At 37.6% G+C, this 144,179-nt stretch overlaps 6 protein-coding genes across 10 annotated transcripts; 2 read left to right on the forward strand and 4 right to left on the reverse strand.

Moving 5' to 3' along the window:
- Positions 1-348: 348 nt before the first annotated feature.
- hdac7b (histone deacetylase 7b) lies at positions 349-34,221 on the forward strand. Of its 2 annotated transcripts, none has more exons than XM_052129962.1 (23): positions 349-419; positions 4,456-4,511; positions 8,390-8,480; positions 9,126-9,225; positions 9,442-9,548; positions 9,640-9,750; positions 10,028-10,134; positions 12,868-12,997; positions 13,081-13,256; positions 15,299-15,620; positions 20,379-20,512; positions 20,604-20,712; positions 20,854-20,888; positions 22,218-22,325; positions 22,400-22,455; positions 22,556-22,643; positions 23,651-23,770; positions 23,939-24,036; positions 25,575-25,693; positions 26,577-26,710; positions 27,431-27,515; positions 27,588-27,726; positions 32,899-34,221. In XM_052129962.1, exons 3-23 carry the CDS (start codon positions 8,390-8,392, stop codon positions 32,942-32,944), a joined length of 2,415 nt encoding a protein of 804 aa, XP_051985922.1. In that variant the 5' UTR covers positions 349-419; positions 4,456-4,511; the 3' UTR covers positions 32,945-34,221. The 2 variants fall into 2 exon arrangements, with proteins under 2 accessions (XP_051985922.1, XP_051985921.1); XM_052129961.1 differs by having other exon boundaries at positions 9,442-9,547; positions 9,630-9,750.
- Positions 34,222-34,298: 77 nt separating this feature from the next.
- Positions 34,299-38,687, reverse strand: LOC127646383 (heme transporter hrg1-A-like). Its single transcript, XM_052129968.1, has 4 exons — positions 38,509-38,687; positions 38,273-38,422; positions 37,130-37,297; positions 34,299-35,674 (listed from the first exon to the last, which is right to left on the reverse strand). Exons 2-4 carry the CDS (start codon positions 38,400-38,402, stop codon positions 35,538-35,540), a joined length of 435 nt encoding a protein of 144 aa, XP_051985928.1. The 5' UTR covers positions 38,403-38,422; positions 38,509-38,687; the 3' UTR covers positions 34,299-35,537.
- Positions 38,688-42,805: 4,118 nt separating this feature from the next.
- LOC127646381 (bridging integrator 2-like) lies at positions 42,806-60,362 on the reverse strand. Of its 2 annotated transcripts, XM_052129966.1 has the most exons (13): positions 60,273-60,362; positions 59,964-60,162; positions 59,301-59,381; positions 58,679-58,733; positions 51,424-51,518; positions 51,232-51,327; positions 50,508-50,615; positions 49,992-50,077; positions 49,832-49,907; positions 45,202-45,284; positions 44,326-44,965; positions 44,140-44,235; positions 42,806-43,579 (listed from the first exon to the last, which is right to left on the reverse strand). In XM_052129966.1, the coding sequence occupies exons 2-13, from the start codon at positions 60,066-60,068 to the stop codon at positions 43,466-43,468; spliced, it is 1,635 nt and encodes a 544-aa protein (XP_051985926.1). In that variant the 5' UTR covers positions 60,069-60,162; positions 60,273-60,362; the 3' UTR covers positions 42,806-43,465. The 2 variants fall into 2 exon arrangements, with proteins under 2 accessions (XP_051985926.1, XP_051985925.1); XM_052129965.1 differs by having other exon boundaries at positions 59,964-60,289.
- An 8,235-nt stretch (positions 60,363-68,597) lies between these two features.
- On the reverse strand, positions 68,598-87,020 carry LOC127646382 (serine/threonine-protein kinase 35-like). The gene is made up of 3 exons (XM_052129967.1): positions 86,392-87,020; positions 82,220-82,981; positions 68,598-70,743 (listed from the first exon to the last, which is right to left on the reverse strand). Exons 1-2 carry the CDS (start codon positions 86,849-86,851, stop codon positions 82,257-82,259), a joined length of 1,185 nt encoding a protein of 394 aa, XP_051985927.1. The 5' UTR covers positions 86,852-87,020; the 3' UTR covers positions 68,598-70,743; positions 82,220-82,256.
- A 24,500-nt stretch (positions 87,021-111,520) lies between these two features.
- On the forward strand, positions 111,521-114,548 carry LOC127646380 (cyclic nucleotide-gated channel cone photoreceptor subunit alpha-like). Of its 2 annotated transcripts, XM_052129964.1 has the most exons (3): positions 111,521-112,696; positions 112,781-112,887; positions 113,121-114,548. In XM_052129964.1, the coding sequence occupies exons 1-3, from the start codon at positions 112,611-112,613 to the stop codon at positions 114,524-114,526; spliced, it is 1,599 nt and encodes a 532-aa protein (XP_051985924.1). In that variant the 5' UTR covers positions 111,521-112,610; the 3' UTR covers positions 114,527-114,548. The 2 variants fall into 2 exon arrangements, with proteins under 2 accessions (XP_051985924.1, XP_051985923.1); XM_052129963.1 differs by having other exon boundaries at positions 111,521-112,887.
- A 1,243-nt stretch (positions 114,549-115,791) lies between these two features.
- On the reverse strand, positions 115,792-128,235 carry LOC127646378 (ubiquitin-protein ligase E3A-like). 2 transcript variants are annotated; one of them, XM_052129958.1, is made up of 11 exons: positions 128,099-128,235; positions 127,033-127,115; positions 125,387-125,700; positions 122,123-123,369; positions 121,027-121,171; positions 120,563-120,768; positions 119,566-119,730; positions 119,309-119,464; positions 119,145-119,218; positions 118,425-118,568; positions 115,792-117,246 (listed from the first exon to the last, which is right to left on the reverse strand). In XM_052129958.1, coding segments are annotated over exons 2-11 (2,574 nt in total). In that variant the 5' UTR covers positions 127,035-127,115; positions 128,099-128,235; the 3' UTR covers positions 115,792-117,125. The 2 variants fall into 2 exon arrangements, with proteins under 2 accessions (XP_051985918.1, XP_051985919.1); XM_052129959.1 differs by having other exon boundaries at positions 115,794-117,246; positions 125,387-125,504.
- Positions 128,236-144,179: the final 15,944 nt, after the last annotated feature.

A 144,179-nucleotide genomic window follows, 5' to 3' on the forward strand; every position in this document is an offset into this window, starting at 1 on the left:
ATATATATATATATATATATATATATATATGTAAGCTATTTTAACTTTTGTCTTTATCCCAGAATAACTTTACAGTAGATGGTAAGGGTGGCGCCAGATATTGTATGCCTTGTCTTCCTTATCTTTTAAACACACATGCATCTTTTTACGTGACTCTGGCAGCAAACCATGTTGTATCGAGGCTTATGGCAAACATTAAGATATGTACCATTTCAATGCATAACTAAGGGAACTAAGTGAAATCATAGATAGATTTGTTAGCAGAGGGATTGAAGCACCTGTTGATGTAATGAGAGGAGAGGAAGCAAAGCAGGAGGGGCTTAATGGTGAGCAGCACAAAACTGAATGTAGTTAGATGTAACTTGACAAAATCACACTTTTGGATTTCGGACGATTTGCATTGGGAGGTTATGCTTTTCGTAAGTATAGAACTTCACAAAGTTTAATATTTTTTTTTAATATTAAGTCATTTTAATGGTGTTAACATTTTTAATTGCGTCTGAGGAGTTAAAATAAATAAATAATAATAATAATAATAATAAAGTTTTTCGAGTATTACAAATATAGATGCTTTATTAATTCCATTAGTGTCCGTTCAGACCAAACGCGTTTTTGCGTAAAAGAAGATAGTTACAGAGCAACGAATATATTAGAACGCAGGTGTCTCGAGACGCGTTATTAACAGTTGACGTACTTGACGGAGTCCAAAAAGAACGACAACAGCGAGACGCTGAGCAACGGTCAAACACGTCCGTCTAACACACACAGTGTTTCCCAACCACTGTTCCGAGGCACGCTAGTGAAAGACTGTCAGGTGTGCTGTGGAAAGTTATCAAATTACACAATATATATAAATACATGGAGAATTTATTATTATTATTTCAGGGATGCATACTCCACACTTTTTGACGAAATTCGCCGGTTTGAAACCATAATCGGTTTCATAAAGCATAAAGCTACTATTAATAGTCTCCGAGAGAGACCCCAGTTATTGAACTAATTTAAATTCTCCAAGAAAATGCTTAGACCTAAACATAAATGTGTCCATTTATTACGTTCTGCTATAAAATAAAAATATATTATCTATTCCAAATACATGTTTTCAATGTTTATTGTGCACATCTCCCACTTTCTCACATGGCAAACTCTGAACTCGCCCCTCTGTGAGGCTTACTGTACCGCTTTTCATGTGGAGGCCAATGCGCCATTTGATGCTAACGTAGAACAGAGCGTTGACACCTCGACTCAACTTGTGTAAAATGCATTTTACATGAGTTTTACAATGCATTTTACAATGACAAAAGAACATTATTGAAACTCTAAATTATTATTATTATTTGGCTATTATTGTGATCTTTTCTGATAAGTCATGCTCATCAGTTTAAATACTATAGAGAATGATACTGTAGATCTGCTTTGTGTTTATAATTATACATTCGACTGAAGACATTTGTAGTCATGCAAGTTTTAATGTAGGAGAATAAGGACATTGTTGATACTCATTATTAGTATATTATTAGACTATTGTTGTTGTCTTTCTAGATTTCGGCCCTGAACAACCCAAAATGATTCACTGACTCGCTCGTAGCACATAAGACACTAATTTGTTGCCACCTAGTGACATCTCCAGAATGGGTCACTGAACTAATCATTTAATACAATTTAACAAATTTGTGACACAAATACTCTTTTATTTTGCAGCTAATTCGGCACAATTGTACAGTTAATTTGATAAACTTGAATCACTAAAATTGCTGGAATTGGTGCTTTTACCTTATTCTTTAAAAAAAAATCCCTGGAAAAAATGTTAGTGGATCAGTGATTGTCTCACTTTTTCACCCCTCATGAGTTTGCATCCCTGTAATTTGCTGTGGCATTGCAAAAACAAATTTGCAAGAACAAATCTACAAAATTGTTGTTTTTTCATTACCCAATACCTTACCTCATACAGTCTACCTATGTGACTTGTGTTTTTTTCATAGCTGAATTTCAAACATTACAAGTAAAAATGCTACAAAGACGGACAGAAAACATGAACAAGTTCTTGAAAACTAAGGAAAACTATTGACGATGGTTATGTGGGATAGTGGTGTGCCGTGATATTTTTTGTTTGTAAAAAGTGCGCCGTGGTAGAAACATTTTTGGGAAACACTGAGTCTAGCACATGTTTAAAACAGCGCAGACGGACAGACAAACGCTGTCGGTGTGAACGGCCGCTTAGGCTTCAGAGCAAGTGCTTCAAAAAGAAACATAACGGTGTGCATCCCAAGGGGTGTGTTCACTGTAGTGCTCTGAATTAAAATTTCAGTACATCTGTCGTGCTTTTCATCCAGTTATGTTGGCAGGGTTGAGAGGATTACTTTTGAAATTTATTCCACTACAGGTTACAGAATACATGGATAGATTACTGAAGGTCAGTAACGTATTCTAAATACTTTGGATTACTTCAGCACTGGTAGATTTTTTTCACTTGTTTTGACTATAAAAACTCCGCCAGTACAGTAATTCAAAATGCACATGTTAAAAATACATTCTCTGAAAAACCTAAATGTCTCATGCAGTGTTGTTTCTAAAACAAGATACATTTTTGATATTTTTACAGGAAAACAATTAAAAAGTGATTATAAAGAATACGATTTTTGTCCTAATATCAAAGGTCTTAATAGAAAAATTACTAACAAATTATTATCCAAAGTGAATTTTCTTGATAAAAAAAATATGATGGTGCCTGATAATGTCCATGTAAAATGGCTAAAACTAGCATTTTAGCCATAAAGCTGACAATTTATACAAGGTTTATTTCTATTTCTTCTGTTTAGGGCTGGGCGATATGGCCAAAGTTTTTATCACGATAATCTTTTTCATATTGTTCGATATCGATATTTATCGCAGTATACATGTACACATTGCACTTTCTTTTTTATTTAAAAGTTTATGGAAGAAAAGAAGACAAAATGAATTCTAAACAGTCAAAATAGTCTCTACAAAACTGCACAGGGGGTCCAGAGACAGCCAAAGCAGTGGGGTCTGCCGGATCTTTTACCAATTTGACCGTCTTTTACCGTTTATCAATTGAAAATGAATGTTAAAAGATCATCTGTTTGTTCTGAAGCAAAGTGACAGCAACCCAGTATTTGTTGGAATATTTTTACATTAAAATGAAATATTTTTTTATATTTCTTTAGATTCAGATACCCAAGTATGGGGCATAGAAGCCCTTGTGACTGTGGAATGATGCTGAATGTGGGTTCAGGGGTGTCCCGAGAGAAAATTTAGAAAACGTTTTGTATATTTTCATTAAAGTGAGAGACTACACTACCAACTAGTAATTGTAGTCTTTCTTTGTCCATTCCAGACATCTAATTAATTTTCACAAAATTAGAACAGAAATGTATTTGTTTATTATTAAAGGCTCGTAACATGCTTATTAATAAAGATACATTAAGAAGGGAGAAACGTTATGGTCTAAAAGGTGCTTTGAAACCACGTTAACTCATGCAGCGCTTCATGTCTACACACATGCAGGGAAAAGAGGCAACGTGTGCGGAGCGGGACAGGGCAGAAATGATGCATGTTTGGTGTTAGAGAACAATATTTAAGATTACAGCGCAGAAAGATCAGAGCTGTTGTCCACATCACTGTTGTTCTGTCGCGCTCTTCACTAGAGACGATGAGAGGGCGCAACCGTTGTCATGAAGCCTTGCTTGGATGGAATCTATCCGGTGTTTGATGTAGCTTAATTGTTAGCAAGGCAGCTAGCATTAGCAAGTTCATCCAGTCTGACCCTACGTTACCACTGGTGCGTTGTGATTGTGAACGAAGCTGAGAGCGTTTTCAATTCATTCCTATGAAAGCCGAGCGTCATGCTCGCAAGGTGGATTGTAGGATTGGCAACGGTTCGGAGAACTCTCTCCTAGCGCTGTGAGCAGCTTTCGTCCGCCCCTGTGGAAACGCAGCCTGAGAAAGCCGAACTGCTTGTGTTTTAGCAACACGCAGTAAATATAGACAATTCCTCAAAAGCTTATCGTGGATTTTCTTTATCGTGATATATATCGATATCGTTTTTTTGCCCAGCCCTACTTCTGCTCCAAACTTAGCCTACTTCAAACCTACATCTCTGTCTGATCGTATGAATGTAACACATCATAAGAAAGTGTTTCACCGCTGTTTAAATGCACTTTGGATTACATCATTTATATGTATAAATGTTTTCCATCTAAACTAAATATTAATATGAAACAAATGACAATAAAAGTAATCTCTTCAGTAATCAAAATACTGTTTAAATGTAACTATTTTAATTACCAATTATTTAAACTGTAACTGTTGTGGAATACAGTTATTTATATTTGTATTTTAAATAAATTAATCCTGTTACATGTATTCCGTTACACCCCAACCCTGGATGTAGACTAACCAAAGTGAGTGCAAATACATGTTATTTGTCTTGTTCAGATGTGCACTCGCTGTCTGGGAACAGATCAGGTGAAAAAGTTATGCAGACGTGACAGGTAAGGATCTTCAGTGCAGATTCTTGTTTGGATTATTTTTATAGATATAATTTTGCATAGAGCATACTGTGCTGTTCAGGATTTCGCAACATCAGATCTTTGATATCAGAGTAGATTGTGAGGTCACATATAATGACATGGGGCTGTAACACTTTACAATAAGATTCCATTCATTAAAAATAGTTAATACATTAGGTATCATGAACAAACAAAGAACTATATATTTTTACAGCATTTCATAATGATAGTGAATAAAAATACATTTGATTATTGTTACCAATTGTTGACAAATAACTTCTGATTTAAAAAAAAATAATACAAATTTACAGCATAACCTTGCAGGAATAAACTGGTAGGTATATTCCAAACTGCATTTAACTATTGTAAGGTCATTTAATAAGAGACTTTCTGAGTCATTTTTTCACTTTGAAAAAAAAAAAAAAAATTAAGGGTCCTATCTTCCAAGCCTTTCAAATTCCTATCCTGCCTTTTGTGTGCTTGCCGGGATTTTACATATTAATTCAACCCTGAATTGTATTTTTTTTTTAGGCCCTAGATTTCTGTTCTTTTTTAATGTTTTGAATTTGCTGTACTTACATTTACATTTATTTACATTTATGCATTTGGCAGACGCTTTTATCCAAAGCGACTTACAGTGCAATTATTACAGGGACAATCCCCCCAGAGCAACCTGGAGTTAAGTGCCTTGCTCAAGGACACAATGGTGGTGGCCGTGGGGTTAGAACCAGCGACCATCTGATTAACAGTCTTGTGCTTTAGCCACTTTAGCAACCATCTGATTAACATCCCTGTGCTTTAGCCACTACGCCACCACCACTCCATACATTGGGATTACTTTTTCATCTTGATTAAAATTTTTCCCAAAGCCATCAATGTCAAATATAGGTCAGGTAAATTGTAAGGTGAGAATACCATAGTTGCATAAATCAGCCCTAAATCAGACAAATTCAAAATTTAGCTTCAGGAAGTGGATGGGGTTTTTCAATGCACAGTTTACTAGAGCACTTCCTTGTTAGCTGGAGGGTTACCATAGCGATCCAGTCCAAATTGAGTGCAACATGGTTTCTGTGGTAGCATAGATCAAAATGGTGATGATATTTTGGTATGTGTAATTTGTAAGCTCATAAAAACTGCATAGGAGTAGACACTACAGAAAGTGAAAATGTCTTCTTACCTTAGAGGGACTATTGTGAAAACATGGTATTTTTTTGTTTCATAAGTGAACAGTGTAGTCTGTTGTCTTTTTCTATATGGATCTTATAAATATGGATCTATATGGACATTTTCTAAAAATGTGTCATATTACATTGTGTCACTTCAAAGATATTTGTTAATTTATGATTATATGCACAGTTAATAATTTTTAATAGTCGACTAGTCGAGGCCATTTTTACAGTCAAATTCGACTAGTCGTGATGTCAATAGGTAGCCATATGTCGATTTGCAACGTAGCTATTCGGGTACATAAGTGTCTGAAAATACTGTATTTTTGTGTAGTCTAGACTACCTGTAGCTTGTAGCCGTTTGTATAGACTATTACGGGTGGACACAGGATCTAGCATACTAGGAAGGGAATGCATTCCGTCACATCATGCTCCAACTTGAAGCACATTTCTAACTCAATGAGTCATGTTCTTGAAGGAGCGAACAGCAAACAGGTCAGATGTCCAAACACACAAAGTAGTGCTGATCATGTTAAAAATCACTAACTAGCGCATGCACTAGTTAGGGTGCCTATGGGTAGCACTAGTATTTCTGTCATATTTAAAGGTCACTTTGCATATATTGGAGGTTACTGAAGCATCGGTGTCATCTTTATGAAAATACATTTGAGCCGCTTTGCTATTTCAATGCAAAGCAATCTGCCTCAACACCCACTGGCGAGTTTCCGAAATGTGGGATGTCAGGGGAAGAGTCATTTATATTCATGAGTAAAGCGATTGGACGATTCAGTAATATTAATCAGGAAAGCACTACCTGATTGGTCAGAGAAAATAAACCCAACCCCTAAACCTAACCCTAACAAATCAGTTAGCGCTTTCCTCATTAATATGTTGACTCTTTCTAAAACCCACACTCCAAAGATCCCACATTTATTTAGGCCGACATCATGCAGAAAAACAACAGTAGTAAAATAGTGCCCACAAATGTTATAAACAACATGGCAAAAAAATTGCATTAAGCCTCAATAATTTGCTGAAACTACAATACAATGACAACACGCAAAATGATTGACAGGCAGGAAGCTTCAGAGGCCGCAGCCTGAAGACACATTATTGTTTGCAGTTTACAGAGTCTAGAGCTTTCACAGAGATGGTGAGATTTCTGATGACACTTAGTTCAGTAATTTGTTTCAGAAAGTATGAACATTTTTTGCATACCCTTCCATAAAAAAATGGCTTACAGCACCTTAGGCATTCTTCTTTACTCAATTGTACTTTACAAAAGTACAGATTTATGTGCAAAAGGAAGCACCGAGGAGAATTTAATGTGCTATATGGCTAACCTAGAGTCCAATAAGACGTGCTATAACTCAGTTTTATAATAATTAAATAAAAACAATGATACTTTAGATGTTAAGTTTACTTGTAACTAGTTAACAATACTTAAAAAAAAATATTAGTTTACTCGAGCCAAACAAGTCAGCTTACTTTGAAAAAGCGACGATTGCCTTGAAAAATCTAAGTAAGGTCAACAAATTAGATTTTATATTGAGTCTATGCAACCCCTAGGACAAACTGCAGCAAACTTTGGAGAAGAAAAAGTAAATATCAGCACACAAATTTTATTTATCAAATGTAACATTTTGACCTCTCAGATTCTCATCAGACAACCCCTATGTAAAATGAGTCCCAGTTATATAGAGACAGGTAATATAGTGCATAAAGTGGCATTACATAATTAAGCAATATCACACAAGCAAGAGTGTGATATGGCCCTACATCAGCACTGCTGTGATGTGGCTGAGTGCAGTAGGTAATTACAGCAGTGCTGATGTAGGGCCATATAGCACGATTGCGAGTTTGATATTGCTTATATACAACAGTCCAATGAAAGAGAGAGAGGGGGAGATGGAGCATGTGCGATCACCTGTTGCCACACCCAACCAGAGATGCTTACAGCTTTCTGAAGGTCAGCTTTCTTAGTGGAATATAGACGTCCAAGCGGTGTTTTCCTTTCTATTTCGGGGTAGCCAGTGCGCAAATGTCATTCACTATAGAAACAGCGATGTCCTTTGCCATTTTAAACAGTATGTATCCAATGTGGAATCTCACAGAGCGCTGTTCTATGTAAACATTGACTAACGGATTCACTTTACGTCACCAACTGGCTCATATTACACACAAAATTATCTTTTGCCACCACCTGCTGGCTAACATATGCAATTTCAAAAAATAAAGACAGTAACTCCTAACACTTAGGCTATGCACTACACTTACACTTTAGTTTAGAACAGCACACAAGCAGAGTGATACACACAGTGAAGCGTCTGAGTGCTGATGCTGTCACACCATCTGTGCTCATGGAACATCTCTCGTCCAATCAGATTCGAGGGCAGGAACTAACTGTGGTGTATATATATCCAATAATAACAATTATGCCATACACAGTGCATTGTAAAATGTGCATCTCTGATTTAGAAGTCATTATTTACAACCCATGGTATTTTTGTTCCTGTATGGTAAGAACACTACTGCATGCTGAGATTCAAGTACATCTTGATGTGACTTCCAGTTGTTAGTATGCATGCTACAGTCTAATATTGACACGCACACATGCCAGCCTTTTCTGAGACCATTGATGTAATGCATTCAAGTATCTGTACTGACAGTCTATCTTACTATCTCTTCATTCAGATGTCTCTACTGCAGCCCAGGTGGCAGGAGAGAGGGAGGGAGATCGAACAGCCATCCAATCAGAATTTGATTAAAAAGAAGAGTGAACAGAGTATACTCTTCTGATTTTTATTAAAAATATTTTTGTTGTATATTTGTACAGCAATGTGCAAAATTGTGAGCCAGATTTTTTTTAAAGTAATACCATGAATAATATATATTTAAAGGAATATTCCGGGTTCAATACAAGTTAAGGCCAATCAACAGCATTTGTGGCATAATGCTGATTACCACAAAAATGTATTTCAACTTATCTGTCCTTTTCCTTAAAAAGGCTAAATTAGAGGTTACAATAAGGTACTTACAAAAGAAGTGAATTAGGCCAATCCATAAACATTAAATACTCACTGTTTCAAAAGTATTGCCACAAGATGTAAACAATATGCATGTTAACATGATTTCAGTGTTATAAAATTGAGTACTAACCTTTTCTGTGTAAAGTTGTATCCAATTTTACAAATTTGTTGCCATGACTACGTAACAGCCTTATCCCAAAAACCTAAAACAACTGCAAAAACAATGATTTAAACAACAAAAGCTCAAACAATACACAAGTTTTAACAAAATAATTGCTTTTATAAAATAATACACTTCACATTTCTGCTTTTAAACCCTTAAAAAAAAGGCCCCATTCACTTCCATTGTAAGTTCATATAAATAGGTATTTCTCTAAAAATTGATTTGTCGTGATTGACAGGTGCCATTGCCAGTCCCTGGGTGAAACAAAAGCTACAGAAGCATATTTTGAGTAGGCCTAGGCTGGACCAAGCTACAGTTACACCTGAAAGTTACCTCAGGTTAGATACATTAACAACATTTGTCATTGTTGTCTCCTTACTCTAAATGTGGAGGCCAATCTATAATTTAATATATGTAAAACAAAAGAAACTGGAATACAAATGTATCTGTCTGCGAACTGAAATTTCATTACAGTAATCTAAGGTTACATTCCTATTATGAAATTGGTTACAGGATTTTGTGCACAGGTGAGTTATTTTTGTTCTGTTGACCAGAGAGCCAAGTCAGGATCCACACCATTCCCTATGTACCTGTAATATACCTTCCAATAACATACCTGATTCTTACAATTTTGGGGAGGACAATCGATTACAAAGAACAGGTGACATGCATACATTTATATATTTACACGTGAACATATACGCAAAGTCCTTGAAATAAATAAGTGTGTGTGTGTGTGTGTGTAAGAGCAGTCTCAGAGCCAGATCAGAAGGTGCGGACAAAGAGAAGTGTATTGGGCAGACAGAACTCACTGCAGCGTAAAACAAGTGCGCCCCCTACCGTCCGAGTATCTAACGCCATGGGTGTGTAAAAATGAAATTCACCTTGGGAGTAAATAAATGTTCACCCCATATTTAAAGCTTGATTTTCTGATCCACATGAAACTTTGAAACAGATAATGCTTTACATTTTCAATTAAACCAAATTATTTTCTATAAAATTTAATAATTCCTCTGGAAGTCACTATTGTAAGACTATAATAAGCATAATAAAATTATTTGTTGTTAATACTATTGTAATTATATGCCATGATCATTCAGACAGTTCTGTATTTAGCTGGTGTGTGTATATATTTTCTAGGTGCTTCTCCCAGCTCTGTTTCAGTATCCATGGGGAATTCAACACCAGAAAAAGAATTTAAAATCCTTCTAGATCAACAGACCTATGGTGCACCAATTTCAAAAGAGGTTAGTTATTAGTTTTCTCTCTTGCTGTCTCTCCCTTTCCCTCTCTTGTATACAAAAACAACTACGAGTGGAAGCTGATTTCAGGGGTTCAAGCTTTTGTAGTACAAACTCCTACATATCAAAACATAGACAATATAAAAATATTCTTAACTCACAAAACACATGGATTTATACAAGGGCTGTCAATATATTCTCATGATCTTTTTAGAGTTAATATGATGCATTTCATATTTTCAATTTGCTGAAATAAGACTAAATATACAGTACATATTTACCTTCAAAAACATAGAGCATTCCGTTTTAAACATTCAGTTCCTTTTAATGCATTCACTCCAGTTGCGTTCTGAAACCTTTATAGTATTATATGAAACATTTAATTTACATGTTTAATAGATTCTCGAATGTATCTTGGATGGCATTAACACTTTTGATGATTGGATAGCTATATGACCAGTTGAAACGCATGACGTGACCATGTGTATCTCCTAAATATGACTTACCAAAGTATAAAAAAAATCCATGTGGCAAAAACAGGCTTCCATATTATTTATGTCCTCAAGTGATATAAAATCAATTGCATTTGTAAAATCAATTGTGATTGTTTCAAGTATTTATGCACTTCTCAATACCTTGTAAACATCACTTGTGTTGTTGCAATTAATGCAAATAGTTCATCAACACCAGTGCAGGACATGGAACGAGAACCTTTTTTTTCTCCATGGTCACTGCAGTGCCACTGCCATCCAGACGCACTGGTGACAAGCTTTGCATGGATTTTGCTGTGATCAATCGATTCAATCTATTTATTTATAAAGCACAAATAAAAACTGTACTGTACACCCACTATGTACTATAAATATGACATAACAATAAACATCAGACAAAATAGCATACAAATTTAAAATATTAAAATTTAAAAAGGTAAGTCTTTAATTTAGACTTTAATTCCTATAAAGAGGCAGAAGATGTGACAGATATATGCAGACTGTTCCATAGCTTTGGTCCAGCAACCGCAAAGGCACATTCACCTCTTAGCTTTAATCTTGACCTGGGAACAGTCCAAATTTTCAGATCAGAGGACCGTAGGCATCTAACAGGCTTGTTTATGCATAGTAAATCAAAAAGATAAGAGGGTGCCAATCACTTATATACTGTATAGAACTGGATCGCTGATGCAACGGTAAACTGCCTGCAGGAGTTGAAGCCACCGGAAGTGTTCGAGTGGCCATCTTGGTATGCACAAACTCTGATAGAGAAGCAATGAATAACAGACCTGACTTAAAAACCTGTTTCACCATCTCCGACCTGCAGATAGGACAGTTGCATTGCGCCGTCTAGTGACAATCATGTTTAATGTTTAATTTCCTTGTAATGGATAATATTCATTTAGAGGGAGAAGATATACCCGGATCGCAATGACAGAGCATTGACCTGCCCCGGTGTTCAGCTTAACAGTGCAGCACAACCAAGAGTGAAGATTTGGCTTGAAAACTGGGGGGTTGCAGGGTGAAGCATTAACTTGTTTCCATTAATCAGGTTATAAAATTGGAGGGTTGCACTTACTTGTTTTGACTATTGGGAGGGTTACCTCCCCCCCATCCCCCCTGGAATCTACGCCCCTTAGAACAACAATCACCAAAAGAAGTGGGAAAACTGTCCACACATTGTAATGTGAGTAGGAAAAGCTGTAATATCTGCTTGTTTAGGGTAAGAATACATCCTAACCCCCAAAATGGACTTCTAAATCGCCTTAAATGCCTGGGATTTGCCTTTTTTCATATTGAAGTTTTCTCTGTTGTCATACATGAATATATTTGTGTTCATTTGCCATTTAAATCTAGCATATCAGTTTAATTTGAACCAACTTTGATTTGCATGTCACTGCGCGTGTGATAGAAGGAGAAAGAGAGAGTGCTCTTATTCAAGTGACCGTAAGCAAAAGGTACTTTTTGATAAAAACTCTGAACAAACTTTTTGACAAGAAACTCTGAACAAACACTTCAATGTTCACAATAAATAAGTCTGAAAATGTCTGTTTGTATCTTACCTCAGTTTCAGTTAACTTGTTTACATTCAGCTGATCTGTTCACCACTGATCTTTGTTAGTGGTGGATACTGTTTGATACAGATACACATAACTCTCTCTGGATTTCAAGAAACAGGAAAAATCCCAGTCACGAGCAATCCAGTTCCATATGTACATATCAGTGATGCCAATCCATTTATAGATTTAAAAACAAAAAGTCATATTTTAAAATCAATTCTATAATGGACTGGCAACTATTAGAGAGATATTAAAATAGGAGTAATATGCTCACGTTTATGTACACCAGTTAGAAGTCTATCAGCAGCGTTCTGGACCATTTGGAGCTGTGAAATGGAAGAGTGGCTTTGTCCTATATATAAAGAGTTGCAGTAGTCAAGTCGAGATGAAATAAAAGCATGAATGTCTCTCTCAAAATCAAAAGAAAGAAAAGGCTTAACTTTAGCCAGGAGTTTCAAATGGAAGAAACTCGACTTGACTACTGCACATATTTGTTTGTCTTAAGGGTAGAATCAAATATAACATCCAAGTTTTTCACCAACAGTTTAATGTAGGATGTATTATGCCTGAGGAGTAAGGCTTCGGCAAACAACAGCTGACATTTCTCAAATGTTTGTGTACAAGCATTTGAAACAAGATGCATCTTACACTGGTAGTTGTTTATTTATTTATTTGTTCTAATACAACAGGCAGAATCTCCTCCGCACATTGCCGTCCAGAACCCCATTCTTTTGCATAGTGTGCCAGAAGTTTGGGCTGCCTCCCCTCATCTGCAGCAACATCCCCATTTTCTTACAGTGCATCCACATGTTCTTGCAGGTAGCACGAATATACAAATGGATCTTTTAATGAATGTCACCAGGCAAAGACATTATATGAAATGTGCTTCCTCTCTCTCACAGTTCCTGTGCCATGTGCAATGATTTCCCATAGGCCTTTAACCAAAAGCCGTTCAGCACCTTTTATCCAGCAAAACACACACATACACGGACGGAGTCTTACATTTACGCATCGTTCACACCAACCGCCCAACTCCTTGTCACAGGAGAGAAGTCAGCAACACACTCTTCCTAAAAAGGTGAGATACACACTGGCCCTGTTTACCAGAATCCAGAATCAGTCTGTCTTCGCCGGCCAAAGGTGGTCAGCGCAGACCACAACGATCTGCCCAGGTCTGTCGGTCCTGGGCGAGTCCCATCCAATTGTGTCCCAGATCTTGTCGACCCTGTTTACACCTAGTATTAACACCCATCTTGAGTGATCTGATCACAAGTGGTAATGTTATATCTTTTTGTATTTGGCTGATCAGATATAGAGTTCTTCTAGTACATAAAAAAAGAGTAAGCGAAACCAAGTGCTCATGGGTAAAAGAGTTTATTGATGAAGATCATGTAGCATAGCTCTTCTGAATCTTAACCCATAGTTTTGTCTTTGGTCAGAACTTTATACCTGAAGAGATAAAGTACTGTTAGGATCAGCCATGGGTTTTCCTCAAAACTGACCCTTTTTATTCTGGTTAATGTCCCTGCAAAGCTGTGACCAAATGGTGACCTGTAATCACATTGAACCTCTGTTATTCTGATTGTATGGGCCATTTGGTTCACGCCTTTACAAACAAAGATTCAGTTGATTGCATTTGAGTCATTCACAATATATATATATATACATCTGACTACATATAATTACTTCAGTACGCTGAGGCACATAACCATTCACTCTGTGGCATGGGGGGGCGTGGTCATGTGTCGGTTTGCGGGAGAGAGAGTGAGCGGTAAGACTTGTCACCTGGTTTGTAATTACCTCTAACACCTGTGTCTTATTATAGTGATACAGAAAGAGACATTTAAGGAATGCCAAGTGTCGAGAGAGGGAGAGAGAGATCTGAGACCATCGTCGGCCATCGTCCGGGATGGTCTCCGATCTATCTCTCCCTATAGGTAAACCATTCAAAGGTTGATTTCCCCGAAAAATATAAACACTGTGGCTCTATGGCATCTATAGTATTCCTCTGTTACTTTGAGTGGCCCGTCCAGCCTGACACAGTTAGTTTGGGACAGGACTATGTTAAAGGAATATTCTGGGTTCAATACAAGTTAAGCTCAATTGACGGTATTCATGTCCTAATTGATAACCACAAAAAATTATTTGTACTTTTCCTCCTTAAAAAAAGCTCAAATCTATGTTGCAATGAGGCACTTACTATGGAATTTAATTGGGACCATTTTTGGAGGGTTAAAAGCAGAAATGTGAAGCTTATTATTTTATAAATGCACTTACATTAATTCTTCTGTTGAAACTTGTGTATCAATTGAGCAGTAAAATAGTTTAAATCGTAATTTTACGGTCGTTTTAGGATTTACAGTGTTATGTTGTCATGGCAACGAAGTTGTAAAATTAGATATAACTTTACACAGAAAAGGTTAATAAATGATTTTATTACATGAAAACCATTCTAAGACATATATTGTTTACGTCTTGTGTCTATACTTTGACTCAAAAAACAGTGTGTTTTTTAAAGTTTACAGACTGGCCCCGTTTCCTTCCAATGTAAGTGCTTTTTTTATAGAAAACTACGGACGAGTCAAAAATAATATTATGCCACAAATGCTGCCGATTGAGCTCAGCTTGTATTGAACCCAGAATATTCCTTTAATTCAACCAAAGGTAGGCAAAGAGTGTGTTCGGAAAGCTGAAAACAATATTTGAAAATCGTTTGAAAACAATATTTATTTTTGCAATGCTGTTTGGTGGCTTTATTACACACTTAAGTTTTAATTAAAAAAAGTCTATCAAAATGTACTGTTTTGATTCAAAGTAAAAAATATTAACTACATTAGGTAACACCAACTAAGGTTAGGTCAGGTAGAAATTGCATCTTAATGTAACAATGGCAGGTTACCACTTTTTACAGTGTACGTGAATTCTTCGTTTAGACCTATTTTTCATTAAACAAGGTCACATGCACGCAAACACACAGGCTTTACATTTTCACTTTTAAAGTACTTCATCAGCTTGATTTCTTTGCATACAGTATTGCCTAAGCATAAGGACACACACACACACAAACAAACAAACATATAATTTTAGTATATGTCATCACACTTCCTGTTTCTTTTCAAGGTGCTTGTTCGCAAAGTGTGGTCCGTGTCTCCTGAAGAGTTGCATGAAAAGAAGAGCATTGAGGAAGAGAATGCAAAAGAGGCACAATGTAGTCTGCTTGAATCATCATTTCACAACAATTGCTGTAATCGACTGGAAGCACAGAGCCTCAGAGCCTCAGAGCACAGAGAACGTTATATCCAGCCAAACACAATGACTCACCAGAACCTTAAGCGTGTTTATTCCTCTCCAGGCTACTTCACTTATGAAAGAACTCTGCCCTCATGCTTACCCTCATTTCTGTCCCGTCGGAGTATCAGGAACAAACCAAACTGCACCACAGGTAAGAGGAGAGGTGGTGTCATTACACAACAACCTCATAATGCATGATAACATAAGTTCCCTGTCAAAAAGCTACACTTTGATGCTGCGCTGATTTAGCGCTTTGGGAACAACTTTAGGTGTGACAAGCTGTGAATATGTGTGCAACACGTCAATGAAATTGACCAGAATTTATAGCCTCATTCAAATATAGCCTTATTCATTCCACGCTCAATAATAAAGTGGCTGAGGAATTACTCGAGGTGGTTACTCGGGCTGTGGCCAGACTACAGTTAGAATGGCCACACGAACAAGAGACCCCCAAACGCTCCAAACTAGAAGATATATTTCTGGCCAAAAAAAAAAAAAGGAAGGGAAGGGAAGGGAACACTATATCAGTCCCTTCCTTTCTTTGATGACCTCCTCTCTCGTTCATAGAGGAAACCTTATACTTCCCGTGTCTTCGTGCCCTCGACGTCGACATATTCGACTATCGTGAGTGCCGAGGCACAGGGGTTTTCAGTGATGCCGCCGGTAGAAGAGATACTTGCAGTTTATCTCTCACCTGGCTCGGCATCATCAGAGACAAGGACAAAGTTTTCCTTCTCGATGCCCCTTATGTGGTGACGCTATCAATGTAGTTATCACCAGGTTCCAGGAGGCGAAAAGTCACGAGGAAGCCTTCGGGCAATTCCTTCCTTGCCGCACTCAGGGTGAGGGGCCGTCGGCAACACAGCCCCGCCCTGGTCCTTCTAGAAGGGAGGCTCAGAAACAAAGCGTGGCGAGTTGTGCTCCCCCTTGTAGAGACTGGGGACCGGCTCGTCGCCCTCAGCAGCCCCCAAAGCAAGACCTCAGGGCAGTCATTTCTAAGAGGAAGTCTTGCGCCCAGCCTTATGGGGGTAGCCCCCTTAGGATGGGGCACGTGTATCATCCACTTCGACCCTCCCGATACCCCCACGAAACCTCTCCATTCCCGCCGCCTCTCGTGTTTTCAGGAGTTTGAGGCTTCCAGCTAAATTTTGGGTGCTTCCTGCCTTAGTCCAGGACATGGAACACTCGACATTCCCTCAACAGGAAGTGTCAAAATTAATTCCCGTCTCAGAGAACCTGGCAGCGTCGAAACTTCTGCCAGGTATTTCTATGTGGGTCCTAAGAACAGTAGAAAAAGGCTACAGAATTCAATTTGTTCGCCATCCTCCGCGTTTCAAAGGCGTGGAGTCCACTACCGTGAAACCGGAGCAAGCATTTCTACTGTGGAAAGAACTGCAAAATCTCTTGGTCAAAAGGGCCATAGAACATGTTCCCCTTCCAGAGAAAGAGTCAGTCATTACAGCAGATAATTCCTGGTTCCCAAGAAGGGTGGGGGGTTACGTCCAATCTTAGATTTTCGAGGCTTGAATCACTCAGTCAGGGCGTTCAAATTCAAGATGCTAACTATCAAGACAGTCGTGTCCCAAATCCAACATCACGGTCACAACAGTTGGTCACAATCGATCTCATGGACACATACTTTCATATAGAAATTCTGCCACAACACAGGAAGTTCCTGAGGTTCGCTTTTGGGGGCGAAGCCTTCCAATATCGTGTTCTTCCATTCTGCCTAGCCTTATCACCCCGCAGATTCACGAAATGCATGGATGTAGCACTGGCTACTTTGCGACTCCGGGGCATACACATTATGAATTACATAGACGACTGTCTGATATTAGCACAGTCTCAAGAACTGGCAGTTCAGCTCATCTGGTTTCTCTGGGTCTGAGACTCAACTTCAAAAAGAGCGTTCTCTCTCCCACTCAGGGAATTACCTATCTGGGCGTTGTATGGAATTCGATCACGATGCAGGTACAGTTGTCTCCCGCTCGAATCGTGTCCATTCAGAACACCCTGAGAAAAGTCAGGCTAGGCCAAGGTTGCACTGTTTGTCAGTATCAACGAATACTAGGTCTCATGGCATCTGCATCCTCGGTGATCACTTTGGGCCTTCTGCACATGAGACCGTTTCAGTTGTGGCTCAAAGCCAGGGGATTTCGTCCAAGGGCCAGTCCCCTAAGGCTAATTAGGGTTACGCGTCACTCGCTTCGTACCCTTTCAGTGTGGTTCAAACCCGTTTCCTTACTTTGGGTCCCACTCTAGGTGTGTCTTGCTGTCGCAAGTTGTCACAGACGCCTCCCTGACGGGCTGGGGAGCGGTCTTAAGTGGTCGTCCAGCTCAAGGGGAATGGGAGGGTCATCAGCTCGATTGGCACTCAACTGCCTTGAGTTGATGGCTGTATTTCTGGCTCTGAAATACATAAATCATCAAGGAGGTCTACGTTCACGCCAGCTGAACACTCTGGCAAGTCAGATTCTCCTTTGGGCCCAGGGCAAGCTCCTGTCAGTCAGGGCAGTTTATATCCCTGGATGCCTGAATGTGGGAGCATTTATTGTCCAGACAGAAAATATCAACGGGGGAGTGGAAACTCCACCCCGAGGTAGTGGAACAATCTGGGGAGATTTTACAAGGCAGAAGTGGACCTCTTCGCCTCTCAACAGACAGCGCAATGTCCCCTCTACTTCTCTCGGAGTCACCCAGCCCCCCTGGGTCTGAACGCGATGGCGCATACATGGTCCAGAATGTGCCTATGCGTTTCCCCCGGTTTCTCTGCTCCCGGGAGTCTTGGCCAGAGTTCGCCAGCAAGGGTCCTGCCTCTTACTGAGAGCGCCGTGCTGGCCGAACAGGGTATGGTTCTCGGAGATAATGTCTCTCCTTGGTGGCTTGCCTTGGGCAATTCAGGACAGGAGGGTCCTTCTGTCTCAGGCGCAGGGGAAAATATTTCATCCCCGGCCCGAGCTGTGGAACCTTCATGTTTGGCCCCTGAAGGGTACCAACTGAGGGACACTGGGCTTTCACCTGAAGTTATCGAGACCATTCTAAGTGCTAGGGCTCCCTCTACTAGAAGAAGTTATGCCAATAAATGGGGTGTCTTTGAAAGATGGTGCAGTGCACATAATGCAGATCCAGTTAAATGCCAGATTACTTCAGTTCTGGACTTTCTGCAGGAAAAATTGTCAGCAGGCTCATGCCCCGCCACTCTCAGGGTTTGCGTGGCCGCTCTATCGGCTTGCCACACCTTGATTGACGGGGTGCCGTTGGGGAGACATCCTCTGCTCGCTCGCTTCGTTCGTGGAGCCATGTGACTGAGACCTCCTGCTAGGACCATGATCCCTTCATGGAACTTAGCAATAGTCCTTGACTGTCTGGTTGAGACCCCCTTCGAACCTCTAGACTCTCAAGATGGTTTTTCTTATGGCAATTACTTCTCTAAAAAGAATTGGGGATCTACAGGCTCTGTCTGTCTTGCCAGCCTGCTTTGATTTTGCCCCAGGAATGGCTAAAGCAATTTTGCACCCTCAACCTGACAACCTTCCTAAGGTTCCTTTCTCGACTATACATTCAGTCCGTGCCCTACAGACTTATGTCCATAGCACTAGCCAGTGGCGTAAGTCAGGGCAACTATTCATTTGCCATGTGGGCCGCAACAGGGGGGCAGCCACCACCAAGCAGACCATGTCGCATAGGGTGAGGGACGCTATTGCCCTGGCCTACAAGGCACGCGGTCAAGCTTTGCCAGTAGGTATCAGGGCTCACTCTACCAGAGGGGTCGCCTCCTCTAAAACCTTGGTTAGAGGTGTCCCTCTGCAGCATGTTTGTGATGTGGCAGGCTGGTCCTCTCTGCACATTCATAAGATTTTATAGTTTGGATGTTCATGCCACTCCGGGCTCTTATGTCCTTGAGTCAACATCACAAGCTCAAGTCTGAGACCTCTCGCGCTCTTGTGAGCACAACTACACAACCGTAAGGGGTCCGGACATCCACAGTGCGGCGGCCTGGGTATTCTCGCTCCCAAAGCGCTAAATCAGCGCAGCATCAAAGTGTAGCTTTTTGACAGGGAACGTCTTGGTTTACTTAACTGTAACCCCTGTTCCCCGATAAAAGCGGAACGAGATGCTGCGCTTCATTTCCACACTGGGATGCCCCAGGACTGCTCTTCAGACAAAATACCTGACGATGCACCTGTGATGCATCTATTTATAGCCTTGGTACAGGTGCATCCAATGATGTCACCAGCAGAGGCTATAAATTCTGGTCAATTTCATTGACGTGTTGCACACATATTCACAGCTGGTCACACCTAAAATTGTTCCGCTTTTATCAGGGAACAGGGGTTACAGTTAAGTAACCCGAGACGTATTCTTTCACATATACAATACCGTGCAAAAGTCTTAGATTTTTAACAAAAAATAAATTCGGCTTTTGTTTGTCAATAGGAAATATCAATTTTAGATAAACAAACATTCCTTTTGCAAATAGAAGTAGAATGAGGAGTCCTGCAAAAAATGGTCCTACAACAAATGGTATGACCCCCTTAAAACCTGGATTGCAACTTCATTGAGTCAGTTTGGCATTACATCAAGAGACAGAAGCAAATGACATTTTGGTACATAGAATTGTGGCAAGTTCTCCAAGATGCTTGGAACAGCTTGTCTGCCAACACCCTAGAAAAACTGTGCACAAGTGTACCTAGGAGAATTCATGTAAAGGTCTATTGTAAAGGCATAGGGTGGCCAAATATTAATTTAGTTTTTTATGTTCACTGCACTTTGTATGATGTGAATTGAGAATTAAAAATGATTCATGCATTATTTTGGAAATTATCTTTACTATATAAAATGTTTTGTGTTATCTCAAGATTTAAAGAAACACGGGAACTTGTGAATAGATGTGAATGTGTGTGTGTAGGCTTGGTGTATAATTCTCAGATGCTGAAACATGAGTTTTACTGTGAAGACAACAGCCATCACCCTGAGCATGCTGGCAGTATTGAGAGTATCTGGTCAAGATTGCAAGAGTGTGGCCTCAGGAATCAATGTGAGGTACAGACCTATGCTGAACAGATTATATGGCAATAACTGTCTACAACCAACTTGACATCTTTATATTATGCCTTTTGTGCTTGTGTTTTAGAGGGTTAAGGGCAGATTTGCCACTATAAATGAACTACAGTCAGTCCATTCAGAGAAACATGTTGTTATTTTCACTGAGCTCTCAGAAACACATTTGCCCGTCCACAGAGGTATGTAAATATTTTTAAACAAACATTAACTTGCACAGCATACACTGTGAATTACATTTTTTAAATGCATTTTATTGTGTATTTTTCTCAATTTGTAACTTTTTTTTATTTGTTAACATCCTGCCGATGTTTCATATAAAGATGTGTTTCGGACACAACCCTGTGGAGGAATGGGGGTGAGTCTGAACATTTTGGATATTGCATTATATCATAGTTTTTAGACATTACCTTTTACATTTTTGCTGTTTCATGAATTGTTTTACTTAATTGTTTTACTGTTGCTGAAAAGCTTATAATAGGCTGTTTAATGGTCCATTGAACCTTACCCTGTCTAAGGTGATAACATTCCATGCTATTGGGGAATGCTGTCACAAAAGGGCAACCTGTCAAACTGAAATGTATTTATTTCCTGGGGAATAATGGTGGAAATGCCTTTAAATGCAAGTGCCTGTACAGAAATTGACTTTACAAAAATAAACCTACACTGAGAAAGATTTAAGTGTGACAACTAGCCCCAGTCTCAAATATATTACAATTCCATGGTATCTTATTCCATCACTATTCCATGGTACCACTACAGGTTTTTTTGTTTTAAGAGAAACTTCAACGATTGGCTAACATCATGCATCCCCTCTAATACAGCCATATTTGAAACTCAATAGGAAGAGAATGAACAAGCTCTACAACATAATAAAACTAAATTTCTGGGTTTACACATAACGCACATCCAACACATTGAATCCGAATGTATAACATTTTTAAAAAAAAACTCCTTCACTCAAGCTCAGCAACACCATATACTATTAAACAGTCATGACATTTGAAAAATAAAATAATGAAACTGTTGCGGTTTTGCGATCGTGTCCAAGTGTTTTTAACTGCCCTATACTTCAATAACAGTTCCTTTGCGAAGCTTGAAGTGTATTATGACTGGTTCACAAGCAATCCACGCTGATATGAGCCAAAGAAAACACGCATACATATTCAAAAGCACGATGAAAACAGACACACACACACACACATATAGAATAATCCTGCACTGAAGTGTGCATTGGCAGAAATGCATCAATATGGTCAAAGACATTCATCTAATGCATGTTGACAAACACCAACAATTAGCGCAGATGGGTGCGCCGACTGAGCACTGAGGGTGGGGCCAAAGAAGTGATGATTTAAATAAGGCATTAATGTTGTTGCTGTAGAATATATGCTATGAAATACTGAGCCCCCTAGTGAGGTGGGGTAGTCGCAAATGTAGAGAACGAGGCGTTTGTGCAGCTTGGATTCTGTAAATGCTTTTATTGCATTGGGGATTAAGTTTGATTTCAGAAATGTACAGTATGTTTTTATAGTAGAATTACCTCTTGTTTTTCAAAATATCAAGGAAAATTATATTCCTCATTACATGACCCCTTTAAGATGGAAAGAAAATGCAAGGAAGGGAAACCCAAGATAGGAAAATACATAAGAACTGAACTGGTTGTTTGTTTGTGTGTGATCGACAGAGGGATCTTGATATGGTATGGAATGGCAACTCCAGCATAACAACACTTAAGATGGCAGTTGGCAGTGTGATTGAACTGGCCCTGCGTGTGGCTAAGGGAGAATTAAGGGTGAGATTCCAATAATCCATAATTCTTTCTCCCATAATCACAAAACAGTGACTAGATCTCTTTCTTTGTTTTAGAATGGGTTTGCTGTGGTCAGCCCTCCAGGACATCATGCATCACACTCTCAGGCACAGTGAGTTTATCATTTGTTTCATACATCTTCCGACACATACAGCAGTATTTTTTGAATAGCACTATAAACAACTGATCTCTCTCTTTCTGTCTCTTTATAGTGGCTTTAGTATCTTTAACTCGGTGGCCATTGCTGCAAAACAGCTTCAGGACAGATTGAACGTTAAAAGGATCCTTATAGTGGATTGGGTAAAACACAAACACAGTATTTGTATCTAATATATTTGGGCAAGGAAATAAGAAATTAAATTTTACTTGATTCAAATGAAGCCTTTTATTACAGTAATTTGTCTCATGAAAATAAAGCACATTTCCAGCCCATGTTCTTTTTTTAATAAAAAAAATAATTCTATAAAAAATATTATTTTACTCTAAAAGAATAAAAACATTCATTGTATTATAGTAATGAGAATAGAATAAGAATTATCATTGAGAATAATGAGAATTACAAAAAAGCAAAAATGAATTTGACACGTTACCATATTACAACATTTTGAGGACAATATTCTTAATAGTCATTAAAATAATATTACAATGCAGATACTCTTAATGGGTTACTCTTAAAGGCTTAATTGTCTTTTTTATTTTTTTTTATTTTACTCATTTACACTTTTCTATTTATATGAAACTTAGATATATTTATACTTAGCAATATAAATAAAATGCTATATGGGCGATTCTCATGAAACCTGTAAAGAAAGTGTCCTGGACATATTTAACCCCAATTAAATAAAAAAATGAAATCATATTTATTTTAAAGAAAATTAAACCTACATTTAGGACATTAAGATTTTTGGCATTTTTATATATATATATATATATATATATATATATATATATATATATATATCTTTTTTCTAATTTCAGTTATAATTTGCAGGAATTGAGTGGTAAACTCTGTGTAACTGTCATTAAAATGTATAAGTCTTAATGGCCCTTAAAATAGGTTTAATACTTTTTATTTTTTTACATGCAAAATATAATTTATCATTTGTTTCTTTTAATTTTGGAGTAAAATAGGACCAGGACGATTTCTTGACTGGTTTTATGATAGTCCCTCATATACACAAATGTAATACATCACTAAAAACAATAAAGGGTGTGTAAAATACTTCAGTGCTTTAAGATTCCAAAAGGTGCTTTTAAGTCCACTGGTTTTATTTAATAAACATTGTCTTCCTCTTCTCTTTTGTCAGGATGTTCATCATGGTAATGGAACTGAGAAAATTTTTGACACAGATCCTAGTGTCCTTTATATATCTCTGCATCGCTATGACATGGGCTCTTTCTTCCCTGGTACTGGAGGACCCCACACGGTTAGTTTTGTGAACTTCCTACCATAAAAGGATGGTCTCCGAGTAAGTGTATTTGAGATTTGAGTTGGCATAGTCATGTAAGCACATTGCTTATGCAACTTTAGTGTCAGATATCTGTACCTTCTGCATGGATGTTTTAAGCTTTGTTCATGTGATTGTGTATTTCAGGTAGGATCTGATGGAGGTGAAGGCTACAATGTAAATGTGGCCTGGTCAGGAGGGCTGAATCCTCCAATGGGAGATGCAGAATACCTAGCTGCTTTCAGGTACTATGTAGAGGAAAAGGTAGGAGTGTTTGGGAAACCTGTTTGGAAACAGTTGTTAGTGATGCTTGCTAAGGCTAAAATGAATGATACCTCAAATCACGTGGCTAGTTGGTATGCTATTACTATTTAAAATGATCAGACTGACAATTTTGTCTGTGGATGAAAAATATAGACTAATAATGATGGAAATATTATAGCACCACTACATATTCAATACATATTCACGACACAACAGTTGAACCAAGCTGGTGTGTGCGTAACAGCAGGTGCATCAGTCTGCACGTAACCTCCCCGATGCCCCACAAGACGTCATGCAGTTCCCCACACCCCTGATGGGGGGAAGCGACGTAATTAGCATGGGAGCAGGCCACGGCAGCCGTGTACATCACAGGTGGTACCGGAGCAACCGGCACCTGTGGAGACCCTATCCCAGTTCAGGGCATTTTAGCACCTGTAGTTGGTCTGACTGTGAATTCCTCCACCGAAATCGCAAGCCACAGGGCTAAGGAGGAAGGACATCCAGGGATCACTGGTTCATGAACTCGCATGGGAGAAGTAGCGCACGTCTTCGCCTCATGGATGGAAAAGGCGCTATATGCAAGCGATACACGCGGCCAGCTGTTCCGTATTACAAAACTTACCTGTTCGTACCTGAAAAAACACGGGACAAAACCGGCTCAACCTGGAGATTGTAAAATCTCGCAAATGTTTTGGGTGTCGCTGCTCTGCAGATATCTGCTAGAGAGGTGCCATTGGCCAGTGCCCACGAGGATGTCACACTCCTTGTAGAGTGTGCTCATATTCCCAAAGGGGCGGGCAGAGCCTGGGCCTGGTATGCCAAAGCGATGGCTTCCACGATCCAGTGGGCAAGCCTCTGTTTGGAGACAGCATTCCCTTTCCGCTGTCCACCGAAACATACAAAGAGCTTCTCAGAGCGTCTAAAGCTCTAATTCTCATTAGCCTTTTCTCAAAGATCTGAGGTGTTTTGGGGCTCTCAAGGGTGACACAATTGACACAATGACAAGTGACTGACAGAAGGAGAACTTTCTTAAACTCTAATTGTGGCTATTACTTTGCTACAGCAATCGTAAATCCACATTAACATGATTTGCCACTTCATTACACTTGCAGAGAACACCTTGTTTTGCTTTTAGCACTGGCTCTTTCCACTTAACGATACTTTATCCGAATTGTCTGGAATGCGACGCCTTGGAAATGACGATGCTTCACTCTAGCGGGTCATGTGAATCCAGCTTATCAAAAGTCCCATCTGGGTTTAGAACTCACACGGAGCTGAATAAAATGTCAGAATCGAATGTGAAAATTTGTATATGCGTTAATCGTGATTAAGAAAAATTTACGCGTTAAACGTTTTAAATTAATCACACGAGTTAACAAGTTAATTTTGATAGCTCTAATAAAAATCAAGTTATTTTTTGCAATTCCGTTTGGTTCTGCTCGAAAATGACATTTTGCCTTTAAGTCTACTTTGTCTGCTTAAACCATCCACTAAATGTCTTTTCTATCTGTCTTCACAGAACAGTAGTTATGCCAATTGCTCATGAGTTTTCTCCTGATGTGGTCCTGGTTTCAGCTGGTTTTGATGCTGCTGAGGGTCATCTAGCTTCTCTGGGTGGATACAATGTCTCCGCTAATTGTACGTAATAGAAATGTACACCATGGCTAATGAGTTTGTGTTATTTAATATTAATTCATACCCAGAATATTGTTCCACATCTTTGCACCTTTGATAATATTATCTGAGCTTGAAAGTGTTTTGATTTGACTATATTTTTGTTGCTATGCAGGATTCCCCCTTGAGTGCTTAAAAATGACTTTAGCAAAAAGCTTTCTTGACATTTGAAGTTGAGTCTTGAGATCAATTGATGGTGTATTTTGCCGATACTGATAACTAAAGTGATGGAAAAAGCAGATATCCGATTAATTGGCCGATAGTTTTAAAATTGATTTATTGAATGTTCAAAAAAATTTATTTCTTGCTGTGCTGGGCACGTATATTGAGGCCGCAAGAGTCCAAAATAAGTAAAATCCCAGATGTGAAACAGCAATGTGATAGATTGTGAGCAGACTCATAAAGCAATGGTGTACATGTGATTGGCTAGGAGTTACCTAGCTAATGGGGCAATGATGTACAGCTGCTAGTCTTCCCGCTAGAACTACAGTCCGCTTACATTTCCAAAGAGCAACTATTGGCGCTGATTAATCAGTAAAACTAATATATATCGGTCGACCTCCACTTGACACCACTAAAAATGTATGTCCATATTATGGCCATGATTTAATCAATGTCAGCTATCATGAATATGTCACTAAGTCTCCTAGGGTTTTTGTGACATTTTCTTTAACAGCAACCATTATCATATATGTAAACAGCATTTTAGTGTAACATGCACCACTGACCAAATAAGTGAATAACCTTGATGTTAAACATCATTTAAATACATTTAAATTGAAATCATTTAAATTGAATTCATTACATTGGAACATTTTTAGTTTTATGTCCTCTGTACGTATCTCAGGTTTTGGAGTCCTGACCCGGAAGTTAATGGAGTTGGCTGAAGGTCGTGTAGTGTTGGTGTTAGAGGGAGGTTATGATCTGTCAACTCTCTGTGATGCATCCCAGGCCTGTGTCAATGCTCTTGTGGGAAATGAGGTGTGTGTGTACAGATGCCCACATGTTCAAATATTTAATGGACCCTTTTCCAATTTCTGGGTTTGAAACACAGAAGTAAACTATAGGGTAATATAGGCATATAGTTAAAAGATCTGTAGCAGTGAATCGGAGACCACAGCAAATATAATCTTTGCGTTTACACTTGCTCCAACAGCTAAATTATTATTATTTTTTTAAAATCCATTATTACATTTCTATGACTTTTCAAAAGAGGGAGAGATGGATTACAGCAGTCAGAGAGAAAGATTCTAAATTTACCCTCAGCATCTGTATTTGAAACCCCATTGCAAGTTGTTGTTGTATTTTTTTTTATTATTATTATGTCAGGGTAATACATCACAAAAAATAATGTTATACATTTAAACTAAATAATATTTTTTTTTTAAAGTTGACAGTTTGCTAGATGTACGTTGCTAAATAAGGCAGATATGTGACAGTTTGTGTGACCCAACAGAACCCCTCAAAAACACAACAGAGCAGAATATTAAACATTCTGTTTAATGTATTCACTTTGCATAAAATCACAACAAATATCACTTAACTAACTAACTAACTAACTAGGATAAATTAACTCTAATGCTAAATTAGTCTCATACTAATCAGTCTGGAAAATGGAAATCCCCCTTCTCAGTCTCAATAACACTATGTAATGTGTACCTTGATTATTGTGTGAATATGCATATCTGCATGTGTTTTCAGCCTGAACCTCTAGCTGTAGAAGAATTACAGAGGATACCCTGTCTTAATGCAGTTGACTCTTTGAAGACAGTCCTGCATGTACAGAGTGAGAATCTTTTATCTCTCAACATCTCATTTATTTAGATGTTTCTTTTGTAAGCTGGCTTTGTCTCTCTAGGCCGGTACTGGAGTTCAGTGAGGGATATGCTAGACAAGGTATCACTGCCATATTTAAAAGCAGAGAGGAGATACTCAGCGGGCAGTGAGGCTGCTTCAGCCCTGAATGGCCTCACTATGACTGTTTCAAGCAGAAGCCAGTAAGTCAATGTATAACCATAGACTCAGGTGTAAAGCTCCTGCTACCATCAAGAAAACTATTTATATTTATTGGGAGGTATGCAGTATACAGTATTTTGTTTTGTCCTCTTGTATGTGTGAATATGTTATTGCAGATATATGCAGAGGTGGGTAGAGTAGCCAAAAATTGTACTCAAGTAAAAGTACAATTAATAATAAAAACAAAATACTCAAGTAGAAATAAAAGTACTAAAATAAATAATTACTTGAGTAAGAGTAAGAAAGTATCCAATTAAAAGAGTACTCAAGGAGTTAGAGACTCTTATTTTCACAAATGACATAATAGACTTTAACTCCCCAATATTCCATTACATAATACACATTTAACATGTATTACAGGATTATTAATGGAAATTCTGTCATCATTGGCCATCACGTTGTTCCAAACCCATATGGCTTTCTTTCTTCCATGCAGCACAATAAGGAGATATTAGACAGAATGTGTGCCTGTCACTATTTACTTTCAGTGAACTTTTTTTTTTCTGCCATACTTTGAAAGTGAATGGTGACCAAGACTGTCAGTCTCTAACATTCTGTCTAACATCTTTTATGTTTCACAGAATACAAGTCACACAGGTTTGGAACAACATGCTGGTAGGGAAATGATGACAGAATATTTAATTATGACTGAGCTATCACTTTAAAGGGATAGTTCACCCTAAAATGTAATTTCTCTCATCATTTACTCACCCTCATGCCATCCCAGATATGTATGACTTCCTTTCCTCTGCAGAACACAAATAAAGATTTTTTTAGAAGAATATTTCAGATCTGTAGTACAATGCAAGTGAATGGGTGCCAAAATGTTGAGGCTCCTAAAAGCACATAAAGGCAGCATAACATTAATCCATAAGACTCCAGTAGTTAAATACATATCTTCAGAAGAGATATGATAGGTGTGGGTGAGAAACAGATCAATATTAAAAACATTTTTTAGACATTCCTCTCTCTGCCCAGCAGGGGGAGATATGCAGAGAAGAATGTGTATCACCAAAAACACAAGAAAAAGAATGTGAATGTGATCTGTCCCTGCATTCGAATATCCATACTTCCCTACTATAAAGTATGCCAAAAACAGCATGCCAGTGGAGTAGTATGTCCGAATCCATAGTATTCATAAGACAGTAAGTGAGAAATGCCCGGATGACCAACTACTTCCGGTGGGAATCCGAAATGTGGATTGATTGAACACTTTCCTGTCCCACAATGCATTGGTAGCTGAGGAGACGCCACGTTCAAATGCTGGTTTTAAAATAAATGGCGGAGAACCGTGAGGCAGAAGGCTGTTTTCAACAGTAAGTGCTGTATACACAAAGAACGTTGCTCATTGCTTATGCTTAAATGGCACTTGTTTGGCACTCCAAACTTGAGTGGATTATTTTCACGGTTGTTGTTGTTACGTCATATATTCTGGTCACAGGACCGTGCGTACGTTCCCGGTTGTTAGTATGTCTGAATTCTATTCATACTACCTCTTGCATTTCTAAAGAGCATACTGTTTTACTGGCTGAGAAGTGTCTTTTTCATCAAATACAGTACATACTGTGACAGAACGAGGTTTCAGACACAGGCTTTTTCTCTGTTTCTCATCCACATATTCTTATATCACATCGCTTCTGAAGATAGTGATTTCAATACTGGAGTTTTATGGATTACTTTTATGCTCTTATGTGATTTTTTTATTTATTTCTTTGCTAAAATGTTGGCTCCCATTCACTTGCAGTCTATGGACCAAAAGAGCTGAAATATTCTTCTAAAAATCTTCATTTGTGTTTTGACTTCTGTGAAAGTCATACTCTGTGATGATATGAGGGTGAGTAAATTATGAGAGAATTTTTGGGTGAACTATCCCTTTAAGGGCTCTTGTCAGATCTGGATGAATCTATCAATAAGATTAGAGGTTTGGAAAACTTTCTAGTAATTATTATGGTGAAAATGTCCCACAGGGGCATTATATATAATGCTGAAATATAAACCAAAGCAAGATCATGCTTTATTAATGCCTACTTTTGCTATTTAATAACTTTTAAAGCCCTGTGTGGGCTCTTATTTCAGTGTAGTTACAGTTTTCAGTGTTGAAAGAATTTAGATAATTAGTTCTGTTCAAATTCTGAATTCTGAATGAGCCACCCGTTCCCTACTTTTGTTCACTCATTCTTACCCACAATGCACTCACCCACCGCGGGGAAGACATACGAGCTGGGTTGGGAGGGTTACTTTTGAAATGTATTCCACTACAGATTACAGAATACATGTTGTAAAATTTTATTTGTTTAACATGTAGGTTATGATCGGATGAGGGCGCTATGTGCCCAGAATGCTAGCAAGCTTGTATTGGAGTTTAAAATACTAAATATAACAAATAAATATAATAATGTACATTTGATAAAATGTGTTTGCTCTTTCTATTAACGTATATGTAAGGAATAATTGACGACGGGCCGTTGAATTATTAGAAAAATAATGCACACCCGGTAATGTTACACCTCGGTGTGCATTATTTTTCTAATAATTCAACGGCCCGGAGTCAATTATTCCGCTTATACTACAGTTACCACACCTCGAAACATTGTTCAGATGATGTGATTCTAGGCGTTTGTCAAGTTTTTGTCATTAAAACGCTCTTGTATGTAGGACTAATTTCTTACGCATCTAATCCCATGCCTCCGTTGCTAATTCCAAAGCGTCATTTTAGAGTTAGTAACGGAGGTTTGAGCCACTGACAGCAGACTAATGCAGTTATTAGTGTAGTTATTAGAGAGACAGAGGTTGCAATAATGAGACAGAAAATCATGATGCGTCATATTATTTAATTTATTTATTAATTCATACGTTATAATTCATTCGTTAATTCGAACGAATTTATTTATTAAAATTAAACTGCACGTTAAACACATTGACAGCCCAAGCTGTTGTTGTTTTTTTGGTGTTTTCTTCATGTTTTTAAGCCCTCGAGTCGGTCTAGCTGTTCTTCAGCTGATTGTTTTATGTCTTTTGTTGTTGCCGGCTGCCTTTGATGTCCTCATCCGTTTATTTGTTTTTTCATCTGAGCTATCCAATACTGCGATCAGCCCAGTTGTTAAAATGTTTATGTTCACCATAAATATTAAAATTTACTTCCGGAAAATCAAAATAGTCTGTCATTTTTTTCCTCTTGAAGTTGAAGTGGATTTGTCGCTGTCACTTCTTGTTGTGAATTGTATCCTATTTTCCGTTATTACAGTTGACTACGGCAGTGATATGGAACTGTAATGCGGTCAAGACCTGCCTGGAACTACTTTAGCCGTGCGTTTCCCTGAAAATAATTGCACACCTTAGAACGTTCTCAACCAATCAGAATCAAGCATTCAACAGCCCTGTAGTATAAATAAAAAATTACAAACAGAAGGAACATTTATTGTATTAATATATGAACTTTTAAAATACTTGGACCTTACTTATTTTATTTTATTAATAATTCTTATTAAATAATATGGACGTTGTTTCTGTGACAGCCCCAGAACTCCAACGCTCGATGTATTCGTCAGCGTCCAAATTCACTCACTCATTTCGTTCACTCACTGCCATTCATTATATATGAAATAGTGAATGAGCGAACGATTTCGGATACTCTCTTCACAATACGATCACCTCGTGCTCACACATTTCTTATACGCTCCTCGGTTTGCACGTGCAGATATGCTGTCTGTTCGTGCTCTAGTTGTCAATCACTCGAAAGGCACGTACACTTAACTGAAGTAGCTGCGATATTTGCCAGTAGGGCCTACCCCCGTGAGGTAAATGCGTAAATACTGCTCATGACATGCGGGACGTGGGACTGATATATTGCTGCACTGATTTAAAATGTACACTTAAAATTAATGTAATAAGAGCCCAGTTACAAAATCACCCTGAAAATGACCATCTCATTACACAGAAAAGCCCGCATTAGCATTAGAGCCACAACTTGCTGCCTTAAGGTGAAGCTTACATTTTTATCTTGAAATATCCAATTGTCTTGGTGTTAAATGAAGGCACTGCATGACGAAACTTTCTTTGCTCCGCACAATGAAAAAATAATAGTGTTTCATGTTGTTTGATGAGCTTAATGCTGCTGCAGCAGCGATAGACTCGGCTTGGGTGACAGTCTTTGACAGCACGCGCAGCTGTGTGAACTTCCGCTGTCGTAAAAGCCATTCAATTACACATTAACTAAAATTAAACCCAGTAATGTAACGACAGGAACGCCACCCATTGTAAAGAAGTAAAAGTACTTTTTACTCTCATTAAAGTACATTTCTAATGAGAAGAAATTACCCACTTTTAAACCTACTCAAAAATGTAATGTTTTTCAAATAGTTACTTAAGTAAATGTAACATTATATGTAGTATATGTTACTACCCACCTCTGGATATATGTGTTTATTGGCCCAAATTGTCATTTTAGCACTAATTTAGCATCTAACTTGGAACAAAACGGAAAAATTGTTGAGGGTGTGAATTAACTTTTGTCTTAAATAGCCCATGTAATGGCTTACCTATGTTGACGTATTTCCTATTATCCTATATTTTATAAATATCCAATAGATTTTAGTTATGTCACAGCCTGACAATACCATGGTTTTGAGTTAAGGGACAGTTTCATTCTAGAGAGTATTTTATTGGACAACAATTTGTTTATGGCCCTGAAAACAAGATAGGTGTACTGGTGTTCCTAATAAAGTGCTCAGTGGGTGTATAATAGGACACAGACAGAGCAATAACTGGAAAAGAGCCTCAGAATTAAATTACACTTGACTCAGCGGTTTCGTCAACCAACTTGTGCCTATATCAAATATCAAAACTTCATGGCCATGCCCACTGACTTTGCACTTATGACGTTTTGCATAACGCTGTGCTTAAGGCATAGCTTTCTTAAAATAGGGACCTGAACATTTTAAATGCACATATCTGCTAAAACAATTTTTATTGCACATATCAGCAATTTTTTTGGAGTATACTAGCATATAGATAGCCTCAAAGCTAACATGCACTAACTTTCCGGCTTTTAGATAGACTCAACACCACAAAACTCTAACTTTTGATTTCAAGAGATCTTTAAGTGCTTATTATTAATTTTTTTAAACTTATTGAACTGTTGATGTTCTCTGTAGTTTCCCAAATGAGCCAACGGAGGATGATGAAGATGATTTAATGTAGGAGCCAGACAATGTGTCTCCTCATTCTACACTGGAAGTCTTCATATTCCTTTTTGAACAGAGAATGGACACTCAGTGCTATAGAGGCCTGAAGTTAATAGCATAAATGCGGTGTTGTGTATAGGACAGGAGACGATCCATAACAACTGTAGTCAAAGAAGTAGACATAACTCACTCTTTGACAAACAACAGAGCTTCAATGTCATGTCACATGTAATCAAATCTCTTGAGTTATTATGTTAGTCAAACGCTGAGTCATTTTTGCTAAACAGACAGGATTTTGCCGTTGGGCAATTTCAAGCAAGGATATCATGTAGAAAGGAAGTGAAAATTTGTGAGCGGCATTAAGTGAAATGTTTTCTCCCACAGAGGTCTTTTCCAAACTGACAATTAAAAAAAGAAGTACGTCTGTTACTCTGAGATAATGATTTCTATTCTAGCAGTCTTTGAAAGTATTAATCATTCCTAGATGCTTTAAAATGTTCTTAAAAATATATATTAAGTTTTTGTTAATTGCACTTTTTACATTGTGGTTATGCACAGTTTTATTGTCAAATATTTGTAATGATTGTCCATCCAGGCTTTCTTAAATCAAAACATGTTCTGAAACTGCTGTTGTTAAAATATTGATGACTTTTCCTGAAATAATTATTTAAGGATGCTATCAATGCAAGTTATTAATCCTTTGAGCGCAAAGTACTTTGCACTCTGCTACAGTATGTCAGTTTTAAAGGCCAGGAAGTCCTTGACTTATAGTACTGGTTAAAAGTTTGGAAACATTGTACTGATTGCATATTTCTCTTGTTCTTGAAAACCATTTGCACTTTCGTTGTGTCAATGTATACATTTCTTTACTAAACAAGAATTAAAATGTAAGGAAAACATATATTTTTAAATGAATGCGTTAGACCTAAAAATAAAGGATGAGCAGTCGACAAGTTTCCAGCATACATTGGAAATGTTGTTTCATAGTTTTGATAACATTTCAATTTTGTAAAATGTGGGAAATAGTCAAGAATAAAGAATGAGTAGGCGTGTCCAAACTTTTTGTTACTGTATCTTAGGTCACTCTCATAATAAGGTTTTTTTTCTTTTTTTTAAGGTTAATTGTTGAGCTACATAAACAGTTTAAAGCTATTTTTTGTGTGTGTGCAATGTTATTAACATACAAATAATTCCTCGTTTGTTACATTTTTTATATTGTGTATATATATCATTCAAAAGTTTTTAAATGTTTTTACATTGTCAGTTCCTTTTACTGTTCTCAGGATTCAAATAAAGCCATATTGTTACTTTTTAAACATTTTATTGAAATCAACAGAGATGTGTAAAAATGTGTCTGAAGAGTCCCAAAGAAACACTGGACTCCCATATAAAGGTAGGTTATTTTATTAATGGTTTGCCCACGTATACATACATAATGTTAATTTCATGACATAATGGATATGTCTATAAAATTATCCGAAATGTTAGGCAAAAGATAAAAACACATTTAATCACAATCTATATGTAAATATAAGAAATATCAACATAATGTAAAAAAATGCATGCTGTCTTATATGAGTGAACATATACAAACTTACAATCAGCCTTATAACACATGTGACATTATGGGCAGGTGATAATCAACTGCCATATGTGTGCTCGTATTACTCAAACACATTAAACCATCAAAAAGGTTCAAATGTTACATTGTCAAATCACTAACTCTTTGTTTCCCAGAACAAAATGACATCACTGCTACATAAATATGCTAATCATTTGATTCTGATCATTAATTTATTTCAAAAGTGTGCTGTCGAAAAATGAGTTGCTCCTGTCATCATGATTAGGGTTTATAAAAATATCTAAAATCAATTAACAAAATGCTTTGGGTTTTCTAACATCACAATGTGACCCTTAACAGTGAAGTAGCTCGTTTAACAGTTTACATACAATAAAGTGCTTATTCAAGAATTTAGTCACATACCAAAATGCTATCATATCATCTGTAGTTGCAAAAGCAAAATTGTCTGTTCGTGACATCTGATGGTCAACAGCTGATACAATAGAAATCCGTCACTTATCGGTGTCCAATAGTGAGACTGCAAAACATTCAAGACAACGAGAACAGCAGCAGGGAGAAAGACAGAAGGCTCATCATAATACCTCATTCAGAAATTCCAAGTAGAAACACATTAGGATAGTGTGTGTGTGTATGGACACAATAAAAAGGCTCAGATTTATTGATTTTGATCATACGCTTTAAAAAAAAAAAAAAATGGTCTTACATGCTAACATGTCTAACAAGAATCCAACATTTAAAACAGTGATGAAAACCTTTAAGAGGTGATAGTCTCTTAAGTCTAATGTGCTAACACATCACCCGCAATAGACTGCAATTCTAATCTTAACGCCACCTGACATTCCCACAGACAGACAAGAGAAGGGAAAGAGAAAACAACTAACTAATGTCTTCTGTACCTAAACAGAATAAAGTACCCTGACTCCTTATCAAGCACTCTTTATCTGTTTAACAATGTAATAGCAAAGTCTTTTTTAAGCATGTACGCTTGTTTGTCTGTGGGCATGCGTGTGCTATTGTGGGTGTACATTTAAAAGTCACTGAGGATGGAGATGTCAGCAAATTCTTTGCGATATCGATGAGAATAGAGGGCCAGCAGGAACGCCCACTTCAAACTCATGAAGCTCCACACACATGGCAGGAAGAAACTGGCAGGATCTGTCAAGGCTGTACACACACAAAACACACATTTTGAAGAGAAAGTTTTTAAATCTTCAAACAGAGCAGAAATGTCTTCCTGTCAGTTTAATGTGCAGAAAGCCACTTCCTCTTTAAAACTGTGAATATGAACATTGTTTGAGATACAAGTGTTAAACTGAGGTTGAATAATGCGCTAAAGCTTGCCTTAAAACATTGAATGCATTTGTAGATTTACACTCTACAATATCAGGAAGATAAGACCCTTCATTTCTTTACATGCCGTCACTTGTCATAACTAGACTGGACTACTGTAACTCTCTCATTGCAGGCCTTCCTGCATGTGCTATTAGACCTTTCCAAATGATCCAGAAAGCAGCAGCACGTCTGGTCTTTAATGAACCAAAGAGAGTGCATGTTACACCATACTTTGTCTCTCACTGGCTGCCGGTTGATGCACATACTAAATTCAAGGCCCTGATGCTGGCATACAAAACAGTTACTGGGTCTGCTCCAGCATACCTAAAAACATTTCTGCAGAACTACACTCCCGCTAGAAGCCTGCGGTTGGCTAAGGAATGTCACCTTGTCATACCAAAAACAAAGAGGCACCAAAACACTTTCCGGGACTTTCAGTTTCATCATACCACGGTGGTGGAATAACCTTCACAACTCAATCTGGGAAGCTAACTCACTCTCTATCTTCAAAAAATGGCTAAAAACACATCTTTTCCAAAAGCACTTACCCGGCCACTAAAACCAAAAAAAAATTTACATTTCTTGTTGCACTTAAATCTGTTTTGTATACTATTCTGATGATAGTGAAACTTTGTAGTATGGCACTTTTCGTAAATGTAAATGTTTGAAACGTCACTTCCTTCAGCTATTAAATGGCAAATGCTTTAGTGTAGTAAAAAAAAGTTGTTCCATTTGGGACAATACTACATATTTCCTTCTCAATCATTGTCACACCCTTCAGCTGTCACAGAAACGCTAACAGTCGTAAATATGACTTCATATTTTAAATTGACAAAACAATAAACATATTACTTTAGCACAAGTAATTTACTTAAACGTAATTACTTTCATTGAATGTCAGTAACTGAAATCAGATTACAATAATTTAAAATGTAATGCATTACATTACTTTTTTTGACTAAAAAGTAATTAGAGTACAGTACAGTAACTAAACCCAACACTGTTTGGGACACACTCGAGTTTTTCATGCTGCATTTATGTTCCTTTTGGAGCTTGAAGGTTTTGGGACATATTGACTTGTTTTATGGTCAAAAACACCTCATACATCCATTAAATTATTTTTGTTTTTGTTCCAGAAAAGAAAGAAAGTCATACGAGTTTGAGTCAGCATGAGGTTGAATGGATAAGAAAAATGTAATTTTTTGGGAGAACTATTTCTTTAAATTATCTCTGCTTAAAAACAAAGACTTCTCGAGATACTCAGCAAAATAGATGGTCTCTACTCACATTCTTTGTGGGAGATGGCAACACAGAGAAAGGAGATGAATGCTATGACTGACAGCACGGAGAAAAAGATGCCTATGAACATGAAGAACTTCAGCCCCTTCAGCCATGTTCTCCAGTAGTCCTGAAGGTACATTATGTGTGCGACCAGAGCCCATAGTGCCAAAACACCTGCAGACATTCATACAGTACACACACATAAATAAACATACTTTAAACAAAAATGAGGAAGATCAACTGCAGTGTGCATGGTTTTGAACGTGCGAGACAACGTTGTCTAAATTTCTGACAGTGCATTCTTTATTGCTTCGTCATTCTCACATGCATTTAGACTTGCTGTGTTCCTGTTTGATTCTTATGACAGCGCAATTTTCTCTCAGTTTGTCATATGCTCTTGGATTTGCAGAACAGCATTTTGTGTTATTACACAACATAGCAGAAACCCTTAAACAACAATGAGACAACCATGTTTCCATTTTAAACTAGAGTGGTGTATGTGGGTCACCAGAGGTTCCGCTTACTCTCAAAAAAGACCTGAAATTCTATGAATAACAGATGTGAAATTGAAAGCAGTAAAACAATAATCTTATAATTATAATCCATGCAGTTTTGTGGTCTAATATTGAGAGAGTACATTGAAGATTTGTAGTTTAAAAAGGTATTGGGCACACAGTAGAACAGCAGGATGGACCATGTAAGTGAACTGCAAAAAAGTTAAATAGGGGTTAAAAATGGTGAAAGGCTTAGTTACATCTAAATATGCACCCACACAAAAACTGTTCATGAAAATGGATATTTGTCAACATTCAGTTATTGAACTGATCAAACTCTGCAAAATATTTCAGAGGTAGAAAGGACTCCAAGTGCAGATGCCTATGATTTATGACTCAGGTCAGAAGCCCTCTTGCACAACACAAACACAAAGGTATGACAGTAATGAGTGTGAAAAATGTTTGAAGAGCACTGTGACAGAAAGATAGAAAGGAGGAACGAAAAAGAAAGAGAGAAGAAAGAAACTAGTGAATTTCCTACCTAAATAGCATTTTGAGGGCACCATTGACCGACTCAAAACGCAGCTACTATGCTCAAAAAATGCTCTCAAGGTAGGCAACTCTCTAGATTTTGAGACACAGCCAAGGACGGTACCTGACAATCCACCCATCGCGGCTGTCCACGGCTGTTTGTAAACGATATTCCACACTAGAAAAGCTGAAAGTCCCACCAAAACCCCAAAACAAGCGTAGCCCACGCTTATATAGGTCTTATTCATCGCCATCACTGCCGTCAAATCTACACCTGAATAAATAAGCAAAATATTCCTGTTACAAAAATCCCCAAGCAGTTACTATAAATAGTTCTCACGGAAAGTCTGCTCTTTTTACCTTGAGACAGTGCTGGTCCAGCTGTAGTGCACAGCGCTAGTGATGAAATTATATTCACTGGGGTCTTATAAGCGACAACAAGACCGCCTTAAACGACCATTCCTCCTTTACTGTCATTTACATGTCCATTGCCCCGCCTGGGTCTTGTTGTTGCGCCGAGGTACAGCACAAGAGCAAAAGTGAAGATATGCATCCGTTTTAGAGAGAACAAGCGACCTCTACGGGCAAGGAAGAAAACAATGAAAAGTCATTCTGATGAGCGGCTGCTTTGATGAAAGGCTTGAATGTGCAAAGCAACATAAATATGGGAACGCTAATACGGAAGCCCTGAACAGCATGTTGGATATAACTAAAGGTGGAAAAAAGTAGTGTCTCAGTCCCTTCCTGAAGCTAAGTCATAAATTAAATCTTTAAAAAAAATCTCATAAAAAATTTTTTAAAAAAATAATATTTCTCTTAATCTTTTTTTTCTCTCTTCAAAAAAATGCATGCGGTACCAACCTTGGCCACCAGGTGCCACTATCAGTAAACATGTAATCTTATTCTTTTAATTTTGAAAATATGAATATGTTTAAAACAAAACACCACCAGCATAAGATTACATGTTTACTGATAAGAAAAAGAGAAAAAAGAAAGAAAGAAAAAAAGAGAAGAAAAAGAAAAATAGAGAGACAAAATAGAGAAAAAGAAAGGAAAGAGAAAGAAAGAAAAAGAAAATGAGAGAATAAAAAAGAGAAAGAAAGAAAGAACATTTTTCAAGAGAGAAAAAAAATGTAAGACTTAGGCTCAGAAAGGAACTGAGACAAAATTTCCCCCCCACCTTGCTGTTCAGAGCTTTTGAAATACATTTGAACATTTGAAATAGAGTATTTTAATGTTGATTGGCCCTAATTCACAGTAGCAACATCTTTGATTTTCAACAGGAATGAAAACGAGGCTGTGAGGGAGGGATAGTCATACAGTCTCTTCAGTGACACAATATAAAGCTGTACACATCTCCTAGATCACATCTGATTTAACACAACTCATGTTGTCTGGAGTTTTATGTCTACTGAATGTCATTCCCATCAAAAATGGCAAAGATGGCACTGCTGTGAATAAGGTCTATTGACTTCCATGTAAGTGTCTCAATTTAACACAATTTAAAGAAAAGGTGGGGGCAAGTCAAAGTGTATTTTTGTGGTAATTAATATTATGCCACAAATGCTGTCGATTGAGCTTAACTTGTATTGAACCCATATATTTCTTTAAAATGTGTGCTGTAGGGAGTGAAACAAAACGTGTCACTTTCCAAGACTGTACAAAGTCTGTTTTTCTTCTCCTTTCAATTAGCATTAGTTGTAGGGTTGAATAGTTGTATAGATGCAATAGCAGTAGTGTTAAAATTAGAATTAGGTGTAATATTCATATCATACAATCTAGGGATGCTACATTAGTAATGATAGTTGTGGTAGTATAAAAGTGGCATGTGTAATCAAGGCATCAAGTTTATTTCAAACTGAATGTCTTGTTAGTTTCTTTAAGATATTGGGCTAAGCAACCCTAATTCTAACCCTAGTCAAATCCTAACCCTAACCTTAGCATATTCAGAAGAACCATAGTTTTACTATCTTGGTACCATCAGTGTGCCATGGTTGTCACATGACTGCTGTAAGGTCCTTAATATTAATAACAGAATATAGTAAAACAACTTTACATTAATATGAAAGGAAATTAAGTTAAATTATTATATAAAGTGGCAGTGTACAAAGAGGATGATGAGGTCAGAGTGAAAGCAGCAGAGATGAAAGGATGAGAGAAAGAAGAGTGATGAGACAAGAACAGCACTGTGGTGTTAAGAGTGATACCAAGGTATTGAATGATTATTATATTCATATTTCAGGATGCAGTATGTTTTTGGTACTCTAATGTACTTAAAATATCATTGTTTTACCATAGCACATGATAAAAACATGGCATCACCGTGTACTATGTCTCAAAAACACTGTAATACTATGGTACTTTTTGTGAGAAAGATAACAGTATACCGGTAAGCTATTTGTTATAAGCCATTAAGAAAATAATAGAAATAATAATAGAACATTTGAAAATGTATCTAATAAAATAAAATGCTTAAATATTATAAAAGAAAATAATAAGTATATATAGGTACTACCCAGTGCCCTGTTTTAATCCTTTCAACCCTGCTGAGGGCTCTGCAAGCAGTGAATATAGGCACAGCTAATGTATGTGAAATTCCACTATTGTCCACTAGATATCATTAACATCTTAAACATTAAATAACAGCTTGTTTTAGTTTTAAATTTAAAGCAGTTTTAAAAAGAACACTTTAAGCACTGGACATTTAAGGGTGGTTCTTCAACTACAGGCACTTTTAGCCTTGTGAACTTGAGGGGGAAAAAAGTGTTCAAATCAAAATTTTCACAATCTAACAGTTAAATATAACTAGTCTAGTTTAATGATCCATAAGAGAACACACTTACATTATAAGACAAATTGGTGTTTTTTGACATGTTTTCCGATCCGCACTGAACAAATGTCATTTCCATCACATGTAAATATTTGATTATTATTTACAAATATTATGATATACATAATTTCTTAACAGTGTAAGACCACTTTCACACATAGTTTTACCAGTTTCTACCTATATTGCAATTACCATAGATTTGTGGATTAAGTAAATTAATTGTCATGAGGCCCAAACACAAAGCTTACATCCACCACAACCTGAAATATAATATTGGATTGGTTAGATACATTTCAGAAAAATAACTACTTGTGTTATTACATTAAGTGGACCATTAGCCCATAAACTATGCAGAAGTTTTTAATGAGTGATTAGAGTTTTGTAAATATTTTCAAAAAACATACAAGGTGGTGGAAATGACTGGGTGGTGTGGAAATGACAATGAATGGACGTCCATGTAGAAAAACAGAAGACATTTATTTGAAACCTTCTGAAGCAGACAATTCCAACAAATCTTTAGTCTCATTAGTCTGTTTGGTTCCATAACCAGATGAACATTTAGTCTTACTGTAAACAACTTTAACCACAAATAGTCACATGAAAAATGTAAGTTACACATAACTTGTGATTGTAAAATTGTAACATTCTAATTGGTTAGATGAACAGTTTTGAATTTTGGAATTCTTAAAAAAAAAAAACTGAACTTTAGTCATGCCAATGCATTGTAACATGAACTATAAATTTCTTTTTTCCTCATGTATCTCTCTCTGTCTCTCTTCAGTCGCTCTTCATATTTGACAGGGTCCTCTTTTAGTCTGTCCCTATAGGACTGAGACCTTTCAGCAGTTGACTTCCACGGCATCTTAAAAATAGATGAAAAGGCATTTCAACAAATATATATTTGAATAAATACATTAGCATTGTAAATTTCAATAAATAAAATATGTAGCCACACAATCTATGAATTGCAGCTTGTAAGCATAAATGTCATTTCCACCTCACCTTTGTCATTTCCACCCAAGAAGGTAATGTGTTGGAAATGACGGTGGTGGAAATGACAATCCTGCAATATTTTGTAAAAAAATCCAAGCTAGTATTACAGATTAGCTATGAATTGATAGCTAGCATTGCATGCATGCAAAATACATCTATTTATGTTAAAAAATCTATTTATTTACAAACTCAGTTGATGTTATGCCATGTTTGAAAATGACATACAATAAAAATATTTTCATTTCAAGCAATATTTACCATGAGTTTTCTTCTTCAAGTTGGTGAAGAAATTCAAGATCTCCTCCATGTCAGACATGTGCTGTGATGTCATTGTTCATCTCCATAGAAACTACCCAAACAATCTTTCAAAAAACTTTTTAAAGGGACATTACAGCGTTGTGGTGGAAATGACGGCAATACTGTGGGACAACTACATTTTGTATATAAAATCACATTAATAGTTGTCTGACCTTAAATACCACAATTATGTTTTGATTATTTTACTGATACTTTATTCAGTCATATTTTAAAAAAATAGATAAATAATTTTTTACCCTTCTTTTTCATTATTGAAGATCAGAAGTCTGGGTGTGGGACAAGCACAAAACAGCAATATTTGCATCTATAATGATGTTTAAAAAGGTGAAAAAATCATCATAGACTACCGGTAAAAAGTTCCTAACGTACTTTCATTGTAAAGTTAACTATGAAAGTGTGAATTTTTCAAAATTAAATGTTTTTTATAAAATATGATCAAAGGACATGAAAGTGCCCATAGTCTAAGAATTGCCCTTAAACAAAAGTTTTTCAATGATCAACTTTATTGTATAAAAACAATAGATTTTCTCTGTAATATAAGAAAACTGCTTCACAGCCATAAAACGCATACTTTAACACATTTTTTGTTCCTGTAAACATTGAAGAGCTTGGTAGTTTATTGCTGAAAGTAAATCTTTGACACTGTGAATTATATTTGAAATGACATACACAATAAGATCACACTCTTAAAACACACATGGAGACAGGACCTTTGGAAACACTCGAAAATCTATTAATACTCATTGTTAAAAAATGCTTTGGAAATATTTTTTTACATAGCGCTGTGATCTCTAGTGTGCCTAAACCATTTCCTGATTCAAAATAAGTGGCTACATTTATGCAAAAGAGACAGAGATGATTCAGGATTAGATTACCTGAAAAACAACACATAAATTCAGTGATCAATATTACAAATCTATAAAAGACAAAGACACAAAGCAAAATCAAAAATCTGAAAACAGTATGTGGCTGTCTTAAGGCAACAATTAGTTGTAAGGACTAATTGTTGTAAGTTTTACTGAAGTCATCACATTGTAAAGTCAGAGCAAAGTCTAGACAGAGTCCATATTACAACATCCATGTACTCAGAACAGGACTGCAGCAGGCATTTTGGGGAACTCTAGTTCATGTGATGCCATCCTGCATCCCAAGTTGTAAGGTTCGACTTAACATGTTTTAGTCAGAGGTGATGTGCTGGATCATGGTCTCCTGGACAATGCCAGAGAGAAGTGTTAGGTCCTTGTACTGGATCCAGTCCTGCTCTCTCACGGCCCAGACGGTGCCGTCCGGCTACAACATAGTATTCACACAACATTACAAGAATGTTAAAGAGTAGTATAACATCTTAAGAGTCATTGAACACGATTCATTTAATCATAATGATGAACAATTAAGTTATTCATAAAAGCAAACAACTCATACTAAATGTACAAAAAGGACTTAGAAAGCATTATAAAAGTAGTTTCAGTTGTTGTTCATTTATGTATTTCTATGTATACATGTAAAGTGTAAAGACAAAGATGTGAATTTTTTTTTATAACAAGAGATGCACATAAACTATGAATGAACACCAGGGGTTTTGAAAGGCTTAGACAGTGATCCCCCCCTTCTGATCAAATTTATGAGATGGACCCCTTCCGCTTAAGTACCAAAAAGAAAAAAAGAGGAAGAACTTTTCTTATTTAATTATAGCTAACAGCCAAGTAAATAATAAATGAAATACAATAAATCTAAAAATACACTTAGTTTAAAAAAAAAACAACAAAAAAACACACACACAACAGAACAAAACCATAGAACAGAACAGAACCAGTGTTTCTAATAAAGTGTTAAATGACTTTATATCTCACCTTATCTTCTTCATCAACATATATAAGGATCACGTCTCCTTTTTCAAACAGCAAAAGCACACCTTCATCCGAGTCTTGACTCTCCATAGCCACAGCCTGCAAAAAAAAATGAAATGCTTACCCAGATAAATACAAATCAATGACTACATGACACTGTCATAACCTTTTCGGTAAGTATAACTGTACCTTGTAGAGGAAACCGGGAGGATTTTCATACTCCGCATTTTGGCTTTTGACGACTTCCTTTGCTTTCTCCAACTCGCTACCTCCTGTCGTATTTTCATCCTTCTCTCCCTCAGCATTCTTGGAGGTGCTGGGTCGTCGATGAGTGGGGACAGGAACAGTTTGGTCTTCATCGCCCGGTAAGGGCTTAGAATCATTGTCAAAATCTGTAGATGCACGCTGGGTGTCTTCTGATAAACTAGTTTCTTCAGATGAAGCAACAGATTTACTCTCATCCTCTTCAGCCTGCTGAGTGGAGGCCAAACTTTGAATCAGGTGTTCCTGGCCATTTGTTTGCACTGACTCACCAGTGCTAGTTTTTGATTCAGTTTCAGTGGTTCCCTCAGATTTAACCCCTTCACCCTCTGAGCACAAAGACTCAGAGGGTGTGTTTGATTCACTGTCAAAAGAGTTGGATTCAGAGTCTGATATTTCAGATGATGCACTTCCTGTACTCTTAGAGGGAGTGGCTGAGCGTGTGTCTTTGTGTGTGAGAGTGTCAGGCATGCTGAGCTTGCTCATAGTAGGATGATCTGGAGGGAAGGCGGTGTTACACGGGATAGGAGCGGAGATAGTAACAGATTTTCTCTTCTTAGATTTAGTGCTAGTCACAGGGGAAGAAAAACAAGGCACATAAAAGACAATAAAGACCAGTAAGGTATATTTGGCCTAATATATATATATATATATATATATACACACACACGTTTGGCCAATAATACAAATTGTATTTGTCTTCCTACTGATAAGGACGTAGGTATTAAGGTATATTAAGGTATAATAAATAATAATAATACAAAAAAACATAGAAATATGAATAGATGTTAATATAGATTTTACCCGTTAAGGCCTTTGACAATGAAGGGTTTGGTTGAGTGCTGATCCTCAAGCTTCTTCATCATAGTATAAATGTCATGATTCAACTGTAAAATGAAACTGAATTCCATCACTCTGCTACAGTACATTCAAATCTCATCTGCTCATTTTGTTTTTTTATCATAGTCTTATACATGTATTAATTTTGAAAATCACATGGGGACTGACAGAAAAAAATAAACTGAAATTAGAATATAAAATCAAGACAACGGTGTTAATCAAAGGGAAGTGAAAAATTATCACCCTCATACCATCTGTGTATGAATTTATTTCTTCTGCAGAACACAAACAAAGATTTTTGGAGAATATCTCAGCTCTGCAGGTCCACACAATGCAAGTGAATGGTGATCAGGCTTTTGAAGCTCCAAAAAGCAGATCAAGTCAGCATAAACATAGTCCAGTGGTTTAATCAATGTCTTCTAAAGTGGTACTGTTGTTTTTGGGTGAGAACAAATAAAAAATATATATATATAACTTTTTTCACAGTACATCTTGACAGCAGTCTTCTTGCAAGCATGATTTCAAGCTCGATTTCACTTACTACAGCGCCATCTTCATAGCGCTCTGCACATGCTTTAAGCACTAGGAAGTGTAATCGAGCTTGAAATCATGAACATGCTTAAGACTGCAAAAGGCAAGATGAACAGTGAAAAGGGTGTTATATGTTGGTCTGTTCTGACCCAAAACCATCTGAACTACTTTAGAAGACATTGGAGTCATATGGATTATTTTTATGCTGACTTTATCTCCTTTTTGGAGCTTCAAAGTCCTGGTCACCATTCACTTGCATTGTATGGAAATACAGAGCAGAGATTATCTTCTGAAAATCTTTGTGTTTAGCAGAAATAAGAAAGGGATGCATGAGGTTGAGTAAATGATGAGAGAATTTTCATTTTTGGGTGAACCATCCCTTTAAGCTAAAGGAACATTCTAGGTTCAAATCTATTTAAGCTCTATTGACAGCATCTGTGGCAAGCCGTTTACAACAACAACAAAAATATATTAATTTGTAACTAATTGTAATTCAAATCTAATTGTAATTCAAATGTAATACATTTTTTAAAGACAAACATATTGTGTGTTGACAGTTATGCACTAACATCCGGTTGCCCCATCGTCTTCCTTTATACGTGCATAAATTTAAGATTAAGTGTGTAACTTTTTCAATGCTCAAATACTTTCTCATGTCCCAACTTATTACGCAGTAACAACTATAAGTAAACCATTTGTAGGTTGTAAATACTGTCTCTCTTTGGGCACTATAAAAATTGCTCTGTTTGTTTTGAGCAATCCGTCCTGCTCCAAACAGCCACATTGGCTCGACCTTGAGTTTGGGGCAGGACAATCTGATTGTTAGATCAAGGTGCAAACAGGGGGAGTGTTCGAAAACAATGTTTATTTTTGCAATTCTGTTACACACTTCAGCTTAGCCAAAAATGCTCAGCTTTTCTATTGAGATCATTAAAGCAAATTAGTAATCACCATTTACACAAGAATATTCCTTTAAATACAATTTGTACAGTTTGCAATCGTTAAAATACTTTGTTTGAAAATATCTGGCATACCTCACTAAAAAAAAAAAAAAGAGCAGAGTCACAAGCAATTGCAGCCATTTGTGATGCTCAAGGTAGTCGCATATATGATAATAAGCTCATAATTGACACATTTAAGACATTTTATCAGAAACTTTATACTTCTGAACAGCCAAGCAATGCTTTTGTTTTAATGGATAAGTTCTTCTCCTAACAAAGTTTGCCAACTATATCGTCAGAGCAACAATCTGTTCTTAATGCCCCAATTTCCAGAGAAGAGTTGATTAATGCCATAAAAACTCTACAGTGTGGGAAAGCCCCTGGACCTGATGGGTTTGGTAGTGATTTTCACAAGGAGTTTTCAGACCTATTAACTGACCCCTTACTTAGTATGTATAAAAACTCATTCTTACACACTGATCTGCCCGAGACTTTGAGAGAAGCAAATATTTCACTTATTCTGAAAAAAGTTAAATGTCCTGAGTCATGTGCCTTGTACAGACCTATAGCTCTTCTTAACATGGATTGGAAGATCTTGTCAAAGATCCTGGCTACACGACTTGTAGGTCTCTTACCTAAAATCATACAGGAGGATCAAACCGGCTTCATAAAGGGACGGAATTCTTGTAATAATGTTAGGCGTCTGCTCAATATTATTCAGGCCTTCCAGCAAAGACAGGTTGATGGCCTAGTCCTTTCTTTGGATGCAGAGAAAGCCTTTGAACTAGTTGAATGGACATATTTATTTTATTGTTTGGATAAGTTTGGTTTAGGGGATAATTTTATCAGATGAGTCAAGGTCTTGTATAGCAATCCCCAGGTGGCCATTCTGGCTAATGGGCTCAGATCAGACAGCTTCCCTGTACATAGAGGAACAAGACAGGAATATCCCCTGTCTCCTCTTCTGTTTGCTATAGTTATTGAAACTTTAGCAGAGGCCATAAGGAATACACCCTCCATACAGGGTTTACAAGTGGGAGATTCTGATCATAAAATAAGCCTATATGCCGGCGATGTTTTGATTTTTATTTCTAGTCCGGAGACATCAATACCTGTATTACTTAGTATTATTAATTTATTTAGTCAATTCTCTGGGTATAAAGTTAATTTGACAAAATCAGAGGCAATGCCATTAGGGAGCCTAACTTCCCTACCAGCAACATTACCTTCTTTCCCCTTCAAGTGGTCACCATCAGGCTTTGTCTATTTAGGTATACTCATAACCCCTGCATTTAAGCAAATGTATCAAGCCAACTTTGTTCCCCTGTTTGAGAGGGTAAGGCAAGATCTGGAGCGATGGAGTTCTTTACCAGTCTCTTGGCTGGGACGTACAGCCTTGATCAAGATGAATATACTGCCTAGATTACTATACCCTATCCAAATGATTCCGGTCCTGTTTTCAAATTTGGTCATAAAGAAACTACATGGCTGGCTTAGCTCTTTTATATGGAGCAAACGTAAACTGAAGCTAAAGATGTCTACCTTGCAATTACCAAGCTCTGTGGGAGGTTTAGACTTACCAAACTTTAGACAGTATCAGTTGTGTGCGCATATGAGATATATTTATGATTGGGTCTCAAATAAGACAACTTCGGTTTGGCTGGATATTGAAACTTCACTTTCAGGATATCCATTGAGGGACCTGCTGTTTATTAAGACATTTAAAATGATCAGGTTGAGCTGTGGCAACCCTGTTACACTTAATACAATTAAGTCATGGCGGCTAATGCGTAGACTTGAAAGGAGGTCTAAATTAACATCCGTTTTCACTCCTATTGGTAACAATCCTGACTTCCAGCCAGGGTTAATTGATGCTGGCTTTAGACAATGGGGTAATAATGGCATAAACACATTGAAAGATTTATTTGCTGATAATACGTTACTGTCATTTCAAAATATGGTATCCCCAGACAAGACTTCTTCTGATATTTACAGATTAGGCATTATATATTGCATAGCACAACCTTAATTGGTAATCTTGAAGTATCCCCTCTTGAAAAATGTCTGTTTCAAACAGTTGGGAAAAGGTCTGTCATCCTGTTCTATGTAGCTATGCGTGCTGGGCCAACTCTGGCTTTGCAGGGGCTTAGAGATAAATGGGAGAGGGACCTTTCTGTTATCATAAATGATAATGAGTGGGAAGATATGGAGATATACCAACTCAATTTCAATTTGTAATCGTGCCAAAGCAATACAATTTAAGATTATACAGAGAATGCATATATCCCCAAACCGCAGACATTATTTCAACACTACTCTTTCACCCATGTGCCTTAAATGTAAAATAGAGGTTGGTACTTTATCTCATTGTCTTTGGTCTTGCCACAAACTACAAAGGTACTGGCTTAATATTTTAGCGGAAATGGAAAAGATACTAGGCTTGAAGCTGCAGATGGCCCCAATGTCTCTCATTCTAGGCCTCCCAGCCAGATATGTACTGTCGGCAAATAAGACATTGCACTGTATTCTCACATATGCTGCAAGGAAGAACATTTTACAGCAGTGGATTAGCGAAAAAGAACCAACTGTTAAGGGTTGGCATAGAGTGCTGTTTGGGTTAGTACCACTGGAGTACTTGACATGCATTTTACATTCAAAGTTAAATAAATGTTTCAAAGTTTGTGAGTCTTATTTGAATTATACAGAGCCTGATATTTCTGTTTTCTTGCTACAGGGATTCCCTGAAAGATCTTGATAAGAGAGAGCTGATTTCCCATTATCTGTATAACTTTTGGTTGTATGTACGTAACTGAGTCAGTGTTGTTTTTGGTTTATTTGTTTGTAGTGTGTTGGTAAGTTGATTTATTTTCTTCAATGTATTTCATGGTGGATCCTTGTTTTATTTGTTGTAAATGTGAAAACTAATAAAAAAATTCAATACAAAAAAAAAAACCACTTTCAGTTCAACCCATTTCAAAGCATCACATACTGTATAAGGGCTTCATAGTTAAATTACTCATTGTTTGTTGTTGTACTAGACACATTTTGAGATTTGAGAGAAACAAATGTATAATGCACAATTATTCATAATTCACACAAAGCAAAAAACATCTCATTCCTACCATGCTCATTTCCTTGTAGAAGATGTCCCGCAGGTTTGAGATGTTCTGGAACATGGTGACATAGCAGCTGATACGGCTGAAAGCAGGAAGAGTTTGTAACCATATTAAGAAACTGGCTAAAAGAATTTGGTCCAATTTTGCTAAAAAAAGCTGTAACAACCTTTGATAGAGAACAGGTAGCTCCTCTCTCAGTTCCTTGTTGAGGTCTTCAAATACCTCCTGGGCTTTATTGAAATCCTCCTCTGCCTGACAGGGGATCAGCACCAACAGTCGTGGTCATATTATTTAGTTAGCTTTAACTTTGAACAATAAACTACTGATATTAACATTAAAGTGTGCATCTTCTGCAGCACCATCTGAAATTGCAAAAATAATGACTATTTTCAAACTGGTTTCCCAAACACTACTCCCACTTGCCATTGTTTGGTAAACAAGCATTGGTGTTGGGGTACATTGTGGTTCCCACCCCAATGTCACACCATTAGTTGAGCGAATGGTGCTATCTTGGGTCACACAAACAAACACAGATCAATCTTCGTCAACATTCAAATTGCTTAAAGTTGTCTCTGCACATAAAGCTGCGAGAGGATAATGTATTTTAACATACAAAAATACACACTTCTTCTTTATCTCCATTCCTAAAGCTATGGCATTTTTTAATTATGAAATTATTCACCTTGGTTATTTTTATTTCATCTCTCTTCTTGGAGTTCTGTAGCGCCTCCAGATGATGTCGAGCTGAATCATAGTCCACCAGCTTCCTTCCTCGTTTAGACACTCTTTCCTGCAAGAACACTGTATACTTAGACTTTTAAAGCAATAGTTAAATTTCACTGATGCCCATTGTATAAACATGTCTGGAATTGTTACTGGCAGGCAGCAAAGACCCTAACCCTGCCACAAAACATAATCCTAACCATATAGCCTGTAAGGCTGAGTAACTTGCCAGGAACAACTAGGGGCATCTTTCTTCTATCATGCATATGCCCTATGGGAACAGGAAGTTCTGACTTTTTAAAAAGCCAAGAGCCTTTAATTTATGTCACAGTCAAGCAAAACCATCATAAGGTACAAGCTATTGCTAGTTGGAGGCAGGTGGTATTAGGGAGAAGGATATAGCTGCAGGCAGAGCTTCAAAAATGGGTGGGAGCTCCAAACCGCCATCAAAGATATAGGGAGCCCCTAACCTACGTGAGTGGAAATCACACCCCCTTCTGGAGTAACCCCACCCACACTGCAGCTATACTTATGTTATTATGAAGAGGAGACATTCTCATTCTAGAATGCAATCGATTATACATGAAACCTGTAAAACAGTAAATATAGCTTTCTAGATAGAAAGTGAAAAAATTAACTTGGAATTGCATGATTGTGTTCTGCGATTGTTCTAATGTACGGACTTTTACATCTTGGAACTGTCCAGTATAATTCTCCATTGTTCGAACAACTTGATCACTCAGCTTCTCCTCATAGTCATTCCACAAGAGATCCTCACTCTGTAATATAAAACCGGAGAGACAGAAGACAGGTAAGGAAAATAAACTATTTTTCCAAGCATAATTATGAAACATTCAGTAAAAGGTCTGATTTACCTCCATAATGACAGACAGGTCTTCTACACCATGCCAGTCAGATTCATAGATATCTTTGAGAGTCTGGGATAGGCGTTTAGATGACTCATGCATCACTGAGAAGAAAGGAGTGTAAATGGTGACAAGTGTATTCTTTTGAAAATGATACACAATTTTGAAGTAGTCTCAGCAGTCTATGCCTAATCCCAACAAGCTTCAACAAGTAACAGACTCGTGACTGAATTTACAAGAAACTACGAAATCCTCCCATGAGTATACTTGCAAAATTGCAACAATTGTTTAAAGCAATTAAATAATTTTTGACTAAATATGTGTTCAAACTAAAGTCTTTTTAGCAAGTCAGTCCACATGGTGTCATCTTTGGAATGCTCCCAGGCAGCTATTACACACCTAATTTATCCTCCAACCCACAATTAGGCTGCTTTAGTTGGGTCTGCCAGAACCAGAAACCAGAAACATTGAGCATGATCTCTTACTCTGCAATAAATTAAATGGCATCTACGCTTACATCTTTTTATTTGTTTCCCTGTCTCAACCTCGGGACTCCTATCCTGAGGTCACCAGAACTGGCTGGATCCAGCACCATTCCTGCTTCATGTTGGACTCCACTGCTACATGTCGCAGAATGATGATGACTAAATGCAAAACATTTAGTCCAGCATCCAGCCAAACATCACTTCAATCTATTATGACGGACTTCAGAGGATGAAATGATGCCAACTCCAACCTGCATCACCTCGGTCTATAGATGGACTACGATCTTGAAATGAAATGCTTAGACTAACTATTGCCAACAAAAGCCTTCATCAGCCAATTAACAAGGACAATTGCATCTATGTGAACTTCTGCAATTAATCAAGATGGACTTCAAAGATTTGGTCATTAATCTTACTGTTCAAACACAATCGATGTTTAATCACTGACCCTTAACACTTAGTTTAATAATTTTAAACCATGATTTTACCAATACGTAATTAATATTTACATTACATTCAAAATGTTAGCCAGAGGGGAACTGGCCCCCACAGTGAGTCTGGTTTCTCCCAAGGTTATTTTTCTCCATTAATCAACATCTTATGGAGTTTTGTGTTCCTTGCCACAGTCGCCTACAGCTTGCTCACTGGGGTTATTAATACAATTATCATTTAATTATTTTTAAACACTATTAAAAATCATATTTTATCGAAATTACACAATGATGATTAATCGACTTTATAGACATTACAGTTTTATGGTCTGTTAATGCTGATATTCTGTAAAGCTGCTTTGAAACGATGTGTGTTGTGAAAGGCGCTATACAAATAAAATTGACTTGACTTGACTATTTGTCTATGTAAACAAGTGGCACACAAGCGCAGCTCTTATCTACTTGAATGGGGAAAGACCGAAATCTCTAAAACAAGATTATGATCAAAGAACATATTTCGAATCAGCAGTAAATTTGACAACACTGGTATCATAATTTGTGCTTCTTTACCTCAGATTCCACAAAAAAATGAAATTTTCCTGGCTTGTATAGCTAATGCACATGCTCGTTCTCGGGTTGCTTTATAGGCAATGTCTGTATCTAAAATGTGATTGGCTCCTTTACCTGTAAGGCAGGACCTCTTTTCTATTCATTAACCGTACATCCATCGACCATTGGGAGTTCCAGTTTCTCCCATTCATTTTAATAGAAGTGGCCTGTCTCTGCTAAATAGTCTCTGGTTAAAACTACATACACTTATGAGCCAAAACATTATGACCACCTTCCTAATATGTTGTTGACCTTCCGTGTGCCAACAAAACAGCACCAACCCGCAGAGGCATGGACTCTACAAGACCCCTGAAGATACACCAAGACATTAGCAGCAGATTCTTCAAGTCCTGTAAGTTGCAAAGTGGAGCCGCTGTGGATCAGACTTCCAAAGATTCTCAATCGGTTTGAGATCTGTGGAATTTGAAGGCAAGGGCAACACCTTGAACACTTTATCATGTTCCTCAAACCATTAACAGCCAATGTGTTCAGTGTGGCAGGGCGCATTATCCTGTTGAAAGCGGCCACTGCCATCAGGTAATACTATTGTCATAAAGGGGTGTATCTGGTCAGCAACAATGTTTAGGTAGGTGGCATGTGTCAAATTAATGTCTACATGAATGGTCTGACACAGGGTTTCCCAGCAGAACATTGCCCAGAGCATCACACTCCCTCCACCGGCTTGTCATCTTCCCAAAGTGCACCCTGGTGCCATCATTTACGCAGGTAAATGGCACACATGTCCCTGGCTGTCCACTTGATGTAAAAGAAAACAGGACTCATTGGACCAAACAACCTTCTTCCACTGCTCCAAGGTCCAGTTCCGATGCTCGTGTGCCCATCGTAGGTGATTTCAATGGTGGACAGGGATCATCAAGGGCACTTTGACAGGGTGGTGGCTATGCAGCCCCATACACAGCAGGGTGTGATACACTGTGTTGTGATACATTCCTCCCATAACCATCATTAAAATGTTCTGTGCCACACTCGACCTTCTGTCGGTTTGGACCAGACGGGATAGCCTTCGTTGCCCTAGCGCATCGATGAGCCTTGGGCGCCCAACATCCTGCAGTCAGTTTGTGGTTTGTCACTCCTTGGACCACTGTCGGTAGGTACTCACCACTGCTGACTGGTAGCACCCCACAAGCCTTGCCGTTTCATGCTCTGACCCAGTTGTCTGGCCATAATAATCTGGCCCTTATCAAAGTCACACAGGTCTTTACTCCTGCCTATTTCTCCAGTATTCAACACGTTGAATATGAGAACTGATTGTTCGCATACAATCTAATCTACCCAGACCTCCACATGTGGCCTTGTTAGGAGACGATCACTGTTATTTGCTGCACCTGTGAGCAGACTTAATATTTTGGTACATCAGTGTATAAGCTCTGATGATGGGAGCTCCATAGTGGAATGCCCAATTCCCAATGCACTCCTAGTCCTCATGTTGGCGTAGTGACTCGCCTCAATCTGGGTGGCGGAGGATGAATCTTAGTTGCTACTCATCGGACACCGTCAATCCATCCATCTTATCACGTGGCTTGTTAAGCGCGTTACCGCAGAAACATAGCATGCATGGATGCTTCACGCCATTCTACACCGAGAACGAGAAACACATTATAGCGACCATGAGGAGGTTACCCTATGTGACTCTACCCTCCCTAGCAACTGGGCCAATTTAGCTGCTTAGGAGACCTGGCTGGAGTCAATCAGAACGCCCTGGATTAGAACTTGCAACTCCAGGGTTGGTAGTCAGCTTCTTTACTTGCTGAGATACCCAGCCCCCCCTTTAAAACTTCTTAAGAGAGAAGGTCAACTATTCTTGTAGACATTTACACCATAAGCATTTTCAGTTCAATTAAGAACACACACTCACTTCCTTAAAAGCTGAATCAGAGAGACACAACTAGAGACCAGCTGTGTCATCCCATCTCTTCTCCTCATGATCCGAGCAACCCACAATCTCACTTTCACTCTCACCCTGAGGCCTACAGGCCAACCACATTGAAGAAGTGAAAATAAAAAAAAAATCTCAATTTCATCCTGATATCTGAGAACTTGAGGCAATTATGAACTGCACCTTGATCTAAATTACATCTTAAATATTTTCAAATATATATATATATATATATATATATATATATATATATATATATATATATATATATTATCAGTTAGGATCACTACAGTTAGGATACATGATAGATTAATAGTAGAGAGAATTATTTATTTCAGCTTTTATATCTTTCATTACATTCCTAGTGGGACAGAAGTTAACATACACTTTGTTTTTTATTTGGTAGCATTGCCTTTAAATTGTTTAACTAGGGTCAAATGTTTTGGGGTAGCCTTCAACAAGCTTCTCACAATAAGTTGCTCAAATTTTGCCCAGACAGAACTGGTGTAAATGAGTCTGGTTTGTAGACCTCCTTGCTCACACATGCTTTTTCAGTTCTGCCCACAAATTCTATCAGATTGAGGTCAGGGCTTTGTGAAGGCCACTCTAATACCGTTACTTTGTTGTTCTTAAGCTATTTTGTTACAACGTTGAAGGTATGCTTGGGGTCATTGTCTGTTTGGAAGACCCATTTGTGACTGAGCTTTAACTTCCTGGCTGATGCCTTGAGATGTTGCTTCAATATATCTTTCTCATAATGCCATCTAGTTTGTGAAGTGCCCCAGTCCCTCCTGCAGCAAACCACCCCCACAACATGATGCTGCCACCCCATGCTTCACGGTTGGGATGGTGTTCTTCGGCTTGCAAGCCTTACCCTTTTTTCCTCCAAACATAAGAGCTGTGGTGGTGGGGGCGTGGTTGAGTGCCGGCTTGTGAATGGAGAGCAAGATCAGGAGATGAGAATGGTAAGGATCATCACCTGACAATGATTGTCTCTAACAGCTGTTTGTCATTGCAGTGAGAGTTGAGACGCGTTTTAGAAGCGAGCAGGACACCAGTGAGGACGAGAGAGCTGTCACGCACATACCAAGACTGTGCTGTTGTGAAAACTGTGCTGAAAATTGAGTTTGTGTTTGTAAAAATAAATGACCTTATCCACCAGACACAACATCAGGACCTCCTTGAGCTGCGCACCAAACAGGAGCAGCAGTTCATTGCGCTCCTCCAGGCCCAAGCGGAGGGCCAGCATATGTTCCGGAGTTGCTGCACCAGGAGTGTGCTCCCGCAGTGACCCTGGACCCCGTGACCGCCCCTCCCTAGGTTACGCTAGTCAAGATGGGCCCCCAAGACCATCCGGAGGCCTTCTTGGAGCACTTTGAGAGGATGGAGGGGTATGCAGATGGCCGAGCACATAGTGGTCAGTCGGGTTAATTCCACTGTTGTCTGGGTAAGCCCAACTCGCGGCACAACAATTACCAGTGAAGAACCTCCTGGTGTACACACGACTTGAAGAAAGCCACTGCAATGGGTCGGCCAGACACTTAAGCAGCAACACCAATGCTTTCGCTCTCAATGACCATTGGTGAGCACGGCTGCCCATTTGCTTTTGCCCAACTGTCCCGGGATTCCTGCCGGAGGTGGTTGCTGGCTGAGCAATGCGACGTTGGAGCCGTCATCGATCTGGATGTACTGGAGCAGTTTATCGCTTGACTTCCGAGAGGGATGGCAAAATGGGTCCAGTGCCACCACCCGGCATCACTCCAAACGGCCATCCAGCTGGCAGAGGTCAACATGACGGTGTATTTGGGAGTCGGCAAGCCCTAAGATCCTTCTCTCTCTCACACTCCCTTGTCTCTCCTCCTCCCCCTGCATTCCATCCTGTTCCTCCTACTTTACTTTTGTTTCATTAGTCCAAAGGACATTTCTCCAAACAGTAAGATCTTTGTCCCCATGTGCACTTGCAAATGATAGTCTGGCTTTTTATGGCAGTGGCATCTTCCTTGCTGAGCAGCCCACAGCTCACAATTCTACTGTGGATATAGATATTGTGTTCATACTAAAGTGCTATTGTTTGTACAGATGAAGTGGTACCTTCAGAATGGGGTACAAATGTGATCCCAGTGATTTGGACCATGGTATGACTGTTGGTGCCAGATCTTATATACAGTATATATATATATATATATATATATATATATATATATATATATATATATATATATATATATATATATATATATACAGAAAGCCCCTCATATAACAATAATTCAATATATAATGATTAAATAATTATACATAGTTATCTTTATATATATATTTATATATATATATATATATATATATATATATATATATATATATATATATATATATATATATATATATATATATATACACATACACACACACACTCACCTAAAGGATTATTAGGAACACCATACTAATACTGTGTTTGACCCCTTTCGCATTCAGAACTGCCTTAATTCTACGTGGCATTGATTCAACAAGGTGCTGAAAGCATTCTTTAGAAATGTTGGCCCATATTGATAGGATAGCATCTTGCAGTTGATGGAGATTTGTGGGATGCACATCCAGGGCACGAAGCTCCTGTTCCACCACATCCCAAAGATGCTCTATTGGGTTGAGATCTGGAGACTGTGGGGGCCATTTTAGTACAGTGAACTCATTGTCATGTTCAAGAAACCAATTTGAAATGATTCGAGCTTTGTGACATGGTGCATTATCCTGCTGGAAGTAGCCATCAGAGGATGGGTACATGGTGGCCATAAAGGGATGGACATGGTCAGAAACAATGCTCAGGTAGGCAGTGGCATTTAAACGATGCCCAATTGGCACTAAGGGGCCTAAAGTGTGCCAAGAAAACATCCCCCACACCATTACACCACCACCACCACCAGCCTGCACAGTGGTAACAAGGCATGATGGATCCATGTTCTCATTCTGTTTATGCCAAATTCTGACTCTACCATCTGAATGTCTCAACAGAAATCGAGACTCATCAGACCAGGCAACATTTTTCCAGTATTCAACTGTCCAATTTTGGTGAGCTCTTGCAAATTGTAGCCTCTTTTTCCTATTTGTAGTGGAGATGAGTGGTACCCGGTGGGGTCTTCTGCTGTTGTAGCCCATCCGCCTCAAGGTTGTGCGTGTTGTGGCTTCACAAATGCTTTGCTGCATACCTCGGTTGTAACGAGTGGTTATTTCAGGCAAAGTTGCTCTTCTATCAGCTTGAATCAGTCGGCCCATTCTCCTCTGACCTCTAGCATCAACAAGGCATTTTCGCCCACAGGACTGCCGCATACTAGATGTTTTTCCCTTTTCACACCATTCTTTGTAAACTCTAGAAATGGTTGTGCGTGAAAATCCCAGTAACTCAGCAGATTGTGAAATACTCAGACCGGCCCGTCTGGCACCAACAACCATGCCACGCTCAAAATTGCTTAAATCATCTTTCTTTCCCATTCTGACATTCAGTTTGGAGTTCAGGAGATTGTCTTGTCCAGGACCACACCCCTAAATGCATTGAAGCAACTGCCATGTGATTGGTTGATTAGATAATTGCATTAATGAGAAATTGAACAGGTGTTCCTAATAATCCTTTAGGTGAGTGTGTGTATATATATATATATATATATATATATATATATATATATATATATATATATCACAAGTATAATCAACAAACAGCTCTATAGGAATGACAGAATAAATCAAAATTCTTCAATCGAGTCAAAGGGTTCAATCAGAGAGCCGAAAAGCCTTATATACAACGACTAAATTCTATAGTAGCTGATGGCTGCTCTTATCATGCAAGACAATACCTTTGGCAGCATTGTGGTAAGCCTTAACATCCTTATAGAGCCTGGTGCCATCTACCTGGTCAGAAAAAGTAAACAAACATTTAATTTCTAAACAGAAAAGATTTATCAAGACTGTTGTTTACGTAAAGCTCATTGTTTATAAAAAGGTTATCTTTACAGCCAATGCCATTTTGAAACATGTAGTAGAAATACTCCTTATGATTCCTCTAATTTAATAGCCATCTTATCATATGGAAAATAGAAAACTTTCGTATACGTAGAAGTTTTAAAACAGAAAATGTGTAGGTGATACGGGAAGCAGTTGCTTTACAGCTTTATTGCATACAGACTCTAAGCCAGGACATTGGGAGAGATGCATTCATATCAGAGTTCCATTTAAACACTCCCTTAAGGTGGAGTTTCCTGTGATACATTTGTTGAATTATAATGATATCACTTTACATACAAAACAACTCGCACCAAGCAGTTTCTTTAAAAAACAACTGTACCCTATAATTGAGAAGACACCCCAATAAATGCAGATTGTGACTTGCTTGTAAATCTGCTGTTAACCAATAGAAGATTTGAGGATGCACACTCTCTTCTTTATTGTCTCTCACTTTTAGACACAATATTGAAGTACCTGCTGTTTGTTCAGGTTGGCAGAGTACTCTTCAAACTGCTCATCTTTTGTCTCCATGGTCTTCCCCAACTTTTGCAGGACCTAAAATAAAAACATCAATTCCAATAAGAACCATGGTCAATGACTTCAGTCAGACATGATGTCAGAAGAGGATTAAGAGCTGTCACTGTATTGTACGGAAACATGAGTCGTCAGGCGGTTCCACATTTACACTCAAAACATTGCAACAATTTCTTATTATTATTATTTTTTTTTTTGGTCATAAAATATGGTCACAAGGATGGTCAGAAAGACACATGGGAGCTATCTAGGAACAATTAAAATCATAATTTACAAATTCTGAAAACTGGTTGCAAGTTAGGGGGTACATCATTTTAAATTGTACTAAAAATAGTGCAATATTGTGGAGAAGGTAAGAGGACAGAGCCTAGGAAGGAAGTGATTGAGGGCAGGAAGTGGCAGACTTTGTGTTATTCATCCAACTGCATTTAAAACAGCTCTACAACTCATACACAACCCTGACAGACAACAAGACTAAAGCAAAACCTTTGTATACCTAATTCTTTAGGACTTTAAATATGATGAAGCACAGACAAATATATTTAAACACCCAGGACAGCATGACTTGAGAGACAAGGTCCTGAACTCAAGTGGCCCACCTACCTTCTCTTGAGCTCGGTTCATTGATTTCTGAAAGCGTTTGGCCAGGATGCCCGCTCCCGCGCCAATGTTGCCCCCAATATTGGCACCTAGTTTTCCCTCAGCCATCTTCACTTCTGATCAGCTGGTACAGGCGTTTCTTCTATCTAATGTTTTTGCGCTTCCTTCTATAATTTGACGGTTCCTGGGCGGAGTGAACAGACTGTGGGGTGTGAGAGAAAAGCGTGCTACAGTTAGTTTCCACTCCAAATTCACTTCAATAAAGTGAATCTTGTTGACGTTTGCGTATTAGTTGGAAAGATTCGTACTTACGGGAACCTACGTCAAGGCGGTTCTCTGACTAAACAAGCAACATTCCTCCGTCACGTGTCCAAACGTGTTTGGATTTCAGCTGATATTTTAACACCTTGTGACGGCAGTATCAACAAAGTCGACTAGCGGTACTACACTTGTGCCTTTCCTGTGGGCTTAACGCGAAATTGAACCAAACGAATCAAAATGGTAGTAATCATGGCCGTTTATTCTTAATTTATTTGCTATCCAGTGACATTACTTTGGTTAGGTAACATCACATCGAGCGCGATAACGGTTTCTGTTGGAAGCCAACCGGAAAATAATACTTTAAAACTGTCTTTATTTGTAACATTAGCTATACAACTAGGCTACTTATTTTAAAAACTGTTATTGGGTTTGTAACATTATAAAATTACACATTTTTAAGGATTTCCTATGCAAATTCCTTCAAACATATTAAAGCTGATCTGAGCGATTTTTTTTAATAACTCATTTGAAATTAGACTGAAATAAATGTCTTGACAAATCACAGTCTCGGTAACAGCCACATGCTCTTTAAACAGCAATAAAGAAAGACAGAAAAAAATGAAGAATTTGCCCGCGGCCCTCGTGTGTTAGCAAATCAGAAAACTTGGAGACGGCTTCCGGCCAATGGTCGGATAGTTTCGTTTAAAGTACTTTATTAGCATGATTATTATTTTTTTTACATACAATATTGCCAAAGCATTAACATACAAAACAGATAATGACAAGATATAATAATAAAACAGTAAAAAATGTCAATAATATTATAATTATAATTAGGTGTCAGCTAATGAATTACATAAAAACTATAACAATATACAATTAAAAATTAGATTAAGCATTTAACAAGACATTATAAATTAAAAATATAGTGACAGATGCACATTAATACCCCTTGATTATGTTGATCAATGTAGTGATGGGTTTCTGAGGGTGTGCAGCTCAAATGTATTTTGCTGCAACTGAGCTATGATTGTCCACCCCCAGTAACACCTACTACTTGATCTGTTTCTGCTGAACTGAAAAACCGTGGCATGAGGATTGAGAGTTTGTCAAAGTATTTCTCTTCCGCACCTGTACATTTTGCACAGTAAAGGAGAAAGTGTGTCTCTGTCTGTCTCGACCTCACCAGAGTCACAGTGACCACAGGCTCACACCACTTCAGTCAGCCAAGAACAGAAAGCTGAGGCTGCAGTGGGCACAGGCCCGACGTGGTCTACTGTTGTAGCCCATCCACCTCAATGTTTGACGTGTTGTGCATTCGTAGATGCTGTTCTGCTCACTACAACAGAGTGGTTTTCTGAGTTACCGTAGCCTTTCTGTCAGCTCGAACCAGTCTGGTCATTCTCCGTTGATCTCTCTCATCAACAAAGCGTTTCTGTCTGCAGAACTGCCGCTCACTGATTGTTTTACTGAGATCACATTTTTCCCCCATTCTGATGGTTGATGTGAACATGAACTGAAGCTCCTGGCCTGTATCTGCATGATTTTATGCACTGTACTGCTGCCACACGATTGGCTGATTAGATAATTGCATGAATATGTAGGTGTACAGTTGTTCCTAATAAAGTGCTCAGATAGATAGATTGATTGATTGATTGATTGATTGATTTAAGAATGTTTGTGCTGTTCTGCCATAGGTGTGGAAACAAACACTGCATGTTTGTTTGCATTGTAAATCATGTGTTGTCACATTGCATAACATTCCCCATAATTGTATCTCAAAGCTTTGAGTTAAATTCTTAAATTATAAACATAAATTATTGTGATAAAATATTATTATATAATTAATAATCTAAATATTTATCATAACATCTCCAAATGACTGTTCCATACAGTACAAAAAATATTTATTTATTTTATGAGAGTGACATAATGGCTGGTGAAGTCTGTATTATATAAGCTGCATTATATAAACCTATTACACTGCCAGCTCTCCTCCCTTAATTTAACCGTTAAACGCATACCTCGGATCTTTAGAGATCCGGGACCTCATTCCACCCCCTGAACCTCAGTTGTGCCCACACCTCTTTTGTATTCCTCAATCTATCTCCTATAAATAGTATAACACACACACACACACACACACACACACACACACACACACACACACACACACACACACACACACACACACACACACACACACACACACATTTCAAAATTGCAACAATTTTATAATGGTTTAAGTACCAAAAGTGTATAGGGTCTTTAGAGACTTGAGGTATGTAAGAGTGTCATTTTTGTCTGCACATCAATAAATTATATTGTTTATGATTATTTAATATCTATTTCAGTTTACAATCACAGAATATCTATTTCTTTGTGTATTACAAAATATTATAGTACTATTGTCATAAAAAATAAACACTATATCACATGGATTTTCTGTGCAACAATGAATTATCAAGAGTGGTGAATTATCAGTATCCATATGTATGTACACATCCATATAATACTTGTTATTTCTTACTTAAGGTGGCAATGATGTTTCTGTGATTGATTTGAATTAAATTTGATATTGCTAGCTGACATAGAAACAACATTGAAGTAAACTAAAGCAAGCATAACACATGAACAGTATGATATGAGTATTGTCATTTGGGTGTACTACTGAAAATATGTAAGTTGTTCATCTATTTAGACTCAATAAGTGCCCGAGAAAATACATATGTGTAACGTATCTTATCTGTAGATTATGAGATGTGTAGCTCAATATGTGTTTGACAGCCAGTTGCATCTCATGAAATTCCAGTGTGAAAATAATGAATCCTTTTCTAGATTTGTCCTCTTTATTTATGAAAAATTAAACATCAAAATATATCAAAATATGTTTTTATCTATTTTTGATAGATATAAGTGCAGGGTCTCTAAAGACCCGAATATGTAAGAGTGTTTGGGAAAATGTTCATGCATTTATGGGTTAAACTGCTTAGGGGTTATATATTCATTTGAAATGACACAGCATGGTGCCTGACTTCAACCTACATTTACTGTTATCTAAAAACCACCTGACCCAACATTGACAAACGCACCATTTAGCACTGCTCTAACATCACCACAAGGTGACAGTGCTGGCAATGTTTTATTTAATTAGTTATTTATTTATTATAACTGCAATGTGAAACTTGATTGTTTTGTATTTAGTTTTAGATTTATATAATCTAATTAATAATTTAAAGTAAAAATCATAGATTTACAAAAATAAAAACGGTCTTTTTATTATGCTGTCAGTCTCATTAATTATTAATTAGCAGCATGTTCAGTTCATTGACATTACAATACAGTGCCTGTTGTATAATTTTTTATCTGTTAAAAGGGATAATTCACCCAAAAATGAAACTTCTGTCATCATGTTCTCACACTTATGAGTTCCATACCTGTACTTGCTTTCCTCCATGGAACACTACAAATGTTTGGAAGAATGTTTGCACAAGTCACCATTCACTGTCAGTGCATCATTTTTTAAATAATATTTAAAATTTTTAATTTATGCATGCTACGAAAGTGAATGGTGTCTGACACTGCCAAATGAACTCCTTTGGTGTTTCACAGAGGATCCCAAGTCATGTGTGTTTTCATTTTTGGGTGGACTATCCCTTTAAGTGTCCATTTTCTAATTAGATGATCTGTCTCAATTGTGTAGAAGCTTTCAAGATGTGAGACAGAGAGAATGAGTCAGCATAGTGTACCAGATAGTTCTCTTGGAAAGGCTGCTTTTATATTTCTTTGTGGTATTCTGATGCTCAGGCTCTCAAACTACTAATCAAAAATCATTCTCTGCTTGAAGAATAGAAATGTGTGTTAGCTCAGATCACCTGAGCTAACACACACCGGTCATGCTGTAATCTTTGTAATCATTTTAACATTATACGGACAATAAGTACCTCAATATTCAGACTGAAAATTATTTGTGTTGCTGTTTTATCAGAATGTACTTTACATAACTGATATAATTCTGCTGACATGGTATTTAACTTTGAAAAAGCATTTAAAAGTTAAATGGAAAATTATTTTTTAATCAAATATTAGGTGCATGGCCTACATTATTGTTGCTATATCTACTTCATTTAACTCTGTGCAGCATTACATAACACTAAACAAAAATCGATTTAAAAATTCTAAGAAATCTTTATATGATCCCTAACATGCTCTGATTACATGCGGTCAATCATTATGCCTTGGCACATAATGATTCAAATACTTACTGGAAAAGCGTTTGACAATACCAGTGTTAATGACCTTTTTCTTACTGACTCTCACTCTCTGACGCACTTATGCTCCATTTAGACTGACCTAAATCCGACGAAGGATCATTCATGATGCTGCATTCTACTGCAAGCTTCCAGAAACATTTATACCAATGCGGATAGAGCATAACACAGTGACCTCCTCCCCCCCTCCATTGCATCTTTGTTCCCCTCAAATAATGAAAGTAATTTGTGATTAAGCTGCCATTATGCCTAACTATGACAGTGTTTTAATGCCAGGTAAAAAAAAAAAAAAATCTTTATGAATAGTCATAATTTTTTGAAATTAGACAAAATAACGAGAATAAAGTTGTAGTATAATGAAATTGAAGTCGTAATATTTTGAGAATAAGTCATAAGGAAAGTAACATCAAAGTGATGTGGCGGACATCAGCAAAGTGGAGCATCTGGGTCTTTGAATGCAGTAAACACCACTAACCAGGGATATAACATTAGCTATGCAACTTTGTTGTCAAGTTAGCCAAGCTGAATTTGCGGGAAGTTTTTGAGAGCTCTCCATTCATGAATGAGGTGTGCAATAATAGTACAGGAGTTTTCAACCTTTGGCTGCCTGTCAACAACTCTGTGATGATGCACCAAAAGACCAAGGATTTCTTTATTGCTGAATCATATAAATGTCTTGCATTATTGAAGCTGCTTGCTTGGCATCCATTCTATTGTTGTGATAATGACACTCTGTTTTATTTTTCTCAACATACTTTATTCTCATATTTTTGTCTTTATTCTCAAAATATTATGATTTTAATCTCATAATTCTATGACTATATTCTCAAAATGTTGACTTCATTCTAATAAAAGGCATGTTTTGAGATTATTCTCAAAATATTTTGACTGTATTGTTGTAATTCAGTGACTATTCTCAAAATATGACAACTTTTTTCATGAAATACAGCTCTCATGTTTTTTAACGTGGCACTAAAACGCCGTCATGCATCTCCTTTTTGTGATCCACAGAAGAGAGTCACTGAGGTTGGGAATAAAATGTGGGTGAGTAAATTATGACTAAATTAATAGACACTGATTTTAGGACTTGCCAGTTGATATAACACAAACAAACCAACACCATAACAATATTACACCGATGAGTAAAAACATTATGACCGCCTGCCTAATATGCCGTTGGTCCTCCGTGTGCCGCCAAAATAGGGCCGACCCACCGAGGCATGGATTCTACAAGACCTCTGAAGGTGTCCTGTGGTATCTGACACAAAGAAATTAGCAGCAGATACTTCAAGTCCTGTAAATTGTAAGGTGGAGCTGCCGTGGACCCGACTTGTTGGTCCAGCAGCTCCAGCACATACCACAGATGCTCAATCGGATTGAGATCTGGGGAATTTGGAGGCCAGGGCAACACCTTGAACTCTTCATCATGTTCCTCAAACCATTCCCAAACAATGTGCGTGGTGTGGCCTTCTTCCAATGCTCCAAGGTCCAGTTCGGTGGACAGTGGTCATTATGGGCACTCTGACTGGTCTGCGGCTACGCAGCCCCATATGCAACAGTGTGCGATGCACTGTTTGTGGTGACTCATTTCTCCCGTAACCATCATTAAATTATGTTCTGACTTGTGACACAGTCGACCTTCTGTCGGTTCGGACCAGATGGGATACCCTTCGTTGCCATTGCGCATCGATGAGCCTTGGGTGCCCAACACCCTGTTGCCGGTTTGTGGTTTGTCCCTTCTGGGACCACTGTTGGTAGCACCCCATAAGCCTTGCTTTTATAGAGATGCGCTGACCTAGTTGTCTGACCATAATAATTTGGCCCTTGTCAAAGTCGCTCAGGTCTTCACTCCTGTCCATTTCTCCTGCATAACACACCTTGACTACGAGAACTGATTGTTCGCTTTCCATCTAATCTACCCAGACCTTGACATGAGGCTTTGTTAGGAGATGATCAACGTTATTTGCTTGACCTGTGAATGGTTATAATGTTTTGACTTATCTGTGTATATAAGACCTATGTAAGTTAAAAGCCTATCCCTTATATACTGTCATTTGCGAAAGGAAATTTAAGCATTTCAATGAAGCACAATGGCACACCACCTAAACCTACACAAACATTACAGTAAATCTAGAATGGATAATGGTAAATTATGGATAACCACAAATAATTAAGCTACAATTAAAATTAATTAAATTTAATCAAATTAAAGATTAGAATACATATATAGGTCAGCCTTCTATATGCACTTCAAAGCATATATTTAAAAAAGTCACATTTATATTATATTCTCGTCCTTTTTACTTGTTATTTGAATAGTCCTGGTATTTAGTTCTGCAACCACCAAATCAATACATGCATATGAGGTTATGTAATAAACAACAAAAAAAGTTGTTTTGCCTCCTTCCTCAGAGCCACAGAGTACAAAGACTCTCCCAACACATTTCCATCCAAATTACACACAAAAAGGAGACCCTCCCCCAGTACATACTATGACCATAGACTGAACATTCCCCATCCCCCATGTCTCATGACTCTTTTCAAGCTTCTTTATGTCTGTCACTTCATTCCAAGTTTAAATATGCATAAAACATACAACAATTACACCTGCTTGTCTTATTGGATAGAGCCAACATATTTAAAAAAATGTTCACTACCATGTCAGCGCTTTTTTACTTGAGATTTGAAAGTAGGTTAAGCCCAAAAATGTCAGTGCTGATACTGTTGGTCTGTGAACACAGGCAGGTGTTTGGGTGCTGGTGTACGGGAACAAAATATCCTCTTATGCATGACTGCTTAATACAGTGGATAGCAGAATTCTATGGATGGCGATCAATTTGTTTTAAGAGAGGATTTATCTTCTCTGGACCGGTTAGTATAATATGCCCTTTGGAATATCAGGCGACAAAGATCAAACGAGTACTTAGTGGCTGGACTGTGATAATCAAACTAAAGTCTGGTCACAGCAATATGACTCTGGACAAAAGGATTACATTAGGATTTCTGTTTTGGCTGTTGGGACTAAATCGCATTCAGGGCTTGAAAAAGCACACATATTACACTACATCTTCTGAAATGTTTAAACGACAAGTTCTCCATTTAATCACAGGGTTCCAAAAAGTTTTGACTAATGAATTTCAATTCCAACAATTTCATGACCTTTCTAGCTGTTCATGATGAAGGATGGAGTTTTTAAAGAGATTAATATTTCCATTTGTAAATTAACAATTCTAAATAATACCATTAATTATTAAAACAATTATACTTAATACAGTACAATACAAGTGAATGGTGACCAGAACTTTGAAGCATATCAAGTAATCCATATGACTCTAGTGGTTAAATCCATATCTTTAGAAGTGATAAGTGTGGATGAGAAACAGATCAATATTTAGGTCCTTTTTACTATAAATCTCCACTTTCATTTTTACATTCATTTTTTTTTTGTTGTCAAGTCATAATTGTTGTGCATATTGCCACCTACTGGGCAGGGAGGAAAATTTACAGTAAAAAAGGACTTAAATGTTGATCCATTTCTCTCCCACACATATATCACTTCTGAAGATATATATTTAATCACTGGAGTCGTGTGAATTACTTTTACACTGTCTTTATGTGCTTTTTGGACCTTCAAAGTTCTGGCCACCATTTACTTGCAATGTATGGACCTACAGAGCGAGAGATATATGGAGAAATATTCTTCTTAAAAATCTTAAGTTTGTGTTAAGCAGAAGAAAGAAAGTCATACACATCTGGATTGCATGAGGGTGCGAAAATCATTAAAGAATTTTAATTTTGTGTGACATATCCCTTTAAATAAAATACAGCCTATTGCATATCATTTACTTGCTTGGAGAGGCAATTAAGAGAACCAGCGATTTTGGGTTCAAATTTGGCATAAAATGTTATGGTACTGGTCTAATCATGTGGTTCCGTGTATGGGCTTCAACTTCATGCTGATCTCTAGCTAGTTCTACTCTATAAATGAACTTACTAACAGCAAAAACCTAGTATGTTTTATAACAACTTGTTCAAACATTCTTGGGGTGAACAAAGAGGCGTATCCTTATAAACATGAAAAACACATAAGGTTATGTATTTTCAGTTTATTGAAGAAAAAAAAAAAACATCAAAACAGAATGGGAAAATAAGTCAAATTCTCACACAAAAAAAGCACAAACTGCTCCACAAAAAAAAAAAAAATCATAACAAGTTTTCAAGGTATAATGAGGCTAGTTTATCAGGCAGCATCACACAGTGTAAGATAAAAGGTTGCATAGATGAGTGTGATTTACAGTCAAAGTTGGACCACAAGAAATACAAAGAAGAATGTACAGATGTAACATGAGGTGATATAGCAGGAAGTGAGCTTGTATTATGCTCTGTTCACTCTTAGGAGACTCATCCTCAGTGCAAGTGCAGTCTAATACCATGGTTTTTCTGACTGCTATGACAAAATTCTTAGTGTTTAAGCACTCCAAATCATTCAAACTGAAAACAGTCATAATATATATTAAAAAAAAAATTCAATGACATAAACCAACTCTTTCTCTCTAAAACAATAACTGCCCTGTGTAGTCCAAGAACCACTGGGCTGAGTTTGAACCTCACGAAAGATACAGTAATTTAAAATGCCATTCGGGGAAAAGAAATCCATCAAATTTATCATTCAACAGTCATACAAACGAGAAAGAGGAATTAAAAATAAAAGTAAAAAATACTGGTCAGATAGTTTGAGACTATAGATTTATTATACAAAAAAAATATTATATAATAAATAAAAACATCTGAAGCACATTAACGTCTTGTTTCCAAAAACAGAAAGCACTGCTAGTTAATTTAGTGGATTAGTTACTAAAACACAGGAGTGCTGAGGTAGAACTATAGCACACACAAACTCTCAAGCAAAAAAAGACATACCCACAAACAAGAAAACACTCATTCAGTTCATGTCAAGATACGACTGAAAGTAAGAGCAACGGTACCACTTTGGCGCTCCCATCCTGTTTTTGAGTAACAATAAAAACTTTGAGCATCCAGTAAAAAGCATGTAATTTTACAATAAATCAATCAAAACAAATCCTCTGTTCTATATTGGAAATGCACTAGTACAAATAAGAAATTAATTTATAAAATGTAAAACAAAAATAACACTCTCGTACTCTATAACTGCTCCCTTAATCATACTTAAACTAAAACTATCAACTCCCAAAATTTGTGTGTGAGGGTGTGTTTTTGTGTTGAAGGGATGTTTACACTGCTTATTCATAGAAGCCAGCGGCTCTACAAAGTCTGACTTAAAATGGGGCACCAGAATCAATTCATCAATATTTTTGGGCAAGAAATACTCTAACACAATGTAAAACTGGCACCTAAAGGTTAAAACTGCACACACTTAATAAGTGTTCAAATATTGAAAGCTTGGAGAATGTACTGCATGTTAAAAAAAGATAAAGCTGTAAATTATAAAACAAAACCTAAAGGAAATCTTTAGACTTCAAGACATCAGGGCCATTCTGCATTAATGGGAAATCTCAATATTGGACTTGGGCAACTTGAAAATCACAAGCATTTTTATGGCAAATTAAAACCAGGGTTTAAAATGTTGCCTTTTATTCTAATAATTTTCACTTAAGATATGATGGTGTAACAGTGAGACTGAAGATTCAAGTGTGCTGTTCTCTGAATTTTCTGACTCAAATAAGATTAACTGGTTGGACCCAAGGGTAAAACTATGAGCATATTTGCTAGTGGACACCACCACCCAATGAAAATAAGTGTGCATATGCTTGGGTTCAAAACTATCTTAGGTGTCTTTGCACAGTAAATAGTGCTTGTTTTGGCAAATAATCAAGAGTCCCTCCCCCTCAATTTTAGTATGCCAAAGGATTGTTTTAGAAGATGTGCAACTAGGGAAGCTCTATAAAGACAATTTTAAAGTCCCAGTCACTCAGTAAGACTTATAAAGGGCTTGCTTTATTTTGATTGTACTTACTGCATCACAAAATTTCGTTTTATTTTTACTTCACTCTTAGTGATGCAATTGATGATTGAGTTAGGCTGCACACTTGTGGACTTGCTGATAATGTAAATTTTGTGAATGAACAAAAAAAGGTCAGTTGAAAAATCTATTTACGTATCTGTAAATGTGTAAGTTAAGTACTTTGTACTCTTCACATTAAATCAGCGATGAAGGTTCACAGTTTTCCGTGCAATGTGGTCCCTTCTGTTCTGTTGTGGAAAGGGAAAGCCTAAAAAGAAAGAACAATTCAAGTAAATAAATCAATCAGTCTTTATAATGACACACAGAAATGAGTACTTAAAATAATCAGTTATTAGCAGGCCCACGCAAAATATCCACCTGAACTCCACAGAAACCTGCCAGTCATTCATAAAATTCCACACATTCCCAGCTATCGCAATCCATTTTTTTTTTATCTTTATTAAATCACATATCAGCAATGCATTTCCAGCTAGTAAAATTTATGATTTTTTAAAATAAAACTATATGTAATATATATACACTCACCTAAAGGATTATTAGGAACACCTGTTCAATTTCTCATTAATGCAATTATCTAATCAACCAATCACATGGCAGTTGCTTCAATGCATTTAGAGGTGTGGTCCTGGTCAAGACAATCTCCTGAACTCCAAACTGAATGTCAGAATGGGAAAGAAAGGTGATTTAAGTAATTTTGAGCGTGGCATGGTTGTTGGTGCCAGACGGGCCGGTCTGAGTATTTCACAATCTGCTCAGTTACTGGGATTTTCACGAACAGCCATTTCTAGGGGTTACAAAGAATGGTGTGAAAAGGGAAAAACATCCAGTATGCGGCAGTCCTGTGGGCGAAAATGCCTTGTTGATGCTAGAGGTCAGAGGAGAATGGGCCGACTGATTCAAGCTGATAGAAGAGCAACTTTGCCTGAAATAACCACTCGTTACAACCGAGGTATGCAGCAAAGCATTTGTGAAGCCACAACACGCACAACCTTGAGGCGGATGGGCTACAACAGCAGAAGACCCCACCGGGTACCACTCATCTCCACTACAAATAGGAAATAGAGGCTACAATTTGCAAGAGCTCACCAAAATTGGACAGTTGAAGACTGGAAAAATGTTGCCTGGTCTGATGAGTCTCGATTTCTGTTGAGACATTCAGATGGTAGAGTCAGAATTTGGCGTAAACAGAATGAGAACATGGATCCATCATGCCTTGTTACCACTGTGCAGGCTGGTGGTGGTGGTGTAATGGTGTGGGGGATGTTTTCTTGGCACACTTTAGGCCCCTTAGTGCCAATTGGGCATCGTTTAAATGCCACGGCCTACCTGAACATTGTTTCTGACCATGTCCATCCCTTTATGGCCACCATGTACCCATCCTCTGATGGCTACTTCCAGCAGGATAATTCACCATGTCACAAAGCTCGAATCATTTCAAATTGGTTTCTTGAACATGACAATGAGTTCACTGTACTAAAATGGCCCCCACAGTCACCAGATATCAACCCAATAGAGCATCTTTGGGATGTGGTGGAACGGGATATTCGTGCCCTGGATGTGCATCCCACAAATCTCCATCAACTGCAAGATGTTATCCTATCAATATGTGCCAACATTTCTAAAGAATGCTTTCAGCACCTTGTTGAATCAATGCCATGTAGAATGAAGGCAGTTCTGAAGGCAAAAGGGGGTCAAACACAGTATTAGTATGGTGTTCCTAATAATCCTTTAGGTGAGTGATATATATATATATATATAAAAATCACTGTTACAACTGCAAATGTATAATGTAATTACATTTAACACTAGCTCTCATGTTGAACAAGGTGTTAAAACTACAAGCTAGTAAATGATTCCTTAAGTTACTCGGCCATATTTTGCTCATGCTTTACTGCCAATAAAAAGAGTTCATCTGTAAGATGTTTCACTTTAATTATCTTAATTGTTTTTATATCATTGTCATCGTTATTGTTATATTGCAATATACTGTACAATAGTAATAAACAATACTAATATATTTCTGTAATAATTTAGCACACATAACTGATATATGGTTTCAAGCCTTTACTTCTGTTAGGAAAACTGAAGGAAGACTTTGTGTTGTTTCTTCTAACATAAGCTTTGTTCTCATCCTTTATTTATTATCCATCAATGTTCTGGAATGGGAAGCCACAAATTAAATCATTACAATAAAAAACGTTTTAACAAATAAATAAATGGTCTGAGCACTATACTTGACAATATGCTATGTTTTACCTTGTGTGTGTTCAGAGTATGTGTAACACACTACAGATAAGGGCGGCGGGCATACAGGACATACGATACTCGCAAATATCTGCGGCTACTCATTCAGAGGTTGCTCGAAAATGAAACAGCGATTGGTCAGTAGATTACTTGTAAAGAGCATGAAGGGTCAATCGAGTTAAAAATGGACTTGGACAGAGCTTGTGATTTGATCCATCATTCATAGACACAGCCTATAATGAAAATTAACAACAAAATTCAACTCTGGCGGCTAATTTGTGCTGGCTATCTTATTAATATTAGGGATATGCACGAATAGTCGAATACTCGAGTATTAGTTCTGCAATAATTATTCGAAAAGTAAAAATACTATTAGAATTTCACAGTTTTGCTTTGCCGGTCATACAGTGTTAAATCCTGAACACACAAAATGAAACTGGCAGTTACAACAGAATGCACTGGGCGACGCTGTTGAGTGTGGATACAAATTGATCACATTTGATGAGCAAACCGTTCTGTCAGTACATTTAGATGGACATCAAAAAGCAGGTTATTGCAATGTGGCTTACTGCAAGAAAGCTGGGTTCCTGTTTAAATGTACTGGATAAGCGGTGTACACTTTACTCCCGTATATGTGCAACTCATCAGAAAGCAGTGTTCCCGTAACAACCTAATCCCTGCAACGCTTCTGTAAATAACAAACATGGCATCTGAGAAGGACTATGCTAGCTGATGTAAGGGACATTCCATCATTTATATATACGTATAGTTCAATGAGCACGTGGATATGCTTGTTTTTCTCATCAAAAACATGACATGAAATACAATATAAACATAAATATTTTATGTAGAGTGTTTATATTCGTCCTGTATGTTAACTGAGCCAGTCTATTTTATTAGCGGTTTCTTTTTCATAGCTTTGCGCGAGCTTAAATTAGTTCATTTTTCACGCATTGTTGAAATGTTTAACAAAAAAAATAGGATATAATACAAGCTTGTTTTGGATATATTAAATGGTGAAACAACCTTTATGACAAACAAAAGTATTTTTCAACATTTCTTTCTCATTAATTACATTCATTTAAATAATAGAATATTCAAGTAATCATTTTCTATGAGCTTAAATATTAAAACACCAAATTATTGATGAATGACCATCCCTAATTAATATCGCAGTCTTAATTAATCTTAATTAACCATGAGAGCCAGAAACCGTGATCACAGTTAAAATACAATTAAACTGTGCAGCACTAATTAATTCAATTAATTGGCATATCATGTAACTAATTAGGTAAAAATGTTCAATCGTTCGACATCCCTTATTGTTACTAGTGCAAAATACTGATATAAACAATTGAATTACAACTAGCACAAATGCTCATTTTCAATATCTGTATTCTGATATTTGTTATTAAGAATTATGATTTATTTTTATTATAGTTTAATGGAAATTACATTTTTGCAATCAAGAATATGTATTTCTCAGCGTTACATTCCCACGTCGTGAACTTATGATTTTGCTATTGCTGACAATGTGGAAAAAGTCTTTCAATCTCCTAGCCATGGCCAGGACTTCACTTCACTTTTTCTAGCATTAATATTAGCAAGGTCCAAAATGCAAGTGAAAGAGCAACACTGGAAATACATAAAAAGCAAAGAGGAGTCATGTAATTTCTAGCCCAGCATTTTGAGTGATGGGGCTGAAAGAATGCAGAGTGGTGATGTCATAGTGGTTGGTGGTGTTGCTTAATACTTGACTCTCAAATGGGTCAAAATCTCATCAGATTGCTTGAGTAACCAGATTACAAGCACTGGGGAAAACAAACACAAAACACCACAAACAGAAATATCTACTCAGGCTATCTGTCATTAGTCAGCATTTCAACAACTGCAGATTGATCTTTAAGCCTCTCAGCTGCATTCAGTAAAAAGACCCCACCCCCCTCCCTGTATCCTGCAGCTCAAATTATGTGCTGAGTCAGGAATAGCTAGCCAACTAAATACCCCGCTGCAGTCACTCTGACAAAAAAAAAAAACATAGGCTGTTTCGGGCACAACCCCACCCTCTCATATATATCTCACATGCATAACACTGTCTGGGAGCAAATTATCCAAGAGGTTCCTTGCAGTATTCACTTTCTGTCTGAGCAAAGCAGCAGGAGAAGAAGAGGGGGGTGGTGAGCAAAAGACTGGAGAAACAGACTGCTGTAATGTCCTCATTATGGCTCCCCCATCTGACTTATGAACCCCATTCCTTTCTTATACAGTCACATTCTTTTCAAATGCATGCCTTATACGTCAGTATTTATACAGATACATACTCACAAATATTTCAGTAATTGATAAAATGGACCCTAAAATACATTCCCAAGTACATCATTTTATGAACTGCGTTTCAAGATGAAAAATTAGACTACATTCTGGTCTCTGCAAAGAACTATCAGTTATGTGTGGCATGTCAAAACAAAATCTTTCCTTTTCTGAACTAGGAACAACTCACAGCCACCTGGTCTGCCTGATGATGGCTGTCCCCCCAGGGCAAAAAGCATGGAAATAGAAAGAGAGAGAGAGAGAGAGAGAGAGAGAGAGGAAAGGATAAGATGTGGAGTGTTAGAGGAGGGGTGGTGGTTACTGGGTGCGGTTGTGTAACAGCTATTCCAACATGCATTTATAAAAACAAAAGACGCTCTTACAGCACACATGCATGAGCAAGTTATGCCATTAAATGAGTCATATCATGATAGAATTATAACCCCACAGACTCTTAAATAATCAATATAAGCTTGTACTTTGTGTACAAGTGGTCGACAGATAAGGGGTATTCTAAATGGCAGATTGTCAGGAATGTCTAGGGAGCAGGTATATAAAATGCTGATATCCGTAATAGTATTTAATGATAGTAAATACAATGATTACACACTTAGTAAATATTTACTCAAAATTACCTAAAAATTATTTGAAAACAGAAAATGTGCACTATATATTGACAAAGACTGTTGGTAGAATGTGGAACTGACACCATTGCCAAGTAGAGATGTGAAGGTATGAAAATTTCATGTCACGACCAAAACTATCACGGATCACAGTATTGTTAAAATGTGCTGAAAATGTACAAAAAGTACTGATACACGCATTGAAAACACTCACTTAAACAGGTTTTATATTTGAAAATCAACAAACAACAAATAAAACTAGTAAACAAGGGAATAGCAAATGCAGTAATAATAATAATAATAATTATTATTATTAATATTAACTTACACATTTTAAATTATCAAAATATGTTGGTTGGGTGACTAAACTACATAACATGTAATTACATAGCTCTCTGAAATTCTTGATTCCGGTCGCACATCCGGAAACTCTGGCTTCTTTCATATCTCATGCTCTAGCCTTTCATACAAACACAACTGGTGCCATCGAGCATCTCTGTTATAAGTTATCGATTGTATTGAAAATGAAATCGGAGGACATCAGTATTTGTATTGGATGATTGTTTTGTAGACTGCAACGGATTAAGAACAGGTAAAATCACTATTTCATGTCCACGTAATTATCTGAAAAGCTGTGTATTAGTGGTATGAATGTACATCACTTCAGGAACTTTTTCTTTGTGGAAGCTTGCGATTTTTACAACTGAGATAAGGAATTATTTCAACCCAATTAAATATTGTGCCCAACTCATGCACTGAGCTAAAAAGTTAACTTGCCTTGCATGCACTATAAAGTGATGGACACGTTGCCCCATTTCGCTTTCCTCTGGTAAGCTCTGCAGACAGGGTTACCATCTTCTACTAATTTTCCCTCAGCATTCTTATAAAATCCAAAATATGATCACACTTCTGATTTGATCTTCTTGGAAGGTTGGAAATTCTCCTGAGTGCTGCATTGCCTTCCACCATGTTTTCATGCTAAAAAAAAACAACAATAAAAATGTTGCATGCTGCGTGCGCCCTTGTGTCAGACTTTTTGCTGAATTTTATTGTGGTTTACCGTGAAACTGATATCAGTTTCATCCTTACTTACAAGGATCTTTGTGTGGTATAAGGCTAATGTAAACACAGTTATTTATGTCTATTGTAAATGTAAACTTAAATTAGTAAGTATTTTGTTGTGGAATCAAAATTGATATTGGTGAATTGCCAAATTGCTTCCATTTGTACACTGTAAAAAGTGATTCATGTGTCAAGTAAATTTAAACATTAATTCTTCATAATCAGTGGTGCTGATCTTTCCCCCTCAATGATCCCTCCCACATTTATTTTCCCCAAACTTTTTATGGGCTGTGCGTTCCCGCGCCGATAAAGAGTCTTATTTTCTATTATATACCCTGAGGGAAAAAAAACAGGTAAAGGTAGTCTGTAAACCTTAAACCGGTTTCCAAACATGTTCTTGGGGACACACAACTCTGCACAATTTTAATGTCACCCTTATTTAAAACAACTGATTCAAATCATCAGCTCCATGGTCTGGGTGTGTCAGATAAGGGGGACTTACAAAATATAAAGAGCTGTGGGTCCCCAGGAGCAGGATTGAAAACCCCTGGTGTAAAGTGGTTGTTAAAGACTATAAAACGAAAAGGCCTCTGATTAAGCGTTATGGAATAGAAAAACCGGCTAATAAATACATTTCCAAATAAATGTAAAAGAAATAGAAAATGTGTACATATAAATAAATGTATGACCCATGTAGAAGCATTGACGAGTTTCTCTCTGTGAAACACAAAAGGATGTGATAGGTACAATACACTAAGTAGGCTAATAGTTTTGACTAGTGTTCATTATTACAGCCTGGTAACTTTTAGTAAAACTTAATCTGATTAATTTTGTGCACCCCCTCATACGAGTTGCATTCCAGACAACCAGTCAGAATAGATTTTATGAATGTAGTCGAAGAATCACAATGTTTATTTACACTTTTCAGAGAAATCAGACAACATATGATTTACTAATAGTTGTCTCAGCATATTAAAAGGAGTATGTAAACAATACACTCTTTTTAAATGCTGACATGATAGAAATACTTGCAACATGAGAATTATCAAATGCTTGTGTGTTTGTGTTCTATAGTGCTCTAATACGTTCAGCAAAATCTCCTGCAGCACTTCATGAAAATGACTGTCAGCACAAGGGGTGAGCAGGTGGACTTCAGCATCATCTTGGAGAGGGGCAAAGTCATGACTGGGTTGGAAAATATGGCTAAAGCCTGTGCGATTCTTCTGGGACTCGCATATGCCAAAAACCTCAGCTATCCCAAATAACTGAGGTATCCATTTGAGGCCTTTCAGAAGATCTTATTAAAACTGGATGTATGCAAGTTATCCACCAAAGTACAAGCACTTAAAAACAAACCTATTTTATAGACTTCGCAAGCAAAAGTTTTTCTTTGTTTTTCTGGACCAGAATGCATTGAATAGAGGGATTTGTCCTTAAAGTTCAACATTAATACAAGCTTATAGCAAGCATAACTGTCATTGGTTTTGCAAGACAAGTTGTTTACCTAGTTTTATTCCAGAATAGTTTTTTTTTTACCACAAAAACAACTGTTTAGAGACATGTTCTTGGAGAATGTTATAAGTTTAACAGCAAGTGTGGGTATGTCTAGTCCAGTTAGTCATGTATGGCATTTTCAACACACACTCACGTCGAAATCATCAGGATTCATAGAACTTTTCTAAATTTGGCGAATTTGTATGATATCGTGCGACTGCACTCATTTGAATTCCTATGACTTTCACTACAGACAATGACGTAGCTGTACATCGTTTCCATCTAATACATCTATTATTTATATTGTCAAGCCAGTTCTCACCTCCTCCTTTCCATTAATCCCTTTACAATGTCCTTAACGCCTCGTGTGCGGAACTCACACTTACTTCCGCATTAGACATCCAGGATTTTGTACGTGATGAGGTCGTACGAGTTTATGCAAACAACATCATTCGTGACCATACCAAATAGCCAACTCATAAATGAAGTACGAATTTTCATGAGATAAGGTTGGCATTTTTGTTTTTGGAAAACATTTACCTTATATGATTTTACCTTGTATTTAATGTCTAGCAGCTTTATATCATGGATGTGTTCTTTTTGAAAAGTTATTTTAGGATATGTTTTATAGCTTAAAGGAATAGTTCCCCCCAAAATGTTTATTCTCTCATAATTTACTCACACGTGTGCTTTCCCAGATGTGTATGACTCTTTATTCTACAGAACACATACAATCTTACCTGTGGTCCATACAATGCAAGTAAATCATGCAAGTCTAAAGCACAAAAACATCATAAAAGTAATCCATAAGACTTTTGTGGTTTAATCCATTAAAACAAGTTTTACACTAGTATGTTAATACCTTTTAAATATGATAAATTCATTAAAAAAATTCTTCTGAAGCCATCTAATCGATTTCGGGTAAGAACAGATTAAAATAAAACTCCTTGCTCAGGATCGCCAAGGAGACTGCTGATGTCAAAATTAGTATAAAAAGGGAGTTATATTTTAGTATTTTCTCAACCCAGATTGATTGGATTACTTAAGACATGAATTAAACTACTATAGTTATATGGATTCATTTTAGGCTGTCTTTTTGCTTTTAGAGTCCTCAAAGTTTTGGTCACCGTTCGCTTGCATTGTAAGGACCTACAGAGAAAAGATTTTCTTAAAATCTTTTAGTATTCTGCAGAAGAAAGTCAGTCATACACATCTGATTTCATGAGGGTGAGTCAATGGTGAGAGATTTCATTTTTGGCCAAACTATTCATTTTCATCAAACAATTTTAGTGTTTCTATTTACACTGCTTACTGTTTGATAGAATAAATTCAGCACTTAACCGTAAGGTTGTGTGTTTGGGTTTTATATCTTGTTGGGAGTTTGTACAAGTTATTGATCTGCCTATATATATATATATATATATAAAATGCTTTGAGTGGGAATAATACTTATAATATAAATGGATAAAGCGTTAAAAAAAAATGCAAGTGTTTTAAGGTGGTAAAATGGCACTTTTATCATTTGAATCTTATAAAAATGCTTAATATAATTAGAAGAATAAAGCATGTTAGATTTAATTAATGTGATTTCATTAAAAAATCAAGGATTAAATACTAACTAATTTGGGTGACTTCACATGATTTCATTAAGGAGATTTCATTTTAAAAAACAAGGATTGAAAAGTTCTTAAAAATATTACGTGTAATATTGTTACCATACTTTTTTTTTAGTAGCTATCACAAAATACTTTTTACAGTGTAGGCAAATCGATATTAGGCTAAAACTGAAATGTAGTCAAATTAGGGCTGGGCAATATGGCCAAAAATATTATCACAATATTTTTTACATATCGTTCGATATCTATGTTTAAAATCACAATTTACCTTTCATACCATTAACAGGGGTGGAAATGCATTCCACGTGTTTGTTTGATCTCTAGAATGAATGTAAACATATCTTGTTTGTTTACAAGTAAACCCCAGCAGGTAAGCTACCTTTAAAGTATACTCTGTTTAGGATTTAATCCTACATAAGGTGTGTGTGACCTCTTTAAATTTAGCCAATTTCATCATCTTTGGCTGGCATTTGGAAAAGGATATAGCTCCAGGTAGAGTCCAAAAATGGGACGGGAGCTCCAAACTAAACCCTTTCCCTAACTATAACCATGAGTGGAAGTGACACCCCCATTTGGAGTTTACGAACCCCCTTCTGGAGTAGCCCCACCCTCTTTTGGAGATTCTGGCCCAATTTAGAGATCTCCGCTATATCTCTACAGCTATATATCTACTTGGACATTTGACTCCACCGAAACACTTTGTGACGCACCACACTCCAGCTCAGTAGGTAGTGATAATGCACCATAAGGTGGATTGCCAACTGCCAATAAACTTCACAAGAGGAGGAAACACTTTCTAGCCTTTGACAGCAATATGGATCATGAAAAATTGAGCTAAATAGTACATAAATATAGAGCAATGGTGATGATGTCGGAGTTGCTGTTGTGATAAGTCGATAGCTGTATTGCATTTTCAGTGCAGTCTTGTTTCGGTACAAAACTATATCATTTTATCCGGATAGCTAGCTTTTGATACCAAGCATCACTACTGGTTTCCACGACAGCAGGGCTATTTAGCCACTAGCCTGCTAATATTTCCTAACAGATTTAACTGATTTCATGACTGATTCAGTTAGCTAGTTTTGTATAACTTTGATGAACTGCTTGTGTTTTTAGCCAGATGTACCAGGTCCAATCTTCTAGATGTATAACATAAGCTAGAGCTTGTGGATTGGAATCAAACTGAAAATCTGTATCAATACCCAGCCATATCTTAAAATAACCAAATATAGCTAATATAGTACATCACTAGTTTGTATGAATTTGAATATGGAATAGTTCAATATGATTTTAATCAAATCTGGCTAAATAATTTCTAACAGAGAGCTGTTATAACTATAAATAGTGAAATTGATAATGTCAAATTAGACAATCCCATAGTTAGGACTGGGCGATTAATAAAATGTTATTTTCAATTACGATTTTGGCTTCCAACAATTAAAAAAAGATAATTGAGATAAAACAATTATTGTGCCATCTTTAAAGCATCCTTTAGTGAAGTTCAAATAATAAGGAAGCAGGTTATAAAAATAAAACTTCAAAACTGGCCTACATTCCAAGTTCAAGGAAATCTACCGTTAAAAAACTGTTTTTTTCAAAAGTTCAATAAATGCATGAAGTTCCCATAGTCAATGAGAAATTGTGGTAAATAATCGTGTTCTCAATACTGACCAAAATAACTGTGATTATGATTTTTGCCATAATCAAACAGCCCTACCCACAGTGATGAACCACCTGCAGCACAACAAAACTTTCTTCATTGCTGTGGTAATTTCTAAGACAATGAAGATGTTATCCAACACTGACACACCTTCCAGAAATACAATCAAGTTCTGTTTCTTATTATGTCAGAATTGTGCATGGTTTGACTTGGATTCAAAACCAAGAATCTTAGGATGCCATGTGTTTTCATCTACACCACCAATGTGCTCTTCAAGGTAACCAACACCCCTTTATCCTGCATACTCAGGACTGGTGAAAAAGGTGACAAATAATCTGATCTACACAACTAACACGAATAAGATATTTTAGATACAAAAACCATTTAAAAGTTAATTTAAATTAAAAAGTGTAAAACTTTCAGCTCTGATACAATGAAGACATCAAAATTTGAAAAAAAAAAAAAAAACATGCACATTAAATAAGCTGCCAGAACTCTTAAAGTTAAAGGTGTTTTCATGCAATGCTAAATCAAGGTAATGGCCACAAATTTGCAGATTGTTTTTGCTTAAAGAGTGCATGACCTTTATCTGATAAAAGAATACTGTTTAAAATGTTTACATGTCGGGTTATTCAGCTAATCGATTGTGCATGTAATCACACTGCCATGGATCTATATGTGTACTGTAATGAAACTGTACTGGAGAGAGTATACCTGTGTGTGTTTGTGTCCATTTACACGAGGTCAGAGTTCAGGCCGCGCAAGTGACATTTTCCATCCTGTTGTGCAGCTCCAATGCATCTGGTCGGTCCTGAGGATTGACGGCCAACATGTCCTGCAAAAGTTTCCGGAGTGCCTCCGACATATGTGAGCGCCTGCGCTGAGGAATACTCAATACCATCTTTGGGTTCTCCAGAAGTGCCTCACCAACTGGGACAATATCAGAACCCTGTCGCACGTACGTCCCGAGGAGCTCCCGCTTTGACTCTGCGTCAATGAAGGTGATCCTCTCAATCATGGCCCAGATGATAATGCCTAGAGCAAAAATGTCTGCTTTGGCCGTATAATGTCCTTCCCACACCTCTGGTGCCATAAAAAAGTCAGAACCACATGCAGATGAGAGCCAAAACTTGTTGATGTTAACGCTGTTCTTGTTTTTGTCCCATCCCTCCTCGGAGTCCCGAACCCCAGCGGCCAAACCTGCACACACCTTACTCAAGCCAAAATCGGCCACTTTCAATACAGGTGCACCAGAACGCTCTGAGATGAGGATGTTATCCGGTTTAAGGTCTCTGTGAACAATGTTGTTTTGATGCAGGAATGCCACAGCACTGCTCAGCTGCATCATGAAGCTGGCGTTAGTGCGGGGATCGGGCCGGCGAGACAGGATGAACTGATTCAGATCCCCTCCCTCGCAGAACTCCATGACAAACCACAGGTAGCAGGGTTCATCAGGACACGACAATACACGCTCACCTGAAAGTACACAAAGATATGCAAGAATTTCAAAATATATTAAGTATTTAAGTTGGTATTGGTGGTCATTTTGGATTGCAGAACTCTACAACAATTTTGAACAAAAATACAACATTTTAATAAGAAATTAAAAGATTATTTCAATGGTGAGAATCTACATGGTTGGCTAACATTAAACCATATATTAATTAGCCTACTTTGGCATAGGTAAAACTATGGTTTAAAACAGCAATAGCTGGTTTTGATTTTCATTGAAGCTTATTTATATTACATATCATGTTTAAGGTAAACCTTGCACAGGAAAAACATTTTTTAAAAGGTAAGAAAGTGAGAGAACAAAAAATATGGAGTTTATTAAAAGGAAACAGTTAAGGGGAGAGTCATCAGTTAGAGATGCTGGATTGCTGTGGAACCAGTTTGAAGCAATTTAAAAGCCCTTTTTTTAATCAGTTTTATAGGCTGCAGTTTGTCCTGGCCGTGAACAAGTGGAGCACAGTCTTGGCACGAGAACCAATTTTGGTGGAAAAGGGCTACGAGTGTCTTCTCACTGGACTGGACTGCAACCACTAGCTAATTTGCTGGGTTTAAACCAGGTCAGAAATAATACAGAGCCATTTACCCCCTTGTACAAACCAAATGGCTTCAAAGTAATTAATAAACGTTACTCTGCACTTTCATGGGCTTCGTTTTTATCCTGTTGTCTTATTTGAAACTGCACATGCTCTGTTCAGTCATAAATATAACACATAATGTGAATGACACACCACTTGTCTTTTCCAAAGCTGCAATCACAACACCAGTAATGGACTAAAAGCATTCTCACGTTGATGATCAAAATGTTTACCATTCATTTTCAGACATGCGATGCCAATAAAGTCATCTCCACTAAAATCTTTGACTACAGCAACACTTTACATTGTGAAAGGCCACAATAATGACAACTACTCTATTGGGCCTGCATACCTGTATCGCTAGGCCAATTGTTTGTCCACTTGAAATCAAGCTTTTGAACCAAGTAAAATCATAATAAATGTATGATTTACTGACCATATACAAGCCAATCATCTTAACTTGTCCTGGTTTCACTTCCATGTACAGGTCCTTCTCAAAAAATTAGCATATTGTGATAAAGTTCATTATTTTCCATAATGTAATGATAAAAATTTAACTTTCATATATTTTAGATTCATTGCACACTAACTGAAATATTTCAGGTCTTTTATTGTTTTAATACTGATGATTTTGGCATACAGCTCATGAAAACCCAAAATTCCTATCTCAAAAAATTAGCATATTTCATCCGACCAATAAAAGGAAGTGTTTTTAATACAAAAAAAGTCAACCTTCAAATAATTATGTTCAGTTATGCATTCAATACTTGGTCGGGAATCCTGTTGCAGAAATGACTGCTTCAATGCGGCGTGGCATGGAGGCAATCAGCCTGTGGCACTGCTGAGGTGTTATGGAGGCCCAGGATGCTTCGATAGCAGCCTTAAGCTCATCCAGAGTGTTGGGTCTTGCGTCTCTCAACTTTCTCTTCACAATATCCCACAGATTCTCTATGGGGTTCAGGTCAGGAGAGTTGGCAGGCCAATTGAGCACAGTAATACCATGGTCAGTAAACCATTTACCAGTGGTTTTGGCACTGTGAGCAGGTGCCAGGTCGTGCTGAAAAATGAAATCTTCATCTCCATAAAGCTTTTCAGCAGATGGAAGCATGAAGTGCTCCAAAATCTCCTGATAGCTAGCTGCATTGACCCTGCCCTTGATAAAACACAGTGGACCAACACCAGCAGCTGACATGGCACCCCAGACCATCACTGACTGTGGGTACTTGGCACTGGACTTCAGGCATTTTGGCATTTCCTTCTCCCCAGTCTTCCTCCAGACTCTGGCACCTTGATTTCGAATGACATGCAAAATTTGCTTTCATCCGAAAAAAGTACTTTGGACCACTGAGCAACAGTCCAGTGCTGCTTCTCTGTAGCCCAGGTCAGGCGCTTCTGCCGCTGTTTCTGGTGCCTGTGCACGGTGGCTCTGGATGTTTCTACTCCAGACTCAGTCCACTGCTTCCGCAGGTCCCCAAGGTCTGGAATCGGTCCTTCTCCACAATCTTCCTCAGGGTCCGGTCACCTCTTCTCGTTGTGCAGCGTTTTTTGCCACACTTTTTCCTTCCCACAGACTTCCCACTGAGGTGCCTTGATACAGCACTCTGGGAACAGCCTATTTGTTCAGAAATTTCTTTCTGTGTCTTACCCTCTTGCTTGAGGGTGTCAATGATGGCCTTCTGGACAGCAGTCAGGTCGGCAGTCTTACCCATGATTGCGGTTTTGAGTAATGAAACAGGCTGGGAGTTTTTAAAAGCCTCAGGAATCTTTTGCAGGTGTTTGGAGTTAATTAGTTGATTCAGATGATTAGGTTAATAGCTCGTTTAGAGACCCTATTCATGATATGCTAATTTTTTGAGATAGGAATTTTGGGTTTTCATGAGCTGTATGCCAAAATCATCAGTATTAAAACAATAAAAGACCTGAAATATTTCAGTTAGCGTGCAATGAATCTAAAATATATGAAAGTTTAATTTTCATCATTACATTATGGAAAATAATGAACTTTATCACAATATGCTAATTTTTTGAGAAGGACCTGTAGACTACAGTAAGTATAAACTGGAGAAACGGCTTTCAAGCACAATGGCTCTAGCAACACTTTGCATATCTTACAGTGCAACAACATTCATCATGATTCAGAGCATCACACAAAAGATCACACAAAGAGGACACACCAATACAATATGATTTATGTGAACAAATTAGCCTCGATTAGCCTATCTGTTCTGAATAGCCACTGTCTGATGGCTTTTGAGTATTTGCCCATTTTAAACAGTTGTAGTGTAGGGAATCAAACTACATTTATTGTTCTTACTTGGTACACTGACTGCATTGAATGTCTGGAGGTTTTGACCTTCCACACCAGCACCTCTTCCCCGCCCCCGACCTCAAAGTTTCATAACCAAGAGAGGGGATGGGGGAGGGAAAATCTGACCGACATTTGCCATTCTTACATAAAATGTAAACAATCTTAATGTAGCACATAGACATGCGCAGTACAACACGCCTATTGCCGCGGATGAAGCGTCATAAATATGTTTAACTACCAAATAATAGCTTCTCACCCAATATTCAGGGTGACAATACACAAAAACATCAAATATATATTGTTAACATTGTATGGGATCAATATATATCATCTATCAAAAGAGTGAACGGTCACAAAGTAATACAAAAGGGCTAACACAAAAGCCGGTGTTTGAGTCTGACAAATCATGACAAAACATTCTTCCACCAATGACCTCCTGTAACAATTAACTTTTTGTGTGCAAAATAGCGAATGTCAAATCTCATCATTACCTTTCAATGAGGTCTCCACCAACCTCAAATACTGCCTTGATCGCTTATCGCCATGGCTCATTTTCTGAGCCATGCCGTTCCTCTGGAGTACACACTCCTCCAGCTGCACCACATTCTCATGGCGTTTCTCCAGACTGGTTAGAGCCCAGAACTCGGCCAGCGCCAACTCCACATTCTCTGGCGCATCACAGCGCAGTTTCTTCACTGCCACTCGCGCTCCTGATTTACGCGCGACCGCTTCGTACACAACGCCATAACTGCCCCTTCCAACTTCACGAAGCAAGCTGTACCGCGGTGCCACGAGCCGCCGTTCAAGGCTGCCATGTTGTTTCAGATGGTCCAAATCGTCTCCCATGGTCTCATTGTCGAGCGAGCGCAGGACACTGACGCTTTCCGTTTGCGCACCGGTTCTTTTGCAAGCATTTCGTGTCCGTTGCCGCTCTCTGCCCTTTGCATCCATCGTGCCTCCTCACGTTTTGAACGTGCGTTTGGCAATATCTTCCGCTTTCATAATTCTGCGTAAGGGTTAAAGCTTAAGGAAGTTGGAGCCTTTTAAACGACGCTCAAATATTCGCTGACATTTTTGTTGTCTCCATATTCTGAGGTACCGTGATTCATTCACCGTCAAGCTTCTATCTCTAGTGTGAACTGAATGAACCTTGAATGAAGCGAAAACTTCATTGGAACATCCCAACTCGCTGGGCGGGGGGAGATTCCTGACCTATGAGGGAACATGTAAAAAGTAAACGCCTCTTGTGGCATGTTTTAAACGTTGCTGACACAACCTATTGTGTATTCATTTGTTTAATTGCTCTTAAAACTGTATGTTTCAGCTACCTTACCTTTGACCTTATGTACACCTACACAGAGATAAGCAAATTAACTAAATGAAGAGATTAAAAAATTAACAAAAATAAAAGCATAAGTTAATATAGACATATATATTAAACTGTTTGTAACATTATTGTAGTTTAGATTGTTAAATTATGTATAATTCCAGCGATGTATACAACGCGTTCCTACCAATCATGGCGTGCAAACATGTACTGGCAACAAGAACCATTAACATGTGCATGTAAATGCACATACGTTCGATTACGTTACCACCCGTGTTTTGTGCTAGAATGGTTTCGTCTCCTCAACATGAGCATGCATCCTACAGCTCAGTGCACACACGTGGTCTGACACGGCAGGAGTTTCTGAACTGGGATCCGCTTAACCCGTGGAACATTAGAAATGACAAATACTGTGACTTTTTTCTTAACGTATCCTGCTATCTCTTCAAGCCATGTCCACACGTAACATTAAAGTCCAGATTACTTTTTCATCTGATCGATAACCATAAAATAAAGGTTTCTTCAACCATGGTCACTTGACCCTGTGGACCTGTGAAATATGAACTCTCTTACAGGAATAGTTCACCCAAAAATGAAAATCCTCTCAGCATTTACTCACCCTCATGCCGTTCCAGATGTGTATGACTTAATTTCTTCTGTTGAAGACAAAGATTTTTAGAGGAATATCTAAGCTTGCAATGCAAGTGAATGGTGGCCAGAACTTTGAAGGCCTAAAAAGAACATAAAGGCAGCATAAAAGTGATCCATACGACAGTGGTTAAATCCATGTCTCCAGAAACGATATGAAAGGTGGTCCAATCAACGGTGGACTGTACATTGGGAGAACCGTGCAGTCCGCTAAATGGGCCGAATGGGGCGCACTAAGCAAAAATGAGCTGCTGCGTTATGCAGAACGGACCACAGAACGGCGCCGCGATATGCGTTATGCCCCCCCCCCCAACAACTATTGCCCCACCTCCCCCGCAGTCTTCTGGCAATGTCCAATAGTAATACTAAATGAATGCAATTAAATAAAATGAACTAAAATGTAGTTAAAACACTTAATTTGCATATTTTGATCATAGAAAAGTATGATTGTAAATGACACACAATAAAGATATCCTGTTCACAATTGATCTTAATCTTTATTTTCTTTGTTCACACATCACATTTATTCACACATCACAAATATTTTATATCAAGCATGCATGCTCTTCACTGACCCTTGATTAAAAATGCCAGAAATCAAAGAAACACAAATAAATGAGATTAGTCATTCAAGAAAAAAAAGAAGGTATGAACAGTGAGGGGAAAGGAATACATTATACGTATACACATTATATAAACATATTCTCTTTTAAACAACATCTTTTTAAACTTCATATAACTGAACACACTCACTTTTGCAGGTTAATACAAGAGTTTATGATGACCATTGCAATGTGCACATCAATGCTCAAAAAAACTGTTTAATGATGTGTCAGCTGTTGCTGCTTGCTGTCTTATATTAGTAAACAACCACTCTGAGTAAGTTGCAGAATAATTGGAAACACTTTACAATAAGTTTGTATTTGTTAAAATTTGTAAATGCATTAGGTATCATGAACTAATACTGAACAATATTTTTGACAGCATTTATTAATCTTGGTTAACTAATGTTAACGAATGCAACCTTATTAACCTAAAATGTTACAGAATAATTAACAGAGATTTGAGCAGAAACAAAAAGACCATCTTGAAACAGACAAAGCTTGATGGCCTCAAATGGCATCATTCATCTGCATTCATGTACGCACAGACATGAGGGCATGTCTGAAAATGCTGCCAACATCAGTGACTTAGTAGCTCATTGGTTTTGACGGATCAATATTGTGTTTGTTTCCATGCTGCTGAGAGGAAAGTCTGAAATGAAACTTTAGATGTGTTTGCTAAGCAAAGATTTATCTTAATTCTCTTATTAATAAACAACTTAAATTTTAACATCTTAAAAGATTTGTATTAGTCTGGTGGTTAGTGTTTAAGTTTGTTTGTGTGTGTGAACACAATGCATACTTAGCTACTCATGTAGTTGGCAAATTGTGTTTAGTGAAAAAGTAACTTGACAATTTATGTAAGACCTATTTGTTTACAGCAGGATTACAAAAAGACATTATTGGGGAAATCTTATGTAAAGGATCAGATCTGTTTGCTAGTCAGTGGTCATTGTCTATGCTCATCACAGTCCTGTTTTTAAGACACATACGTACAGTATCTCAAAAGTTTTAGCTTTCTGACTGTGAGTAATTAACATAAAAAACATAGGACACAAATAACTCCCCTCTCTCCTACTCCTACACATCCAAGTCCACAAGATCAGGAACATCACTGTGATCCATCTGAACGGGACACTATGATATTCAGTATAACCGAAACCTATTGAGAGTCTTAACACAGTACCTGAATACCTGATGCAAATGATGATATAAACTCATGAGGTACATCTGCTCAATTTTGCTATTGTGATGTTATAGGCTACAGTGTCCAATGACATTAGAAGATTCTATTAAACCATTTCTGAGAATTCTAGATTCTCTCTTTTAAGATAAATCATGCAAACTCTTTACAGCTGTTGTGAAACATTTTAAGATGAGAAATTCCTCCATTTAAATGTATCATCCTAAATGGGCATTTTATTTTCATGTCCATGAATATTCTGTTATAAATAAACATCACAATTTCAAGTCAAAAATAGTATGAATGTATAAAGGAAAGTGTGAAAATGTAAGGTGCAGTGACTGGCCATAATCTTCACAATTTTAATCACTGATTTGCCTTCCCTGATCATTTTACAGGATTTTTTTTTTTTTTTTAAACATACATATACATTCCAAGTTGTCTCTCAATTAGTATTGCAATAAAGAAATTATTTTAATATTAACAGCTGGCAGCCTGTCAGTACCTAGTCTCTACCTCCACCTAGTGGTAGGGGCGACTGAGTAAAGTTGTCACGGAGTACAATTGTAACACTAAATATTTCCATTCTCGTGCAAGTCTTTTAAGGAACTGTCGTTATCAGTGTACACATTTGCATTAGTGTCCTCTCTCTCTACGTGAGAAATTTGAAGGACGTAGTCCTCATTTCAAAATAATTATAAAAAATCTTTGCTTGCTGTAATTATTGATTTGTCTACTTAAAATAAACGTATTTTGGGACATGCTTGGATGCAAGATCACTGAGAAAATCAAGCAAACATGCAAGGTGGTCAGCGTGGGACAGATGTAACACTGATATAACTGTACCTGTGGGATAAGAGACATGGTAGCAAAGAAAGAAAGAAAGAAAGAAACACTAAAAAATATTTTAGCCTATTTTTAAGATGTGTCCATTTCAATTTAATAACAAATTTCCATCTAATTGAATTGCCTAATCTTTAACCAAATAAATTTTTTATTAATTACATTTTCTTCAAGACCATTCAATTCAATTAGATGGAAATTTGTTATTAAATTGAAATGGATACATCTTAAAAATAGGCTAAAATATTTTTTTGAGTGAAGAAAGAAAGATCATGCAGTGGGATTTTTTTTTTTTAAGGATAGTTCACCCAAAAATTGTAATTCTCTTATCATTTACTCCTCATGCCATCCCAGATGTCTATGGTGTTCTTCTGCTAAACACAAACAAAGAGTTTTTGAAAAAAAAAAAATCAGTTCTGTATGTCAATGAATGCTGGCCAGAATTTTGAAAGTCCAAAAAGCATATAAAGTCAGCATAAAAGTAATCCATATGACTCCACTGGTTAAATCCATGTCTTCAGAAGAGATATGATAGGTGTGGGTGAGAAACAGATCAATATTTAACCCAATGAGTCTCCACTTTCACTTTTACTTTTGTTTTGTTGTTTTCACATTATTCATTTGTTTTTGGTGATTTGCATTATTTGACCATATCACCACCTACTGGTAGGGAGGAGAATTTAAAGTAAAAAATTATGGAGAGATTCATTTTTGGGTGAACTATCCCTTTAAGCAGTTTTAATCCTAAAAATCTGTTTGTAAATGTGTATTTTTGTTTCTTTGCATGTATGTTCATGTCACAGGATGCCTCATATCAGGGTTAGGAAAACCATGAGAAGGCTGATCTGTTAGAATTGATAAGCAAGCATTAGAAATATTTGAAAACAACCAGAGTGTAAAATGTGTCAGTATATTTCACTTAGGTATTTAAACTACAGGCCTAATACATTATTTAGCACATTACAAATTAGTGTTATAACTGTTCCAATGCCGGCATATGCTCCTTGTCTTCAATCACACTAACTGTGTAAAATAGAAAAAAAAAAAAAAAAAGAATTGCATGTTTTTTTCTGGTCAGTATTTGTGCAGTACAGCAAAAAGCAAAATGTCACAGCTAGCTTTACTCGGTCTAGTCTACCATTTTAAATGTCATTATTAAAAACATTTAAATTGCATATTCATATAGAAACACATACACAAATCTCAGTTCTTTATTATTTGGATGCTTTTTTACCAAGTTTTTCATTTTTCATTTTTTTTTTTTTTTTTATCATAGACTACAATTAATATGGACCTAGCACTAAAAACATTGTTTTACACATACATAGAATTTATGCATATATACATTTATACAAAGAATTAATGTGTAATATGTTCACAATTTTCACACTTTTTTGTTGTTGTTTTAATTATCATATTAAGAGTGTTTACTTAGCCTAAAAAAGTCCTGCTTTTTTAAACATTACAAAAAGGTTACATTTTTTAACATGCGTAAACAACATTAGTTAACATGTGCTAACAATGAAAAATACTTGTATTTTTATTGTAAAATAATTTATTAATATTATTTAATGTTCATTTCAACATAAACCCTTTTTCAGGACACTGTGTTTTAAAGATAATTTTGTAAAAATCCAAATAACTTTACAGATCTTTATTGTAAAGGGTTTATACAATGTTTTTCATGCTTGTTCAATGAACCATAAACAATTAATAAACATGCACCCATGGAACGTTCATTTAGACACTAACAGCTTACAGACGGTGGGCAATTAAAGTCACAATTATAAAAATTTAGGACACTAAAGAGACCTTTCTACTGACTCTGAAAAACACCAAAAGACAGATGCCCAGGTCCCTGCTCATAGGCATGCTGCATGGAGGCATGAGGACTGTAGATGTGGCCAGGGCAATAAATTGCAATATCGGTACTGTGAGACTCCTATGACAGCACTACAGGGAGGCAGGAAGGACAGATGATCATCCTCGCAGTGGTAGACCACATGTAAAAACACCTACACGGGATCGGTACATCCGAATATCACACCTGCGAGACAGGTACAGGATGGCAACAACAAATGCCCGAGTTACACCAGGAACACACAATCCCTCCATCAGTGCTCAGGCTGTCCGCAACAGGCTGAGAGAGGCTGGACTGAGAGCTTGTAGGCCTGTCGTAAGGTAGGTCCTTACCAGACATCACAGGTAACAACGTCACCTTTGGGCACAAACCCACCTTCGGTGGACCAGATAGGACTGGCAAAAAGTGCTCTTCACTGACAAGTCGCAGTTTTGTCTCACCAGGGGTGAAAGTTGGACTCTCGTTTATCGTCGAAGGAATGAGCGTCACACTGAGTCCTGAACCTCCCTTTGTTCAGGGAGGCATTATTCCATTTCTGTTTGTCACACGTCTGTGAAACTTCAGTTTATGTCTTCGTTATTGAATCTTTTTATGTTAATACAAATATTTACACATGTTAATTTTGCTGAAAATAAAAGCAGTTGAAAGTGAGAGGATGTTTCTTTTTTTTTGCTGAGTTTATATGAATACATTTTTTAAATCAAAATTTTATACGTTAACATTAGTAAATGCACTGTGAACGTACATGAACTAACAATGAGCAATAGTATCTTATTAACTAACCTTAAAGATTAATAATGTAAAAAATAGATATTGTTTGTTCATGAAACCTAATGCTAAACTAATGTTATCGAATGGAGCCTGTAGAGGGCAGCGATGCTAAACTTGTACAATGCGTTCTTCCCAAGAAGTGCTAATTGAATGGAAATGTCCCTAATCTTTACCTACAGTATGGCTCATCAATATTAGCAGGGTTACACCGAACCTTTTCAACATCAAAGGTAGTTTTAAAAGGCCTGATCATAATAGAATTTGATAATATTGATAATAGACTTTAATGGCTGAATCTCTGACCATGTGTTTGGATGACCTTGTCCTTCACCATTTACCAAGAAGCCAGAAAGTTGATCGTTATCCAAATATATATCTTCCCATTTTACACCACTACAGCTAAAATCTACTGTATAGGCTTCTAACATGTAATTATGCAAAGTGTATGCATAAGAGAAAACAGCACTAAATTGGTGGAACCTAATTACTATGCATCTCCATGGTGCATACTAGAACAGATTATATCACATTAATGTGTGACTCAATGAAATGGAGAGACACTAGATACATTTGGCTATTGTTTGTGGAATATAGCCTTGAAGACAGAGACCACAGAGAAAAAGTGGCATAGACAACGAGTGTGCGATACAATAGGTGGGTGTGTGCTGCTCAGAAGTGGGCAATAGGGTGCAGCGCTCCATGCTTTTGTGTGGCTGCCATGGCAACTTAACAATTATAAAGGCCAGCTACATCTCTGCATGTCTTTTTTGAATACTAACCTCTTGAGTAAAATCGAATAAAACAATAGAAATAAATGAAAGTGTTTTCTAATTGTATATTTATGACCTGCTTTAGGAATTTCTCATAAATAATTAATTTTGAAATCTGTTTTTGTATGGAGAGGATGAGTAGCTCAGGGTTCATCATAAGAGACAGGTGAGGTACCAGGTGTAGTCGTTAGGAGGAACCCACTCAAACAGATGGGATACATTTCCCCCATGATAACACAAAAGGAGATGTCGGGCAAAATGTTCGGCCTTTCAGTAACCATTCACTTTCATTGTATGAAAAACATCCACCAAACATCTCCATTTGTGTTCAGCAGTATATAAGAAAGAATGACATATGGGTTTGGAACAACATAAAACTGAGTATATGATGATAGAAGTTTAATTTTCATTTAAAAAGACAGTTCACCCCAAAATGAAAATTCTCATTATTTACTCACCCCCTCATCCAAGATGTGTATAACTTTCTTTCTTCTGTAGAACACAAATACAATTTTTAGAAGACCATCTCAGCTCTGTAAGTCCATACAATGCAAGTGAATGGTGACCAGAACTTCTGCACTTAAAGGCAGCATAAAAGTTATCCATAAGACTCCAGTTGTTAACTCCATAGCGTCAGGAGCTATATGATAGGTGTGGGTGAGAAACAGTCCTTTTTGTTTTTGTTTTTTTTACCATAAATAATTCTTCATACGTATCACCAACTACTGGTCAGGGCTGGTCAAAGGTGGATATTTATAGTAAAAAAGGACTTAAATATTTACCTGTTTCTCACCCACCCTTATCATATCACTTCTGAAGATTTAGATTAAACCACTGGAATCTTAATTTTTGATCTACAGAGCTGAGATATTCTTCTAAAATAATCTGGGATGCTATGAGGGTGAGTAAACGATGAGAGAATTTTCATTTTTGGGTGAATTATTCCTTTAAACTGTTAACATACTGAACTTTGAAGTCAAGAAAGGAGTCACCTACAAATCCTTTATTTTACCCAGACCTTTAAGTGTCTAATTTCACCATACTTAGCTGTAAATAAAGGTCATGATTTATTTTTTATGATGTAAAAGCACTCTTTACCATTGCAGTGATACTTAAAAGATGTGGTGCATTGCAGATATGACATTGCTCTTGTCTCTGTACAACATTTAAATGCTCCTCTGCTAGATTGCTCGAAAACACAATCACTCCATGAGTAATCAGGACATAAGAACACGAGAGAGGCTTGATGGTGAGGGCTAGGATTAGGGTTACACATAAACACACACATGACCACACACATACACACTCACACACTTTACTGCAATTACTGTCTCCTTGAATTTAAAATGCAGAGTGATTGGTATGATTACACAAATCTCTTCATCACTTTTCCCTAAATCATAATAGAAAGAGGTGGGGGATGTTGGTTGGTGTCAAAAAGCATTTTTGAAAATGACTCATAAAGAAATATTTTTCTAAGGGGTGTTCAGATATCCCAAAAAAGATTATTAGATGTGGCTCAAAAAGAACTTTCTCTTTCAGGAATCATTGCTTGAACTTCCAGGAAGGTTTCTTTTTGGTGAAGGGTAAAATGTCTTCATTGACGCTTAAATCTAAGTTCTGCTAAATCTCATTATAATTTTAATATGCATTCTTTGTACTTTGAAATCCAATACATTTTCAAAGTAGTCTTCCAATCAGCTGTGCTGAAATGAATTCCTGTGATGGGTTCATTTTGGTCACGAAGGGAAGGTCGAGGCAGGTGAGAGTGTACAGTCCTTGCGGTTGTCATGACAACCTCTCATCACCCTAATAACACTGTTCTTGTAATCAGCAAGTACGTTAAAAGAGGGAGAGCCTTCACTTGTTCTGTATCAGGTGTCCAATGCAAAATCATAGAAGATCTCCCAATTCAATGAAAATTCAGATCTTTAAAGTTAAAATAAATAAACATTTGATTTATAACTCTATCGAGTAATATTTATTGTGTTATAGGATAACTGTTAGGACACATTAGGTCAAAAAATGACAGTTTACATGCACATGTTTGCACATATAAGACTGATATCTTTAGTCATATTCTGATTATTCATGTCATATAAATACTTTAACCGGATTCATGAACGAAGAGTGCGATTCGGAGGCCGCATTTGTGCTCTAAAATTAAAGTTTGACTTCACTGATGGTTTGGTTAAGGGTTGGGGTTTGAGTAAGGGAGTAGGGTTAATAAAATATCCATTCCTTTTGATTGTATTACACACAGTAATTTACAACTAAATATACAACCCACTTTTGGCGCCACACTGTGGACCACTTCCATTTTCGGCCACTGGGGTCAGTAGTTCAAATTTAGGTAAGAACAGCAACAGAACTTTTTGACCTCTTGTTGCTGAATTCACAGAAAGACTGAGCCCTGTGGTGTTTGTTAGCAGCTGAGAATCATTTTAAAAGAACAGACTGATGGGTGATCTGTAGAGATTGCAGTGCAAATGGGAAACTTCTTTCAAAATGGAAGATTGAATGGGTGTGACGTCATTTCCAAAATCTGGCCAAAACTAAGGTTTTTTTTGAGTTTGTTTCAGTGGTTCAGCTCACCAGTGCAAACTTTTAGTAAAACTTCTTACCTGCTGCTTAACACCTTACTGCCATCGGTTGATGTGACTTGAACTTGAAAACACGTCGTGCAGATTTATTTGCGAGCTGATGCAAACTTACCCACATCTGTACGATGGTTTGCATAGAGACATTTTCCAAAAACACGTAATGTGATTTGTTTTGAATTGGTCTACAAAAGGAATAAAATCTACTCAGATACTCTTAAGTGCACATTAACTTTGTTGTTTGATATTCTGCTTCACTCATTTGCCATCTGCAGTGAAAGCCATTTACACATCTGTTCAAAGTGACATATGCCTGATATATATCATTCTTTTTTCTATACTCTGCCCATTAACAATAATAATAAAACTTTATTTTCTATAGAGCCTTTAAAAGTTGCATCTCAAAGTGCTTTACAAGAGAAAAATAAAAATACATTGAAATGCAAAAAAGAAAACATGCAATCAGAACAGTTTAAAAAGAATACAATAATAATCACATAATAATCACAGAAAAGCAGTTTTAAGAGAAAGGTTTACAAATAATAAAAGATTCAGCATGTCTAAATTCTAAACTTTGGAGCTAAAGAAGAGAAGGCCCTGTCCCCCATAGAACGTAGACGAGTAGGAGGAACTGTTAAAAAACAGATTCGGAGGAGCAGAGATCACGCATTAGAGTGTAGAGGGTTAAAAGTTCAGACAAGTATTGATTGGCCAAACCATGCAAAGCCTTGTAGGTAAGCATGAGAATTTTCTGCACTAAAGTCTACACGAAACTTGACAGGGAACCAGTGCAAGGACTCCAAGACAGGAGTGATGTGATCAGTTGTCCTGGTCCTAGTCAAGATTATAGCATTTATTCTAGAGTTTTGCACATACTGCAGGTTATTTAAGGTATATTTAGACACCTCAACAAGTAAAGCATTGCAATAATCAATACGAGAAAATACAAAAGTATTGATCAGTTTTTCAGCCACCAAGAACTTTAAAAGAGTTTTTCATTAACACTCTTTTAAACAGCCATTTTTGCTGTAGTATCAGTGTAACTGGTACATATTATAGCCAATTAAAACGTGTTAGCGCATTAGCGCCATGAGTGCAGAATATAAGCGTGACATAATATAGCGTAGTGCATATATATATTACTTTAAATCATCATGGAGAGGTTATAACAGCTTTCTTTACTGACCTCATGTGAATTCTTCTCTGAATGAGGCAGATAGTCATTGATAACACATTTGAATGTCATATTTGTTTATGTTTTACAAATAGTCTAGTGCAGCCTCACATTTAATGCTTCTCTAAATGCCTCCCCCAGCGACGTAGCTGGTGTCTGAATATTCGCAGACAGTATACTGCTTGCTCTGAGCAAAATAAGGAAAATAAATTTGCTGTGAGTATCAGCAGAGCCTTAACAATGCTGTTCTGTTCAAAGGAACAGCAGCACTGGGTCTAGTCTTCAACAGAGACAATAACAAAGGGTAATGAACAGTGTGTAGAAAAGATATGCATTTCCAAAATCCCACATTTTTGGATTTGCCAAACTCTTACATGTAAGTGCTATTATATCCTTAGTCTATGTAGTTTGATGTAGTGTATATATGGTATCGGGTCAACAGCAGGCCATAATTAATGCTGTATTTGTGGCATGCTTTGATTCAAATGAATCCAGTGTTTGCAGTATTCCTAAATGTACAATGGCATTGTAAACAGTTCCACACAGCAGATGTTTACCTGCACTGTTCTATTATTAGATATATTATCTGTGAGAGAGAAAGAGAGAGAGAGAGAGAGAGAGAGAGAGAGAGAGAGAAAGAGAGGGAGAAAAAAATCAAATGAGTCATGAAAATGTCATACCTCTTTAGGCTGAAATGAACAACCACTCAGAGCATGCTTGGCAACTTTACCCTCATATTGTCTCAAAGTTTTTTCTCTGAAAAACCCCCCAAAAAACCCCAATACGGTCACATTTTTCACACAGGCCCAGCTCAAATGGTAGTTTGAATCTGTTTATTGTAGCAGGTTAGTGGGTAACTTGCTGTCATTTGTAATACAGTAAAATTAATCTAATGACACTATACTGTCCGATTCAGTTTTCTGGCATGAAGCCCACAGGTATGGTACACGCTAAACATGGGAGTTGAAGTCTAAGATGAAAGTAGTCAAGTTTTACATTTCAAAACCTTGGTGAGTGAGTGAGTGAGGTGGTGCGAGAGAGAGAGAGAGAGAGAGAGAGAGAGAGAGAGAGAGAGAAAGAAAGAGAAAGATAGACAGACAGATGAGGAAGCTAAGTGTTCAGATACAGTGATTAACTTTACCTTCTGACTGCTTGTGCTATGAGGCTTTTAACTGATCCAAACATTTCTGGACATGATTCCAAACAAACAGTGTGGAGCTTTGTGATGGTTTCTTTATCATAATCATCATTTAATTAGCAATTGTTATCTTAATTTTTTGGTCCCACTTAAAAATAAGTTTGTAAATGTGAAAGGTGATTAGTTAATGCTAAAGGTATCATGATAAAAAAATATTTCGGTCTGTTTTTAAGATTTATGTATTTCAATTATATAACAAATTTCCATAAAAAGTAATCTTTAAATGATGTACATATTATTAAAAAAGTTAAGTATTTAATTATTATAAATTATTTAATGTCATTTTATACTTTGCAAAGTTAAGAATATTGAAATAAATCTATTTTAAATCTCTTTTCAGAGTGCAAAATGGACAATATGTTTTTTTTTTTTTACAGCATTTATTATTCTTGGATAATGTTCATTTATAAATACATAATATAAATAATTTGGATTTTTTTTATTTATAAATATAATTTATGTTAGTTAATAATGGATTAACTATGTTAATTTTTATTCAAAAAAATTTGTGATTCGTGTAATATGAGCACGAAGGGATCATCTGTGTTCCACATCTGCTTTAGGGTCCTTGAAAAACGTATATCGTGCGAGTAAAGGCAGCCGGTGGACTTTCTAGTGCCCTCCTAGGGTAAAATGGTGCCCCCCTAGGGAGTTGGTGCCCTACGCAGACTGTATAGTCTGCTTATAGGGAGTGGCGGTACTGAGTTTGGGTGAGAAACAGATCAACATTTAAGTCATTTTCTACTATAAATTCTCCTCCTTATCCAGTAGGTGGTGATATTTACGAATAATGTGAAACGCCAAACACAAAAAAAGAATGTGAAAATTAAAGTGGAGATTGATAGTAAAAAAAGGACTTACTTAAAACTATGTTTCACACCCACATTTAACATATTGCTTCTGAAGATATGGATTTGACCACTGGATTATTTTTATGCTGCTTTTATGTGCATTTTGGACCTTCAAAGTTCTGTTCAGCATTCACTTGCATTGTATGGACCTACAGAGCTAAAATATTCTTGTAAAAAGTCATACACATCTGGGACGGCATGAGGGCGAGATAGTTTGGATGAACTATCCCTTCAATCAATGTATAACTGGTGGAGTAGGAGTTACCTGAATATTAATACAAATCAAAGGCTTATTGTTTGGTCTGTAATTATGTGATAACATAACACTTGTACACAAAGCACTTGAACGCAAGTCAGATGAGGCTGCATTAAGCATCACCAGAAATGACTCTGCGTAGGGTCTATATTGAGACATAATGCAGACCGAGGCAATTAATCAGTTATTTATAGAAACAGTGTGAAAAGCAAATCTATATGCCTATCCTTTGCAATGACATGAACCTTTGAGATATTTATGTATTTATGTTAATTTTCTGTATTACAATGCTATTACATCATGGCTTTTCTCCAAATGCTGCAGCATGCAGGTACATGCTGTCTGCGACACTTAATGTCCTCATGACATCAAAAGCTGAGCATCAGTTGAATTGAAAATGTTTAGCTTCCCCTGAGATAATAGGAGAGGTACTGTGAATATGGGCAGCATTGAGTAAATCAGATTGGTGATTTGAGGCTTTCTGATCAATGGCTGTGTCTGACATATTCATATCCATATCGCTTTCCTGACAAACAAACACAAACAAAAAAAAAAAAAACAAACAAACAGACTCCTTGAACCCGAACAGACAGTGTAAGGACGATTCAAACACAAATGGGAAATAAGGACACAATCACAGTCTCAAGACACAGTCTTCCTAAATTTTTATCAACTTTAGAATAAAGCCTGAAATTCATCATTGTACAATCTGTTGCAGAATTCATAGCTTTGAATTACAAGCATCTTAACTTTATAAATTAAGCAAACACATAAACATGTGAGGCTAATTAATACAACCACAGCCATCAAAACCAATTTTAATAGAAGACTTTTATTTTCATTGTTGACCATACAAAAATTGTGTTTTATGAACTTATAGTAGTAATTTAAATTTTGAAGGCCCCTTAATGGAGATTCTATAAAGATCTTTTATCCTGGAATTTAATAGTATTTTATTGCCAGGTGACATGGCACTTAAAGTCATGTCTTGGCAAGCGTGCATATACCATTTGATTCCTTGTCTTGTAAGGTATAAATCAATTTCCATACTATGACTATTTTGACCCAATGATGTAGTTAACATTATGCACTGTCATTTCTTTCTCGTGTTCTTCCTACTGCAGTTATGCACTATCCCATTTTTTATAGTTATTAAAGTGAACTCACACTGACATCTCCCTCATCTCTCTCTCTCCCACTCCCAACCACAGAGCTCCCTTGAGATCAGAACTGAATTTTCTTCCTGTTTTTTTTTTTTTTTTTGTCACAACAAAGTTTAAAATGCAAAACCAGGCTCTGAGCATTCACATCGCGAGGTCAGTCCAGTTTTTCAGGGGCTAAGGCCAAGAAAGAGTATTAGGTGGCTCAGAAAGGTGCTCAAGCGTAATCTGGGATTAACGGCGCAGCTCCGCAGATTGCCTTTAAGATTTCTCGGGTCTGTTTATGATGACTGGGAGAGCCATGTTAATGTCAGGGCTGGTGATATCGGTGAGATGTCACAAATTGCCTGCCTCTTTTTCAGTCGATCTCTAATCTCTCAAAGTGCTGGTTCATCGAGACAAAAACACTGTTTGACACGTTTCGAACAACATGCAATTATACTTAGGCAACATTAAACCAAGTAAACAATCAAACTCACATAAAATAATTACAAAAATGAAGCAATTCAAGTTCAGAAAAAAGTAGCATTAGGCTATTTGTTTGATAGAAAATCGCAATTTAGAATTTAGTAGAATTTAAATTTTTTCAATAATAAGGCCTTGCTAATGAATATTGATGAGAAGACAGGATTCCGCTCCGCCTACCTGCACATTGTGAGCTCGAGACTGTCCGTCATTGAAGGTGCTGAAGACTCCTCAACGCTTCCTTTATAGTCTATTTAATATTCGCACATTTAAGAGCCAAACATTAGTTATGTTATAGGAGACTGGTAATGACAGTAAAAGTGAGTGGAAACCGATGGCCAAAAATTTAATCTCGAATTTGTTGTTCAAAGATGGGATTTTACATTACAGCATTGAGTAGGATCACCAACTGCTTCAACCAGAGAACAACTTGATTGGACTTGACAGGAATTTTGTGCTGAACCTAACATATCGAAGAGGTAATACTATATATTGCTGCACTACAGGTGAGTTTAACGTAGATTATATGGTTTTCTGGTGTTAAACATAATTTTTTTTTAAGTGTTGTAAACCGTCTCTACTAACACTTCTACGTTGTCCGATAGTGTTTTTTTGTTTTTTTCCAATGATTCCTTAGCCTTAATATCTTGTCAAGTCACTGAAATAATAATGCTCAAAACAACAGCTCGTATGTAAATTAGTTAACAGGATTCACTCTTTCTGAGTCCAAGCGTTTCTGGTGCACGTGCAACAGTGCTCAGCTTTCCAACTAAACCGTTTAGTGTCAGAATAAACCTGTCTAGATTTTCACTTGTCTTCTCCAAGTGTCCATGTTAGAAGCATTTTACATGTATTTATAATTCATTACTTTAGTAAAAAAGAAAAAAATACGTGTAAGCCTATTTACAAGCAGCTCAACAATGTAATTACATATTAGGTAGGCTACATGAAATTCATTAGCTTGCTCCAGTGACGTGCACAGACCTTAACAGGATAGGGGTTGACGGATAAAAATAGGGCAGTTTTTTTAAAAATGTCTAAACACTTAAATAATTTCTTTGCTTTTTGAGTTAACCATTTTCTCTTATATATATATATATATATATATATATATATATATATATATATATATATATATATATAGTAAAAAAAATAAAAAAATCCTTTATCACAAATAATAGCCTATTCTTTTATATTTCTTAAAAAAGCACCATGGTAATATACTTGTTTATTATTTATTTTCAGAAATGGTCTGTGATAACCCCATGTTTTTGACATGTCTCATAGTAAAACCATGGTAGCACCTTGGAGTACAATGACTGTATCATATATTATGAACTTGATTGTCTCTGTATACGTAAACTTGGTTTCCTGAGACGAAGGGAACGTTCGGGAGATGTTGCGTTCTGTTAACGCATATGGGGAGTGTCCTTCTACACGACCTAGTTGAAACGTCTTTACAATAACGGCAATATTCTAATATTGGCTATGGTGTTTGAGCCCCGCCCTTTTAGGTGCAAAGTAGGTGCGCAAATACCATTCCTCAGAATTTTCTGACTGATGTACAAAGAGGGCATCGCTCTAGACTCAAAGAACTCTTGTATTGCGGCCAACATTTGCAATGACTCGTTCCCTTCCTCTCAGGAAATTCAGGTTATAGTACTTACATAACTGAGACGTTCCCTTAAGACTCCGTACACTTGACATTGTGCTCTGCTATAAGGTATATGGGGAACAGTGTCCCATCACTCTGCACTACACAACAAATCCTTCCAGGGAGGAAACATGATGTGGCATTTCCCACAGGACGGCGGGAGTATACATGAGTATGCCGCAAGTGAGTGACCCTCATGTTGGGCCAAGAGAGGAACACTCAGAATGAATATATGAACTATAGTCTTATAGTATGAATTAACCCCTTCACAAACCCAGTTGGGAAGGAAGGTTTATTTATAATGAAACTACTTGTAACTTTATGGGAACACAATGGTCCGAATGCACGTGGTTGTGGAAAGTGAAAAGAGTTGCATAAGTATATATTTGGCCAATAAAATAGCAAGCGCTCTAGACAGAGAGGACTTGTTTTGAGAGACACATTACTTTTAGGTTGTAAAATCTTGTGAATGTGTTTTGAGAAGACCATTGTGCTGCAAAACATATGTCTTGTAAGGACACACCATTTATTCATGCCATGAAGAGGCCAAGCCTCTAGTTGAGTGTACTTAAACACCAACTGGGCAATTCACACCCTGCGACTTGTAAGCCAGGGTGACTGTATCAATGATCCATTGAGAAAGTCTTTGCTTGGAGATGGACATTACTTTCATGTGTCCTCCATAGCACACAAAGAGTTGGTCAGAGAGTCTGAACAAGCGTGTGTTTTAACGTATGTGTGTGGCGCTCACAAAGGGCATAACTAATGCAAGGACTGTTCCTCATCCAAATTAAATGGAGGAGGGAAAAAGTCTTGAAGGTGAACCACCTGCGGTCTGAAGGGTGTGGTTATAGCCTTAGGCACATAGCCTTTTCTGGGTTTGACAGTGGTTTGAAAGACCCGGACCAAACACCAGACATGAGTTGTCAACTGCTTGCAAATCACCAACTCGTATTACTGAAGCCAAAGCCAGCAGTGATGCGGTCTTAAGAGAAAGAACATGCAATTTAACAGTCCAATTCTGGTTCGTCTGCTGTGCTCCGTTCAAAGGCCACACATGTAGGCTTCGCAGCTCTGGCTGTGGATGCCAAACCATGCCTTTTGTTTGAGAGAGAAGATCTTTCTTCAGCTGTATTTTCCATGGAGGCCTATCCAGTATTTCTACCATCTCCAGAAACCAGGACTGATTGGGCCATTTTGCACAATTAACAGAACTGTTTCCATGTCCACTAGGACTTTGCTGATGACAGAATGAAGGAGGCGCACTGAGGGAAAAGCATACTTGCGTTTCGCCGGCCATAAGTGGGCCAGTGCGTCATGGCAACATATATATGCCACTACTGTTGTGTTGTCCGAATAAATCAGAATGTGGTGATTCACAATATCGGAATAAAAAGCTCTCAGAGCTAGAAAGACAGCCAGTAGCTCTGAGTGGTTGACATGTCAATGCCGTTTTGCACCTGTCCAGGTGATGAAAGTCAGGCGTCCATTACATACCTCGCCCCAACCTATGTTGGATGCATTTGTAGTCAGCACTTTCCTTCTGAAAACTTGACCGAGCATAACACCCTGTTGGTAGAAGTCTGGTGCTGTCCATGTTGCTAGAGCAGCCAGACAGCGGTGAGTCACTCAAGTAAATGACTTAAGTGGTAAATGTTTTTTTTTCAGTTTGAACTGAAACAGACACCGAAGAATGGTCTGCACGTGCCCGTTCATGAGGTGCGCATGCATGAACTCCTAAAAAGTCGATTTAATGGCTGGGGAAAAGTGTGCTTTTGCCCAGTTGACATTAGACCAGATTTTCCAATTGGCAAAGCAGCAAGTCTCTGTGTTTGCTCAGTAGTGCCTCTGATTGGCTAGTAATAACCAATCGCTAAGGTAAGTCAAAACACGCACACATTCATTTCCACCGACACATCCTGTGATCGGACCACAGATTATGCTTGATCTTTGTAAACACCAGCACTGACACACCCGTGAGGACTTGCCACATGTTAGCGGGACAGCAGGCTTATTAATTCATATGAAACAACCTCTATCGCGGTCTTTGCAAGAAAATTGTGTATATAAGCTCGAAAACCGGCACGTCTTCAGATAGAACCGTGGAAGATGGACCGAGAACACCGCTGAAAGAAAACCGCTGAAATGGACAGAGGGTAAATTGGTGTGTTCATAACATGATTTCATGTGCCGCTCATCATTGGGAAGTGGTTGCGCACAACCCATAGTGGGAAAACCCTTATTGAAGAAGTGTGACCGTCTTGTGCGAGTGCTGGACTCTTTTTGCAATCTTTGTATGTTCATACATGTTATAATGCGCTGCTCACCATTGGGAAGCGATTGTGCCTAATGTGCAAACTTTATTGCATGTGATTAATGTGAGACACAGAAAACAACATATTGAACAACAATATTCCTTTCCTGAAAAACAGCAGTGGCAAAGGAGGAAACAACATTTTGTGTCAGGAGTGCTTTTGCCGCACAGGGTTTTTTCCCATCTGTGCGGTGCTTGCGCTGAGGTGCCTGCCTTCGTTTGAGCCACGGCTTACGTTGCTTTACCAGTGGCTCTACAACGGCTCTAGTGTGACCTTTGGCTGAGCGTCATTCACTGACCACTTGCCAGATGCAGCGAGAAACATAACATCATTATTCCCAGTGTCAGAACCGCTGAACGCAATGAGGTGGTGCACTCCTGCAGAGGGCCAAAGCTTCTCACACACATACTGTATCGAAGTGTCTCGAGACTCCCGCCTTACAGTGAGGGCAGACTGTCTCCATGAGAACTGTCACTGCATGGGCGTGGCCCAGATGCAGCTTTCATGCTGATCTGAGAGCGGGATGTATCCCTCGCATAAGAAAATACTTACGGAACGACATCTTTAAAAAGACGCAGACACGTAAGAAGCTCTTTTAGTTATGTATATATATATATATATATATATCCTGCCGAATGCTGCAGGGAATCGGGAAGTTGAAGTGGCCCGTTCAACAGCTTAGCGCCAAGCTGGAGTAAATGTTCACTGGAACACTGCAGGGGAGCGGAGAGTCTTCTCATTGCTGAGAAGACCCCGTCCGCTGACTTATGTCGACGGAGAGGTATTAGAGGACTTCTAGATGAGAGATGAATCGCTGTCATGAAAGAAGAACATTTTGAGGAATGGTGTTTGCACCATTTGTAGAGAGGATTCAACTAGGTCAAGTAGAAGGACACTCCCCATATGCATTAGCAGAATGCAATGTCAAGTGTACGGAGTTGTAAGGGAACAATCATTCAGTACCATGGCATTACCCTGGTAACGTGGTACATGGTGCGAAGGCATGATGAAAAAATGCGAGGCAATCGACTGTGTTCCAGTAATGATACAGGGTCCTTGAATAACATATAACGTGTAAGTAAGGGCAGCTGGTGGAGTTTCTGGTGCCCCCCTAGGGAGTTGGTGGCCTACGCTGACTGTGTAATAGGCGTATAGGGAGCGGCGGTACTGTGGTAACCTAATGGTATTTTTCTGAAAGTGATTAATCTAATAGCTTATTAGTTTCAACAAAACCAAACTGACTTGGGCATACTGTATGTAATAGGCTCACCTGTAGTTTGTCAGTCTGTCCAATAGCAGCTTGCTACAACTTTTAAAATGTGAAAATAACATTTTGTAGAATTTATATGATTTTCCCCCCCAAAATAATTGATTACTGTACTCTTATGATAAGGCATACTGTAATAATCTCACCTGTAGTAAGTCAGTCTGTCCACTAGCAGCCTACTATAACCTTTGGAATGTGAAGATGCTTTTTACTGTGTTTATGTATAACTTGTATGTCAACGGAATTAATGATTGGACACCGCTATGTTTAAGCATAGTGGTTGGAATTTGCAGACGGTCCTTACTACCTTAAGGAACTATTTTTACTGATTTAATAAAAAATTGTTTTGTTGGTGTAAACGAATCTATTCAGGATGAATCTTATGGTAATTACTATTTTTCATATATTAATACAGTTTGATTTATAACAAGTTCATTTAGATGAATGCATATTACGTTTCTCATTTAATTAGTAGGGTAAAGTTAATTTATACGTGTATATATCATTGCACTTAGAACAGTCAATGCTTGGTGTGACTGGAGAATAAAGTTTGAAAACGCTACGATGCGCTTTCAATGCCTAGCGCTAAAACATGTAAAATAAAATCAATAAATATATTAGAAAAAATCTAAAGAGTTTGTTTGGTCCTATGTTTATGGTCACTGCACAATATTTCAATGAGGGACCATCCCAGGCCTGTCAGAGCAGTGCAGAGTTGACAGATCCTGGTTGGTGGAAATCAGGACAGCAGACAAGTTGGGCTACTTGTCCTCGGCATTAGTATAATTCTGGATTTGGAATAGATTATACAAATAGCATTGGTGGTGTTAGTCTAATTAAAGTAATCTCCTCTTTACAATATAATAAATCTAAACATAATTTGGTGGCAAAAGACCCCAGACACCAAATGCAATATTTTGGTGTGCAAAGTCATAGACATAGTTTAATTTGTCACAATAAAAATAGATTTGTAATCTGTTTAACCTCAAAACTATATTAGAATCAAATATTGTATATATATGGTGGTTTAATACCATGAGGGTTGACTGAAGTACATCTGGGTAGTGATCTTTCAGAGAGTTGGGTGGCTGATCCTGTTGAGTGTTTAAGGCATAAGCAGGATGTATTTTTAGGCGATGTGTTCAGATGGCATTGTTGCCAGTGCAAAAATTGGTCAAGTCAATAACAGGTTCCTGTAATCTCTTCAGATTTCTGATGTCTGCCATAAACATATCTAGTGAATTTTACATTAACCCAGCTTGGATTATAAGAGCAGGAGCTGTATTCTGAGTGATCTAAAATCAGTTCCCTTTATTTAGGCGAGAGTCATTATTAGTGTACTATGTCAGCATCCACTGGCATGCACAGAACGGGGGCAGCAGGGGCACAAGACCAAGACAAATCTAAAGGTGCCCTTTTGGTTGTCCAGGAAAAGGAAGAAATGTTAATAATTACATTAAAATAGTTCAATAAAACAAATTTAAAATCTCGTCATAATCTCAAAATAACAGTAATTATGTGTAATAGGATTTCTTTGTAAATCGTGGACGTATTAAAGAAAATTAAGAGGAGGTCCCATTAAGAATGCACGCTACAGCAGATCGGGGCAGATACCAATCGCAAGTGATCATCCCTATGCCCTATACTCACTCCGAACTGCAGAGCCCTATAAGGGGGTACTCTGAAGGAAACATGCCATTACTGTATGAAATGTACCTTTCGCTAACAGTCTTGTGGAAGTGCCCTCCAAGAAAATATTTATTTTCTCACTTTTGTTTTGAACAAGCTTTTGAGTTGTGTTCCCTCCCGCAGCAGTGCCCATCAAGAAAGCAAAAAATGCTGTTTTGGCGGCCTTTGAAGAAGGGTTATTTAGAAGACTAGGGAAATTGAATTTGTTTGTGGTGAAATGGGGCGGATATCCGACATTGCTGGATGTGTGATTATTTATTTTTTTATTTTATGTGTGTGTCTAAACATGTACGACCACTGGGATGTTGTTGGGGTAATAGTGGTGATTCATTGTTCATCACCAGAAACTCCACCGGCTGCCCTTACACGCATGTTACACCTTATTCAAGGACCCTGTAGCATTCGCGGAACACAGTCATTCCCATCGCACCGTGGCACCGTGCATCACATTACCAGGGTTATGCCATGGTACTGAATGATTGATCATGTTCATATTTCATGTTACTGTCATGGTACTCCAAGGTGCTTTAAAAAATACCATGGTTTTACTATGTGACATGTCGAAAACATGGGGTTATCACAAAACATGTCTGAAAATAAATAATAAACAAGTATATTACCATTATTATTTGTGATAAAGAAACATTTTAAAACATTATGTACAGTATTTATATACAAGAAAATGGTTAAATACTCAAAAAGTAAAGAAATTAGTTAAGTATTTATATTTACTAATTAAAAAAACAAAACAGTTCCTGCTAAGGTCTATGCATATCACATATCAGACAAAATGTAACTACCAGCAATGATTTCATTAATGGGAGCCTAATAAAAATAGCCGTATAGGTGCAATTCCAGCATTATAGACATGACATTTGAAGTGAAAACATGACATTTACCTTTATATATAAAGTACTCATTGTCATAATATCAAACAATTTTTATTTACAATCATTGACCCCTGCAGATAGAGTTCAGTCACCAGAGTTTTTTTTTCCCCTGTGTAGATTTGGAAATAACATGACAAAAACAGACATGAGTTTTTGGGAAATCTCACACTTTCTAAAAACTCAATGAAATGCAAAATCCATAAATAATAATAGCCACAGAATGTAGAAGGTTTGGCACTCCTGAGAACATGTAAAATTGAGTTTTAAATGTATTGCCATTTTCATATAAATGGGGAAAAATGCATTACAGATGAGGAAATCATCCAAAACCCTTTGAAACCTGAGAGACATTGTTAAGATATCCATCTAGGCTGCATGATGAATTGAAATAAGATTTAATTCGCCATTTTTTTCATAGTATGGTTGACATGTCCATGGAATTGCCCATTGCCTTTTCTGTAATAGGGCAACCTTTTATGTTTGTGAGCACAATTATTCAAATACATGCTTAACATGTTTCATAAATCCTTGTACGTTTTTTATGATTTTGTCATTTGTTTGACATGCAATATCAAGCACTGGATGCCTAGGGTAGGCAAATAGAAGGAGAATGGCAAAGATTTGTACAGAACAGTCCTACCCACCCCAGCACAGGCTCTCAGTCCGAACACCTGATGATGAACTGGACAACAATGAGAATGGCGCAACCAGGTTAGAAATAATAAGTTTAAAAGTCAAACACCTTAACATTGATAAAAAGACTCACCTATTCCACATAAAAATCTCAAACAAGGTGACATGTTCATGGCAAGGGATTTTCAATAATTACAACTAAAATGGATAATTTGGTGCCAAATATTTTCCTGAATATTCCCCAGAGCACACTCTATTTGTGAGGACAATTCCTCTGACATGCAGGGGATTGTTTCTACTGGAACTAGCCAGTTTCAGGAATCCAGGAGAAGTTCTTTCACAGGTGCTGGTGCTATGGCAAGGTAACACCCAATCTATCACTCGGATATTGTGCACCATGTAGACCCTGACCAGCACAACAGTGTTAACTAACCTAAGCTAAATGCACACTCAGCAGTTCTGGGCACATGGTCTAACTTAATACATCTGACATTGCCAAACAAGCTTTATGGAGAGGGGTGAACCACTAACCATGGAAACTACAAATACAAATATGTTAAGTGTGCATTTGGCATGGGTGTATCAGAAACCTACATACTATATGATCAGCTTGGAAGTGTTTTTGTTTGACGTCTATCGATCTCCAGGCTCACCTACTTCCTGGTAATGCTGCAGAACTGGGCATCTCACAGACTTCACAGAGAGGTTGAGCGTCCCGACTCCTTCTTGGAGCGATTCCGTGGACCAGACCTCAAAGACTTATCTAGCCGAGGAAGTAATGCCCATTCCTCTATAGGTCCTCCTGACAGGCCTCATAAGAGGAAGTAAGTCAAGAAAAAGTGAGATTGCATGTACTGTTTCTCTGTGCAGACAGAGAACTGTCAGATAAGTCCTTGAAAATGAAACAACAGGGAATCGTGCGGAGTCTGTTCAGAAAAATAGATGTATCTAGTGCAGAGGATTCATAAAACAAATCACAGAGGAGTGGATTCCTTTTTTTATTGCAAAAGGTTGGGTTGGTTGAGATTAAAATCTGAAAATAGTATGTAGATTTCTTCTTAGTGTCCTCCTTTAGGTAAAACAATATAGCAGTAACTTAGAATAGAGATTAACAGAATAGAAACAGATGTTCACTAGATACAGTAGATCAACTAAAACAGCAGTAGTAATGGTCAATAGATGTAGATTCTGTAGAATTTAATCCACAATAATAACATAACAATTAATGCTTTTTACTCCTTAAGAAAAGCCAATCACTGGCCTCTGGCAGTTTACAATATGAACAATTGCAACAACACAGATGAGTAAGTACACCCCAGTAACATTTCCCCTAGATGTACACCATTAATTAGGAAACTATATAAATGACAAAAGTAACCCAAAATTGTCCAACTAACCAGAAATATAATTATCTTTAAAGAGATGTTTTGAATATTAAAGAATTAATTAAAAGAAATGTTCCAGATATTGATTTCCACAAAAATAAATAAAATATTTTTTTACTGACCCATCCTTTATTTAAAAATAATAAACATTGCTGTTGCTGTTACAGTAAGGCATTTACAATGGAAGTGAATGGGGCCAGTCCATAAACACTAAAATACAGATAGTTTCACAAGTATAACCACAAAACACACATTATACACTTTTGAGTAATAACGTATTTTTATTACTAGCCTATATTATGTAAAGTTATATCTTAAATTACATATTTGTCATCACGATAATGAAACCTTGTGATCCTGTCATTGGATATAAATTTACACAGATAAGGCTAGTAAATGATTTTATCACACTAAAATCATGTCAACATATGTTTTTGTACCGTGGTTATACTTTTGAAACTGTGTATTTTATTGTACATGGACTGGCCTCATTCAGGATAAATTATTTTTTTGTGGCAAGCAATATTATGGCATAAATGCTCTTGATTGATCTTAATTTGTATTGAATTCTTCTGGTAATATATATAGAATTTCCAAATTAGTAATTACAGCTGGTAGTCTGACATGTTTTGATGAAATTAGTACATTACCAAAACATTGTTTAGTGAAAATTGGTAGTGTTAATGCTGCCATCTGCAGGTTAACATGAGCCTGCATGTTGAGTTCATTAGTTGTAGTTATCCAGCAGAACCCAGTAGAACCCTGACTAATTTAAACAAGCAAAAATATTACCTTTAGCAAAAAGGAGGACAAAAAAGAGGAAATAAAGAAAGACGAGAAAGAGAAGGATGAAAAGGATGAGAAAAAAGATGGTGATAAGAAAGAGGAGAAAAAAGATGGTGACAAGAAAGAGGAGAAAAAAGATGAGAAAAAGGATGATAAGAAAGACGATACAAAGAAAGAGGAGCCCCCGTGAGTATGCCACAAATGATATTTTAGTAGCAATAGTAGTTTTACTAGTAGGCTATTAGTCAGAGCACAACATTGATTATTTCATAGTCATTTGTCTTTCCTTGAAACTTGTATTTTAGTGTGTGCTTTTTTTTTTTTCTTTGAAAGAGGTCTGAAGATAAACTAGTATTTGTGTTGTAGGAAAGAAATTTGGATCATGGACCCAGCCACAGACAGATATTATAGATGGCTCTCAGTCATAGCAGCACCAGTTTTTTATAACCTGATGATGCTGGTTACAAGGTCTGTTCATATCTCTAATGAAATCAATAACTTAAGATGTGTGGATAGATGTGCTATGTGCATCATTGTACATATTTGTTGCAGAGCCTGTTTCAATGAGCTTCAGAACTCATATACAACGCTTTGGATGATCCTGGACTTTACATCGGATGTAATCTACTATACAGACACATTTGTCAGATCAAGAACAGGTATGGACACTTTTATAAAGCGAGTGATTCACAATGCAATAGAACAACTTGTGTTATTTTTATATTTGCATGCTATTCATCTAGTACAGTGGTTCACAAAGCTGGAGCTAATGAGTTGAATCTTGCACTTTAAAAAAAGACATTTAAAATGTGGGGTGCTGGGGTACTCTAGGACAGGGATGGAGAAGTTGTATTGTCCTGTAACTTTTTTTTCCACATTCTGTTGATTTCAGGTTTCTTGGAGCAGGGCCTTCTTGTTAAAGATGCCAAGAAGTTGATGGATCATTACAAGAAAATCCCCCAGTTCAAATATGACATGCTTTCCATGATTCCAACAGATTTATTGATGCTCAAAGTGGGATACAACAATCCTGAACTTCGTTTAAACCGTCTCTTCAAAATGGCTCGTTTGTTTGAGTTTTTTGACCGCACAGAAACCAGAACAAACTATCCAAACATTTTTCGTATCAGCAACCTTGTACTTTACATCCTGATTATTATTCACTGGAACGCTTGCATTTTTTTTGCCATTTCCAAAACTATAGGCTTCGGGACTGACACATGGGTCTATCCAAACATCAGCCACCCTGAATATGGCCGTTTGGCCAGAAAATACATCTACTGTCTATACTGGTCCACTCTCACCCTTACCACCATTGGAGAAACTCCACCACCAGTTAGAGACATTGAATATTTGTTTGTGGTTGCTGACTTCCTCATTGGTGTGTTGATTTTTGCTACCATCGTTGGTAACGTTGGTGCCATGATCTCCAACATGAATGCTTCTCGAGCTGAATTCCAGGCAAAGATCGATTCTATCAAGCAATACATGCAGTTCCGTAAGGTCAGCAAAGATTTGGAGGCTAGGGTCATCAAATGGTTCGACTACCTTTGGACGGAGAAGAAAACGTGTGATGAGAAGGAAGTCTTAAAGAACCTCCCAGACAAACTCAAAGCTGAGATTGCCATCAACGTCCATTTAGACACACTGAAGAAGGTGCGAATCTTCCAGGATTGCGAAGCTGGACTGCTTATTGAGTTGGTGTTGAAGCTTCAGCCTCAGGTGTTCAGTCCTGGAGATTACATATGTAAGAAGGGTGACATAGGACGAGAAATGTACATCATCAAAGAAGGAAAGCTTGCTGTGGTGGCTGATGATGGTATCACACAGTTTGTGGTGCTCAGTGATGGTGCTTACTTTGGAGAAATCAGTATCCTTGGAATAAAAGGCAGTAAAGCTGGAAACAGAAGAACGGCGAACATTCGTAGTGTTGGCTACTCTGACCTTTTTGCCCTGTCTAAAGATGACCTCATGGAAGCACTTACGGAATACCCTGATGCCAAAAAAGCCCTGGAGGAGAAAGGAAAGGCCATCTTAAGGAAGGACAACCTTCTTGATGAGGCTGTGGCAGCCGCAGGCGCGGATCCCAAAGATCTGGAGGATAAGATTCAACGCCTGGAAGGCAACATTGATATTATGACTACCAAATTTGCCAAACTCATGGCAGAGTACACGTCTTACCAGAGCAAGATCAAACAAAGGATCGCTAACATGGAGAACAAAGTGAAAACAATACGAGTGGAGGATCTGTCTGAAGTGGTCGAGGACAAAAAGGAAGAAGACAAAAAGACAAAATAATCAAGTTGACATATATGAAAGCAGCACAGACTTTGGGGTTAAAGGAGTTTTCCTATGTAAATTTTTCTTAATATATGACAATACTTTTAAAATGTTTATACTTATTTATACATTTTAAATATGACATTTTAATAATTGCCCTATATTACATGACATTTATTCAATACATGCAGTATGGAACAGCTTAAATGACATTTATTAACATAAAATGCAGGATCGTATTTATCCATCCCAGGACAGTCACTCTTGCATGCTATTTCAAAAAAATCTGTTTTTATGACAAAGGCACTCACACTTTATCAGGGCTACACTTGCAATTTAGGCAACGGAGTAACACTCTACTTGATTAATTTAGCAAAACTGTGATATCGAATTTAATTGATTCAAAATTAATATGTACTTTTACAATGTTCTGATTCTGTTCATTGAGCAATCACATTATTCCAATTGTATTGCTAATGGTGTTGCTCTCAGAAAAGCAAGACCTTAACAACATGGACTGTTCAAAATCATCCCCAACTCAACAAACACAAAAACAAAATGTTTTTAGTATGCTAAGAGCATTAAGATTTTCATGTGTTCTTTAATAAACATTTGAACATCTACTGTGTGTCTGTTAAAATAGTAGCAAATTAATTTTAAATGAAAAAAAAAATGTAAAGAAGATATACAGATGATTGTAATAGACTAGAAAAGTGTGTTTTAAGTGAACATATAATGTTAGGGATCATTAACTGTACTTAGAAAAGTAACCTGGCTTTGCAAGAAAAGTCATATAACATCAAGAGCAGATCAGTGCAGAATGGCTCAGGTCTGGACAGGGTTAGGAATCCCTTAACTGTAGATGTATGTAACTGAACTTAAAGCAGCCTCATAAAACTCGGACTTATACAGGAAGAAGTGAAGAGCTTGAATATGTGTAAAGAATAACTATTGATTAATTTTCATAAACAAAAGGCCAGTCTGATGCAAAACACCAGATCACTCCTAAAAAAGCACTAGATTGAATCATAAAAAAGATCAGAATATCAAAGTTCAGGAAAGAGCTTTGTTTCTATGGACTGTAGGTGGAAGGTACAATGTAAGGGAGAAAAACTTTCCATTTGGACATTTAGAAAAGTACTGGATGGTGGATCCGCTGCTCACTATAGCATATCTGAAACCCATGATTTTTAGCCTTTCAGACATACATAGAAAATAGCCATTTCTAGTTTCAATTCCACCACAGAAGAACTGAAAGCTGCAACATGTCATCTCTGCATCACATTTTCACACTTGGTTGTTTGTTTTTCAGTTTTGAATTTATTTAAGAATAACTTGAAACAATCAAATGTTTTCATTCTCAATATCAAGTTCAGTTTCCCACTTATATGTTAGCGCCATCAGCAGTGGAACAAACCACAGTCACATTTAATATGCAAGAGGGAAAAAGAAAAACAAACAAAAAATGTAGAGGGCATTGCTAAAGTGGGTTTCCAGCTATGCCCTGAGAAACCGGAGCGGCAATTCTCAGCATAAAAGTTTGGCACAACAAGATAGTGGTACAATTTTGAGCCAAATTCCCCTCATTTTCATCCAACAGTATAGCAATTTGGGCCAGAAAATGCAGAGCAAAAATAAAGCAACTAAAATATAACCATAGATCCTTCATGGGGCACTTTCTTTTAGCTTTCATTGACTAAAAGCCTGCCATCTTGAATTAAAACAGAATACAAAACGAAACACTTCGAGGAAGTTAGGCTTTGCAAGAGTCTTATGAAAGGGTTCAATTTCTCTTTTTTAACACCACTAAATTTTTGTCAGGGGTGCACAGCAAGAGTAGACTGATAGCTAACAGATCAAATAGAGAGAGAGAGAGAGAAAAAAAGGAAAAATAGAGCAGAGATCTGAAGCAAAATGCAGAACACTGGCCAAAATGGAGCAGCATAACTTGCCAAGAGGCATTACAAACAATGCAGTTCCTCAATAAATACAGATTCCTGAAAAATCTAATCGAGACTGGAGCTGCTCTGTACCTTTGAAAGCATTGCTGCAAGTGCATATGGACTAGGGAAGACCTATTAAACATGATGGAAAAAAATGGCAAAGGGCTGACGACAATAAAAAAAGCTAAGAGACATTCTGAATTTTGAGTTAAGTGCACTTTCACAGTTCAACCATAATATGACAACAAACTTCCACCTCCTCTATTTGATCTTTTTGTTTCATTAAGTTTAAATGGTGATCAGTCCTGCAGGTGTTGAAAATGTCTAACCGTCCCTCCTTTATATGAACTGACACCAATGAGTGAATCGATTTCCTGGCAGACATGACAGAAGAGATAGTATCCCTTAAAATAAATAATGCAATATCTCAGTGCATACAAAAAGGGAACCTTAACACTTACACAAGATGGAGCGAGCCAAGAGTTCAGTGTGGTTTTATCTACTATTTAGGCACAGGCTCACGGTCACCAGAACTTTTCCATTTTAACCTATTTCAAGTTGCCTTACATTTAAACTTGATATTTACTTTTTATTTGTTGATGTAGCTGATTTCTCCTTTGATGGACAAATGAAACCTCTGAGGGTGAGAGAGTTCTTTTGCAGATCCCGATTCCTCAGAGCATGCCGAAGCCTTTGGCGTATGTGATGGCTTTAAGAAGTCTCTCTTTTAGTTTCTCCTTGGTGGAGTATTCAGGGAGGAGCAGCACATTGAAGCAAGTATGAGAGGTGGGTAACCTGATCATATGAAGAAAAAAGGTAGAGAAAAATGTTTACCATGTATCCGACATTTACTCAGATGAGTGTGGTAAAACTGTAACTATGATTAAATGATACTGTATGTAACATGAGTCGTAGCTCAGTTTGTAAAAAAATAAAATTACAAAAAATACAGAAATAAAATTTAAATGGAAGTGTATGGGGCAACTGTTGGTTGAATGGTTGCCCCATAGACCTCCATTTTAAGTGCATCATTGACAACATATTTAAGTTTGCTTTTACGTGATTTTTTTCTGATCATGTATTTATGTTTGTAGCTTTTCTGCTTGCAATTGTTTTGAGAAAAACTTTAACTTTTAACTTTAACAAGGAGTTTGATTTTCCTTTATTTAATCACAGAGAAAGGTTGAAAAGTAGAGTTATTCCATGTCAAATCAACCAAATTTCAGAATCTTTAGAAATGTTTGATTTTGTTGATAAACAAATGATGATGAAAGCCAAAATATTAAATGCCATGGATCTTTATTTATTGACTAATCCATTATTTTGTAGGTGGGGCTCAAATTCTTACTAAGTATATTTTTGGAAATTTCTAGTTTTAACATTATTTGTACTTAAGACCTTTGTTTTGTTGAACAAGGAAAACTAGTTTCATACCACGTGACCCAGATTCGGTTTTCAACCATTCAAAATTGGTTAAATGTAACAATTCATGGATGTAACCACATTGAGACACACATATCTCTGAGATTTAAACATATAAGGCCTTGAAAGAAGAAGAATAAAAAAGGAAAGTCTGTTCCTAACCAGAATTTAAAACAATATTAAGACATCTTTAATACTTCAGGAGTTACAGGCACTCCAACTTTGGAAAAACAAACAACACACAAATTTCCCCCCAAATTTTGACTCACAACTTTGGAATAAAACGGGACAAGGGGTGGTGAAGTTGACTGATTTTAGTAGTAAACCAGTAGTAATGATGTTGCCACCTTTCTAATGTTATTTTTTTTACCTGTAGTTTTGAGCCAGGGACCACAGGTTGAGTTGACAAAATGTTTTTTCCCACCAAAACAAGAGCGACTGACAATGCAGTGCTACAGACAAGAGTTTAAAAAATATATAGGGCAAAAAAAAACAACACCATCTCTGACCTACAGTGTAGAGAGGCAGCGCTTGCCTCTATAAGAGTTTACCTGTCTGAGTCAGGGCCATTTTTGGCGATAATCATCTTGAGTTTGCCTAAGCCTCCAACTGGAGCTCTATCTGTGCCAGTGGTGAACTGAAGAAACAGCCTCTTCTGCTCCTGCCCAAAAGAGTGCACCGTCTCCCAGAAATCCCTGATAATAATAAAAAAATAACACCTTTTTTCATGATCTGCATAAAAAAAATGCTCAAATCAATATGGTCTTATCTTTTCCCACACTTAGGTAAGAAATAGTTATAACAACTAGTGTTTGACTGATATGGGTTTTTCAATGTCCAATGCAACATCTAGAGAGCAGGTTGCCTGATGGATGATATAATTACGATATTTACATAATACAATTCAACGATCGAAAATTAGACGTTTGCTAAAATAATTTAATTAATACTTCTCTTACACAATATTAACTTCATCAACATATCTGAAATTAAATTATTTATTATCCATTGACAAGGTTGTTGGTTCATATAAAGAACCAACACTTCTATTATGGGCCAAGTGAACACATCTTTTGGCCGATACCAAATATCGTCCAATTAATCGGCCTGGGCAATATTTAGATCTATCATAAGTTATAACTAAGAGGTTAGTAACAGCTAAACACATAAATGTACTATATAAATTTAATATAAAGTTACTGCATAATAAAAAACATTCCATGAATCCTTAAAATGATGCAAAAATGTAATATATATTAATATCCACATACTTAATAATGCAGGAGTCTTTGCTGTATCCACCATCATATTCTGTACTCTCTTCAAGCGCTTGAAAGTCAAGATTCTGTATGAGAAAAACAAAGACACAGGTTAACATGTATAAAAGTACCACTTATGTAAGAACAGCCTGGAGGTTCATCCATAGTCTACTCACCCTGCTGCCACATATAAGCAGCTCAATTTCCTCTGGTCGAAATAGATACTTCAAAGGAGACTCGTTAGTAACCATGTGGAATCCTCTTCTGAATGCCTTGAACTGTTTCTCCACACTTTTGTTCAGCATGTACTCTGCATAGAGTGCCACAAATTCCTGCAGAGACCCACCAGATGTTAAATGTACATTGGCACATATGAAAAAGTTTGTAAATGTCTGAAAGTAATTCTGATTGTTTCTTTGAAAACTGGACTGACCTTTCGGTTTTCATTGGTAATTGGGATTTTGTCACCACCTTCCTTTAAATCATACATTAGTGGGTTTCCAAACAGGTCTGTCTGTGAGATCTGAAAGGTAATCATCATATCGTCTTCTACGTTACCCTCATACTCCAATAGTTCCTTCAGACTCTGATAAAGAACCTGCAGAAACAGACATCATATCATTTAGCACTATTATGAGAGTAGCTCAGGCCTAGTGTATCAGCGAGTAGCTCACTAAATTGCTAATGAACCTTCCTTTATCCCTTCCTGGACATTCACTGCTCTAAATCTGCCAGTGTGATGTACCAATGAGGACAAACAGCTACTTCTCAGTAGGCCACCAATATGAATGAGGACAGGAGAAACACATTTAGGGGCTTTTCAAAATGAATGCGAACTTGTGCTAAGAAAAGATTGACACAGTACCACGAATAGAGCAGAACATGTGTCTCAAGACGTGTTTGCAACAGTTGTAATTCTTTGAAAACTTGATAAGGCGTCTAAAAATGCAGCGCTCCTGCGTGAGACACTGAAAAAAACAGCGCAACGCAAGGGTCAAATATGTCCGTCTGGTCAGTGCATGTTTACATAGGGGGAAAAAAACAAAAAACAGCATAGATGGGAAAAAACAATTGTGTGAACAGCCCCTTACTTGTAAAAACAGCTGAAAAGTTACTTTTTATCAAAACAGAATCCTACTGTCAACAAATTTAAAAACAAGCCTACATTTAAAGCTAATTTTTGCAATTCCGTTTGGTGGCGCTAGTGTTGCAGAAATTACCTTCTTCAGCTTTAAATTGTAAAATAATGATAGCAAATGAGACCTACAATTTTTTTTACTGCTTACATGTGTGTAAAACCTAAAATTTTGGGGTACACCTCTACATTTCCATTATCTTCCAACCTGTGTCTCTTTGCATTTTGATTTTTTGTTGTCGAACACAAGATTTCTAAAAAGGAATAAAAAGACATGAAACCAGGTATCTATTACCGGATGAGAGTCTGCAAGGTCTCGAAATGTTCCTTTTTTCCCCATTAGTTTTCTGTAAACCACCATAGGGAAGTGCACGTCAAGAATGCAATTATTGTAGATAGCTAGGCCCAAGACAATGCCTATCAAGGTGAACTGGCCTTCATTTTCAAATGATGAAGGGTTAAACCAGAAATGTTTTGTGCTTTCATCATAGGTAAACATGCCTGTGGATAAAAACAGAAAGAGAAAGCATAAGATAGAGCTGATAATGGCCATCTCACAATCACTGAATCAAGATGGGTTATAATTTACTCACTTTAGGTCAGATCTATACTGAGGAACTATCTTGGATAAATTCAGAGTATTTTTTTTTATTTTTTTTTTAACTATCTTATGATATGGTGCTGACTGAACTACCTCAGAATGCATAGAGCCAAACTTCAGACTGCATACCTTAAATAAGACTAATTTATGATAATTACCTATATCTGCGTTAAAGATCTCCTCGACAACGAGTTGAAAGAACTCTTTGGATACTCCTCCTTCGTCTACTCCTTGCTCACCCTCAAACTCCACATACAGCTGTTTCTTCAAGTCTGCTGGGTTTTCCATGGCAATCATCTCCAGCTAAAACCAATTAGACAGACATGATCATGGAATACATTCATTTTACATCCACAAACAAACTTTTATAAGTTTTCCATTTTTGTCCTCTTTAGTCATTAAAATGTTAAATAATAAACAATGCTATATGGATAAGGTTTTTAATCATTCGTTTTAAATGAATAATTCACCAAAAAATTACGATTCTTTCATTATTTACTTTTTTTATTTTTTTTTTATTCAAATCTGTTTGACTTTCTTTTGTGAAACACAAAAGAATACTTTTTAAAAACGTCTTTGCTCTTCTGAAGCTACAATCATTGTGTGCGATGAACAGATAAACATTTAAAACTGAAGTGTGCAACTTTTTCTGTTAAAATACTTTCTCTTATTCCAGCTTAATTTGCAGAGACAACTAAAAGTAAGCCATTACATGGTACATTTTCTCTAAAATGGTAAACACTGTGTCTCTGTGAAGCTATAACTATTCCTCCGTTTTGAATTTAAACCTACAACAACATTGACTCAACCAAGGCCAAGAGTTGGGGCGGAACTAACTGTTTGTTTGATCAAAGGCAAGAGTATCCAGAAATGTATTTGAAAACAGTTTATTTTTGCAATTCCGTTTGGTGGTGTAGTAATTACACACTACAGCTATAAGTCTTTATTCACTCTCAAATCAAATCCTTAATAAAGAGCTAAAATCTAATATGGGGGCAATGTTGCTAACTTTAAACCTCATTGGTTCTCACAGCACCTAGTGGCCAAGCACCATGACATCATGTCACACATTTGGTTACGGGAGGCAATGAGAGCCAGTGAGGTTTAATGTTATTGATTAATTTCTAATTCACCTTTTCCATGGAAGAAAATTATATGAGTTGATCGACATTAGGGTAAGTAAAAATGACAAGTTTTTCGGTGTACCATTCCTTTAAGTACCTAAATACAATGTTCAAGCCCATCTGGACCTACCCTAACAAGAGCATCATCAATGACGTGGTCTCTGCGCACTTTGAGTCGCAGATAGGGGTTCAGCTGTTGTCCCTGCACCAAACTGTAGAGGGCAGTAATCCTGCGCTCGCTGTACATACGGATCCGGTTATCGTAGTACAGGCCTAGATTCTTTGTCACAGCATTAAGAATGAACGGGCAGGTCATAAAGGAGAACTTGCTCTCAGTCTCCACTTTAAAGAATGTGTAATCTTTGTCCATTTCCAGGACCTCATTAAGTGGCTCATTGATGAAGTCCTCAAAGGGGATAAGGGGTTTTCGGCAGTCTGATGTACGAATGCCCAGTTCTGTCTCCAGTGGGTCCACACGTGGGCCTTTCTTATTGCGTCGTTCCTCTCCCAGTAGCTCCTGCAGGGTCAGCTCGCTGGATTCTGCGATCGGTACATCATCCTCCTCCTCATTGTGATCCATGTCCAGGTCACCACCCAGCACGTTTGCATAGTACACTATTTTCAAGCACTTTGTTGCTGCCACCACGCCATCATCCTCATTGACCAGGTTATCACTGCTAAACTCGTTGCTGATGACCGTGTAGGTTATAAGTTGCTGAAAGGTCTCGACAAGACGACGGATATGGTCTGTGCCGTACTGTGACCACAACCGCACTAGCTTGGCCAGAGCCGGAAGAGGTAGCTTGCTCATGGCCTTGCAGAACTGAGGCAGGGCAATCTCAAGGTATTCTGGACTGTGGAGGTTACTGTTCTCCATGACAATGATGAAGACATTCAGGTAATTAGGGTCAGTGGTGTACACGTTGTGATAGGTAAGGTCACACTCTACGTTGGGCGACAGATAGACTAACGCGTTGAGGAATGCAGCTTCAATCTTCTCGTTTGATAACAGTCTGTCATACACCCTTCTAACTGCCTCAATGTCTACAGAAACTTCCACAGGGCCAAACTTTTGGTTATTGTTTTCACCATGGGACGGCCCATCACCACTTGATGCCGAGGACTCAGGTTCCACCTCCATGGCAGTGGATGAACCAGAGGCTGTCTCTTTCTCATCTTCGTCCTTGTCCTCGTCCTTGGCCTGAAGTGACTTCAGCTCTTCCTTGGTGTGCTGTTTTGCTTTGCGGAAACTTTGGACAAGGCTCTCCGCGCTTGAGAAAACCCTACCAATGACACGGATTAGAGGAGAAAAGTCTCCCGTCTCACTACAGAGGCTCAGGATTTCATACACCTTCTCCTCTGTCAAAGAATTCAGATCTGTATGGTAGAGAAAATATAAACATGTGGTAAATTTCTGGGTAACACATGAAATATTCCCAATACATTTGCTGGCGAAACTAAATTAAGCAATATCGTAAACATCACAATGATTTTTAAGCACTTTTATTTTTGCTAGAATGTTTACTAAAGAGCGTGTCATTAGACTAATTTCTAAATCCTTCAGGGCTGCACAACCAAAGATACTAACACAATTATCACGACATGGTCATATTTGATTATTAAATCTACTAAATGCAGCAATTTAACCAAATAAATACACTAGTGGTCAAAAGTTTAGGGTCACTTACTCATTCTTTATTATTATTTTTCACATTTAAGGATAACAGTAAAGTCACCAAACTATGGAAGAACAGAAATGGAATTATAGGAATTGTGTTGTTTAAAAAAATAAAGCAAAACTATGTAATATTTTAGCATTTTCTCAACCAGCTTCTTGAGGTATCATCCTGGGATGCTTTTTAAACAGTTTTGAAGGAGTTACCATCAATACTGGGCACTTATTAGCTGCTTTTCTTAATTATTCGTTCCAAATCATCCATTTCAAAAACTTTTATTTTTATTTTTTTATAAAATTTTTGTTTTGTAATTAAATAAATATGTTGGCACAATTATATTTTTGTCTACAAAACTAATAAAAATTAGTTTTTTAAGCATATGCCTTCAAATCAAAAGGATTTTAAGATCATGAGAATCATGTCAGTCAAGTGACCCAAAACTTTTGAACAGCAGTGTACATGGTCTGTGTGTCAGAATGAATGTGTGACGCGCTGTTGTGTACATGCATGGCGCTCGTAATTAAGTGAATGCAGGTTGTAAATGTAGGTTAAAACATCTGTGCGATTTCAAACATTTAAAACCAAAACTTGCAACCCAGTATCACAGAAATGGAGGTGACGGCATTTCCCAGATTTTGTAAAGAGTAACATTTATACTGTGAAATACACACTGCCATGCACACTTCCAGTGTTCCACCAAAATAAAAGCTACAGGTGAAGAAAATACTAAAGAAATCTATTACTCTAAATACAAATCTCAATTGTGCTTGTTTTCAATTAAATTATTTTGCCTTTGACAGCATCAAGCACAGTTTGACACTGTTGGTGTCACATTTCTGATCAGGTCACATTTAAAAACACAACTGCAAATTTAAATTGATAGCTATGGGTGGGACTTAAATTCCAGTCTGTTCCTAATACAAAACTATTGCATGGCTTCAGAAGATTTGCAATAGAGCACACCAGCTCTACGTAGAGATGTACGGAAAATGGTGTCATAATCAAGGAATCTAGTCATTAAAACAGAATTCATTATAAAACACGGAATATCAAGGAATTTTACAAGTCTGGAACAAAATTATTGTGTTAATGCACAATTAATCAAATAAAATAGTGATATGTCCTAGTGTGAGTATTTAACCAAAAAAGGTGGAGATTAAATAAAATAAATACAGTCTGCATGTGCTGAGTGCTTCAAAGTGACTGTGTGAAGACGCTCTGCTTATACACTGAAAACAAACTGCATCATGAGCATCACATGTGCCCTTGTGTGTAGTAACATAAGAGCAAAACAAAAACTTACCTTGAAGTATGCAGCACATGCAGACTATATTTTTATATTATTCAATTCAGCAGTTTATTAAGCACATTAGGCCATGTAGAAAACTGCTTATACAAAGGTATGGGCTATTTAAATTATAATTTAGTGGTGCTATTTTGTCCTTTTTAAAGCTTGACAGTAAAAAATCATCATCCACTGTCATTATACAGGAAACAGAAGCAGACATTCTGCCAAAGATCTCACTTTAAGAAGACATAATATTAAACATGGTTGGAGCAACATGTTGGTGAATGAATGATGACAACACTTTAATTTTTAGGTGAACTAACAGTTTAAGCTCTATTCTAATAAGAAATTGAATAATCAGAAAGATAATCATATGTAAAATGTAAAAAGAGCACCCACTTTACTATAATTCTTTAATGTCAATGCTCACCTCTAAAGTCCTCCCTTGTAGGTTGCAGGTCCTTATGGTTCATCTTCCCGTTACTGCACGCAGAGAAATTGTGAGCTCCTTTGGCACTATTCTCCGGGTAGGCTGAACTGGCTCCTTTCTTAAAGGGATGAGGATCACAGAGTTTGGCATTATTCTTATATAACTCCAGTGCCTTGATAGCCGCTGCATTGTTATCCATGCGCTGGAAACCTGGAGAAGACCCACAAGCCTCATTCGTGCAGGCCTCATTTCCACAGCCCTCTGTTAACTGGTGGTAGTAGCGCTCAATTAAATGCTTTGCAGCCGCTCGCTTCCTGTATCAAACATTCAAACAGGACAGCAGGGGGATTAGTAGTATGGTTCAATCTAAAAATAAGTTCACAACAGAGCAAACAGCACTCTACTAATCAAACTCAAAAAAGAGCAAGCCAAATCAGTACCATCCATTTCAATAAGCAGACATACATTACAACATGAGTACTGTATGTACACACAACAAGCTTTCTCTCAAAATGATTTCACAGACTTTATTTATTAATCTATGTTAACAACATATAATCAAGAACTGTAACTGAACAAGTGCTACAACATATGCATATTGCTTAAATACAAGCATTTTATTATTAGACACTATTATTAGCATATTAGAAAAGTCTTCTAAAAAATTGGATGACGGGAATATCCCATATGTGATTCTCAAAAAACCTGCAAAGAAAATGTCCAGGTCATATTTTACTCCAAAAATCAAAACAAACAAACAATACATATTTTGCATATAGAAAATAAAGGCAATTTATAGGGCAATTGAGATATTTTACATTGTGACATTTTTATGATATTTGACCCATTTACCACAATGTGGAAAAAGATTATCATTGATATATTAACATTTTCATGTTTTTATATGGTACTTTTATTTTTATATGGTACCTTTTATTTTTATTTAATTTAACGAGACAAAAAAATTATTGAACAACATATTTCCTTGTAACCCGGTAAAAAAATGACTGTTACAGTAATGTGAATCCTCATTGAAAACAACCAAAATGACACACAGTACAGTAATGACAACAACAACAAAAAAACATATATATAATATTAATGGTCCCACATGTAGGCTTCATTTTCTTTATGCAAAAGAAAATGTTGTCCTCTTGTATTAGGTTTGGTTTAAATATTACATTTAATATTTAAAGTTTTGTGAGAATCACCCCCTAAAAGATGCTCTACAAATGCAGTTACTCATGCAAAACACTGTTCGCAAGGAACAAAAATTCATCATGCAGTATTCTATCACTATTTATCATAATAAACAACAGTCAGTCCATATTCATTCCTTCATATAATCATTGTTTTGCTTTATTATAATCTTAACTCTAACTTTAAGGACTACTTCAAAAGCTCTTAGGATAATGTTACAAATAATACAAAGTGTAAAGCAGATAATCAGGTGTGGATATACATAGCTGTGTGTACATAGTGTGGATAATTTAGAAACTGGCTATACATTTCAGGGAAAGAAAATGTAAACAAAACATTAACACCCACCGAACACATTAGCAATTAGTACTTAAGTACTCTGTGTATGTAAATAGAAGAGTACTGAAAAAAATATTACTTTGAAAAATGTAGACAAAGACACTTACATTAGAATTGCTTAAGGTTTCCAATATCACACTCTTCTACAGCTCTGAACTCAAGGAGACCAAAACGTGGTCAGGTAGCAATCCTGCAGATGGGCAGAGAAAACTCTAACATTAAACTGTCAGCAACATACATCAATATATTTCACTGCTATAGAGAATAGAGACATCATCTACAGTTGACGGCTGAACAAATGCTCAAGACGATTGAGAAACACTACTATTGGTAAACACGAACCCAACGTGCTTCACGGCTAAAGTGGGCAATGTCGGCATGGACTATGTCCCAAAAAACAATGAGCTACCTACCTAAACAACATTTTGGGCATCATATGCGCGTTTAGAATGTTATTAAGCTTAAAAAATGCAGTATAGGTAATCAGCTCTCTCGGGTTTGAGACACAATCAATGTGTCAACACAAGAGTGGATAAACCTAAACAGAGCCCAGAACTAAATACACTGTGTGTTTCTCAATGTAAACATCGTGTATGCCGGTAAACAGTCGTTCACCCCGAGCAGGAGGAGAGGCCAAAGAGGGTCAGACTCAGGCAGGGTGGTATGACAGAGCACAAACAACATTAGCCCCTCGCATGCATACATATACATACATATAAATATATATATATATATATAAAAAACTTAAAAACACATTAGAACAGACGGAACAGCCATGAACAAAGTGTGTAAATCATGAATCATGTAAATTCCGTGCGTTGAAGGAAGACTGAGAGCAGTAGAACTTGTAACCTTGTAGCAACTGTCATGGGGAATAATAGCAGGAAAGAGCTGACTTACTAGTTGCCTAGTTGGAGCTAACCATGGTCTGACATTTCAAAGGCACGGACGGATTTTATTTAACGAGTCTTGTTAAGTAATCGATCGCGATCGAAGTACTGGAGACACTTACGCGATTAGCATCGGACAGATTTCGCTTGTTTACTAGAATCTCTTTCGTCCCTGCCCGGAGCACGTTAGCGGCGCGGCTAACTGGCCTTACTGCGCCTATTAGAGATTAGATCGGGCGCGATTTGAACGGGAGAAGCGTGATTTAATATTTTGACAGCTTACTTGTGCAGGTGTTTTGATGCGGACGTATAAATCTGGCCACTCAACATCACAATCGCTCTCGAGTTCGGCGTGTATTCAACTCCAGCCCCTCCACAAAATATTCGCGGCCATATTGATCGAGTTGAGGCAAACACGGTGAGCTATCCCACAATGCACCGCTGGAGAGAAGAGGACGACCATCAGTATAAAAATACATCAAAGCAATGCTCTTGCAGCTAGTTTGATGTTAAATGCCTAATTTTAGTGAGACTGTATACATATCATATATCAAATATAAGAGAATAAATTAAAATTAAAGACAAATATTTACATAACACGCAAGATACATTACTGATGTCCAGTTGTGCAATATAATCTTATGAGCAATGTAAATTCAACTGTTATATACTTAGCCCTCTGCACGTTACATTCCAATTTTGCACATCATGTTGGTTCTCCGTAAATCTCTCTCTCTCATCCGTCTGTTTGTCAGTCAGTCTATCTATCTGTATACTACATACAGTTGTCGATTTGTAAAACAATTTAAAAGGGGATGGTGTTGTCAAACATTTTTTTTTTGGCTTAGCTTTTTATATAGGCCTATGCCACAAATGTCATGTTGTCTGAGCGAACCAGGACATGACAGCTCGCTATTTCTGACTGAAAAGCCTTTAAGGCTAGAAATACATAAATGTAAATGTAAATACAGCCGATAGCTCTAATGCCCTTTCCAGGTGCCAGAATTCGGGCGTCCATTGCACACCGCCCCCAACCTGTGTTAGAAGCATCCATGGTCACCAATTTATGCCACCTTTATAAATCCCAACGCTTTGAGAAACAGCTTCAATGGAAGTGTTCTCCCAGTTTGAACTGAGGCAAACACTGTAGAATGTCCTGAATATTGATGTGAGGTGCGCCCTCTCGTGGAGTTGAGGTGGAATCCCAAAAAGGAGATTTATTTGGCTGGCGGAGAGTGTGCTCTTCGCCCAACACGCATTGAGGCCCAAGCTGTTTAGATTCTGAAGCAGTAAGTCTCTGTGCTGGCATAAAAGAGCCTCTGATTGCGCCAGTAACAGCCAATCATTGAGGTAGTTCAAAATGCGTACGCCGCTCAGTCTCAGAGGGGCGAGAACTGCATCGATGCACTTCGTGATTGTGACAGAGACAATTCGAAGGGCAGGACTTTGAATTGATACGTTGTTCCTCGAACGCAAATCTAAAAACAAATCCAGTGATGTTGTAACATTTGGAAATGAAAGTACGCATCCTTCAGTTTTATCGACGCAAACCAATAGTGTGGGCGTACATGCGATAACATACGTTTCTGAGTAATCAATTTGAATGGATGCTTTGTGGGTGAGCGATTTAAATGTCTCAGATCCAGGATTGGACAAAGTCTAAAGACACTGCCCTTCTTTGAAACAAGAAACTAACGACTGTAAAACCATTTTTGTGCTTGACAATTTGGTCTCTATTGCATTTTTCATGACGAGATTGTGTATTTCGGCTTGTAATACTGGCGCGTCTTCAGGTGAAACATTGGAAGACAGAACGCCATTGAAACAGGGTGGCCAAAATTGGATCATGTAACCATTCAATAATTTTTTTTGCACCCAATCTGAAATACCCTTTAGGGCTTGAGACCCGTCCGCGTAATGGGACAGAGGGCAATTTGTTGTGCTCACCGTATGATATGATGCGACTCACTATAGGGGAGCGGTTGCGCATAATGTGTGTGCTTTGAAGAGGAAAAGGAAGAAACCCCGGGGTCTGTTTTCCGCTTCAAAGCGTTGCGCTCATCAGGAGTGCTTCCGCTGCGTGGCGGTGTTCCTCATGTCGGTGTGAGGTGCTGGGACGTTTGCTTCTGTCTTGGCTATGGCTAGTGTGGCCTCACCGGTGCCTTGGCGGTGACAGGTGCTGGTGCTGAGGTAGCAGGCATGGGTCTTTTAGCCGGGCACTTGCTTGAAACCGAGTGAGGGTGAGCCATCTGTGCTATGTTCCTTTTGGGCATAATATGTCTTATAGCTTGTGGCTGCTGCTGAGTCACGATGTAACGCTCAGCAAACTTTCTCACCGTGACGCCAAAGAGGCCGGCTGGAGATACTGGAGCATCCAATAGAGAGGTTTTCTTTCCGTCACTCATCTCTGTGAGGGTCAGCCAGATATGGCGATCCAGAACGACCAGGTTGCCAATGGACTTGCTGATGGCCTGCGCTGTGACTTTCATGGCACGCAGTGCTAAATCTGTAGTGGCCCGTAGCTATTTGAAAGTCTCTGGATTGAAGCCTTGCTCGTCCATTTTTCTGAGGAGCTTTGCCTGAAATACGTGGAGCACTGCCATTGCGTAGAGTGCTGATCCAGCTTTTCCTGCCACCAAGTAAGCTTTTCCTATCAGTGTGGACGTCTGTCTACACGCCCTGTTACTCATAGGGCAGGGGTGTGCCGCTACCACTATCTCCACAGGGAGTAGTTGGGCATAACCGTTCTTTTCCCTATGGTCCATGTTCGTGAAACAGCGTCAATGCGCATGCGCATTGAGAGGGGCACGAGCCAGGACTTAGATAGTTCGCTATGAACTTTGGGGAAAGATGGAGCAGATCTGCAGAACGCAGCCGCTTGACGGTATCTGGACTGCAAGAACCACTAATCAAGGTGAGACTGCCCAGGTTTCTCTGGGGGAGACCATTCGAGGATTAGTTCTTCGATTGCGCTTGTAAGGCCGTGAAGCATCTCCCTGCCAGTGGTGCATACACATTCCTCGCCCTCGCTGGGGGGAGGGGCGGTAGCATCATCTACTGACAACTCGCCTGATGCACTGAGAGACATAACATCATCATTATCCTCCTTATCCCCAGCGTCAGATCCACCGAACGACACAAGTCCGCACTTTCCTTCAGCTGCCCAAGGTTCATCTTGCACATAGCGAACACTAGCACGCACTAGTGGGAACACTTACGGAACAACATCTTGAAAAAGACGCAAACACTTAAGTGGCTCTTTAAGATATATAAATATATATATAGATTTATATTCACATGTGTATCAACGGCGAAGGGTAGAGTGCTTCTAGACAAGACATGATCACTGTCTTGTAGGAAGAAATTCTAAGGAAATGGTGTTTGTGCACCTGTTTTTAATAGCGGACAATTTCACACCAAAACAGACGGGGCACAAACACCATAGCCAATATTAGAATATTGGCATTATTGTAGAGAGGTTTCAACTAGGTTGTGTAAGAAAGCATCCCATTATGCATTACTACACAATGTCCATCGTACTGAGTCGTAAAGGAACCAGCACCTTTTTGCGGTGGATAGAGAGCTTGCGTGCCCATGGTTGCCAGATTGCACAACTAAAGCGTCACACTGGCAGAATGTTTCCAAACTGTGTAAGTATAAAGATCTGATTGGAGGATTTCACCTCTTGAAATCTGGCAACCACAGACATATCGAAATCTAATTCTGGTCAGCTAATCACCAATATTTAATGTATGTTATTTATCAGATGTAGAGAATTAAATATTTTACTTGCATGATTAGTTCTATGAAATACACAACACAGTTGAACTAAAGGGGATTGTAAGGGGGGATGGTTGTTTTACAAAGGGGGATGGTATTTGGTATTTCTTGCAACTAGGGGGATGGGATCCCCTCTCATCCACCCTCAACTCGACCCCTGACTATATACCAACATTCTGCTATTTTTCTTTATTTTGAATTTTTCTAATTTAATAATTTATTTTTCATTACAAATTATATTATAAGCATAACAGTTTGTACAAAACACGAAGATTATGATATAATAATGATCCTGCATGTGAATGTTCACAGAGCATCTTGTGAAAGTGCTTTTATAAAAGAAAACCTGCCCTTTTGCACAAAACGAGTTAACACAGTTAATGTCACAAATTTGCTTATTTGATTACTGATTACGAAATTGTGTGGAATCTTAAATTGTATTATATTATGTCATACATTTTTCAAAATCACACAGAGGGGTAATCACTAGTGCGCAAGCACCGGCGAGAGAGGAGCAGACTATTTTATTTATATTAAGTTTTTCACACCTGCATGAAAATCTATATCTTGATGTAATCCTTCCTCATGATAACGCAGCGTGATTTCATCAGCTGAATGGGAGGCTAAACACTACTAAAGTGTGACGAGACTTGTGCTGGGTGTGCAAGTCGATCAATTATTTAGCTCTTTTCAGTGAATCGCACCTGCAAAATCCTAAACATTTATTTCCAGGTTTAACTTTTATTTTTAATATTCTCAGATTTTTGAACCCCACAATGTGGGTTTATGTTTTCTCTTTTAATCTTTTAATGTAATTTCAAGTGTGACCATGGTTCAAGGAAGGTGTACCTGTATGCTGGGTTGGAAATCTCAAGGATAAATAGTGGTGTATTCTTTATTACATTATGTGTTGTTCTGAAAGCAAAAAGAAACAAATGAAACACGGAATGTTGGCTGTCATCCGCACAGCCTAACCGAAGCAAAGCGGGCGCGTCTACTCATGCGATTAACCGAAGTGAAGCACTGCCAGCTTGTGATGCAAGTATGGCTTGCAAGCACTGCATGACTCTGTTGGGTATACTGCAGTCTCGTCACATTTTACATTTTTGTTTGGTTTCCCATTCTGCTCATGAAAACGCACTTCTTGAGCAGGAGGAAGGATTACGTCAAGATGTAGATTGGAATGCAGCATTTCATGTCAATAAAATAGTCTTCTACTCTCTTGCCGTTGCAGGCGTGCCAGTGATTAACCCTCCATGTGTCAATGCTGGCACGCATGCCATATACAGTAAATATGTGGTGGCTAGAAAAAGGGAGAAGAAAAACTATAAATCATATTAAACCAGTATGTGCAAAAAAGGGGACGCACTCAAATTTAAATAGTTATTTAATAAACAATGTCTATAAATGATAATACATTTGTCTATGCTCAGCCTTGAACAAAGTTGATCATTGATTGCTTTTGCACCTAACTGACACCAACTGTTCACCTAACTGGGAAGGGGGCGCGCTGCTCAAATAATACAGAGACTCCGATGGTGAAGCAGCAGCTCCCTGTCTTATGTTTTATTTTACATCAAATTCTCCCCTCATCAGGTGGTGAGGGTGCTACATTTTGGAGGCCCCAGCGAGGATGAATGCAGTGAAGGTTGGCGTCCATTGTTGATGGTCTACTTCCAGTGTCACCTTACATTCCGGCTTAGGAGAACAGCAGAGTCCTCGTCGAGTTAGGAATGATAGTGCGTGCTATCTGAGGTTGATCGCTGATACCCGGAGCGTTGCCATCTTCCAGCCAGCTAAGGACATTTCTCTTCATCACACTGCACATATCCAAGTCTGAGTGGAAAATGGAAGCTTGATGTAATCAAGTTAACTGTTAAAGGAAGATCTTGAAAAATTGTGAGTTTTTGAAAATTTCAAAGAGTGAAAATGTTACTGGCAAAAGCCATTCATTTGTTATTTCTACATGGGAACCAACTAAGGGCAGTTCCTCTAATGCCCACAACATGCTTTAACTGAGAAAGAAGGATATCATGGTCAACTGTATCGAATGCCGCACTTAAATCTAAAAGAACCTGTAGGAACATTGGCTGTATAGAAGGACTGCAGTGATCCATCTCTTTAAAAGACACCACCCCAGTCGCACATACTTACCAGTCAGTACATAGACCATTGTATAAAGAAATGAAGGATTACCTACATGATTTAAATTGCACAGGGATGGGTGCAAAGTCAAATTCACCATATGCCTCACCTGTTGTCTGCGTCCGCAAGATGGACGGTAGCTTACGATTATGTATTGATTACAGAGAGCTGAATCGTAAGACTAACCCTAACCGACAGCCCATTCCACGAGTTGAAGATATAATGGACAGTCTCAGATTAAATGTATGGCTTTCACTGCTTGACCAAGGGAAGGCATATCACCAGGGCTTTATGACCAAAGAGAGTAGACCCTTGACAGCCTTTGTAATGCCATGGGGATTGTACGATTGGATACGTATACCCATTGGTCTAATAAATACGGTATACGCAAACTGCGGCTTTCCAACGCTGCATGGAAGAGTGTCTAGAGGATCTACAAGGCAATTGTGTCCCTTACCTGGACGACATGCTTGTTTTCAGCAAGTCCTTTGAAGATCATGTTAAAGACGTGAGGAGTGTCCTACATAATAAAACTTAAGCGTGGTAAATGTGAGATGTTTAAGCGGAAAGTACGTTATCTGGGAAGGATTGTGTCCGCTGAAGGAAGCAAAATGGACCCCGCGTACGGCAGTAAGAGTGTTGAGAGAGAAAACGCCCAGCACGGTGGGTCAGTTGAGAGCTGTACTTTGTTTGTTGTGTTACTATAGACAATACATTCAAGATTTCTCCAAAATTGCCGGCCCACTTTATGATCTGTTGAAAGGAACAGATGAAACAGAGGAGGAAGGACGGAATTGAACCACAGCCAAGTATGCAAAGAGAAAAAAATCTCAAAAGCCCATTTCATGGATGGGTCGACATCAGCAAAGATTGAAGAGACTAATAGACTGCTCCCGTGCTTGGATTCACTGATTTCTCTGAACCATTCATACTCCATACTGATGCATCGAACAATGGATTTGGGGCTGTGTTATATCAGAAGCAGGATGGGAAGTTTCGAGTAACTGCATATGGATCCAGGACATTGACAGCGTCTGAACGCATCTACCATCTGCACTCAGGAAAGCTTACGTTTTTAGCCTTGAATTGGTCCATCACAGAAAAATGTCAAGACTATCTGTACTATGCACCCACATTCACTGTCTACAAAGACAACAACCCACTCACGTATGTACTGACAAGTGCTAAGTTGAACGCCACTGGATGTAGGTGGGTAGCAGAACTCGCAGATTTCCATTTCACCATCAAATAATGTCCTGGCAAAGAAAACATTGATGCAGATAGCTTATCCAGGATGCCAGTAGACGTTGAAACAATGATGGAGTGATGTACTGAGGAATTGACGTCGGACTGTGTTGAAGCAACTGTACAGGCTATAGAAGGTCAAGATTTGATTGTGTCATAAAGATGTGTGTTGGATGAGTTACACTGTGAGATGGGTCATCAAGGAGTGGAATGAACAATTTCATTGATTGGAGATAGATTCTTCTGGCCGAAAATGCAGAGTAAATTTGAACATTTCATAAGAAAAATATGTAATTGTTAAAAGCAAAAGAAGCCAAGCAAAGAAACAAGAGCACCACTCATGAATATTGTCACGACTCACCCCTTTGAGCTTGTTTCTATAGATTTTTTACACCTGGACAAGAGTAAAGGAGGATCTGAATATATCCTGGTCATAATAGATAATTTCACAAGGTTTGCACAAGCTTACACTACCACGTCAAAATCTGCAAAGACTGTCACTGAACGAATATTCAATGACTATGCACTAAGCTTGGGATTTCCCCAAAGACTCCATCATGATCAGGGAGAAGAATTTGAGAATCAGCTGTTGGCCCCACTGAAAGAGTTGTGGAATTGCAGAATCAAGACAACACCATACCATCCTTAGGGAAACTGACAGGTTGAACGTTACAACCGGACGTTAATCCAGATGTTAAAGACCTTGACAGAAACACAGAAAGCAAATTGGAAGGAATCATTGAATAAACTCATCTTTTCCTACAACAGCACAAGATGTGAAGTAACTGGATTTTCACCATTTTACCTCCTGTTCGGATGATCCCCAAGTTTAATTGTAGACTTACTCTTCGGATTGGCACCAGAAAGAGGGTCCGACAACCATAAAGAGTATGGATGGAGACAAGGAATGCAGGAAGTGTACAAAATTGCCAGAGAAAATGCTAAAAAGTCAGAAGGGAGGAATAAGAGAAACTATGAGGGGAAAGTGAGGAGCTTAGTGTTACATCCAGGAGGCCGCATCCTTGTACAGCATTTGACACCAAAAGGAGGAACTGGGAAGCTTTGGAACTACTGGGAAGATGCTATACACATATTTGTACATCGAGTGGGAGAAGAAAGTCCAGTCTATGAAGTAAAGTCAGAAAAGAAAGTCAGAGTTTTGCACCGTAATCATTTGTTACCGTGTGATTATCTGCCACTGGCAGTTGATCATGAAACACAGTCAAAGACAAAGAGGAAAGTGGATAAAGGAATCCTGGCAGAAAAGAGTATTTTTTTATTATTCTGTGTCTCACTTTCACATCTTTGTGTGTAAACTGGAAGCTTCTGTCATTGAAAAGAAATCGTGTGTGTGTGTGTGTGGGTGCGTGAGTGAGCACATATGGCAATAAAGCTTTTAGCTCTTCTTAGCTAAATTATAGTGGTAGAAAGATTTCCTAAGAAAAGCCAAGAATTAAAAGAAAAATCTTTGAATTTAATCTTTATTTTAACATGAATAAAAAAAAAAAACTAAAAAAAACACAAAGCTTAAATTGGACAGAAATTTAAGGCTCCAGCAGTTCAGAGTTCCCTTTTGCTTACAAACACCTTCCAGTGTTTCAAGATACTGATATTAAAATTGATATGTACAAAACTGGGTATCCAATTTTGCTTTAGTACATTTTTCTAAAGGTTTTTCATAGTATGTGCATGCAATCCATGTCCATACACATAGAGCTATACAGTATAAAATCAAAACCATTGCAATATAAAGCTTCATCAGCAGATGGCACAATTTAAAAGGAAAACCTCAAGAATTAAAATCACTATCTCTGTGAATACCCCAAAGAAACAAATGTAAGCAGAACCTGAATAGCTCGCATTTATTGGTTTCTAGGAAGCATTATTCCATTCCTGTATTGACAGTCTGTCACATCAACAACAGACCCTATTCACATCTCACTAGCCTTTCACAGCTGCAGGATGAAGCTGTGAAAGACCTGTCTTGATTACAGTTTATTGATCTGAACTTTTGGCTTTTGTCTAACACTGTAACACTGGTTTCTCTGTTTTGCAAGCACATGGCAAATAACAAAATCAAAGCAGAAAGCAATCGCTGAATGCAAGAGCTGTGTATCACAAAAACACAACGGTTGCCTACGTAGAGACTGCAAATCCATATCGAAATCCAAATCTTACCCAAAGTATTCATCACTGTAGAAATGCTTTAACATCAACTTTGTTCAATTTACATGCAACCCACTGTATGCTTTGCTTATCTCACACACCTGCCCGAGAAAAGCAATAGTTTTTCTGAGAAAGACGAGACGTTTTCATTTTGTATTCTCTTGTCTGAGTAATGGAAAAGGTGACTGTGATTACGATGATGCAGCTGTGGAGAATGAGGATCTCAAAAATATAGACAGCTGTTTAGCCTGGTGTCAACAGGGTTTTAGATTCCACTTCACTCATACAAATCTGTTCAGCATTATGGAGAGACTGAACTAACAGAAAGAACGCAGCTGCCGTGCAGCCTTTAATTGATTTCATGTTGGCAACATTTCTATGGAAAACAAAGGAAAACCATTTATATTTTTTAACACGCAGGCCTTGCATACCCTATATTTGTCTTATCTAGATTTATAATAGCACGTTCTTTGAGACATCTGCACTAAAGGGTCAGAAAGACAAAGAACTTATTCAAATACAAAATAGATCTCTACATTTCCTGAAGAAAAAGTGAGTGGTGCTTGTCTGCGCAACATTCGCTACCACTGTGATAGTGTGTTGTGGGTGGTTGCTAAGGTGTTGCTATGCAGTTTCTAATGTGTTTTGAGTGTTTTTTTTGCTAGTTTTATTTTTAGAATTTCCAGTGTGGTTGCTAAGGTGTTTTGGGTGGTTACTATCGCTAGCCTTTTTTAGATTTAATCATGTGCAATAGAGAGGCTGTTTCTGTAACATCGGCTCTTTTGTCTTGGGTCAGTATGCAACCAACTAGCAACAATGTTGTAACCTATTGCAAGCGTTTTTGACATTTAATCATGTGCAGATAATGAATTATAGATATCAACAATTACATTTTTCACTAGATAAAATGCTAATTCTTGATATCAGAAATGGAAATATTAATAAAGTGCTCATTTTGACATGAGTAATAATTACATATCCACATACATTTTTTATTCTTGATATCCCAACCTTTACTTGCAGAAATACCCATGCTTGATATCAAAAATGGAATTTCAACAAGTTAAAAACACAATTTATATTAAAAATGGTATTTAAACTAGTAGAATTTCACAATGATCCATTATTCACTCCCATCAAAATGCAATTAAAGATCTCTCATATTAATGTATTGCTAGTTGCTTGCTGCGTTCAGCTTTCCTTCAACCCTGACCAGTCCCCCAGTACCTGCCGCTGAAAAAACCCCACACAGCATGGTGCTACCATCACCATGCTACACCACTGGGATGGTTTTGTGCATGTGATGAGTGGTGCCTGGTTTCCTCCAGACTTGACTCTTGGAATTCAGGACAAACAGTTCAGTCTTTGTTTCATCAGATCATAGAATCTTGTTTCTCATAGACTGAGAGTCCTTTAGGTGTTGCAATGAGGAGAGGCTTCCAACTGGCCACTCTGCCATAAAGCTCAGATTGGGTGAGTGTTGCAGTGATGGTTGTCCATCTGCAAGTGTCTCCCATCTCCGCACATGATCTCTGGAGCTCAACCAGAGTGACCATCAGGTTCTTGATCACCTCTCCTACCAAGACCTACCATTGCTCAGTTTGGCAGGGCGTCCAGCTCTAGGAAGAGACCTGGTCGTTTCAAACTTCTTCCATTTAAGGTTAATAGAGGCCACTGTGCTCTTCGGAACCTTCAATGCAGGCAAAAAAAATTAATTGTAGCCTTCCCAAGATTTGTGCCTCGACATAACCCTGTCTCTGAGCTCTGCGGGCAGTTCCTTTAAACTCATGGCTTGGGTTTTGCTCTGATATGCATTTTCAGCTGTGAAACCTTATATAGACAGGTGTGTGCCTTGAATTTGCCACAGGTGGACTCCAATCAAAGTGTAGAAACATCTCAAAGATGATCCAAAGAAATGGGATGGGACAATACAACACAAATAACCCATTTCACATGATCCCAAAGGTCATCAGAGCTGTTCAATTCAGCCGAGTATAAGCACACAGATCTCCACAGGGACTCTGAATGTTGCAAAAATACTGACAGCTGATATGCAAGTGAAGTTTATGGTGATGCGTCAGTCCCTTTGTAGATTGATGGTAGGACTTAGGGCATGGAGTTATGAAGCAGACTTTTGAATGCATTAATTTTATGTGAAAAACATAAAATGTTGTAACATGAAAAAAATTCTGAGAAGCATTTTAGGAAAAAAAAAAATAAACAAAATGATTTTGCAATGAAGAAAATAATTGATTATTTATGCAGCACAGTGCTTCATCTATTCGTTTTATTTTCATTCTTGTAGCCTTTTCAAATATCAGAGGACTGAAAAATGCAGAGGACTGCTATGTGTTGCAGAATTGGATTTTTAAATTAAAAGTGAAATGGAATGTTGGGATACAAATATCAAAATTGTTGCTGCAGAGACAAAAAAAACTTTAAACAAATTACACAGGTAATATATGGACACCATACAATGGCTACATACCAAATTGAATTTAAAAGAATAAGAAAGACTTTATAGCTCCCACAAACCAATAAACAAACAGTAAGTGAATTTTCAATATCTGAGAGGTCCTCTCCTTTACCTTTCGATATGTGCAAAGAAGAGAATGATAAACGATACCAGCAATCTTTCTAGCTGTACCCTTGAGCCACACACATAAAAAGACTGAGACCAAACTGTATTTGTAGCAAGTGCGATGGCCAAATAAATGGGAAATCAAATATTGTGCTAACATTTGTGGTGACTTCGCCATTAATATGTCAAAATACAAACTTGTGCCATGTGGAATGTGCTATCTCTTCTATTGTGAAACAGAACAAAATACATGCATTTGTCACATATAACTGCCATTCAAATGGCAATATTAAAATGCATTGTATTTATTGACCCTTGTGCTGTGTTAGTTTGTGCTAACATCTGTTTTGTTCTGGGTCAAAAATTACCGGCCCGCTAAGATTGTTACATTATACATATTGCATATATTATCTCAAGATATTGTATTCAATATTTTTGTCGAATTGTTTTAGAATTATGACTTCTTTTAAAATAAAAATAGATTTTTTTATTAATAGAAGGATTCACTGAAGTGAGTTTATACCGGGCTAGTGGGTATAAGCTCAGTTCAATGAACATTTACCCAATGCAGAAAAAATTAAAGGTAAATTAAATGTAATAAATTAATAACCACTTGCTTGATCTAAACAAAAACATTTGTGTCATTTTGAAGCTTAGACTCTTTACAATGCATGTAGCTAATTAAACTAATTCTTAAATAATGCTTTTTATTAGCTGTCAAATTAGAACTGTTTTGTTCTCATAATTTGCAAATTTGTAATCACAACAATTATATTCAGTGTTGGTAAAAACATAAAAAAGATGAGATTGCCATGTGTTATATATCATTTAAAAGGTCCTAATTAGTAAAATGTGTTAAGGTCTCACATTTGCTTCACACAGAGGCCAAATTGCAGTGAGTATTAGTGTTTGAAATTCCCACTGACACACATAAATATTATAAACAGGAGTGTGCTTTTGCCATGCTTTTCCTTATTACTTCCTGAAACATACATATAGAATAGACAATAACATCTCATAACTTACAGCAGACTATCCTGATTCAAATGAACCCAAACACAACATTACATGATAAGTAGATATTGCAATATTGCTCAAAGAGTGTACACGTTAAGACAATGCACAAAAGGGTGCTCAACACACATGTGTAAATGTGTTGTAATGATAGCATTGCAGCGTCGTATCAGTTTGTTTTCCATGAGAAGTCTCTGATAATCAATGGACCCCTCAAAGTAACAATGTAATCAATCTCAAAGTTAAAAATAAGTTCTCTCTTTGACATGTTTGTGTTTAGTTGTCAGGTAATTGTCACTAGATTTCGAATTAAGTGAAAAGTCACATCATGCGTGATCACTATCGATCATCGTTTTCATGATCGATCATTGCTGCCATGCCTCGAGCCCTCCAGTACTCGTGCCCATCCCTAGTCTGTACGCACCGCGGATCAGCTCAAAACAAGCATGCACTGAGATGACTTAAGTGAAAATATTCATTTGTTCTTCAGACTTACAATCACCTAAAGGATTATTAGGAACACCTGTTCAATTTCTCATTAATGCAATTATCTAATCAACCAATCACATGGCAGTTGCTTCAATGCATTTAGGGGTGTGGTACTGGTCAAGACAATCTCCTGAACTCCAAACTGAATGTCAGAATGGGAAAGAAAGGTGATTTAAGCAATTTTGAGCGTGGCATGGTTGTTGGTGCCAGACGGGCCGGTCTGAGTATTTCACAATCTGCTCAGTTACTGGGATTTTCACGCACAACCATTTCTAGGGTTTACAAAGAATGGTGTGATAAGGGAAAAACATCCAGTATGCGGCAGTCCTGTGGGCGAAAATCCCTTGTTGATGCTAGAGGTCAGAGGAGAATGGGCCGACTGATTCAAGCTGATAGAAGAGCAACTTTGCCTGAAATAACCACTCGTTACAAACGAGGTATGCAGCAAAGCATTTGTGAAGCCACAACATGCACAACCTTGAGGCGGATGGGCTACAACAGCAGAAGACCCCACCGGGTACCACTCATCTCCACTACAAATAGGAAAAAGAGGCTACAATTTGCAAGAGCTCACCGAAATTGGACAGTTGAAGACTGGAAAAATGTTGCCTGGTCTGATGAGTCTCGATTTCTGTTGAGACATTGAGATGGTAGAGTCAGAATTTGGCATAAACAGAATGAGAACATGGATCCATCATGCCTTGTTACCACTGTGCAGGCTGGTGGTGGTGGTGTAATGGTGTGGGGGATGTTTTCTTGGCACACTTTAGGCCCCTTAGTGCCAATTGGGCATCGTTTAAATGCCACGGCCTACCTGAGCATTGTTTCTGACCATGTCCATCCCTTTATGGCCACCATGTACCCATCCTCTGATGGCTACTTCCAGCAGGATAATGCACCATGTCACAAAGCTTGAATCATTTCAAATTGGTTTCTTGAACATGACAATGAGTTCACTGTACTAAAATGGCCCCCACAGTCACCAGATCTCAACCCAATAGAGCATCTTTGGGATGTGGTGGAACGGGAGCTTTGTGCCCTGGATGTGCATCCCACAAATCTCCATCAACTGCAAGATGCTATCCTATCAATATGTGCCAACATTTCTAAAGAATGCTTTCAGCACCTTGTTGAATCAATGCCACGTAGAATTAAGGCAGTTCTGAAGGCGATTATTACAGTACAGTATTAGTATGGTGTTCCTAATAATCCTTTAGGTGAGTGTATTCCTTGAACATGTTATATTGGCATTCCCCACTGAATTTTATCCTGACTTCTGAAAAATATCTCAAGTTGACTCTGGCATTGTCGATGGGCACAGCACACGATGACATATATTATGCAGGTTCATGTGTTGTACTTCGCTGCTTTAGGTTAGACAGTGGCTATTCTTCATTATTCATTTTGTCTGCCATGTCGATGGAAAAACAAATCATGCATATTCCAGTTATTGAGTCTTTATAATTATACATATGACTGATTGTAGACTTTCTAAATATTTGTTTGTTTAGTATGTTGTTTTGACATGAGTATTGTACAGTAGCTAGCAGAGTGTCTCTACATATCTGTTGTATTTGTATTGAATGCACAGCAGAAGAAAGAGTGGCGGTGAGAAAAAGTAACGCAATGCTTTTCTTTCCATAAAAAGTAACTTTTTAAATAATTTTGTTACTTTTTTAAGGAGTATCGAAATATTCTATAAGTTACTTTAAAAAGCACAACCATGGAGAAAGACACAACCATGAACACATTTTTGTTTGCTGATAGCACACTCTAGTGCTGTCACATAGAGGTATCTCTGGACACTTATTTTTCAGTGATATCTTTCAGGACGAAGGAATATTTTCTAAATTTTTACCATTCCTTTATATATATATATATATATATATATATATACATACATACATACATATACTCCCTGCCCTCCGAGACATAACACACACCTGCATCTCATCAAAATGAATGAAGATTTCCACTCGAGTTTCCAAGTTAGATATCTGGTATAAAGTGTCATTCCATTGCACTTTCCTCCGTTGAAAGGTGGAAATTCAGACTCTCTGAGTTGAATGGAATGCTTCATGAATCACAGCAACAACAATAGTTACATTTAAATGGAACAAAATGCAGCATCTTCAAAACTGAACTTCAACTTAACACACATATTAAAACGCAATGGTTATGGCATCTCCTGTTATTTGAAAATAGATGGTTCAGAGAGTCACTAAAACGGTGTGCACTTACTAAGATTACTACGGTAACCTGAAGGAAGAACAGACAGACGCGCGTTGTGCACATTCTTTCAGAGTTGGGCAGTGAATCTTCACATAATGACAAAATATGATGCATTATATTTTATTATGGAATCTTTTTTACATTTGTAACGTACTATTTTACAACAGCCTATAATAATAAATAGACAATACACTGGAACAACAAGATGCAATGCAGCAGCCATAGACGTTTGTCAGACATATTATTATATAAAAAGTTATGAACATGTAATTGCCCCTTGAGTACTCGACGAGTACTCGAGTAATTAGTCCGAGTACTCGAGTAGACATAATGCCCATCCCTAGTAATCGCATTCAACTGCAAATGCACATGTTGTTACAACTTGAATGGATTAGTTTTTAATGCTACCAAAATGTCTTCAAATCTTAATGTTTCGTGAATCAAATTACTTGTTTATTATAGAACAAAAATATAGAATATTTTAAGAAATTAAGACATTTTCTCTGCGTACACAATTGATGTAGAATGTTGCTTGCAGCTGCTGATCCAGAGACAGCTTTTCTCATCCCATTCTCCCAGTTACAGGGAGCTGTAACATGGAGTAGTTCAGCTGCACAAGTCAGTGAATTGAGTATTTCACCCTGTATATCACGCCGTGGCCAGTAAAAGATAAGTCTTATAATCCCTCTGTGTTTTTACACATGAATCTATT

Source organism: Xyrauchen texanus, chromosome 7 (genome assembly GCF_025860055.1).
Source record: "Xyrauchen texanus isolate HMW12.3.18 chromosome 7, RBS_HiC_50CHRs, whole genome shotgun sequence".
NCBI classification, from domain to species: Eukaryota; Metazoa; Chordata; class Actinopteri; order Cypriniformes; family Catostomidae; genus Xyrauchen; species Xyrauchen texanus.

Excerpts from the sequence above, each read along its gene's own strand:
- hdac7b (XM_052129961.1), top strand. The coding sequence starts at position 8,390 with ATGTCTCTACTGCAGCCCAGGTGGCAGGAGAGAGGGAGGGAGATCGAA. Across the intron at positions 8,481-9,125 it reads TAAAAAGAAGAGTGAACAGA|GTGCCATTGCCAGTCCCTGG; the intron begins GTATACTCTTCT and ends CGTGATTGACAG. Across the intron at positions 20,889-22,217 it reads AACCCTGTGGAGGAATGGGG|AGGGATCTTGATATGGTATG; the intron begins GTGAGTCTGAAC and ends TGTGATCGACAG.
- LOC127646383 (XM_052129968.1), bottom strand. The coding sequence starts at position 38,402 with ATGGCGATGAATAAGACCTATATAAGCGTGGGCTACGCTTGTTTTGGG. Across the intron at positions 37,298-38,272 it reads CGCGATGGGTGGATTGTCAG|GTGTTTTGGCACTATGGGCT; the intron begins GTACCGTCCTTG and ends GAATGTCTGCAG. Across the intron at positions 35,675-37,129 it reads TGCCATCTCCCACAAAGAAT|CCTTGACAGATCCTGCCAGT; the intron begins GTGAGTAGAGAC and ends GTGTGTGTACAG.
- LOC127646381 (XM_052129966.1), bottom strand. The coding sequence starts at position 60,068 with ATGGCTGAGGGAAAACTAGGTGCCAATATTGGGGGCAACATTGGCGCG. Across the intron at positions 45,285-49,831 it reads TCTACAAGGAAATGAGCATG|TTGAATCATGACATTTATAC; the intron begins GTAGGAATGAGA and ends TTCATTTTACAG. Across the intron at positions 43,580-44,139 it reads ATGTTGATGAAGAAGATAAG|CCGGACGGCACCGTCTGGGC; the intron begins GTGAGATATAAA and ends ACTATGTTGTAG.
- LOC127646382 (XM_052129967.1), bottom strand. The coding sequence starts at position 86,851 with ATGGATGCAAAGGGCAGAGAGCGGCAACGGACACGAAATGCTTGCAAA. Across the intron at positions 82,982-86,391 it reads GGTGGAGACCTCATTGAAAG|GTGAGCGTGTATTGTCGTGT; the intron begins GTAATGATGAGA and ends GTGTACTTTCAG.
- LOC127646380 (XM_052129963.1), top strand. The coding sequence starts at position 112,611 with ATGGACCCAGCCACAGACAGATATTATAGATGGCTCTCAGTCATAGCA. Across the intron at positions 112,888-113,120 it reads ATTTGTCAGATCAAGAACAG|GTTTCTTGGAGCAGGGCCTT; the intron begins GTATGGACACTT and ends TGTTGATTTCAG.
- LOC127646378 (XM_052129958.1), bottom strand. Across the intron at positions 123,370-125,386 it reads TACAAGGGAGGACTTTAGAG|ATCTGAATTCTTTGACAGAG; the intron begins GTGAGCATTGAC and ends TCTACCATACAG. Across the intron at positions 119,731-120,562 it reads ACCTTGCAGACTCTCATCCG|GTTCTTTATCAGAGTCTGAA; the intron begins GTAATAGATACC and ends CTGTTTCTGCAG.